Raw genomic sequence first — 121,896 nt, 5'->3', positions numbered from 1 at the left:
TTTTCCTAATAATCGGTCACCTTCTGGAATCTTTTTTATTTATTTTCTAAGACACATACAAACTGCTCTCCATCTTCCAATCATCCGCTTGTCTCCCAGAGTCTAAGGACTATACCACTCCAGGTTGCGCCCTGGAATTCTCAATTTCCCCCTGCGGGCTTCCAAAAAACCGCTCATGCTAACTACAGCTCCCAGCATGCTGTGCGCTCGCCTCGAGCGCGTCGCGCGTTGCTGACGTATGCTGTAGCGCGGGGAATTTCGAGTATAGGAGCTACGCGGCAGGCCGGTAGCTGGCGGGCATGTCAGGTGCGACCATGGAGGCCCTGGCGGAGCCGCGGTGGCCTCCCGGGCTGGCGATGATGAAGGTGAGTGTCCCAGGGAGGCCGGGGTGCGGACGGCAGTGGTGCCAGCGGGGCGGCCCCGGCCGCGCGCCTCGGTCTGGCCCTACCCTGGCCGGCCTCGCGACGCCGCGCCTCAGTTTCCAACTCCCGAGACGGTCCGGGAACACGCTGCGGCCGTACGCGATGAGCCCGGGATGGCCGCCCTAACGATCCCGATGCTCTGGGTTTCTGTCACAACCACCTCGTCGTCAGGATAAAGTCACTGTAACGCAGTGTCAACAATGGTGACAGCTCATCCTCCGAGGATTTCCTGTGTTATCAGTGACGTCACGCGAGATTTGGGTGGACCGTGCATCGGATGACATTTTTATAATCCAGCAGCAAAGCAGGGGATCTGCTTACCATGGCTTTCCATTTCTCGCCAAGGTTCAGAAGTGCTCCTCGTTCTTGGCACACTTGCAACCGGTTTCTCCCTGATGTGCCCTGCCTTTCTCAATACTGACACAATTCTCTTTTATTTGACTTTTATTTATTTTATTAATTCATGAGACAACGTCTTACTCTAGCCCTTGCCTGGTCAGTAGTCCAGGCTAGTCTCCAACTCAAAGAGCCACCTGCTCAAGCATCCTGAGCACCGGGTTTAAAGTCATGGGCCACTGGCCATCCCCTGGCACACATCTTTTTAAAACAGAGATCAGGACCTAGGTCTAGCACTCAGCCTTTGATTTTAAGGAATTATTACACACTGAATTATTTCATTTAAGTAACATTTACTTGGGTGGATATTTTTTGGTTTTGGTCTTTTGACTAAGAATCATTGGGTAGCTCTCCTGCCTCTGCCCCCTGAGTGTAGGTTTTTCCCTTGCTTTTCTTAAATACAATGCATTTCCCTGTGACGATTAATCTTTGCAAGCAGGTTTTTTGTTTGTTTTGTTTTAGATGACAGGGTTTCTCTGTGTATCCCTGGCTGTTCTGGAACTCCCTTGACCTCAGCCTCCGAGCCCTGGAATTAAAGATGTCTGCCACCACTGCTCAGGACAAGCAGGCTTTTAAGAGCTATGTAATATTTCACATATGGATTGTTAATGGCAATCTTTTGTTTGTTTGTGTTTGATTTTGAGTCAGGCTTGGAGCTTGCTACCTAGCCCAAGCTGGCATCTAGCTTTGGATCCTCCTGCTCCTGCCTCTGAAGTGCTAGGTTTAAAAATAGGTGCCACCATAATGGTATTTGCTTATGTTTACATTTCTTTAAACAGTTATTTTATTTTGTGCATTGAGTATTTTGCCTGCGTGCATGTCTGTGCTCTGTGTGCATCCTGGTGCTTGTAGAGGACAGAAGAGGAACTGGAATCCTAGATGGTCGTGAGCCATGGTATGGGTGCCAGGAATCCAACCCAGGTCTTCCGCAAGAGCAGCTGGTGCTCTTCACTGCTCAGCCATCTGTTCGGTCTTTACATTTTTTTTTTTTTTTAATCTTGACAGGGTTTCTCTGTGTAACAGCCTTGGCTGTCCTGGAACTCACTCTGTAGACCAGGCTAGCTGAGAACTCACAGAGATCTGCCTGCCTCTGCCTCCTGAGTGCTGGGACTGCAGCTACCACTGCCAGGCCGGACTCTACAATTTTTAAGTAATAGATTCATATGGTTTAGGAAATACATAAAATGAAACAGATCTCCTTCCTGCCATTTCCCTCATTGTCCAGTTCCCTGATCTTAGTAGCTATGATTTATCACTTTGTTGTATCTTTTCAGGATTTTTTTCATATATGGAATTATGGAATACATTCTGCTTTTGCTTCTTGTTTTTGTTCTTCTTGTTCTTGTTCTTATTTTTCTTGTTCTTGTTCTTGTTCTTCTTGTTCTTGTTCTTATTTTTCTTGTTCTTGTTCTTCTTCTGGAATACATTCTACTTTTGCTTCTTCTTCTTCTTCTTCTTCTTCTTCTTCTTCTTCTTCTTCTTCCTCTTCCTCTTCCTCTTCCTCTTCCTCTTCTTCTTCTTCTGTCTCACTGTATAGTTCTGGCCGTCCTGAAACTAACTATGTAGATCAGACTGGTCTTGAACTCAGAGATCCTCCTTTCTGCCTCCCAAGTGCTGGAAAATGTGTGTGTGTGTGTGTGTGTGTGTGTTTGTAGCTCAGGATGGCAACCAGGGCCACTTCCATGCCAGACAAAGACTCCGCCCTTCAGCTAACCCCTCAGCTTCCCACACCTTTATTTCTTGAGAATAAAGCAGCCTACCATAGTTACTATTGGTACCTTTCTTTTTTTTTTTTTTTTTTGGTTTTTCGAGACAGGGTTTCTCTGTGGCTTTGGAGGCTGTCCTGGAACTCACTTGGTAGTCCAGGCAGGTCTCGAACTCACAGAGCCTCTGCCTCCCGAGTGCTGGGATTAAAGGCGTGTGCCACAGCGCCCGGCTATTGGTACCTTTCTTAAACAGTTTAAAAGATTTTAAGTTGCAAAATAAATCCTGTTCTGTTTAGCTTGTTGTCTGAATTGACACTGATTGTAGCTAGCTATTTTGAAGGCTTCCTCATTCAACTGCGCTGTGGTGTATCATGCAGAAGGTATTGAACTACCATGAGGAGGATGGCAATTTCGGTCTCAGAATCCTACCTCAGCCTCCGAAGTCTAGGATTACAGGTGCATGTGACCATACCCTACTAGAGACGTTTTAATGGTTGGCTTTACTAGTCTCCAACTTGGTTCTTAAGCTGTGTGGAGACTGATTGTTGATACCTTCCACTAGTGGTGACCTTATGCCAGAGAATGGGTTCTGAAGAGAGAGAAACGGGAGAAGAATAGGAATGTGGGAGCCCTTCGTGAAGGGCTAACAGCAGTATGGCACAGGAACCTGCAGCACCAACTGTCCAGACCTGAAGTTTGAAGTTTTTGATTTCTATTTATTTAATTTTGGTTTTTCAAGACAAGGTTTCTCTATGTAAGAGTCTACTCTGTAGACTAGGCTGGCCTCAGATTTGAAGAGATCCACCTGTCTCTGCCTCCTGAGTTCTGGGATTAAAGATATGCGCCACAAACCCAGAAAATTTGAATATTTGTGGCATCATTTTTTTCTCTATTTGTCATGATACGTTGTTGTTTACCTGTAGTTAGAGTTTTGAATATATATAACTCACAAATAAGTGTTATGGAATTAATTTTAGGGGAAATAGAGGGAAAGTTGTGTGCCAGGTATTGATTCTGCTGTTGCTGACATGCTTTTATATTTCAGACAATAGATGATTTGCTTCGTTGTGGGATTTGCTTCGAGTATTTCAACATTGCAGTGATAATCCCCCAGTGCTCTCACAACTGTAAGTACATTTTAGTGTTAGTAAAAGCATAATGTATGAGTTTTCATTAACACTGAAGATTCATTCACATTTATTTTTTATCTTTCATTCCTCCATTTTGTACTTTTAAGAAAATGTATGCCATCACCTCATCTTGAGTATGGCAATTTCTTACCAGGTTCTTATATTTCTATCTTTTGGATATTTTTATATGCGTTTTGTATAAATTGCATCACTAAAGGTTTTGATAACAATATGTGGTTATTTGCTGAGTAGTTTAATATGTTAAGCTTTGGGATATCTTTAGCAGAATGACAAATGGTTCAACCACTTGGTGTGGAATTATAAATCTTAAACTTCAAAACAATAGGAATGGAGATGCTTTTCAATATGGGATTATATCCCAGTAAACCTGTCAAGGAGTTGAAAAAATTTTTCTGTTGTAGCACAGTACAGGTGGAATGAACTGACACTCCTGACCAACAGGCTGATGGAAAGTTGTGCCTACTGCCTCTGTCCAGCATTTAAAAGTATTGTACTATATATTGCTAGTGGAAGGTTGTGGGGAGCAGGACCAAGGAAATCAAAATGTAAAATATGGTTTCTATTGAGTGAATGCCATTTTTGTATTCTGGTACAGTTGGAAAATTGTCAAGCCATCATAATTCAAGGACCATCTGGATTCCCTCAGAATTCTCTCATTGAAGAGTATTGCAGATAGTTTTATCACTTAGCAGCTGTGTGATACTGAAAAGAGTAGTGCAGTAGAATTGCTTATCTTCTTTATGAGAAGTATGTTTTTAGTGCTTATTCATTTGTTTACTTATTTGTTAGGTGATGTGGATTTAACCACACTCTCATACATACTTAGGCAAGTGCATTGCCATTCTCCTAAGTATTTTAATAGCTTTTGTTGTGGAAAGTAATTAACCTATCATTTAGGCTAATGATAGATTATTGAATATTTAGATTTATGATCTTTTTTTTTCTTTGCTTTAAGTTGATATTTGTCTTGGAAAGTTAAAAGTCAGTTCAGTTTGGCTTAAAAATAAGATGGTTTTATTGGGAAAAAGCTTTAACAAAAAGTTCTGTGAAGTCATAAGATGTTGTCAAATGTCGGCTTTACAGATACACCTACGCTGACTGTTAAGTGCCACTTACTAAGTGGATGAGTTTATAATTATTGCCCAACATTTCTCTAAATGTAAGAGTCTGTTGAGTAATTTTTACTTCAGAAGATAGTTCTGAGAATTAATATGCAGAGCTTGAGGCTGTGGAATATGGTTTAATGGGTAAAGAGAGGATATGAGTTCTGCTCTCTACTACCCACAAAAAAGCCAAGGGTAGTGTACATCTATAGCCTTAGCACTATGGACAGAGTTAGGTGAATCTTGGGAGATCACTATAGTCAGCCTTCCTGGAAAAACAACAGTAACAGAGTGAATTTCAGGTTCAGTGAGAGACCTTGTCTCTAAAATAAGATGGAGGGTGATTGACTTCCATGTGTACATACCCAAAACAAAAAAACCCTCACTGCCTGGCCTATTTTGAGTGTATTATTACTTTTCTGTTGCTGTGATAAAACACCCTGACCAAGTAGTCTATGGAAGGCAGGGTTTATTTGATGCTCACTTCCCAGAGAGATAAGAGTCCATCTCCATCACAGCAGGGAATTGTGGCTGCAGTCAAGCAGGCACTGGAGCTGGAGGCTAGAGCCTGAGGGCTCACATCTCATACCATCAACAGGAAGTGGAGAGATGGAACATGAAATGGAGAGTGTCTTTAAACTAACTTCCTCCAACAAGGCCACATTTCGTCAACCTCCCTAAATAGTGCCACCAACTGGGAACCAGATATTCAAATGCCTGAGAAAATGGAGGGCATTTCATTGAAACCACCACAATGAGTCTTTACAAATATTCGCTTCTTTCCATGTAGAGTCATATTAATAGCCAAGATCAAATTTGGGGATCATTTCTAAATATATTTTAATATATTTATAAAACAATAGAAATCATACATTAAAACGAGCATGTTCAATGAGTTCTGACAGATAATGTCATATAACAAGTACAGTTAAGTTTCTTCATCACATAAAGTTCTTCCCATTTCAGTTAATGTGGTCTTTGGAATATACATAGATGTATCTATAGCTAGATTTATCATTTGATATTGTCTTGGATTGATAGCATTTAATCCTAGTTATTTATTGCTTGCTGCTCCTTAACCATTTCAGGTTTTATTGTTGTAAATCACTTTATTTGGTTTCACTCTACTTGTTTGTTTGTAAACAAGCAACAAACATTATGTTTGCATTTAGTTATTAAAGTTTGAATGAGTTAAGAAGCAGGTTAGTTAAACAGGACCCAAAGTCATTGTGTTGTTCCAGATGAGGGTCACAAAGTTATGCAGAGTTGCACTCCTTTACATTCTGGGGTGCTTGTCCTTAGTTGGATGAATGCTGTTTTGTTTTCTTATTGTATTTTTCATTCATTTTTATCTTTCTTTCGTTTTTCGAAAGTGTAACAGCCCTAGATGTCCTGGAACTTGCTTTGTAGACCAGGATGAACTCACAGAGATCTGCATGCCTCTGCCTCCCAAGTATGGGGATTAAAGGCTCATTCCACCACTGCTTTTCGGATGGTGTATCAGCTAAAAATTTTGTTGAATCAGTATGATTTAAAGTGATGTGATTATTATTTTTTTTTTATGATCCACATCCACTGAATTAGTATAAGTATGAGTAGAGTCTGGGAACTAAATTAAAAGCAGTAGCCATCCCTGTAGGGGCCTGAGCTCAGCAGTCATGTTTAGGAATTTGTAACTTAAATATTGCCTGGGAGACTTCTTACTGTGTGTCTTGATTACTTTTCTTTTGCTGTGATAAGACATCATGACCAAGACAACTCATAGAAAGAGTTTATTTGGGTTACTGTTTCAGGGTTAGAGTCCATGACCATCATGGTAGGAAGCATGGCAGTAGGCGGGCAGCATGGTTCTGGGGCAGTAGCTAAGAGGTCACATATTGACAGATAACCATGAGGCAGAGAGAGCAAGCCAGGAATGGTGTGAGTCTTTTGCCACTTTAAAGTCCACCCCTTAGTGACACTTCTTCAACAAGGTCACACTTTCTAATCCTTCCCTAACAGTTCCAATGAGTGGAGACCTCATATTCAAATTTATGAGCCTCTGGGGCCATTTTCATTCAAACCACCACATGCCACTAGCCTCTATAGATTTGTGGTCATATAATGCAAAATACATTTTGTCAAGTTTCAAAAGTCCCCATAGTTTTTCAGTCTCAACACAGTTTAAAAGTTCAAAGTCTCTTTTGAAACTCAAGGCAGTATTTTAATTGCAACCTCCTGTAAGCCCAAAAATCAAAAACCAAATTACATATATAGAGTATACCTTATCATTTCAAAATGGAGGAAAAAAGGGGCATATGGACCAACACAAGACTGAACAAACTCCAGATCCTCTAGCTCTGTCTGATTCAGAGGACTTAGATGGTTCTTCCCTTCCAGTTTTGCTGACTACACCACACTCCTTGCTCTTGGGTTAGTTTCACTTTCTATATACAGTTTCCCTTGCCAGATATCCCAAGGCTCTGGTATCTCTAACATCTTGGGTCTCCAACACAATCCAGGCTTCAGTGTCACAGCTTCATGGAGTAGCCTTTCAGGGCTTCCATGCTGGGACTCTCCTGCCATATGTCTGACCTCAGTGGCTCTATTTAGCCTTCGAGGGAGATTCCACAACCACTTTACTTGTGTATCTTCATGACTTGAAAGCAAGAATCATGTTGGTAACACTGCCAACTTTTACTGCCCAACTGGGATAGAGCCTAGCCTGCTCCTTGAATTACATTTGTAGAAGCTCCCCTCCCACCCTCAAGACAGGGTTTGTCTGTGAAACAGTCCTGGCTGTCCTGAAACTCATTCTGTAGACCAGACTGGCCTCAAACTCAGAGATCCATCTGCCTCTGCCTCCTTTGTGCTGGGATTAAAGGTGTGAGCTGCCACCACCACCCAGCCTAGTGCTTGCCTTTGTTTTTAGCAGGAGAAAAATTTTTATGCATTGCTGAATGGGGTTTTGCCCTGAGTGTACCCCTCCCTTTATTCTATTGTATAACAGGTCTTTCTTTAATCTTCTCATCTCTTTCAGCACAGGCCTTGGCTCTGACATTAAATTTTCTGCTATTCTTTTTCTTCACAAACTATATTTTGTATTTCTTTTTGCCCTACTTGTTCTTTTTCATTGTAGATCCATATAAGAATGATTACTAAGAACCACTCGAGAGTCAGTGTTCAGCTGTCTTAAAATTTCCTCTGCCAAGGAAATTAATCCATTGTTTTCAATTTAGGACAAGTGTGGAAAGCAGCCACATTCTTTGCCAAAATACCACAAGAATGTTTTCTATTTCAGTTGCTAATATTGTTCCCCTCTGAAACCTTTTGAGCTGGGCCTTCATAATCCACACTGCTCTTATCATTGCTGTCTTCCACACTCCTATTAGGATGACCCATTAAGCCCCACTTCAACTGCTCTCCTAGTCCAAAGTCTCAAAGTCTGCCACATTCCTCCAAAAACAGCATGGTCAGGCCCTTCAGAACAGTATCCCACTCATGGTACCAACTTTCTGTTCTTTCCAACAGCTGTCAGTCACACGTCAGATGTTCTCTTTGGTGTTGGCTCCAGTATAGGTTTCTTTTCTGACTCTTGAGGTGCTTTCTGTTTGTGGGTTCTTCTCTCTGTAAGGCTGCCTGTCTAGTTCTTTTGGGGAGAGATAGCAGTTTAGCCTGTGACCTTGTTTTTCTGAGGACTGAATGGCAACTTCCAGCTTCTTTGCAATACCCAGAAGAGCTCAACCTGTTTTTTGTGTATCCTTGGACATAATATGTCCCTTCCTTTTTCCCTTTGTAGTATTGTTGTGGAGGTGGGAATACTTTATTTATGAATTGCACCATCAAAATAATACTGGCTTTGCTTCCTCAGCTAAATGGATTTGTTTTGAATAAGGCTTCTTAATTCAGGTGAACTCAGGCTTCATGTAAAGGAGCCACCAGGGAGGTATTATACCAGGTAGTTTTCTTTGGGAGTGCATCTTATGCTGCCTCAGTTATGAAGAGTTAAAAAAAAATGTAGCTTAGCTCTGTGTGTTGTTTTGGTACCTGCCACTCAAGTACTTGTTAAGTAAAGGGTGGTAGGCATCACAGGGTTAGGGTGCAGGTATCTGGCACATGTATAAAATAAGCCTAGGGCTTCTGTGTGTTCCTGTGGTTTATAAATTGAGCAAAGAGGGAGTGGTGTGTGCTTAGAGTTGTAAGAGTTTAAAAGTTCATTGTACTAGATGCATTTCCTTTCCTTAACAGTAAATAACTCGTGGAGCAAGAAAAATACAATTATAATTATAATGGTACAATGATGGAAGAACTCTATTCTTAGGCCAAAATTTTGTTAAAGGTTAGGTTCCTGCATTACTGATTAGCATAACGTCCTATGTTGCATTTGTGTTTTTTTGCAGATTGCTCTCTTTGTATAAGAAAATTTTTGTCCTATAAAACTCAGTGCCCAACTTGCTGTGTGGTAAGTTTTTATTTTCTTTTAAAAAAGGTTGTTGATCGGGACAGATATTTTGCTTTCTCTATCCACAAAAATGCATGGAATCATATGTAGTTACTGAATTAACCACTTGGCTGTTTCCAGGAAGGACTTCTCAAGTATGCATAGAGACTTGGATTTTGTCCCACTTCTCAGCAGGACTTTTGATACCCTAAATGAATCTTGTGAAGTCAAAGGCTGAAGTACTCTTTGACTCAATTTATGTTTTTATAACTTTTTATAAAGTCTCACTTTGGATGAAAACTACTGGTGGGATTCTTTATGAAGTACTGGTGTTTGTATTTGTAGAGGAGGCAAGAGATCCATGGCAACTGGACTCACCCAAGCCTCCTCGGTCTCTTACCACTCTCCCAGACCAGCCCTTTAGAACAAACGTCAGCAAGTGTGCTGGCCATCCCTGAGACTTTCCTGAGGTGAGAACAGGTAGAGAGGGAGCTAGAATGGGAAATCAAACCTGCGTCCAGGTAAAGAAAAGAGAGACCTGGCTCTCTTGAACAGGACACTACAGGGAGTGGAGGGGTAACCACTCTGGCTGGTACACTGGGTCAGTGTCACTAAACTTGTCTAAACTGTTTCCTGTGCCATAAACAATACAGTTGCTTCCAGTCTCAGAGGTCTTTGCCCTTGCTGTGCTGCCTTTGTTCAGATGGACTTAGCGCCAAGGCATACCAGACAACATCCACACTGCAGTGCTAGCTAGTGCATCTGTAGTTTTGTGTTCTTGTTTTTAACCTGTTTGAACACTTAGTGCCTCTTGGAGTGTTATTACATAGAAGTATCTCTCCTCTGTTTCTGAGTAATTTGGGGAAAGCTAGAGGTTTGGTATTTTGAAGAAAAATCCTTGTTCATATTGTATTTTGTCTTAGTTGGTGCAGAGTGTAATAGCAGATAGTTTTAACATGCTTTTGAGAGCTGTTGTCAGGCTTCCAGTTAGCAGGTTCTGATCCACTGGCTGAAGTTCTGAGTTAGTATGAGATGAATTCACTTTATTTTGAGGCTTTCGTGGAAGATGAGTGGGACAGAGAGCCTCAGGACAGGTCAGACATCTCAAAAACTGATCTTTTCCATCTGTTGTTTTTCTTTTCTAGGCAGTAACAGAACCAGACCTGAGAAATAATCGCCTTTTAGACGAACTGGTAAAAAGCATGAATTTTGCACGGTATGATTCAGTTTTGTGACTAACTTCTGACTGCCTTCGCTTTTTATGTGTACCTCCTCCCAATCCCCATACATACTGGAGCAGAAGGGGAGTGATGATAGCCACTGCACATCTGAGAAAGTTCTAGTATGTAGTCATAGGATTTTCTCTGTTTGATAGAAAGTCTCCTCTTTGAAACAATTAAGGGTTAAAGCTTGGATTAATTGGCTCTTTATAGTTGATGTTGTATTGCTACTGGGGTGTTAGGCTTTGAGGCTTCTTAATGGACAGTGCTAGGGAATACATGTTTCTATGTAGTTGTGTATACTAACACTTTTATGTACACATATCTGTAATTGGTTCTGTTTGTATGTTTAACCTATTAATTCTTAATCAGATTTATTCAGCATGTGTAATATGGTATGCTGTGTGAGACATATAACTAACTGCTTCTCTGTAAAGTTCTCATACATAGCTTTGCTCCTTAACTGTCAAATGCATGAATGTGTGACTATGAGTTTGGTTACCCAAAGGGATATAAGAAGGCATGTCTTACCAAACATATCTTGCATTGTTTTAATTATTAGTTCATATATTCATGTAAGGGAGGACTTCTTGACTTGTTGGAACATTCCTGGAGATACCTTGCCTCTAAAAATGTCGTCAGAGTGCTATTAGAATTGCACATTTATTCATAGGTTTGTGTACTAAAGATGATCGCGTTTGGTACTTTGGACTCTCCTAATGTTCATTGCAGTAACTACTTCCTTAGTGAGGCCACATAAGGGTGGTGTATTTTTCTAGATTAAGAAACTACATGGTTCTGATTCTTCCATTGAAGTCATTGCTTTCTTACTGTAAAGTCTCTTGTCTATTAGGGTTTTTTTGGTGGGGAAAATATGTAGGTGTGATGTGTACTTGTTAATGTTGGTGGACATGTATGTGAGGGTATGGAAGCTAGAGATCAGTATTGGGTGTCTTTCTTTGGGGAGTGTTTCTCACTGACTTGAAGTTTGACAATTTGGATAGGCTGACTAGCTAGTAAGTTTTAAGGGTCTGCCTGTCTCTGCCTGGCCAGCCCCAGCTTTTTTTTTTTTATTAAATCATTTATTCTTTTAAATTTCATTTTACATTCCAATCATAGTTCTCTTTCCCCCCACCCCCTCCCTCCCAGTCCTCCCACAGTCCATTCCTCCTCATGGGTAAGTGCCTCCATGAGGAGTCAGCAAAGTCTGGCATGGATGCCAGCCCTCTCCAATGCATTAACAGCCTCAGGTTTTTATGGGGGTCCTGGGGCTTAAACTTAGGTAGTCTTGCTTCCACCAAAACAAGACTGAACCATCTCTTCAACTTGTTTTTGTTTTGTTTGACTTTGCTTTTTAAGATTTATTTTTATGTGTCTGTGCATTTCCAGATCCCCAGATGGATTTTGTCATTCTCTTTGTGCTTGCCTTCTTTGGCATTACCATTGTTAGCATCATCATTGAGGTGCTCATTTCTTGGATGTTCACCCTGTTCTATGGTATTTCGTCTGCAAAATTAGTAGGGATGAAATAGAAGTTAATCGATATTAGTACTTGTTTGAACTCTGGTCTAAGATTGATGAGGGAAGAAGTTTAATCTTATGACTAAAATGTAAGGTATTTATATTGCTTGTTGATTTTATTTCTTGTCTTTCTCATCTACCATTATGATTTTATATGCCATTTTGATTTTTAAAAATTTAATATTCTAAATTAAATAATAAGAAGATATGGGAAATAATTTAAGAGGTTTCAGATACAGGATGACGTGGATCTTTTACATTATCTTTTGGCCTTTGGTGTTCATTTTCAAAGAGCACACTTTTTCTTGGATCATTTTAATTTAAAGTAATGTTTCTGCCAGGTGTGGTGGCTTACTGTCATCCTAGCATTTGGGAAGCTGAGGATAATGAGTTTGAGGCTAGCTTGGGTTACAGAACAAGAACTGCATTTTAGGGAAGAAATTCTTAATCTACTGTTTTGAACAAAAGTTTAGTTAGATTTTTTTATTGTTGTGTTTTGTAAAGAGAGCATCATTCCTGCCTTAAGTGGTAAAGTATTATTTCTTTTTTTTTTTTTTTTTGAGACAGGGTTCCCTGTGTAGCTTTGGAGGCTGTCCTGGAACTAGCTTTTGTAGACCAGGCTGGCCTTGAACTCACAGAGATCCGCCTGCCTCTGCCTCCCGAGTGCTGGGATTAAAGGTGTGCGCCACCAACGCCCGGCTATTTCTTTGTTTTTTAATAGAGGCCAGTCTCCATCTATAGCATTGGTTTTATGAATTATTTGGGTTGGTCAAATTTGGAGTTCTCTTTCCATATTCCAAATGTAAGAATATATTCATCTTAGTCCCACCTCTCCCCAAGTTAGTTGGTGGCTCTTAAGGGATGAGGAGTCATCTTCCTTCCTTTTCCTCCTCTCCCTTTCCCTCCCCCTTTTCCGAGTCAGGGTTTCTCTGTGTGGAACTTGCTCTGCAGACCAGGCTGGCCTTGAACTCAGAGCTCTGCCTGCCTCTGCCTCCCGAATGTGCTGGGATTAAAGGCGTGTGCTGCCTCTGCCACCATTACATCTTTAGTGATGTAGCCATTGATAAGTGACTCTGCTCTAGTAAGTAAACCCAGCCCTATTCTCATGCAAGCAACCTTAAGTAAACTCAGTAAGAGAGAGAGAGAGAGAGAGAGAGAGAGAGAGGGAGGGAGGGAGGGAGGGAGGGAGGGAGGGAGGGAGGGAGGGAGGGAGAGAGAGATAGAGAGAGGGATGAAGTAGGATGACAGGACAGGACTAGGGCTTGCTGGGAGAAGAGTTCCGATGGAGTGGGAGGGAGTAATAGAGGACAAGGGAGGTGGGGGTGAATATGGTCAGAATACAGTTTTATGTTTGAAATTGCCAGAGAATTTACCAAAACGTTTTAGATAACAATAATAGCAGATAATGCTTTTAGTATCTCACAAACAGGATGTGAGTTCCCCTGTGGTTGTGGTTATGGTGTCATTTATAGCTAGCTTTGCGTTCAGGTGGCACTAGGCTCTAGTCCTTGTTCTCTGATTATGATTGCAATCAAGAGATTTACCCTTTTGATCCCTATGTCTTCATCTGAAAAGATAAATGGTGCTGTTGATGGGAGTTATGTAAAGGTCATTGTGATAGTACTTGGTACAGAGGAATCAGAAACCAGATTCTATTACTACTGTGCATTTCCGTCTCACACATCGATGCTCTAAGTTACTACTAAGAATGTGCTGTAGGGGCTGGAGAAAGCACTTGCTGTTCTCCAGAGGCCTGGGGTTTGATTTTTAACACCCACATGGTAGCTTACAAAGATCTCTAACTCCAGGTCCAGGGATACTCAATGCCTTCTTCTGGCCTCTGCAGGCACTACATACACACGTGGTACATGCAGGTAAAAACTTGTGCACATAAAATAAAAAGAAAAGAAAAGAAAAGAATGTGCTTTAGTGGTCTCTGTCTTCATCAGATGGTTCTTATATTTTTGGTTGTGAGCCTAGCCTTTAATGGCTGAGCCATCTCTCCAGCCCTCATCAGATGATTCTAAACTGCTCTTTGCATGTTTCAGATCAAAGCAAACATTTTCAGGGACTCCAGTAGTGTAGCTAAATTTATTATATGGCCTTAATGACTTATGCACCTAGAGACGTAGTGTGAGTTTTGATTCTTGGCCACATTCTAAAGAGATGAGGTTACTTGTGTAGTTAGCAAAATGCAAGCTTCTTCTATATTTTCTGTGTCACAATTACTTACTCAGAGCAATACGCCCTGTGGCAGACAGTTTTGGGGCTCTGTCAGCTGTTTGAGATCTAATCTGTATGCTTTCCAACAGGATGACTTGGACTTAGGACTTTATTTACCCATCTGTACAATAAAATACTGATTCCTCTCTGATAGCCTTTCCAGCTCTGCAAGTCTGTAATCTGTCCCTGAGATATCTGAGTGCCTGTGATGAGAGCTGTTAGGTTCTGCAGTGCCAGATCATATTGATAAGAACTCATAAGGGTGGTGGAAATTAAGGGAAAGTGACCAATTCCATTTAAATGTAAACGTCAATTTGGAAATTAACATCTTCATTCAACTTATTTTAGGGTATATTAATTATAAAATGTTTTAGTTTCACAGAGTCTCTGTTTCCATGTTTTCCAAGTCTTCAAACAGGCTTTTCTCCAAAACTTCGACTCCTGTCAACAGGTTATCTCATATTTACCCTTGAGCCTTCTAAGAGCAAGTGATGTTTAACATGTGCAAAAGGGACTGCTGATGCTCTTCTCTTTACCCTGTTAGGATAAAGCTGGAAGGGGACCTTGCATGGGGAACCTTGGTGGATTCCATGGCAGGCGAGGGTGACCAAGGCAGAGACAAACACACCAGGCAGACAGGGCTTAAGTGCGAAGTTTTTTTAGAAAGGGGAAGGAGGGGAAAGGAAAGAAAAAAGAGGTAAAGAGACAGACACTGAGAGGACAGAAGAGAAGAGGGAGACAGGAAAAGTCCTGTTTGCCCCAGGGGAACAGCAGGAAGAGAGAGCGGGAAGAGAGCTGGAAAAGAACAGAAAGAGAAAAGAGTGGAGAGAGAGAAGAGCCAGAAAGAGAGGAAAAAAAGCATATTGGGTGAGGGTCTGTCTTTTAAAGGGGTCCCTTGACCTGCATGCAGAGTAGTACTCATGGAACCCTGGACTGACCAAAGTACTACCTGAGTACATTCTGCCAGGTGACAGGGACAGGCCAGCATAATGCCTGAGTCCTTACAATACCTGCTTTGATGGTTGCTGTGACTGTGTGAACAGCAGCACTGGTGTGTGCGTGCGTGCGTGTGTGTGTGTGTGTGCCATGGTATATGTGTGGAGGTGTTGTGGATATTAGTTGGAGATGTGTTCCATTTGTTTATGCTGTGGAATGTATGGTGCAGACATGTGTTGCATTCTTTTATGTTGCATTTGTTTTACTCTGTGAAGCTGTGCTACTTTGCCTGTCTAAAACACCCAATTGGTCTAATAAAGAGTTGAATGTTCAATAGGTAGACAGGAGAGACAAATACGTGGGGCTGTCAGGCAGGCAGAGAGAATAAATAGAAGGAGAGAGAGAAAAGATAGAGAGGGAGAAAAGGAGAAGGAGAGGAGGACATCAGGGGCTAGCCACTCATCTACCAGCCAGACACAGAATAAGAAGGAAAGAAAAGATATACAGAAATAGAGAAAGGTAAAAGCCCAGAGGCAAAAAGCAGATGGGATAATTATGAAAAGCTGGCTAGTAATAAACCAAGCTAAGGCCCAGTATTCGTAAGAAAGAATAAGTCTCTTGTGTGATTATTTGGGAGCTGTGTAGTGGGTCCCCCAAATAGTAAAGAGTAAAAAAATAAAAAACCAGAAAACAAAACAAAACAAAAAAACCCAACCGCATGAAGATCACAGGACAGTCATCAAGTATCATACTTTGCTTTTCCACTTTGAGACGGAATCTCTGTTAAAGTATAAGCAGCCTAGCTGGCCCCTGAGCATCTGGAGTTTGTCTTGTTTCTGTCTCCCATCTCTCCACGGGAACACCCTGGGATTACAAATTCTTTTGCTGCTACATCTGGCTTTTACTTGACTTCTGGGGACCCAAATTCAGGTTGTGAAGCTTGTATGGTAACACTTTTACCTACTGTCTCCTCAGCCTTGCACTGGAACTATTCTTTTAACTACTCTAGCAAAAGACTGGTGTCTTCCTGAACTCTGTTTTATTACCACTTAATTTGTTGATCTGTTAAGTTCCACTGATTCTGTCTTCACAGTGCTTCCAAGGCTGAGTCTGTCATCTCTTTACTGTCTAGAATCTGGTCCAAGTCAGTGCTGTCCTACTAGACTTTGACAATTTGCTAACTGTATTCTTACGTTTACTTTGGTTTTCCTAAAATCCGTCCTGATGGTGATAACTAAAGCAATTCCTTTAAAGCAGAGTCGGGTTATGTGTAAAGCCCGTTAGTTAGTGGCAGTTCTTTGTGTTAGGCAGGCTTATGGTGCTATAGTAAAGTGCCCAGGCTGTGTACTTATAAAGAGAAAAGATGACTTTGTTCCTTCTAGAGCTTCCAGTCCAAGATTGGGCCTTACGGGCCTTCACCTTTGGTGACGATGGCACATTATAGTAAAAGGATGCTTGCATTCCAGGTAAGGGACAGAGGACAAGGAATGTGCCCACAGTCCTGTGTTAGGACATGCTCCAGTGGCCTAAGGACCTCCCATGGTGACCCATTTCTTAAATTAGATCCACAGCAACTCCCAAACTAATGCCATTTAGCACTCAGGCCTTCAGGGAGCATTTAACACCCAAGCAGTTGAGTTCTCCATCTCACTGGAGCAGGAGCCGAAGTCCTTTCTGAGTTAGTCCTCTGGTTGCCCTGCCGTCTTGTTCCCTCTCAGACTTCATGTCTTCCCTTTATTATTCAGTTGTCTGCCTTCTTGTTTCTCCTCTACATGCTTGTAAGTGAACTGGTGTTTTCCCAGGTGACCACCTTCCCACTTTCTCTGGACTCTGTTCTCACAGGTTACCTTCTATGAGGCTTTCTGATCAGCTATAAAGAATGCTTACCTCATCTTCTCATGCTTGGCCACGTTTTATTTTAATTTAGTTTTTATTGTGTGGTACTGGCACCCTGAGCCTTCCTCATGCTAGGGAATCTCTCTGTCATTGAGCTGTTTTCTTAGCCCTTTGGCTCCATTGTATTTGGCTTCATTATACATAGATTGTATAAGCCTTTTCTTTTCCCCCTTATGTAGAGGCTTTGCTTTTTATTGTGCTTCTCTGGCAAGAGTAGGTGGTACTGGAATAAGTTAGTGAATTTTAATTTTAGCTTTGAGAGTAGTTTATTGTGTGACCTTGCTGCTACTGTCTGCCATAGTCTTTATTGACATGCCTTGAAATAAGAGAGCCAATTGGAATTCAGTTCATCTGAATTGTGGAATAAAGGGAAAAATTACCACTAATGTGCTGAAAGGATTAGTGGTGTATCATCTGTGGTTGAATACCGACTGTCTCCTTGTCTCCTCTCCTTTGTCATGCAAGGAAAGCTTTTCTCAGAACCTTCTTTGTACTAAATCCGGAGACTGGAAGGAAAAGAGACTATTGAAGATGATGGTTCTGTATTTTTTTTTTTTTAATTTATGTTTCCTCCCTAAGACCAAGGTCCTTAGGTGTTTTTTTTTTTAACTTTACTGCATTTTTCTCTCTGATTTCTCCTTTTCCTTCTCTTCTCCCTTCTTCTTTTCCCCCATTTCCCTCTCTTCTTGATTTTTGAAATTGGGCTTGAATTAGAATCTTCTGCTTCAGAATCCTGAATGCTGAGATTATAGGCATGTACCACCACCCATAGCTTACTTTTTCTTTTTTTTTTTAATCTTTTTTTAAATTGTGGAAGAATCTAAATATATATGAAAGTAGGGAAGATAGTATAGTGAACCTCCCCCTTGCCTACCTTGTACCTAACTTTTCCTTTGGAAGTGAAAAATATTTTGCCTTTAAAAAAATTTATTGTTTTTGTTTTTACCTTTAGCTCAGGACGTTTTCTACAGTTTTAAGAGAGATGGTGGTGGTAGACATCTGTGTCTTGGTCAGTCTTGGGGGGATGTCTCATTTGTTATCACTAATGATTGATTCTAGTTGTGAGGTTTTTTTTTAAGTAACATTTTATCAGATTGATGAGTTCTTGGCCTGCCAGGGCTGCACAGTGAGACCCTGTCCAGAAAGAAAAGAAGAGAAAAGAAGGGAAGGAGGGAGGTAAAGAAAGAAGCAAAGCCTTGATAAACCCAGCCAGCCAGGAAAGGAAAACTACTCTAATAATCTTTCACAAGCAGTCACAAAAATCATTGATGAAACAGTAAAACCTAGGCATAAAAATTTAAGATACACTGGAAAATCAGCTGATGTAACTATATTAACAAAATAGAAAAATGTATATAATCATAATGAGGGCAGAAAATGCATTTGATATAATTCAGTACTAATTCATAATAAAAATAAGCTTCTCATCTGTTTCTTTTGAAAATGTTATGGTTTGATTAGTAGCTATTTTCTTTCTTTTCTATGAGCATTGTAGACCAAAACCTTTCTTTGTTCTGACAAGCAATTAAATTACCAGCTCTTTGCTTTTGACCCATTAAGTGTTGGTGCAGTGTATTATTAGATTCAGTTTTAGTTTTACACACATATACATACATACACATGAGTTATACACATATAGAAGTAAAAACACATATGCACAAATACACATTTGTGTGAACATACACACTGTGCACATAATGGTGTCCTTTCCTAAGGTAGGGCCTCTGTGACATCTCACCTTATCCCTGTGGTCTTCATGAGGGTATTTCCTATTTCCACTTTGGCTGGGCTAAGCTAAAGATCTTTCCAGCATTGGCCTCTGGCATCTATTTACCAATGTCTGTTTCCTACCAGACCCCTGTGTGTGTTTTGACCTTGTGTACCCTGGAGGTGATTGCAAATGGGTGAGAGGTTTCCTTTTCATGGCTCCCACATACCAAGCACCCTGTGTCCCTAGTCCTCATCACCTCTGCCCAGAATTGTGTTTTCTTCTTTCTAGACAGTGAGATTACTTTTCCTGCTTAGATGTCAGTTCCATATACAAATCCCAGAAAATGCTTCCAAGTGAAGGAAGATCTTGGGGCGATGTTGGGTTGCTTCATGCGTCTCTCTTATCACAAGGATCAAACTTTTGTGTCGATCGTGTAGTAGTGATACTAACTGTTGCTTCCTGTATTGCTCCAGATTTTACTAAGCCATTGTAGAGTAAGTCTCATATCAGCAGCTAGAACCTAATATACTTGAAGTCTTAGGAACTGCCTTTTAATTCTGATTTATTGCTTTGTTTCTTGTCTTAAAAGAAACTCTTTAGTTGTGACTGTGGCATAAATTCTGTGTTTCAGAGAAACAAGTATTAGTTGGGAGATCCTAGTTTATGTCTAATTTGACATCTTAATTTCCTGTCTTTTTCCCCCTTTTTTGTATGTGTTCCAAGGACTCGCCTGTTGCAGTCTGCTTTAGAGTCACCACCCATATCTCCTGTGTCTTCCACCTCAAAGAAAGTTGTTGTTAAAGTACATAATGCTGAAGCCAAGCCTAACCCTGTCAAACAGGGGAACAGGTTAATGGACAAGTTCCTGGTTAGAGAAACTGGTGGTTGTGTATCAGAGTTGTTGGGAAAAGAAAATGACATGAAATTCAGCCCTCAAAAGGAGATAAATACCTCTGCTGAGATTAAAGAGACAAGTCTCATAGGAAAGACGGTACTTGGTCTTTCAGATGCTAATGGTCCTGTGACACCCTCTACATCCACCCTGAAACTGGATACTAAAGGTAGGAAGTCATTTTTATATATGCCTTTTCATGCTTAAGGAAATCTTATCCATGTGGTATAAGATTAATAGATAGCACTTTTGAGGGGAGAGTAAGTAGGAATAGACATTGTCTTAGATATTGATGTTGTCATTGCTTAGAGGTAGGTTCCTTGTCTTTATCATAGAATTGGAATCAGGATGATTCTTGCAGAAGTGAAACGGTTAACTTTTCGAGGTAGTTTTCTGTTTTTAGATTGGAACCCTCTCAGCTCATCTGGTTCCAGTTAATGCTTAAAGAGGCCTATGTTTTATACCACTGGTTTGACACTTCCTTGATGTTCTGCTTGTGGCTTAATGCCCTTTGGCAGATGACATGTACTTCAGTGACCCTGCCTTATTTCCTAGCTCTCCTTCTCAAATGTCTCTGAAGCCAAGTTTGTTAACTCACTCTTCCTACAGTGTACCCATAGACAGACAGTAGCTGGAAACCAGAGCTGGCATGCACCTGTATGGCAAATACAGGTTTACTGGAACATGTACTTCTCCTTTGTTTACGTGTTGTCTCTGATGTTTTCATGCTGCAGTGGTGCAGAGTGGCCTAATGGTGACAGAGCCAGGATTATGGTGGGAAGGGTGATTTGGAAAGCCCACAACCAGTCTCTGTGATGTGTGTTTTTGATAACGTGTATCTCCTACCACATCTCAACCTGGATCGTTCCTTCTATGGTTTCTGCTGTTGTGTTTTTAGTTTCACAGGAAGATGTTTTCAACTCTTGTAGAATTTTTTTCCCCTCAAATGAAATCTTAGAATGAAGCATAACATATAGAATAGGTACAATTCTGTGTGTTCTATTAAAAATAGGAGCAAAGAGCCTGGAGATTGTGGTGCCACAAGTCTCCCTTGGCCATTACTTTTTACCCGTGGTGGATTCTGATACCTCCACATTTACTGCAACTCCACAAAGCTGCAGCTGTAATAAGGCACACCTGGTACCCTGGTGTAGAAAAGTTATAATCAAAGATTTTCTGATTAGCTAACTTCCAAACTTACTTGCAGTCTTTAGACCTAGGATTCTGATTATGCGACTTCCCACAAAATAGCCAGTTACTAGTAGCCAGTTTGCCTGATCTCCTTGTTTTTGTAGGTTTTTCTAAGAGCAGATTAGCTGGGGTTCTCTTTTTTCTCTTAATTACTGAAAGATGTCAGCTTGTCAAATTTTCCCCTTTTTATGGCTAATAAAGTCTCTCTCTCTCTCTCTCTCTCTCTCTCTCTCTCTCTCTCTCTCTCTCTCTCTCTCTTTTAATACAGTGTCTTGTCCTGTTTGTGGGGTCAGCATTCCAGAAAATCACATCAACAAGCATTTAGACAGTTGCTTGTCACGTGAAGAGAAGAAGGAGAGCCTTAGAAGGTAAGAAAGCTGGGCTTGGTTGCTGACCTGCTTTGGCTGGGTCCTTCTGTGCTTTATAGCCATGAATCAAAACCAGGACACCTTTTGTCCTGGTGACTAGTACTCCTGTTTTCTTTCCTGCCTGATTTTCTCTTCAACACTGGCTACCTTTCCATTCTCTCACTCCTGTTCTTTTTTCAGCTCACACTCTGCCATTTGTCAGTAGTGGATCAGTGCTTGCTCACTATTACAGTATGGCTTAGAAAAAATACTGACTTAGAATCACTTTTGTTGTTGTTGTTGTTTGTTTTGAGACAGGATTTTTCTGTGTATCCCAGGTTGTCCTGGAACTCTAGACCAGGCTGACCTTAAACTCACAGAGATCTGCCTGGGCATGCACCACTACCACTAGCTAATTCACTTATCTTTTAAACTTACTTTCTTTTTAGAATTCTCTAACTATCATGCAAAGATCTTGCCCCTTAGAAATCAAGGACAGCTTGAATTTGGAACATGTAAAATCTCTCATAATTCTTAGGATGTTTTAATATTTTAAATAAATCTTTATAAAGAATTTAAAAATTTAATATTTTAAATATTAATTTAAATCAAACTTACTGTGTATTTGTCTGTATTTCTATAGTGCTGAAAATCGAATTCAAAGCTTACTACCTAGTGAGCTTCTTCAAAAATTAGTTTTTGAATAGGCTGTTCTATTAACATATATAAAAATGATGGAGAAGAATATTTTTAGCTAGGTATAGTGGTATATACCTGCATTCAGGAGGCTGAGACAGGAGAATCAAGGGCAGCATAGACTACTGAAAAGTAGGTCAGCCTAGACTACACAGTTACATTCCAGCCTCACTTCTCTGTTTCTCCTTCCTTACCAGAGAGTATGTATGGAATATGAAGGCCTTCTCTCCAAAACACTGAGAGATGATGTTACTAATAAGTTGTGAGATCAGTATTTGTACCTAAACTACTGTGCTACTTTGCCCCTTTGTGTATCAAAGTCACCAAATCTAAAACTGGTCCACTTGTGTGTTCAAGGAGTAATGTTTTAATTGAAGTTAAATTTCAGCGCCTCAGGAATCTGATTGGTAGAGACAATAAGGAAGCAGAAGTATCCTGTTTGAGTCTGGTGATGGTAGAGAGATGTAGTTGGGAGAGACATGGTCAGCAAGGGAAGATTTTATTTTTAAAAGTAGGGTACAGGACTCAGTCTTCTTGCCATTGTCAGATAGTAAGTACAACAGTGGTGAGCACAGTGAATGAAGTTGGGGAAAGTTGGAGAGAATAGGTTGGACTAGAGAGAGCTGTGGAAGAGAGAAGGAGGCTGACAATATGTATTAGTGATGCCTGGAAAGTGGGAGGAAGAGAATGATTGGCTCATGTTTCATCTGTTATGAAGGGCATTCTCCCAAAGCATTCTCTCCAAAGACAGGACTATCTTACTGATTTGATTATTAAAACTAAAAAGGCGCTACTCAATTCTTTGAGTAAGTTTGGAGTAAATGCAGGTTTCAAGGGACAGGCTGTACCACCGTGGCTTACAAAGGCTGATGTCTTGCTAACTCTCACAGCACAATCTGTACTTGACTCCAAGCCTGGGCAGTCCTGTGCTCACAAGGACTGCCTTCTTGTACCCACAAGTTTGTTGATGGGAATAGAATTTAGACGTTTATGTTGCTTAGTTAGGGGGAATTTGGAATACAAATCAGTAGCTCCCTGGATAACTTCTAAGCCATTAGTATCACATGACTTGCTTTTTTTACTTCTGTTTCTCCCAAGAGAATGAGTTAGAAGTAGAAACTCTGAGTATTTTCTCCTGAAGAGTAAGAAATTGGCACTGATTATCTTGTTTAGATTGTTCTCTTTCCAGATGCATCTGTTGTATTCTTCTAATACTTGTAGCTCTATCTAATGGTCTTCCCAATTTGGCTGCACAGAGTCCTGCCAGCTGGCTCCCAGTGCAACTCAGAACTGTGTCTCTCTTAGTAGACTGAAGGTCCTGAGAAGTCCTATACTCGAGATAACTGCTGGAGTTTGTTTTGTTTCATAATTTCTAAATTTGCTTTACTCCAAGGTTTTTTTTTATTCTCACAAGTCATTTTTTTTTTTTTTTTTTTTACTAAATTGTTCAGGCACACTTAGGGAAACATGGAGCTGAATATTTTTAATTATATCGTGGCCTGGGGTTTGGTCACATAAGAGTCTCTCTGCTTTATAGTCTCTTTTTATAACACTAAAAGGTCAACTGCTGGATGTAACTGATAACCCTTACTCCACCCTATGTGGAATTGTCAGTTGATTCAGAGATTGATGTCCTGGTTCTGAGACCCCTGACATGTGATTTAGGTTCTCTGAGTCAGCACAGAAAAAAAAAATCAGTGTCATGTCATGCTTGGGAAAATGCTTCTCTGGCTTCATAATCTCAAATTCTTACTTATTTTATTTTTATTTTGTAATCATTGGTGTTTTGCCTGCATGTATGTCTGGTTAAGGGTGTCAGAAGCCCTGGAACTGGAGTTACAGACAGGTGTGAGCTGCCATGTGGGTGCTGGGAATTAAACTTGGATCCTCTGGAAGAATTAAACTCCAGGCCCATAGTTTCAAATTCTTGACAGAGATGTCTGGTGTTGCTTTCATTGTGGATGCCAGTGGACACAACAGACTTTTATTAGAATTTTATAGTTGTAAATGTAATTGTCTGTCCTTGATAAATGTTTTAGTTAGAGACTTAATAATTGTTCCTCTCTTTATGCTTGCTGTAAACACTGCAAAATGATTCAGTTGATACTACCTACTGTGATTTTATTTTACCATAAAGTCACCAGTTTTGTGGAACCCAATTGGATGCCATTATAAGAAGAACAATTTTGGAAACATATACTCTGTTAAGTTTTCCAGGTTCTTTTATAACTAAGTAGTTATTTCAGGCTTTACTAACTGAGCATAAAGAGATAGTTCAGCCAGAAAAACGGTCCTTGTGTGAGTAGAATTGTTTTATCTATACTTGGCCGTAATAGGGCTCTCAGTATAACCTTTGGACCACTGCATCAGATTTACCTTAGGAAACTGGAAAATAAATATTTTCAGTTTCTGCTTCAGGCCTGCACCGTGTGGATGGGTGCTGTAGAGAAAGGAACTGAGCATCTGCATTTAAAACAGGCTCTCCTGGTAGTTCTGTGGTCCCTGAAGTTTGGAAAGCACAGTCTTTTTGAACTCTCCTTGCTTATCTTTTAAAAATCTTTATTTAAAACCCTGTTACTTTTAAGATCTTACTAATTTACTGTTGTTATTTTGGAATGATTGCAATTGTAAAGATCACTTTGAAAATTGCTTAATTATGCACCTAATTGTCCACAGAGCTGAACCTCTACTCGGAGTGTATATGCTGACCCCCATCTATCTACCTTTGTGTGGGTGTAGGTATGCATGTTCATGTGTAAGGGGTGTATGTGTATGTGTGTGTGTGAAAGACAGGTCAACCCTGGATATCATACTCAGGAGTATATTTTACCTTGTTTTTTGAGACAGAGTCTCGAACTGCGACCTGGCTTTGCTGGTTAGTTAGTTAGTTAGCAAGCTCTAGGGATGCCCCAGTTTTCACCTCCCCAACTTTTTGAGTGGATGCCGGAGGTCAAACTCAGGCATGTGAGGCGAGCATTTCACTGATTAAACTATCTCCTTATCCTCTTCTTTTTTTATCTTAATGGCTCAATTAACTGTCCAATCATTCAGCTATTGGGAAGGTAAGTTGCTACTTTATTGAGAGTATTTGATAATTCACAATAATCCTCAGAACACCTGCTCTTTTTTTTTCCATTTTAGTTCTGCTCACAAAAGGAAGCCGTTGCCCAAAACTGTGTATAACTTGCTCTCTGATCGTGATTTAAAGAAAAAGATGAAACAACATGGCTTATCTATTCAAGGGAGCAAACAACAGCTTATTAAAAGGCACCAAGAATTTGTACACATGTACAATGCCCAGTGTGATGCTTTGAATCCTAAATCAGGTAAAGTAATACATCTGTGCTTATCTTTGGGTAAAGCAAGTGTGTATAGCACAGAGATTGTCAAACACGGGAAGGATTTTAGTAAGTACCTATTTGGCAGTAGGTAAGATATGTAAATGAATCCCTTCAAGAGTTACCTAGAGAACACTATGCTAAGGCCATCTTCCTCTCAGGCTATCTCTTAGCCCCAGTTCCTTTGCAGAGTAGTCACTGTTGCCAAGTTTTTGAATATCTTTCCAGAGATGGCATGGTGGTAGGTAAAGAGTGATCTTGAGTCCTACAGTCCTCCCACTTTATGTTGAGTGACAGTGAACAAGTCACATCCCTGTACTTTAGTTTTCTCATACATAAAATGAGGATTATAATCCTATATGCTGTATAATGTCTTTGAGGCGGTAGGATGCATCCAAACTATCCAGTATGGACCTCAGCAAGTACTTAGAACTTCATAGATGTTTCCATTATACATAAACAAACATCCTTACTTGGTACTGATTCATAAAAATGTCAGTATTCTCCACATATTTTTAATTGCCCATACATACATTTTGGAATTCTCTATAGGTAAGAACATTGAGAATTGCCTTATGTTTAAAAAAAATGAAGTGATATAAAAACAGAAAAGTTCATGGTGTGGTAAATTTTCATAAAGTGAAAATGCCTCCTGAGATTACTGTCAATATCCTAGAATCCCCCTCCTCCCATGTAAGGTTGTCTCCATACATTTGACCACTGTTTTTTCTACTCTGCCTCCTTGAGTTAATGAGTTGGGTAATAGCCACAAGTTCATCCCTGGTTTAACTGCCTTTATGATTAAAGCTTTTTTTTTTTTTTCTGCTACATTGCTTTTATGTCCATTACTTCATCCAGGCTCAAGCTCCTTTTCTTTTCAAATTGCACATTTTTTGTATTTTTCTGCTCTGTTTTCTGTGAATTAAGATAAGTGCATTGATCAGTAGCCATGTCATAGCCTGAATGTTATATTATTCTAAGATTTCCTCCACCAAACAAATTAGTTCAATATTTTTTCATTTATCCTCACTGAAATAGGACATGGGCAGAATGCAGTTATATACTTTGCCAGAGAGTGACACAAATGGCCTCTTCTCTTGCCCTAGTTCTTTGTAGAGCTCTTGTTGTCCACATTTCGGTTTCTGGTCTTCCTCTTTCCTATCACACTGGCTTATCAAGCTGCACTTAGAGTGTTCTAGGACTCTAGCCTGCAGCTTCACACTCTTCCATAGTTCTTCTGCATGTCACTTCTAAAGGCCTGGGAACCACATGGCAGGCTTGTCACAATGACTCCATTTTTTGTACTGATTTACTTGTTTTTGTTTTTCAAGACAGGGTTTCTCTGTGTAGCCCTGGCTATCCTGGAACTCTCTCTGTAGACCAGGCTGGTCTTAAAATAGAGATTCACCTGCCTCTGCCTCCCAAGAACTGGCATTAAAGGCGTGTACCACCAAGCCCAGCTTGTTCTGTATTAATTTTTTTGTATCAGTCACTTTTCTTATCGGTGTGACCAAATACCTAAGAAGAAGCAACTAGACAAAGGGAAGATTTCTTTTGACGCATTGATTAAGCTGAAACATGAGTGGGAAGGCATGGAGAGTCTATGATGCTGAGTGTGCAGCTGAGACTCCTGCTATCTCAGAGTGCCAGGCATTATAGAAACAGCCTGCAATTGATGTTCCTGTGTCTGAGCGTCTCTGTTGTGTTTTTGTTGTTGTTTTGTTTTTGCTTTTATGCTTTCTTGGTAGTCACTCTTGGCCTTTTGCCATCTATCAAAAAGTTTAGCTGTGATCTTACTCAGATGAAGGGTCATTGCAGACTAGCTCCTGGACATTGCTTTTTGTCGCCTGATGCTCATGATCTCTCCCAAACTTGCCACCTGTTTTTGGGGTTTTAGCATATGTAGTTGCTGTTTGACTTTAACTCTGATGAATTCAAGAAAGATTATAGTTGGATAGATTGTCTAGTTTTTCCTTGTCATTATAGTGGTGGTGATGCTATTGTTAGCTCTCTATATTCTTAAACAGAATCAGAAGTCTTTCTTTGAAAGTAGCTTAAAACCCTTAACTTGTACCCACACTAAAATAATTTTCTAACTACTGTGGAGTGTGCCAGATGTACTTGTGTTAATGCATTGGATAGAATGTAAATGCTTTTCCCTCCTATTATACCATGACTCAGTAAGTAAGCTCATAAGGAGAGAAACAGTTCTTGCTCCTAGATGATACTGTTTACATTGTTTCTACCAGCTTTACAATATTAAGGAGGCAGATACATCTCAGTGCTTGGAAAGGAAAATCTTTTGTTTAAATGAATCAGTTGCTTTGAGTTTAAAAACAAACTTTAGTAGGAATATTTGAAGTAGATACAAAGTAGAGATTGAGGTGGGTATAGAGGGAAATTGAATGAGGTGGTTGTAGAGGGATTTACCAAGAAGTACTCCCATTTACCCCATATATCTACCTTACAATGTAACCAATTATCAAGCCATCCTAGTTTTTCATCTACCATTAAAAGCCTCACCATAGAATATTTTGAAGTAAATTATAGGACTTAATATCTTTTTATATATAAACTAGTATAAATGATTGTCAGTTTTTATTCTGTACCTCACACACTTAAATAGATTGACTTTGATACTAAAGATAGCATTTTCAAAATCTGCACAGTTTATGTTTAAAGAAAGGCATTAATGTGTGACAGAACCTTCTCTTGATCTCCCTGCTGTTGATGGTTTGAAACTGTCTACAGATACTGGTTTTGGAGGCAAGGGCATTCCCCCTGGTATTTGCAGATCTTTCTCTCTCCTTGGCAAGTTTTACTACATTTATCAGAGTTTGAATATCTTCTAAGAATTTAACTCATAGTAGTACATTAGTTCTCAAATTTCATTGGAATTGCTGTTTATATATTCAAGAAAGAAGGCGAAAATGACATGGTATTTCTTACAGTTTTATTTTGATACATAGAAGAGTTGAATGTTTAAACTCCATATTTCTTCTTGCAATGTGTTACATTGAAATAGTGTTAGACTTACTGTTTAATTACTGTTCTATTGTTGTGATGAAACACCAAGACCAAGGCAACTTTAAGGAAGCACTTAGTTGGCTTCCTTATAGTTTCAGAGGGTGAGTCCATGACCATTATGGAAGGGAGTGCGTGTGGCAGGCCAGCAGGCATAGCACTGGAGTAGTAGCTGAGAGCTCACATCTGATATGCAAATTTCAGGCAGAGGGAGAGAGAAGGGGAGAGGGAGAGTGGGCTTTTGAAATCTTAAAGCCCAGCTCCAGTGACACATCTCCTCCAACAAGGCCACCCTCCTAATCCTTCCCAAACATTTCCACTAATTGGGACCTAGCATTCAAATTTATGAGTCAGTAGAGGATATTCTTCAAACTACCACACTTATTTTATATGAAAATTTGGAAAAAGGAGATAGGAATCCACAGGTATATACACCTGTCTTTCTCTACTCTTAAAACCTCACGTAGGCATAGAGTAATGATCAAGCACTGTAATTGAGTTTTTGTCCCTCTTATTTTAATAGCTGCTGAAATAGTCCAAGAAATTGAAAACATGGAGAAGACCAGGATGCGTCTTGAAGCAAGTAAACTGAATGAAAATGTATGTTGAATCTCTTTCAGTGTCTGTATAGTAGTACAGGATGGAAATGTTGAATTGAACTTTCAAAATTAAAAGCCGGTCTTTGTAAGTTCTTTTTAGTAGAAAATGTAATGGAACACATTGCTGTTTAGAGTATTAAGATTTCCTTACAGCTCATGTTTCTGGACAGTATTGGTTTTAACAAACTTAACAGCATAAAGTACAGCTCCAAGGAGAGTTTTGCTTATAAACTGGAGTCTCATAGTTGCTTTCTCAAGCTTTTATGACTCATGGGCCAATTTTTAATAATCTGATTTAAAGAAAATAGGTAGTTACATAGTTGCAACACAATTGCCTACTATCTGGAAAATTTTAATGTATTCTTTTTTTAAGATTATATTTTTATTTATATGTGTGTGTCTTTATGTATGTATATGTGTGTGTGTGCACATGTGTACCTGTGCTTGTGGAGTCCAGACAATGGTGTTGGATCCCTGGAACTGGAGTTAGGCTTTTGTGAGCTGCCTGATAAGTGTGCTGGGAACTAAACTTAGGTCTTCTGAAAGAGCAACAAATGCTTTTAACTTCTGAGCTGTCTCTTCAGCACCATTAATGTAATCATCATCTTTTTCATCTTCCTTCTTTTTCCTTCCTTCTACCTTTCTTGTTTCTACTTCTATTATATATGTACTTTTTGAGATAGGGTCTCACTGTAGTTCTGGCTGGCCCTGAACTCACTGTATAAATCAGGCTGTCCTCTGCTTCCCAAGTGTTGGGATTAAAGATGTGCATTAGCACTCCCAGTTAATGTAATACTCTTTATTTAAAAAATGTTTTCTCATAGAATGTATTTTAAGCATACTCTTTTTCCTCCCCCAACTCCTCCCTACTTCTTAACCCACTCAACATCTTATTTTCTTTCTCCAATAACAATAACAAAAAATCCAAGAAGCAATAAAAAATCAGAAAAATAAAAGAAATAGAATAAGACAAAAACAAACAAAGAAACAAACCAAAACAAAACAAAATACTGCACCAAAAAAAAAAAAGATGAGTCCATTTTATATTGGCCAACTACTAGACATGAGTAGTGTTGATATATCCAGTGACACTCTATTGGAAAAAAATGATATCCCCTTTGCCAGCAGGTATCAATTACAAGTAGCTTCTTGTTTAGGGTGGACCTTTGTGTTCACTTCCCTTCTCAATGCTGGGGATTTTGTCTGGTTTGAACTTGCATGTGCATGCTATGACAGTCTCCGAATTCAAATGTGTATCAGTCCTGTTGTGTCTGGAAGACCCTGTTTCCTTGGAGACATTCACCACCTTTGGCTCCTAAAATCTTTCCATTTCCTCTTCCATATAGAACCTTGAACTTTGAGGGGAGGGGTTTGATAAAGACATCCCCTCAAAGGGCTAAATCTTCCAAAGTCTCTCACTCTCTGGATATTGTCCGGTTGTGATCTCTTTGTTAATTACCATCTACTTTTATTGATTTTGGCCATTCTGACTAGGGTGAGATAAAATGTCAAAGCAGTTTTAATTTCCTTGTTGTCTAAGGATATTGAGCATTTTAAAAATGTTTTTCAGCCATTTGTGTTTTCATCTTTTGAAAACTGTTTAATTCTGTACTCCATTTTTAAAATTAGGTTATTTGTTTTCTTTATATTCAGATTTTTTAATTCTTTATATATTCTAGATACTAACCCTCTATCAGATTTCCTATTCTGTAGGCTGACACTTTGCTCGAATGATGGTATCTTTTGCTGTACACAAGCTTTTAGTTTTATGAGGTTCTATTTGTTAACCGTTAGTCTTACTGCCTGTGTTGTTGATGTCTTGTCCAGAAATTTCCTTCCTGTGTCAATTAATTCAAGCCTATTCTCTACTTTTTTTTCTATAAGATTCAGTATATCTTTGTACGTTGAGGTCCTTGGTCCATCTGGAGTTGAGTTTTGTGCAGGGTGATGGCTCTGGATCTATTTTTATTCTTCTATATGCAGTTATCCAGTTTGACCAGCACCATTTGTTAGAGATACTGTCTTTACTCCAATGCGAGTATTTCTTTGTCAAAAATTAGGTGTCCATACGTGTGTGGAATTATGTCTGGGTCTTCAGTTCTATTCCATTGACAAACATGTCTTCTTACATCAATATCATGTTTTTTAAATGATTGTAGCTCTATAATATAATTTGAAATCTGGGATGGTGATACCTTCAGCAGTTCTTTTATAGCTCAGGATGTTTTGGCTTTCATGGGTTTTGTGTGTCTAATGTAATATTCTTAATACAGAAACACACTTTAATTGACAAAATGTACTTCAAGAATTAGAAATGAGGCTAGCTGGTGGTGGTGGTGGTACACACCTTTAATTCCAGCACTCAGGAGGCAGGAACAGGTGGATCTCTGTGAGTTCTAGGCCAGCCTGGTCTATAGTTGAGTTCCAGGACAGCCAGGACTATACAAAGAGAAACTCTGTCTCAAAAAACAAAACAGAACAAAAATTAGGAAAGAGATTCATGCAAATTTCAAACCAGAAAGAGTAAATGACATGTATAACTAAAAAAATCAGACTGGCTTAGAAATTTGTCTTTGTTTTCTTAATATATTTTAATTTTTGATTGCTTTTAGTAACCACAAAACAGTGGATTTCTTTATGGTGTTTTCATCCATTCATACCATTGTACTTGCTCATATTTACCCCATCCCTTGTACTGGCTCTCTTCCTTTACCAAATATTTCCCCTTAACATTTTACTTGAAAAACTTATATATGCAGAAAGGTGGAAGAAATGGTACTACCTTTTACTGTCAGAGGTTTATTACCTGACAGAATTGTCCTCCCTTGTTTGTCTTCTAGATACAAGTTTATATGTGTTTTTATTTTTGGTATTTTTTTTCTCAACTACTTCGAGTTGGATACAGATACTTTACACATTTTATTTGGATATTTCTATTTATGGAAGGAACCAGAACTTTAAATCTCTTCACAAATGAATCTCACCTTTGCCAAAATCCATAACTACTACCAAACTGCTTACTGTAACATGCACATTTGTCAGATTATATAAACAACTAGGCCTGTAGATGGTTCAGCAGGTGAGATCAGTTGTTGTATAAGCATGAGAACTTGAGTTCAGATCTCTACAACTCATGTAAAAAGTCAGGCATGCCTGTGTATGTCTGTAACTCCATTGCTGTGGGAGTGGGGACAGGAGGATTGTTAGGGCTTGCTGCTCATCAGCCTTGCCCTAGGTTCAGTGAGAGGCCCTGTTTCAAAAAATATAAGGCAGATGGTTTTCATGTGTGCACAATCATGCATATCCATGCATACTTGCACATATACCACATACACACTTGGGCACATATACAAATTATGTAAACAACCTCAGATTTCACTGTGACATTGTTAAAGAAGAAAACAGTATTTTATCATGGCGAGATTTCCTTCTTGGATGCCACTTAGTTTGAGGGAAAAGTTGCTTTTCCTTTTTTGTTAATGAAAAATGAAAATCTGCTGATGAGAGACAAGTGATGAGTAAGACTATACTGTTTATGATACTTGGAGGAAACATGCAGATTGTCTTGCTCTGTTTTAAGCAACCACATTTGAAACTTGAAACTTGTGCATTGATTTCCATTTTTGTCATTTTGTATATAATTCTAAAGACTTTTTAATTATTATTTTAGGTCATGGTTTTTACAAAGGACCAAACAGAGAAGGAAATAGATGAAATTCACAGTAAATATCGTAAGTTGTGCAACATGTTCTTATTGTAAAGAATTTAAGTTGCTGTTTTATATCTTAAGTAATTAAAAATGTTTGATATTAATGTGCAAAATAATCGTGTTAATGTTGCTTTAGAGACTGGGCTTTAGTGGGTGTCTGCTCAGCCTTGTATGTGGTACCTGTTTTTTTTTTAAGATCTGTGACTAACATTCTTCTTTGAACTCATCATCACCAAGCACTTGGCCAATATGAATTCATTATAAGAAACTATTCTGTGAGAAGATGGGTTGAACATAGAACCATTCAAGATTGCATCAAATCTTAAGGCTTGTAATAATAGTTTTACTGTAAGGAGGTACAGCACTTCTTTGGCTTGAGATTTGTGTCAAAAATAGGTTTCCTTCTCTTGTTAGCATTCTCTCACACTTTATCATTTTCTGTGAGTGGTCTGATGTGGATGTCCTTCTGTATATATATTTCTCTTATTGGTTGATGATTATATTCCTGGCCAATGAGGCAGGAATATAGGCGGTACTAGGATGAGGAGAATACTGGGAAAGGTAGGCAGAGAGAGCCCGCCAAAGACATTTGCCATGTAGGTTGCCAAAAGAACTAACAGATCTGGGCATTCTCCGGTAAGCCAAGACCACGTGAAAAATACATAGATTTATAGAACTGGGTTAATAATTATCACAGAGGTAGCCAATAAGAGGCCCTAGTTATCGACCAACAGTTTAATAACTAATATAGCATCCATGTGTTTATTTGTGGCCAGTGGTTGCAGGACCAAGCTGGCAGGAAAGAACCACCAGCAACAGTGGTCTGCTTATGAACTTTTGCCAGATCCCACCTTACTGTTTTTGTTAACTAGGTAGTTGTTATTTCTTATTCACTTAGCTGATTGGTCTGTCTGTCTGTCCTGTCCTATCTATCTATCTATCTATCTATCTATCTATCTATCTATCTATCTACCTATCTATCTATCTATAGGGTCTCTCTGTATATCCCTGATTGTTCTGGAGCTTGCTGTGTAGTCTTGGATGGCTGGTTTTGAATGCACAGAGATCTGACTGCCTCTAATTTTTCATTTTGTTTTATTTTTGAAGCACTGAGGATTGAATTCAAGGCCTTGCATGCAGTAGACTACCATTCCTGGAGAATTAAGTCTCTAGTCTCAAATTTAATGAGGACTGAAATTCCTATTCTTCCTGGTTCTGGCTGATTATCCTTCTCATTCTCCCCACACTTCTCCTCTCTCCTTCTCCCTCTTCCTCTCTTTCTCTGTCTCTCTTTGTTTATTGAGTCTGGGTCTTTCCCAGTAGCCTAAACTGTCCTCAGCCTTCCAATTGTGTATGTAAGTGTGTGCCACTACACCAGTTAAGGGCCAGCAAGCAGCACAGAATGAGTGTTGGTTGGGTTAGTGTTCCAGTTATGGTATGATTTCATTGTGCTCAGATAAAGTTTTCTTTCTTCCTTCCATTCTTACTTTGGAAGGCAGGTTCAGCAGCAGGGAAGGAGACTGAAACACTCACATCGTCCCAGATTGATTTCTGTGTTGTGATTCACACCATGACCAAAAGCCCTCAGGGAGGAAAGTGTACTATCTGTCATGGAGGGAAGTCAGAGCAAGAACCTGGAGGCAGGAACTGATGCAGACTCCATGAAGGAACAGGCTTGTTCAGCCTGTTGGTTATGCAACCCAGGACCTGCCCATAGGTGGCACTGCCTACAGTGGACTGGGTCATCCCATATCAATTATTAATCAAGAAAATGTCCCACAGGCTTGCATACAGGTCAGAATGATGGGACATTGTCTCAACTGAGGTTTCCTCTTCCCAAAAGACCCTAGCTTGTGTCAGCTGACACAAAACTCCCTCCCCCCAGGAGATATAGTTGCTAAGTTGCTACAGTATGTGCTTGGTGGAGTACATGTGTGTGATGTATTTGATCAGATAAACTACCTATTTTCTTTTTGTCTGTGTGCGTGTAACTCACTGAATTGAATTAGGATTGTTCACAGCAGTGTGGGTGAATGGTTATTTACAGGAGCACTGGCACCTTACCATTGTTTATACCACTGATGAAACCCATAACTGCCTAAAGATTCTCAGGGGGGGGAGCTCATGAGCCCTCTGTCAGAATGTTGACAGGGCTGCTATTGTGCCATAATTGTAGCTGCTGTAAGTTCAAGAGTGAAGCCCTATGTAAGGTTCAGAAGACAGCCTTCCAGTGGTGTAGGTGTCTCTTTTACAGCTGCTCATTGAACAATCACTCTCAATACTTTGAGCTGATTCTGAGTTTCTACAATAACTACCACCCACTGCAGAGAGTAGCTTCTCTCACCAAACTGGCAGCAAGCATGAACTTAAATATTTAGAATGCATTTTGATGGTTGTAGCATGTTCATTTGGCAAAACAGCAGCAACAGCTTCCTTGCCATGGTCCATGTACTCTCCAGCCACTAGCTTACAGTGATGGGCACAGATACCCTCCTGTAGAGTGGGCCTCAAATCTTGGCAGATCAGTAGTATAGCAAACTTTTGTCTCTCTCCAATTATCTCCCTATTCAATTTTCTCCCTCTCCAAAATGTACAAAATAAGTGTACAGTTCTACTTTTAGGCAGATGGAGTAACGGACTTGACTGACTTTCCTCCATTCCTCCCTCCCCAAATTTATCTGATGAAATACATGTTAATGTTTGTCTTAGATGTTGGCAAACAGGTGGCACAGGACTGAGAGGGAAAACAAGATGGAAAGCACTGTAGTCTGGTAGCAGTTTTCAGGCAATACGATGTGAAACCTGTTGTTACCAGTGAGCTGAGACAGACATCATAGTTCTTGGCAGCCAAAGTAGCAGAATTTGTGACACAGTACCAGTGAGAAAGCAAATGTAGAGAGAAGACAGCCCCAAAGATCTGTGAAAGAAGCCAGTTAGTTACTCCTGGTTGTCTGAAAAGACAAGGCAGAACAACTTTTGGAGTCCACACAAGAAGAGTGCTTTCATCTTTATCAGATCAGGCAGGGAAGCCTCATAAAATATGGGGATCATATCAAGCAGAATCCCCAGATAATGCCTCAAAATCAAAGCCAAATCACCTGCCAGTGTTAGGGCTTCTATTGCTGTGCTAAATCCCATGACCAAAAGCAACCTGAGGAGGAGAGAGTCTATTTCATCTTTCTGTGTGTAGTCTATGGTCTAGGAAAATCGGGGCAGGGTCTTCCACCCTGAGTGAGCTGGGCCCTCCCACATTAGACATTGATCAAGAAAATGTCCCACAAGCTAATCTGGCGGTTCTCACTTGCGATTCCCTCTTCCCAAATGACTCTAGTTTTGTTTCTAACTAACATAAAAGTAGCCAACTCATCACCTCAGAGCCAGGGAATAAGCAATTTAGGCTCTGCGGGCTACATATGCTTTGCCACATCCTCTTTATGTTTTTGTCTTATTTTAATTGTTATTTTATGTACATGGCTGTTTTGCCTATATGCATGTTTGTACATCATGTGCAGCCCTGGTCCTGCAGAGGCCAGAAGAGGGTGGCTGGTGCCCTGGGACAGGGTTACAGACAGTTGTGAGCCGTCAGAAGAGTTAGGAATTAGGAAACTGTCACACTCACAGTGTCACATGTAACTTTCCTAACATTATAATATTTATGTTAAAGTCCTAATTTTCTCCTGTCAGAAAATACTTGTGTTCATCTTTTTTGACGGTCCTGTCCTGTCACCCATTTCTGAGAATATGTGCACTAGAATTCAAGATTGATTGTCTACACTTTTTGTGCTTTCACTTAAAAATGATATCCTAAGCCAGGCATGGTAGCAATCAGGAAGCTGAGGCAAGGGATTATGTGTTTGAAGCTAGCCTGGTATATGTTCCAGGACCTGCCTCCAAAAGGAAAGTCTTTGAAGGAAGAATTCCAGGAATCTTTAGCTGTACTTTACTCTGAAATACCCTGTTTTAGAATATAGGGAAGAGGAGCCCACCTACAAAGAAAACTGCCATCATTTATACTTGAGGGAAAAGGAGCACTGGAAATGTAGTTTTGGGATATGTAGACAGATGGAGTCATGAATTGTGCCCCACCTGTTGCTGGGAAACCATGTGAAAAGCGATAAGGTGGGGGTGGGGAGGGGGGTGGGTGTAGATTTTTGAGCTTTGCATCAGCAAACCTTGACAGTGTGCTTTCTTCTAGAATGGTTTTATGGAGAGGAGTCAGAAGCACTCACTTGGTTGAGACCAAATTGGAAGAAGTAAGACCGTTAAAAAAGCAGACAGTAATTAGGAACAGAAAAGACCCTAAAAGCTGGGCAGCAATGGTGCAGGCCTTTAATCCCAGCACTCAGGAGGCAGAGGCAGGTAGATCTCTGTGAGTTTGAGGCCAGCCTGGTCTACATAGCTACACAGAGAAACCCTGTCTTGAAAAAAAAGAAAGAAAAAGGTAGACAGCTTGGCCTGGAAAGATGGCTCAGCCATTAAAGGCTAGGGTTCCAACTAAAATGTAGACAGCTCTTTGGCAAATTATTACTATGTCAGGGAGAGTAGAAAAATGTGGCTGGAGGTGAGTTTGAAGTTGAGGAGAAGGGTTTTTTTTTTTTTTTTTTTTTGTAAAAGTTGAGAGGTGCTTATCTCAGTGACTTAGTGACTTTCAGGCTTTTAGAATGCAACCCATAGCCAGAGATGCTTCTTACATCACCACTAACTATGTACTAATGGTGGAAGCTTCTGTCCTGTCCTATCCTGCAGTCATTTAGTCCCAAATAAACACACAGAGGTGTATATTAATTATAAACTGTTTGGCCAATGGCTAAGGCTTCTTATTGGCTAGCTCTCTCTTAATTATTTCACCCGTTTCTATTAAACAATGTAAAGCCACGAGGTTGTGGCTTACTCATAATGCTCTAGCATGTTACTCCCTCAAGACACTCTCCCTGTTTTCCCTTCCCAGCATTCCTAGTCTGGTGGCCCTGCCTATACTTCCTGTCTGTCTACTGGCCAGTCAGCATTTATTCACCAACAAATAAGAGAAACATCACAGCATACAGAAGGACATCAACTTACATGTTATAGAAACAAATTTCACAAAACCATATTTCCTTTTACCATTTTTGGTGCATGCTGGTACCCTCCATTCTTCCTTCTGTTTCATAAAGAAATGAAAAGCCAGTCCCTGAGCTAGACTACATCCCCCCCCCACAGTCTGTGCAGATTGTGTAGTGGTTTGAAAGAAAATAGCTGAAGACAGAGACACTGTCAGAAAGTATAGCTTTGTTAGAGTAGGTATGGCCTTTTTGGAGGAAGTGTGTCATGTGGAAGAGGGATTTGAGGTTTCATATATGGGAAGATCACACCCAGTGTCTCAGACCACTTCCTGTTGCCTGTGTAAGATATAAAACACTCAGTTACCTCTCCGGATACGATGTCTGCCTGCATGCCACCATGATGATAATGTACTGAACCTCTGAACTGTAAGCCACCCAATCAAATGTTTTCCTTATAAAAGATCCCGTGGTCATGGTGTCTCTTCACAGCAATAGAAACGGTAATTAATACAGAAGTTGGTCCCAGGGTCTAGGGCATTGCTGTGATAGGCCTGACCATGCTTTTGTTTGAAGGAATGTGGACCTTGGGACTGTGGATTAGAAAAACAGTTGAATACTTTAAGTGCTGCTTAATGGGCTATACTAGTAGGAACATGGAAGACAGCAGTGCTAAGTGTGATTTGGACTGTGTGTTCCTGGATCAAGAGGCTTCAGAGGAGAAGAATGTTAGTGTATATGGCCTAGAGACCCGTCTTGTGATGTTTTGATGATTGCAGCTGCCTTTTGCCCTTGTTCCAAGAGTCTTCCTGAGGCTACAGTGAAGAGTTTTGGATTAATTCCATTGACAGAAAATCCCAAAACAGCCTAATATCAACTCTGTTGTATGGTTATTAGTGGTATCCCTCAAGAAGATTTATAATGAAAAGGAGAAAGATAAGCAAGGTAAATTACAAAATACAAAATTTGAGGAGAAAAGGAGTACTAGGAAGTAGAGTGGAACTGTGTCCTATTGGTTCAAGGAGATAAACAGATTAAGAAATGGAATAAAAGGAGTGGTGACCTCAGAGCAAGATCCTACCCAGCTAAGTATCCAATCTGTAAAAAGAAATAAAAGTGTGGTGGTGTACTTTTGAATTTGAACTAAATGCATTTTTGCTTTATGATATGGCTATAAGCCTTTGGGAGCCAGAGAGTGGAGTGTGGTGGTTTTAAAGAAAATGGCCCCCAAAAGGAGTGTGTTGTTTGAAATGTTTTTGCTCTTTTACTCTTTTGGCATTTTGAGGTGCCCACCACCCAGTTCCCAAATAAATCACACACAAAGGCTTATGCTTAGTTATGAATGTCTGCTTTGGCTTGGCTTCTTTCTAGTCAGCTTTTCTTAAGTTAGCCCATCTACTTTTTCCCTCTGGACTTTTATCTTTCTTACTTTGTTTATCTTACTTTCCTTCTTTCTTCATGAGTGGCTGGGTGGCTGGCCCCTGATGTCCTTCTCTCCTTGTTCTCTGGCTCCTTTCTCTTTCTTCCTTGCTTCTCCTTCTGTTTATACTCTCTGTCTGCCGGCCCTGCCTATCCTTGCTCCTGCCTCTCCATTGGCCGTTCAACCCATTCAACTCTTTATTAGACCATCAGGTGTTTTAGATAGGTAAAGAATTACAGCTTCACAGGGTTAAACAAATGCAAAATAAACAAAAGTCACACACCTTAAATAATATTCTGCCACTGGAGTGGCACTGTTAGGAAGTGTGACTTTGTTGGAGTAGGTATGGCCTTGTTGGAGGAAGTATGTCACTGTGGAGATCGACTTTGAAGTCTCATACATACTTAAGTCACACCCAGTGTCTCAGACCAATTCCTGTTGCCTGTGCAAGATGTTGAACTCTCAGGAACCTCTCCAGAACCATGTCTACCTGCATACCACTATGTCCCACCATGATGATAATGGACTGAACCTTTGAGCTGTAAGCTATCTAATTAAACGTTTTCCTTTGTAAGAGTTTCCATGGTCCTGGTGTCTCTGCACAGCAATAGAAACCTTCATTAAGACAGATTTTTTTAGTGTCTTTTTTTTAGTTTTAAATTTAAATTAGAAACAAGGTTGTTTCACATGTCAATCCCAAGTCCCTCTGCTTCTCCCTCCCCTCCTCTCACACCCCTCCCTCTCCCCCAATCCTCACTCCTTTTCCCAGGGAGGGTCAGGCCCTCCATGGGGGGTATCCATAGAATGTAATTTCATTCAGGGCAGGGCCTCGGCTCCCCCCCCCCAAGAGTCCAGGCTGAGAGAGCATCTCTCATTGTAGGATGGGTGCCTAAAGTCCATTTGTATGCCAGGGATAAATATTGATCTACCCCAAGTCCTATAGATTGCCTAGGCCTCCTCACTGACACCCACATTCAGGAAGTCTGGACCAGTCCCATGCTGGATTCCCAGCCAGCAGCCTGGGGTTCAAGAGCTCCCCCTTTGTTCAGTTCAACTGTTTCTGTGCGTTAATCAAACCCTATGCTCATCAGTCTTCCTTCTCTGTCACTGGGTTCCTTGAGTTCAGTTCAATGTTTAGCCATGGGTGTCTGCCTCTGCTTCCATCAGTCACTAGATGAAGGTTCTGTTTCCCAGACTCTCTGGCGGTGGGATTATAGGCTGGCACTCCTTATCCATCTCTAAAATCCATATATGAATGAGTACATACCATATTCATCTTTTTGTGACTAGGTTACCTTACTCAGGATGGTTTCTTCTAGTGCCATCCATTTGCCAGCAAATTTCAAGATACCATTGTTTTTTTTCCCCGCTGAATTGTACTCCATTGTGTAAATGTACCACATTTTCTCTATCTACTCTTCAGTTGAGGGGCATCTAGGTTGCATCCAGGTTCTGGCTATTACAAATAATGCGGCTATGAACATAGTGGATCAGACATCTTTGTTGTATGATTGTGCATCTTTTGGATATATGCCTAAGAGTGGAATTGCTGGGTCTTGTGGTAGGCTGATTCCCATTTTCCTGAGGAATCTCCATACTGATTTCCAAAGTGACTGTATGAGTTGCCATTCCCTTTCTCTACATCCTCTCCAGCATAAACTGTTGTTGGTGTTTTTGATTTTAGCCATTCTGACAGGAGTAAGAAGGTATCTCAGAGTTGTTTTGATTTGCATTTCCCTGATGGTTAGGGATATTGAGCACTTTCTTAAGTGCCTCTCAGCCATTTTAGACTCCTCTATTGAAAATTCTCTATTGAGTTCTGCAGCCCACTTTTTAATTGGATCGTTTGGTGTTTTGGAGACTTGCTTCTTGAGTTCTTTGTAAATTTTAGAGATCAGCCCTCTGTCAGGTAGGATTAGTGAATATCTTTTCCCATTCTGTGGGTTGCCTTTTTGTCTTGTTGACTATGTCCTTTGCTTTACAAAATCTTCTCAGTTTCAGGAGGTGCCATGTATTAAGTGTTGACCTCAGTGTCTGTGCTACTGGTGTTATGTTCAGGAAGCGGTCTCCTGTACCAATTCATTCAAGGGTACCTCCCACTTTCTCTTCTAAGAGGTTCATTGTGGCTCGATTTATGTTGAGGTCTTTGATCCATTTGGACTTAAGTTTTGTGCACATCGATAGACATAGATCTACCCACATTCTTCTACATGCCAGCATCCAGTTATGCCAGCACCATTTATTGAAGATGCTTTTTCCCCCCCATTGTATATTTTTAGTTTCTTTGTTGAAGATCAGATGTTCATACATGTATGTGTTAATATCGGAGTGTTCAATTCGATTCCATTGGTCTACCTTCTATTTTTGTGCCAATACCATGCTGTTTTCAGGACTATAGCTCTATAATAGAGCTTGAAATCAGGGATGATAATGCCTCCAGATGTTGCTTTGTTGAATAGGGTTGTTTTGGCTATCCTGGGTGTTTTGTTTTTCCATATAAAGTTGATTATTGTTCTTTCAAGGTCTGTGAAGAATTGTGCTGGGATTTTAATGGGGATTGCATTGAATCTGTAGATTGCTTTTGGCAGGATTGCCACTTTTACCTACCTATTCAAGAGCATGGGAGATCTTTCCATTTTCTGGTGTCTTCTTTAATTTCTTTCTTTAAAGACTCAAAGTTCTTGGTATACAGGTCTTTCCTTGTTTGGTTAGCGTTACCCCAAGGTATTTGATGTGTTTTATGGCAATTGTAAAGGGTAATGTTTCTCTGATTTCTTTCTCAGCCCTTTTATCATCTGTATATAGTAGGGCTACTGATTTTATTGAGTTGATCTTGTATCCTGCCACTTTGCTGAAGGTGTTTATCAGCTGTAGGAGTTCCCTGGTAGAGTTTTTTGGGTCACTCATGTAAACTGTCATATCATCTGCAAATAATGAAAGTTTGACCTCTTCCTTTCCAATTTGTATCCCCTTGATCTCCTTTTTGTTGCCTTCTTGCTCTAGCTAGAAATTCAAGTACAATATTGAAGAGGTATGGAGACAGCCTTGACTTGTTCCTTATTTTAGAGGAATCGTGTTGAGTTTCTGTCCATATAGTTTGATGTTGGCTGTTGGTTTGCTGTATATAGCTTTTATTTTGTTTAGGTACGTTCCTGTTATCCCTGCTCTCTCTAGACCTTTATCATGAAGGGCTGTTGGATTTTGTCAAAAGCTTTTTTAGTCTCTAGTGAGATGATCATGTGATTTTTGTTTCTCAGCTTGTTATGTGGTGGATTACATTGATGGAATTTTGTATGTTGAACCATCCCTGCCTCCCTGGGATGAAACTTGATCGTGGTGAATGATTGTTTTGATGTGGTCTTACATCCAATTTGCCAGTATTTTATTGAGTATTTTTGCATCAGTGTTCATGAGTGATATTGGTCTGAAGTTCTCTTTCTTAGTTGTGTCTTTGTGTGGTTTGGGTATCAAGGTTATAGAAGCCTTGTAAAAAGAGTTTGGCAAAGAAGACCCTTCTGCTTCTATTGCGTGGAATACTTTGAGAAGAGTTGGTATAAGCTGTTCTTTGAATTTCTGGTAGAATTCTGCACTGAGGCCAAAGACAGATGGTTTTAAAAAGATTCTGTATATGAGTTCTTTGTGACGAAGTCAAGAGCATGAGCTAGGTGTTAAGCTTTAATTAAACACATACAGTTGTTTCATGATAGTGGTTAGGATGATAGAGCATGTATACACAGACAAGGAGTAGTAGTGTGGAAGAAGGTAGTTTCTCTTGAGGTCTACTTAGGGATTCATAAAGAGACTGTGATGGAGTTTGAATGAAGAGCATAAAATGAGCCACAGTCATTTTGAGTTGATGGATATGACTTTATCAGTTTCCATAACTAGTCAAGCCACTTAATTTTTTTAAGGGTTGGTTATTTTATATGTATGTGTGCTTTGCCTGCATGTATGTCTGTGCATCACACATATGTCTGGTACCCAAAGAGGTCAGAAGAAGGGGTTGGACCTCCTGGAACTGTAGTTTTGGATGGTTGTGAGCCACTGTGTGAGTTCTGGTAACCAAACCTGGATCCTCTGTAAGAGCAGCCATTGCTGTTAACTGCTGAGCCTCTTCTGCAGTCCTCAGAACCACTTACAAATTTTAAGAGGAAAATTCAGGACATATAACTCGAACTCATATGTTAGATTCTAGTGTGCTCCTTGTCAAATAGCAGATCTCCTAAGATAAGTGAAATGATGAGTGGGAACAATTTTATTAGTCATAATCTGTTGGCATCATTTATTTTCTCTGCAACAATCTGAACTTCTTGAATCAGAGCCAGAATGGTGGCTGCTATTTAGTTTTTGTTTCTATCCTAGCTGTGGAGTAACTAGATTCAACCAAGAAAAGACACTGTAAATCAGAGCTTTTAGTACTTTAGGAATAAAGTCATTAAGCCTTTCAGGGGTTTTTGAGCAAACCTTAAGCAACAATACTGTTTGCTGGTGGCCTAGAAAAAACAAAAGGAAAATGGCTGTGGTGGTTGTCAATTTTAGAATCACTTTGGAGATGAGCCTCTGGGAGTGCCTGTGGGAATATCTTGAGTGTTGAGATGGGAAGACCTGCCCACTGTGAATGGCACCTGGTTGGAATATTAGATTTGATTTTTTAAAATGATTTATTTATTTTTATGTATACAAGTATTTTGCCTGCATCTATGTCTATGCACTATGTGTGTGCAGTACCTTCAGAGGCCAGAGGTGGGCATCAGATCTCCTAGAACTGGAGTCACAGACAATTGTTAACCACCATGTCAGTGATGGAAATTGAACACAGGTCCTCTAGAAGTGCAGCTTATTCCTTAACTCTGACCCATCTTTCCAGACCTATGGATTCTAGACTTTTTATTTTTAAATTATAAATGCTGGGCCAATAGCTCAGGCTTGTTACTAAGTAGCTCTTTCAACTTAACCCATTTCCATTAATCTATGTGCTGCCCTAAGGTTGGTGGCTTCTACCTCTGTCCCATTTTGTGTGTCCACCTTGTTCTCTGGCTGTTGGTTACATGTAACCTGCAGTTCAACCATAGTTCAAGGCATTGGGTGACTAGAATCCCAGAAAGGTAGCTCTGGACACACCCGTATAGACGCTCATTCCAAGAGCACTCCTTAATCCTCTGTTTTGTGCTAAATGTAGAAGAAACCAAGTGTTAAAAAGTATATTGTTGGCTATGTGTGGGTGTGGTGCTGCACCACGAGCAAGCCTCATGTATCAGGTGAAAACCTGGAGATTTAAATGAAAGACAAGACATCTGACTGTTTGTGCTAAGAGAATGTGTGTGTGTTTATTGCAAGGAGGGGGCAGTCTTATATACAGACTTACAGCACAGTGGAAAAACCCTAGGTGTAAGAGTTTGTGTTTTCATAATTAGAGGTTGATGCCAGTGGGGGCAAGGCCGGGCTGTAAGCCAGGACTAAAAAACAGGATACACATGTGGTTATTGGCTGACAAGCAACTCACAGAGACCCCATGGGGGCTGGGGTCTAACATGTAGGGAATTCTTAAAAATTTGTTTTCACCATTGTAGCATTAGTTTTCTAAAATTTGAGGGCATGTACAGACAGTATTATTTTGAACCATGGTTACAGATAAGTATGGTACAACTATAGCTGCTGGAACCATGGCTCAGACTCACAAGTAAGTGTCCTAACTTTTGTGCTCCAACACAGAGTTCTCCAGGAGTGTCAGTTGTCAATCTCCATAATGAGGACCTTGAAATCAGGGTTATGGAATTATGTTTTGAGGTGAAGTGGTAGTAAAGATGGTGTTGTGTATCTTAAAACAGGAGACATTGGTGATCTGAGAATGTAGAATGTTAAGAGGATTCTGCTGGGAAACAAATGTTAGGAAAGCTTTATTGTAAGCCTATTTTTCTAGAGGCTTCTGCTTTTATGTTGGTATTCTTGTGTATCTTGAACATTAGAAAGTCATCTTTTGGATGTAATTTGGAAGTGTCAATCATTGGGTATAGTGACAGATGCCTGAAACACCAGCATTTGGGAAGTTCAGGCAGGAGGATTATGAGTTTGAGTCCTGTCTAGGCTACAAAGTGAATCCTTGTCTCACTGAAACAAAATGAGAAAGTACAGTGGGCGGGAGGAAATGGTTATCAGTCTGTATTCCATGCTCTGTGGGTAGCCTCCACATAATAAGGGTTTGGGGAGGGGAGAAAAAACCCAGAGTAGCAAATTATGTCATGTTTCCATGCTTGCTTGGGGAAGGGAAAGACATGGGGAGATTTGTCAGCTGCCCCTCAGCCCTCTGTGGTCTTCTTTTGTGTGGCAGCTTTGCATTCAGTGCAGGTGATTGTGCTAATGTGATACTGAGCACTTTGCACCTGATACTCAGTTTGTCTGGTGTAGCTGGTTCACCCATTCTCAGTTCTTTTGAATTTCAGGTAAAAAGCATCAGAATGAATTCCAGCTTCTGGTGGATCAGGCCAAAAAAGGATACAAGAAAACTGGCAGACTGTCTAAAGCTACAGTAATAAGAAAAGATGGACCTGCAGAGAAGCTGTCATCTGCAACCACGGGTAAGACTAACTAAAACAAAAGCATAGTGAATTTCATTACTTTAAAAAATATTTATTTATTCATTTTATGTATGCATGTACATTTGTGCCTATGTGAAAAAGTCATAGGACAACTTGTGGGAGTTGGTTCTGTCCTTCCATCTGGGTTTCAATGATCAAATTCAGGTTGGCAGGCTTGGTAGCAAGTGCTTTTCCCATTGAGCCATCTAGTTGATGGGCATTCTTTATTAATGTAAAAAGAATATAAAACCATTGAAATTTCCTGAAGTTATTCAGTATTTGAAAAGGGGAAAAGTATTTTTCAGAAAGCTTATTGTACCAGTTATGCTACAAGCTGCAAGATCACACAGTAATCATACAGCCTTTGCATCATGAATAACTTAGAAGAATTAAGGAGTCTTCTAGTGGATGAAACCCATACAAAGATGTACCTGGTGTTATAATGTTGTGAATGAATTGACTGTGTCTTGCTGTAGATTCTTCCTGTAGCTTATTCCTTTCTGTAACAAACTTGGGATTTACGTCCCAAAGTTTAGCACCATTTGATCATTTATTGGGAACAAATTTTTTCTGTGTATTTGGAGTTTGACTGATTACACTCCCTAGCTATGTGTAAATACATGTTCTCCATTAATTTGTCCTAGTTTACTGATTATATTCCTCAGCTATGTGTGAGACCTGTTTCCCACTCCATTGTAATTGCACAGATAGTTGTTCACTATAAAAAGTAGCTTATTGCCGGGCGTTGGTGGCGCACGCCTTTAATCCCAGCACTCGGGAGGCAGAGGCAGGTGGATCTCTGTGAGTTCGAGGCCAGCCTGGTCTACAAGAGCTAGTTCCAGGACAGCCTCCAAAGCCACAGAGAAACCCTGTCTCGAAAAACCAAAAAAAAAAAAAAAAAGTAGCTTATTGCTTGCTTTGGAAACAGTGGAAGAATGTCTTGAAGTGATGACCTCTGAAGTCTGCCTGCCTTGTAGTTAAGTATTCTAAGCTATGTGATTGCCTATGTGTGAGGATATTTTCTAGATGTGAGATTTATTACTGAAAATCCTAGGGCAAAGAGAATTATTTTTGTTTCAGAACTCTGATGGCAGTGCATTTCAGTTCTCATTTCTCCACATCCTGTCAGCACTTGATAGTTTTCTTTGATGTGGAAACCATCTTCTAGGTGTGTGTTTCCTTGTTGTAGAGATCATCTCTATTAGTCAGATTCTTTAGAGGAACAGAACTGATAGAACACACACACACACACACACACACACACACACACACACACACACACACACACACACACACACTATTTGTTAGAGTGGCTTACAGGCTGTGGTTTGGCTAGACCCAACAATGGCTGTCTCCTGATGGAAAGGATAAGAATTTAGTAGTTGTTTAGTCCAATTAGTTCAACTAGTCTTCAGCCTGTGGTGGAATCCTCAAGAAGTAGGTCCTAATGCTTGTTGAGAAGTGTCTCAGCAACAGGGTTGATGAATTTGCAAGAGAGAGTGACGGCAAGCAGGCAAAAAGCAAAAAATTTGCATTTCATCATTTTTATAATGTAGCCTGCCACCAGAAGGTGTAGTCCAGATTTAGGTTATATCTTTGTCCTCAAATGATCCAGTAAGAAAATACCTCACAGGTATGCCCAGATACTTGGGTTTTAGTTGATTCCAGATGTGGTCAAGATGACAACCAATGTATCCATCATACCATCTTACTAGTTGTGAAGTGATATATCATCATGATTTCATTTTCCTAGGAAGTTGAGTGTCTTTTCATATACTTATTGGCCATCTGTTTTTCTGTTTTAGAATGTATTCAAGTCCTTTGTCTACTTATTAATTGGACTGTTTGGGTTTTGATTGAGTTTTAGGGATTTCTTACTATGGACATCAGTCCTTCATTGTATATATATGATGTGCAAATATTTATAGACACCCTTTGTTGAGTCTTTTGCTTTCTTTATAGTACATTTTCATGTACAAAACTACTTAATCTTTTATTATGTCCAGTTTTTTCATTTATTGCTTCTACTTTTGGTGTTATATACATGAAGTCACTGTCAAATTCACTGTAGTACAAATTCGTTCATTTCCACAATTTCTTCCTAGTATTTTGTAGTTTCACCCCTTGTTTTTTTTTTATTTTTTTAATTTTGGGTTTTTCGAGACAGAGTTTCTCTGTGGCTTTGGAGGCTGTCCTGGAACTAACTCTTGTAGACTAGGTTGGTCTCGAACTCACAGAGATCCATCTGCCTCTGCCTCCAAGTGCTGGGATTAAAGGTATGCGCCACCACCACCTGGCTTCACTCCTTGGTTTTAAGACTTGGTCAACTTTACTCTTCTTTTTATCCAGAGTATAAGATAGTGTAGATGCCCAGTTCCTCACTTTTATTTGTTGAAGTCTTTTGCCATAAAATGCTGCTGATACTCCTATGAAAAAACCAGCTCATTTGGTTGGGTGCATGACATACATTTGTAGGAATAAGAGAAAGGAGGATTATGTGTTCTAGGGCATCCTTGCCTACAGAGAAAGAATCTATTTCAAAAATAAAAAGAAACAAAAAAAAATCAGCTAACCATATAAAGGTTTATTTTTCCTGTCCTTACTCTGTCTGTTCCATTGGTCTGAGAGTTTGTCCTTATGCCTGGTTTCATTTTGAAGTTAAGTGTGAATCAATTCAATTTTAATCTTCTTTCTCAATACTATTTGGCTATTTAGGACTTCTTGAGATTGAATGTGATTTTAAGATGAATTTTTCTTTTTGTAAAAACCACTATTGAGATTTTTATATTGGATTACATTGACTCTATAGGTAGCTTTGGGTAGTATTGGTATCTTAGCAATATTACATGTTCTAATTCCTGAACATGTGGTATCTTTCCATTTTAAACTTCTCATAGCAATTTCACAGCTTTCAGTAAACCAAGTTTTTTTTTTCTTATTAAAGCTTTTTTCTAGAATATTCCTAAACATTTTGTTCTTTTGGGTGTTTTTGAACTCCTTATTGCTGTCCTCAGATCTCTTGGGGGTGTTTCAGATGTTGGATTCTGCCTTACCATATACCTTATGATTTTTTTGAGCAATTTGAATTTGTTCATGCAATTGTTAAAGGATGTTCTTAGACACTGGTTTAGTTCTTAAGAACTGGGCTCAATACTTCCCACTATGTGAACACTTTTTGTGTTTTCAGTCTCTCATATAATCGGTTGCTTGTGTTTAGAGATTACGTCTTAGGTGTGTGTATACTTACGTACTATAGTCTCTGGGCTTCAGAAGTAATTGATATTGTCTGGCTGTTGTGGGTAAAAAGGATGCCTAAGAGGTAAGACATGTGAAAAGGGAAAGCAGATTGAAAAGATGGATTTTGTGTAGTGTCAATGGTGAGTGTAACTGATGTCCTTTAAACATTGAACTGCCCTGTAAATGAACAAGATGCATGCGTTTTCAAGGAGGAATCTAACTTGCTTTTGTTGCTTGTCTTAGGGGAAGTCTGTTGTTTGAGCCTCACATTCAGGCTATTTGGAGCCCTGCATTTCAAGGTTTAAGGGGAAGGCAGGAAGGATAGCTGACTTTTAGTGCCCACAAATTGTAGGATGATGTTTATCTTTGATGGTGTTTTATCTTCTCTAAGCTAATGTAAGAGAAAAAGAAAAGCAGAGTGTAGTCACAGTGCAAAAATCCATTCCCCTACTCATTGCATGCTACAAGCAGCAAGATCACACAGTAATTAAACAGCCTTATTTCACAGGTCAACCCACCGGAGTGAAGGATTTTGTGTGAAGGATTTAAATCAAAACATAAGGCATGTTGGAGTTATAGCCTTGTGAATAAAGTGGCTATTTCTTACTGTAAGAATTCTTGTTGTAGCTTATGCTCATCTGTTACAAACTTGGGATTTATTTCCCACAGTTCAGCACTATTTGATCATTTATTGCACAGTTTCCCCTATGCAGTTGGAGTATATTGATAACATTCCTTAGCTATGTGTGAAACCTGTTTCCCACCACCAGGCCTCTGTTCCTTTCTCCAGTGTAATTTCAGGATCTGCCTTCCTGAAATTATCTTTTTTACTGGCAGGCATTTGGTCTTTAAGACATTCCCAGATATTCAAGGACATAGAATTACTACATACCTAAAACTGGTGATTCGTAGCCATTTAGATGCATAGAAAAAAACATGCCCTGGTTTACCTCACTGGCATCTGTGGTAACTTAAAGAAAAGCAGTAACCTCAACTAACTCTGCACTAAAAGATTCTCAAACTTCTTCCATTTACCTTTATCCCACTTTATTAACCCAAGATCTTAGTTCAGAGATTTACTGCTCATGTTTTCCCTGAGAAGATGACAATAAAGGTAATCAGCCGATTTGCTCATCTCAGAAAAAGTGACCTTTCTGAAGATTTGTGCCACAGTCATGGCCAGAGCACTGGAAGGTACCAGGTTCCATTTATTGTGCAAATTAAACTTAAATTCTCTCCTCTCTTTGTTCCACAGCCTTAAAGCAATAGGTGCTATCTTTCGATATAAAAAGCTTCTCTTAGCAGCAAACCACAGTGAAGGTGCTACAGCATGCTGCATCTATTTCCTCTGCTGTTTATGCAGGCTGCCTAATTACCGCCCTTTGCTTACCTCATCCATTGGAAAAATGGTGCTTGAAAAGTTTGGAAGGGCACATGGACAAAAGACAATTTTACCTTTCTCATAAGACCTGCTGATCAATAAAATTTTAGCTTAAATACCACACTAAAAGAATATAGATAACCACATGATTGATTTCTCCCTTTAGACTCCCTTCTTGGTTTAATCCTTAGTTGACCCCACTGAGGAGGCTTTACTAGCCATGTCACTTCTAAATGAGAACTGACAGTTATTGCTTTGTGTGTAAATCTTATCTGTCTTGCTGTCCCTGAGAAATTCAAACCTTACATCGTATTGCCAAAAAGAAGTACTGTTGCAAATGTATATATAACCTCCAAAAACTTGTGTAGAATATTAAGAGAGACATGGATAGAAAGATCATGTTGTGAGTAGGTTCTTTTTTCCTCAGAGTTTTGTAGTTCCTTCACTTATTGTAGCTTCTGTTTTTGAACCCTGAGTGAAAAAGCTTTAGAAGCAGGCCTTCTGAAGTTTTCAGTGGTTCTGTTTATAAGAGGAAGTTCTGAACCTTCTAGAAAGTCACTTGTTAATGCCCTTCATCTCTCCCTGATGAACGCCAGAGGGTGTGACTCTGTCTTGGTCATAGTAGTTTATTGGTACTCAGGTAACATTAGGAGCTTACACTGGTGATGAATGCTGTCCTTCTGCATAACCAGCATCGAGGGTCATTTCAGAAAACATTTGAGTATATGAACTTGGGAAGGTAGTTTTGTTTTTAAAGAATTTGTCCTATTCAATAAATTTTCTCTGCTAACAAAACTTTAACAGTTGCTTTTATTTATTCATTCATTTTCTGAATTGTCAGGATAGCACAGATGAAAATCCCCACAGTGTTGGCACATACTGTAAAAGGGAAAGTCCTAGGTAGCAGACATTCTGGCACTTGCACTTTTATTATCAGATATTTGGCTATGCCTGTATGCCATATTCTTTCAAACCACCCTGAGGTGTTCCTGTATCTCCATATCTTTATAAAAAGAAACTTTGAAAACAGAATATGAGAAAGGATGTTCAGAAATGTGACATGTGTCAGATCAAATTGCAAGATTCCTATGTCTGATTGGTTTTTCTTTTCCTTCTAGTGAGTACTTTATTTAACGGGTTTAGCAGTGTCCATAGATGTTTCATACTATGTCGTGTGACAAATAGTATGATTTCCTTATTAGTTGAGTCTGTTTTGTTAATTTGTCACTGTTCTTTGATTTTGGAATATGCAGCTATTCCTTAGTAATCTGCTAATAGAAGCTTCTTAAGAATGGTGAGGCATTCCCATCTCTGGTTTTAAAGAAAACTTTACTTTTAAGTGAATTAATCCTGGAAAACATAAATACGATAATTAGTATCAATTAATTGTCATTTCTTATTTTGCAGGTTCAGTGTTCTTTTACTTTTATTTTTAAAGTAGAAATAACAATATTAAGTGTTAAAGAAATATAGGGGTGTGCATTTTAAGGTCCTCTTTAATTTTTTAAAAAGTTTTATATTTCCTTGTTAGGACAAGAATGTAATGTGAACTTCTCCGATACAGTCTCAGTAACAAACCACTTTCTTCAGTCCAAACTGGAGTCCCCTGGACAGTTGGAGCCTGAGAGACCAGATGATTCTTCTAGTTGTACTGATATTCTTCTCTCCTCAGAATCAGATTCGTGCAATAGGTAAGAAATGTGTAGAGAGTGGTTCTTTTACATTTCTACTACTGTCATAATCACTTTCCTGCTGCTGTGACAAGCTTCCTTGACAAAATCACCTTTAAGGAGAAAGGGTTTATTTTGGCTCACAGTTCTGAGGTACAGGCCCCCCTGGGAAGAAGATCATGGTGGCAGGAATTTGGTGCAGCTGGTCACATGAACAGTTAGGAAAGTGCTGGTGCCCAGTCACTTTCTCCTTTTCATAGAGTCCACAGCCCGCGTATAAGAAATGGTCCTGCCCACTCCTGGGATGAGTCTTCCAATCTTGATGAACCTAAGAGATGAACTCTCTTAGGTGTGCCTGGAGGCTTGTCTTCTAGATAAGTCCAGATTCTGTCAAGTTGACGCTCAGCACCTCTAGACCAATGGTCCTCTGCCTTCCTAATGCTGTGAACCTCGTGCTTTGGTGACCCCTCAGCCATAACATTATTTTGTTGTGACTTCATAACTATAATTTTGCTACTCTTATGAATTTTAATGTAAATATCTGATATTCAGGATGTCTGCTATATGGCTTCCAAAGGGGTTGAGAACTGCTAATCTAGAGGAGTGTGGCATGGTCCATATCAGTTCTCTTTCCTTTCTGTTTATTATTTGGGTCATCTTCATTAGTGATAGCAAGCTGGGATGTGGGAGGGTAGTTTAGTGATCATACAGTGACTTTGTTTTATTTTTTCTCCTTAGAATTGGTAGAGCAACCATGAAAGGCAGTGAGGTTTTTCTTTTCTTTGTTTTGTTTTGTTTTGTCAAGAAAACACATAAGGGGTTGATCAGAAAAATAGTGCACACAGGAAAGAGAAATTTTTAAGTTACCTCAATGCATTGGATAGATTGGGAGGATTAAAGCAATTTAGTGATGGGAAATTTTGAAAATGTTAAATATATAATTTTTATTTCATTATGAGATATTATTTTATTACTGGGTATTAAACCTACGTAGGGCCTTTCACCTAGGGTAGCCAGGAGAGGACATTGAATTATGTAACTAGAGTTACAGGTGGTTATGAGCCACCATATGGGTACTGGGAACCAAACCTGGATCTTCTGCAAGAACATTTGTGATCTAACTGCTGACCCAACTCTCCAGTCTTCAAAAAGTTTTTAAAAAATAAATTTAGACCTAGATTTATGCACATCATAATTGGTTATATGTGTGTGAGTATGTGTTTATACATACATACAGACACCCATGGCCCAGTAAGATTCTCTTACTGTGCAGCAGTGTGTAATGTGGTATTAATGAGGTATATTCATAAATGGTAGTTCTTTATTTTCATTAAAAATAAGTTTTTTTTTGCAGAATCTAGTTAAGAAAAATGCAACTATAGAGAGACTCATTACATTTTTGTTAGTGAATCATGTATCATGGATTGCCTGTTAAATATTTAAAGCAGTGAAAATAGTCACATCATGTACCTTAAAATAAATGGAAGAAATTTCTTTGAGACAGGGTCTTTCTAGGTATAATCAGGCTGGTCTTGAACTGGATAGATCCGCCTGGGTCTGCCTTCTGAGTGCTGGGATTAATTTCATAGTAAAATTGAAGACTATATCAAAGTATGGGATTTTATTTATTTTGTCATGTGTGTGTGTATGTGTGTGTGTGTGTGTGTGTGAGAGAGAGAGAGAGAGAGAGAGAGAGAGAGAGAGAGAGAGAGAGAGAGAGAGAGAGAGAGAGAGAGAGAGAGAGATGTTCAGGTACCAAAGGGAACAAAGGCAAGGGAGATGGGAATACAAAGGCAAGAATACTGGAGTATTCTGTAGTGACTGCATTGAGATCTTCTGCAACCCTAAAATTGTGTTATCCTTTTACTTTTGACAGTATGGTTGGTTGGCAAGTGAGTAGAATGTTCATCTACTACTTAGCCATTGAAGGTTACAAAAAATCTAGAATTTTATTTATTTCTTTTGTAGTGAAATGTTTGTATCTTTATGTTTTGCATTTTTATCAAAAATTTTAACCCTTTTTATGACCATTTTGTTGTATTATATGCTTTTATTTTGAAGAATCTCTAGGTTATTATTTTGAAAAAGTGGTTTTTATTTTTATTTGTTTTTCTTCAAGACAAGGTTTTTCTGTTTAGCTTTAGCCATTCTGGAACTCACTCTGTAGACCAGGCTGGCCTTGAATTTAGAGATCTGCCTGCCTCTGCCTGCTGAGTGCTAGGATTAAAGATGTGCAGTACCACTGCCTTTCTGAAAAAGTATTTTTTTAATTGAAAGAGACGCTATCTTTTGGCATGATTGGTGAAATAGGAATAAGGTCTTCAGATTATGCTACTATAGCATTATTCAACTTCTTGATTTTGATAGTTATGTGGCTCTGGTTACTGTATGGATTGCTTCTTAAGAAAGGCACACTGACATATTAAAGAACATTTCCTGCAATGCCCTAAATTAAAAAAAATTGCTTTAAAAATATTATGTATGTGTACTGTGAAAAACAGAAAAGTTGAATTAAAGGAATAAAGTTTCATAATTTTGTTAGCTTGAAATAACACTATTTGTAAATATGCCTTCCACAGATAGATAAATGGGTTCTTTATTATTATTGTTTTTTAGCAGTAGGACCATGGTATTTTTAATACTTTTCTTTGTCAGGGAAATGTCTTGATGTTGTGGGTCTACTGTGAGTGGAAACCTGTGAATTATCTTTCTTTACAGCCTTGCTATTTTACACAGTACAGAGCTGAACATACTGAAGAGGTTAGTTTTCTTTGCGTTAGAGTAGTATTCAAGCTTATATAACATGGAAGATTGACACCAAAGAACAATCTTAAGATTTGGTGTGTGTAACCCATCCAGATAGTTAGTTATTATATTAAAGTGGTATTATTGTTAGTGTAACTTGTAAGTACTGCTTTTAGCAACACTTTATTAATACTATATTGATCTTCTTTTGGCAGCTTGAAAACATATGATAAGCAGATTAATAAGAATTTCAGATTGTTGTTCAGTTCTTGCTAGATGATTTCCCAGAGTTCAAGAGACTTGTCCAACTTTCTTTAAATTAACTTATTGTTCTCATTAATCAAGAAAAGAGTGCTTTTGTGTGCTGATTCTTGGCAAACCACGGACACTGCATTTTTATTGAAGGCTAAATTAGAAGCAAAGATGCTGTTGATTATGACCCTAGACAAGAGAGACACTATCTTCATGAAGAAATGATTTGTGAATTGTGTCATGCTTTTTCTTGGAAGAATCTTTAAATCATTATTTTGGAAAAGTATTTTTTAATTTGAAAGAGACTGTCTTTTGGCATGAGTGGAGAAATAAAAATAGGCTCTCTGGATTCTATTACTGTACCAGTATTAAATTTTTTGATTTATTGTATAGATTTGTTCTTAAGAAAGTCACTGACGGATTAAAGAAAAATGGCAGCAACTTGCTTTCTATGGTTGAATATTTTGTATATGTGTAACAACACAGATAGATGTGATAGACAGTTAACATTTGAAAGATCTGGGGCTTGTAGGTTTAAAAATCATTAAAATTTAAAATCTTCTGAAAAATTTCATTCATTGTGTAATAATTTTGGTTGTTACACTGTGAGTGAAATGGCTGATTTTTCTACATCTAAGACATGTTCTAAAAAGGAAGATACATGCTTTGACAATTAATTTTAAAAGTAGTGTCCATGACTTTACATAGGGTGATGAATATGGTTTCCATTTAATTTGGTCACCCTGGTCAGAGCCTGCTGTGCATGGTTATCTGAGCCAGTGTATTAAAGTGTATGGGCAGTTGTGACTTTTAATGCTTATAAAGATGAGCTGATGTCATGATTCTGTGGTCAAGTTTGTAGTCTGCCCTAACTTAGGTGAGCCTTCCCTCGCATGCTGAGGCTAGGAAATAAAAGGAATCTGAGTCATTAATATGTGAAGGAATAACACTGTAACTTCCAAATCTGGTAAAAAGGAGATGGGGGGGCTTCTTTTGTATTAAGTTAGGAACAGCATCTTTATGAAAGAAATTCCTCACAAGTATAGGCATAGGATGCTGGACCCTTGCCAAATTGCATTTATCTATTGGCTTATATTTTCTAGTTGCACAGAACTTTTCTTCACTTTCATTCATTTCTGAACGAGCTATCTAGAAAACTTGAGATCCAGAGCAGGGGGGAAAAGCAAAATTAAAAAAATTTACCACCTTTTAAAGAAAATGTTAGTTATTAAATTCTAACCTCTTCTGAGGGAAATAGAAAATAATGGAGATAGCTTAAGGAAAAAAATGGCATTGGGTCATTTGTCTAAGGATGATACTGTTTCCATTGGATCTGGGTAAGGGCAGACGAGTACATCGTACATCACTTAGTGAGGGGAATGGGAAACACTTTCTAAGTAGCCAGTGTGCTCTCTTATAGCCAGAAGGGTACAAATGGGCTGTGGCTTAACAATATAAAGCGTGGCTTTACTCAGGCCAAGGCAAGGACTGGTTGGGTACCCCTAATAGTTGGGGTTGCTTAATACATGAGAGCATGATTTTGAGATGAAATTATCAGAGTTCTGGAGTTTTATGATTCAAGAATAACCCCCAGCTTTTATGTTCCTGGTGAGAGCCTCCTGAACATTTCTGTCATGGCAAAGACTCGAGAATAGCGAATCCTTGTTCAGGAAGTAGTGACTATGTGTGCTTGAGCTGATGTGTAACTCGAGTACTGGTAGTGCATTAAGATGTGTAATCTTAGCTCCTTGGAGATGCAGAAATGAAATGGCCACGAGTCAGGGTAGTCAGGAAGTAAGTGGCAAGTCTGATTTAACTCAACTGTTTGACTGTATAGCCCTCAAGGAACCCAGCGTTTTCCCTCTAACGAGAAGTATGTACTTAGCCCTGAGGGAGCAGACCTAACAGGAGGACTTTGATGGGAGTAAAGCACTTGACTTTCCTCTGTATAGAGAGTGGGAAGTGAGGCAGGAAAGGGCAGACATCACTTAGGTTGCATGCCATCAAACTAGAGCCATTATCTGACTGAGGTCTGTCTTATCCTGGGGAAATTGAGTGCATTACAACAGTGATGGGGACAGGGTACAAGGAGATCTGTCAAGTCTAGGTAGTAACATTAATTAAAGGTAGGAATAGGGTTTTGGCTTTTGATACATTTTATGACTATAGATGGGGCTCTTAAAGCCTTAGTCTCTTGCCTACAAAAAAGGAATAATAAATGTGGGATTCCAGAGCTCCTTGTGCTCTGTAGCTATCTCCATGCACAGTTGCCTTTGCTGCTCAGAAGAGGGACATAGAGATGCCTGTGGGCTGTTGAAAAAAATTATAGATGGAGTGTTGAGCGACAAACAGACAGATCATCCAGAAAGTTCTCTGCCAAATAGGCCCACAGGTGGAAAACAGAAAATGTGTTGATGAGAAAGTGTGCTTTTCATCTCATGTTATAATAAACCAAATACATAATAATCCATTATGAAAACTAGAGTTTACCAGTGTGTAAATAGAACTCTCTCCACTTAAGGTAGATGAGCATCAATGTGGGACTAGGAGTTCTTTGATTGACTGGGAGTGGGGGTGTCTTTCCTGATTATCTTGCTTGCTTCCTTGAAGTAGTCTTGTTTTGCTTAATGTGTATTGATGTGTGGAGCATACATATTTCTAGTTTTTAACCCAACTTGTCATTTTGGAACGCTTTATTTTAATTCTACAATGCTAGTGTTTAAGTTGGAGCCAGATTTCCCTTTTGGAATGGAGGATTACAAACAAATATGGCTAAAGTATCCATGCAATACTGGACTGGAATTGGAGGCATAAAAGTGAAAAACTTGAGTTTGGCTTCCCAGAGATGGAAATGAATGGGAAAAATACTTAATAATTTGGTTAAGTAAGTGAGCTAGCATATACACATATATTTGCTTGTCGTGTCAGATGTGAGGCTCCTCAGAAGCATACCACAGTGGTAATCAGCACACCCAGTTGTACATGTGTTGGTTTCTATGATAATACGATTATCCAGCAAAAAGGCATCAATGATCCTTGTAGAAATTTTGGTTCCTTGGGCTAGTACTGGAATATGCAAGATAAGCCTAGAGTGTTTTATTGTATAAGAAAGCAAGGAAGTCCAAAAAGAAGAAGGAATAGCAGGGCAACAGTGAGAGGAAATATGAACAGGATATCACAAACTTAGTAACTGATAACATGTGTAGGGGATATAGGAACTGACAACAAGAATTCTCCAGTGGCCAAAAATAGGACAGTTTAGGCAATAATATATTTACAGTAGTATTGGATTAACCCAAATCAGAAAATGTCTATGTATGAATTTTATAGTGTTTAAAAATATAGAATAGAATATTGTAGAGAGACTGCAAGTGATTGACATGAATGCTTCCCATCAACAAGGTGCAAATGTAACATCCCCTGTGCCTTCAGAGAGGGTTACTCCTAGGGAACTTCTTCTAAAGAAGGGAGTTGTGTCCACGGTGGAGAAACCTGGTAAGTACCACCTGAGTCAAGTGATGATGTCAACATTAATAGTAGTGCAACATTGATAGCTTACACCCTTAAGTTAAAAGAGTACTATTTTAAACATTGAAAACTGAGCCCCGGGCCTTTGGCGTGTTAGGCAACTGCTCTACACAGAGACACACTTCCAGCATTATTTTACTTGTTTTTAAATGGTCTATGAAATATAAGGACCACTCTATCTCTTGTGTTTCCTCCTCAAAACCCAACATCCCAAGTCACATGGGAGAGAGGGGGTGTCACTGAACCCCAGTTGAGGATCATTTTGTAAAATGTTTGACCATCAAAACCAAAGAATGTCTGAGAAACTCAAATTGCAAATAAGTATAATGTAGCCTGCCTGGGATTCTGGGGCAGAAAAATGATATTAGGTTAAGATTGAAAATGCACTTCAGTTAGTAACAAGAATGGATTACTATTTATTTTGTTTGATGGAGCTAATATCACCCTAATGTAGCATTTTAACACTGGAAGAAATTAGAAGGTATATGGGAGCTTTCTGTACTTTGCAACTTTCGCTTGTAAAACCACCTTAAGTTAAAAGTGTACTATTTTAAAAGTTGAAAACTGAGTCCCAGGCTTTTGGCGTGCTAGGCAACTGCTCTACACAGAGGCACACTTCCAGCATTATTTTGCTTGTTTTTAAATTGTTAGGAAGTAAATTAAATTTTGTGTATGTATATGGGCATACAAATGCCACAACACATGTGTGGAGTTCAGAGGACAATTTGCTGCAGTTAGTTCTTTTGTCCACCATGTGATTTCAGGTTGCCAGTCATGATGGCAGTCACCTCTGTCCACTGGAGAACATGAACCCTTCTGTACTTCACAGTTCCTGAGAGTACCTGGCAAAGCACTGTTACAAGTACACATGCTAATCTCACCAACTCCAGGCTTTTGTTGTTGTTTTAAAGTACCTTGTAGCACCTGCATGGCTGGTATCAGCGTGAAAATATCCAGAGTGTGTTGAGTATTGGAAAACTGAAAATCATCAAAGCCAATTTCTCCTGTGAGAAATTGGACACTGCTTCAGGACTTCATTGAATTTAGTTGTTGAAATGTTCTATTTTCCTTCCATTTGATTGTTTTTGTTTTGAGACATGACCAAAAATGAGTCCTGGAACTCATTGCCTTAGCCTCTTAAGTTCTAGTATTATAAGTGTGTCTTATCATGCCTAGTGCATTCCTTTTATTTAATAATATATATATATACACGCACATATATACACACTCATACACACACATATATATAGTTATATAAATGAGTAAAATCTTGTTTGATTGAACACTCTATAAAAATGCATTTTTAAATTTAGAACATACAATGAGAAAATAATTACACATTTAAAAATTACTTTTACTGTCTTTTACTAGTACTCTGAATTGTCACTCAGTGATTGTAAGCATTGCAGCTTGGATGGGAAGGTATCCTGGCAGTCAGGAGCCAAGGAATACCACATAGTCACACTGCACAACAAACCTCGCACAAGAGACTTACTGGGAGGGGAAAAAACCAGGAGGGTGGCTACCTCTGCTCCTTGGAGAAAATAAAAAATTCTGTAGGGTGGGGGCAGGGTCCACAGTGTTCTGTGGGTGGAACCTAGAAGTTGGAGGTCCTCGGGGGAGGGGCTTACAGTGTTTTATTCCATAAGAGAGGTGGCCTGGCCTTTATGTTTCAACCTAATGGAAAACATGCAGGCTTCGCAGTGTGTTTCACCCTTTTCAGTTACCATCTTCTTTATTAGCATGTGTACTTGTAACAGTGCTTTGACAGGTACTCTCAGGAACTGTGAAGTACAGAAGGTTTCATGTTCTCCAGTGCTCTTTGCTCAAGGATATGTCCAGGAAATAAAAGAGGTTTCTCCTCTCAGGCAGTTCACACTGGTAACTTTTAGAGTTAAAAAAATTACTATTGTTTTCTTTGAATAATCTGTGTTAGATAGTTTTATGCCAGCTTGACACAAGGTAAAGTCATTTGAAAGGCGGAACCCTGTTAAGAAAATGCCTCCATAAGATTGGGTTGTAGGCAAGCCTGTAGGGCATTTTCTTAATTAATAATTGATAGGGAGGGCCAAGGCTGTGGTTGGTGGTGCTGTCCCTGGGCTGGTGGTTCTTAGTTCTATAAAAAAGCAGGCTGGTTCAGCAAGCCAGTAAGCAGCTCTCCTCCATGGTCTCTGCATCAGCTCCTGCCTCCAGGTTCCTTTCTTGCTTGAATTCCTACCCTCACAAAATCAGAGATAGAGTGCTCCCCATGGGGAGCAAGCCAGTAGGCAACTGAGTAGGAGGAATAGGGAGGGTCTCAAAAGCAGACAAAAGAGTCAAAGATAGCACCGGCTCCCACAAGAAGACCAATCTACACAACTGTAACATATGCAGAGGGCCTAGGTCAGTCCCATGCAGGCTCCATGGTTGTTGGTTCAGTCTCTGTGAACCCCTTTTGAGCCCAGGGTTAGTTGATTCCTGTCATGTTATTGACGCTCCTGGTTCCTGTAATCCTTCCTCCTCCTCTTCCTCAGGATTCTCCAAGCCCTGCTTAATGTTTGGCTGTGGGTATCTGCATCTGTTTCCATTAATTGCTGCATGAAGCCTCTCTGATGACATTGGGCTAGGCACCAATCTATGAGTATGATAGAATATCATTAGGCATTATTACATTGGCCTTTTTTTTTCACCAGTTGTGTTTGTTTCTATCCTAGGTCTCTGGGCTATCCAAGAGGCTGAACTTTTAAAGTGTTAGAATTTGTAAGACTGTAGGGTTTTTTAAGTTTATAAAATATTGTGATATATTAATGTGTGGTCTTAGGGATAAACAAAAAGTTCATGGCTTTACAGTGATGTGTTTGTATATCAAATTGGCAGATTTAATTGTCTTGGATAGTTTTATGTCAACTTGACACAAGCTAAAGTCATCTTAGAGAAGGGCCTCCATAGATTAGGCTGTAGGCAAGCCTGTAGGGCATTTTTTAAATTAGGGTTCCATAAGAAAGTAGGCTGAGCATGTGCTGGGGTGCAAGCCTCCATGGCCTGTGCGTCAGCCTCCATGTTCCTTGCTTGCTTGGGTTGCTGCTCACTGCTCTTGACGACGAACTGTTTCATGGAAGTGTGAGTGCTTTTTGTTGTGTTCATCACAGAAATGATAACTCTAAACGAAGACATTAATGAACTTGTTATAGTTTTGTTGATTGTTATAATTTATAAATTATAGACTTACTTGCTTTCTCATTTCTCCCAGGTAGCAGAATTTAATGCTGTTCAAATCTTTGAATTGCCATGTCATAATATTCCTCTGTGAAGTTGTTGTGAGCCCATTCGTTTTGCTGATCAGGAGACTTAAAAAATTACATATTTTATTGTTAGTTGTATATATAAAATTCTTATAAACATTGTCATTCATTCTTGTTTCATACTGTCATGGCACACCTGATCATTTTCCAAAGTTTTAGTTGACATGGTAATGATTGCATAAAGTTGATCTGTTTTGAATTTTTTTTTAATGTGTGGTATGTATGTGTGTGGTTGTGTGCAAATGAGCACATTGGTCCAAGTGCACTCATATGTTTGTTCTTTGGAGGCCAGAGATTGATATCCAGTGTCATCCTTTATGACTCTTAACCTTACATTTTAAGACAGGATCTCCCACTGAACTTGGAACTTATTGATTTGGCTAAGCATGCTGGTCCAGCGAGCTCTAGCCTGTCTCTCCTTTCCCAGTTCTGGGATTACAGGTTATGCTGCCATACCTGACTTTTACTTGGGTGCTTGGGATCTCAATTCAGGTCTGCATGCTTGAACAACAAATGCTTCAGTCACTGAGCCATCTTCTAGTCCCCTGCTTTTTTTTTTTCAACCTTCTTTTTCTTTGAAACAAGGTCTTAATGTATAGTCCAGGCTAGCCTTGAATTCATGGTCATCCTTCCGCTTCAGTTTCTTGAGTGCTGGGATTACAGATGTGTACCATCACTCCCCCAGTCAACTTTTTTGAACTCTTGTTGTAGTCAGCTAAGTGAGAGTCTAGGTTATTATTACTATCACTAATGTCCTGTTCACATAGCTAGAGTTTGACTTTTAGAGTAAGATAAGATCTGGCAGAAGAGTTAATTCATTCAGAGACTCAGTTATGGGCCTAACCCACCATTTGTACATACAAGGTGTGGGTCAAGGTTTACAAGAACAGACATTCTCCCAGACTAAGAAAAAGATAATTGAATAACTATAATAAAATGTGATGGGTGTTTTCATAGGAGAAATACAGGATGTTGGGAGAAGGGTAGCTGATCTATCTGTAGGGATCTGACTGGAATACCGAAGGATGAGAATGTTTTACCAAGCAAAGCAGTGCTTTGGAGGCAAGAATGGAGGCAACTGGAATTTCCCGTGAGCAGTGTGGGAATCAGGGAGGGACTGAAGCCACAATTAGTGGTGTGTGTGATGATGCAGCGAGCAGTGCAAGGTACCAGTCAGATTCCTGCCCACCAGCTGGGCAGCATTGCTCTTTATCAGATACTTACTTGGGAAATTCTTGTTCTAAGATAATGTCTTCATAAGCTTAGCTTGATTCATCAAAATGAGATCAATTTTCAGCTGTTGCAGAATTTAATTATTCATTGAGAAAAATGAAGAACAGAAAAGAGTAGCTAAGAGTGTGCTTTTCAGAACACTTTGAGAAAAGTTGTAGAGACTGAAGGAACTCCTAGTTCTTTCTGTTAGATATGCAATAACTGTTTGAGTCAATATTTGTAGGCCCCTAAGGGGATGGCCAGTTAACAGTTAACTCTAGTTTGCTTTTAAAAAAATTAAAGTCGTAATCTCTTTGTCCTTGTACTGTTGTATAAAATTGGATGTCGTAAAAATGATGTGTCATTTACCTTGTACTGTTGGAATTTTGTGTTTTTAACTGGCTGCTTGGGATTTTGTTGTTACAGTCACTGTCATACTAGTTTTCTTTTAAATCAGAGGAGCAGATATGCATTAACCCTGAGAACCCCAGGAAAGGGTGAGTTAGGGTAGAATGCAAGTGCATATGAAGTAGAAAGTATGTTGAGAAATCATAAATACAGTAACTGCTTTCATTGATGAAGGATGAAGGGCTAGGTGCTCATGCTGCTTCTCTGTAGGGATACCTAAGCCACTCATTCACTCCTGCCCTGGCATTTCCCTATTTCAGTGTGAGCATTTTCATCTGGCTATATTTTAGACCACTACTGCTTCCTGGGTTTGTAAGAACTGAATGTTAAAAGTTAGGTGGAGAGCAACCAGGTGAGTTCTGCTTCCCGGCAATAGGCTGGTTTTCAGTTCTTAACCTTAGCCTAATGATGGCTAGATAACACACTTATCTCTTCCTAGAATAGGTTGTCTGGGTGCCTCATCAGCAGGCAGGACAATTAGTTTGAACGGTTGTCTCTGTTTTTTTCCCCTCTCACTTAAGATACATTCTGGAACATGGGTACATAATAAACTGCTGACTTTGCTCTCTTCTATTGATTTTACCAAGTAAGCAAAAACATACTGCTCTTTTATCTGTAGAATTCAAGCGTTACAAATGATGGGTTTTGTTTGCAGAGTATTTTTTTTTTAGTTGATTCCACAGAAGCCAATTTTAGAAGCCTTAAAAGTGTCATTATATGCTTTTCTTGTTGAACTAAGCATATTTTAAAGAGTCATTTATAACTTATTACTGGGTATGGGTCATATTGCCCATAAAATATTAAAACATATCAGATTAGTAAATATAGTTTGGGAGGGATGGTTCTTTCGCACATTTACTGTCTTAGTAATTTCTTAAAGGAACAGAGCCCCAGGGAAAGTCAGTCATGTCAGTGAGGCTTAAAATTCTTGCCTTCCTTGGATCATAGACTGAGTCATTCTGCCCATGGTGATACAGCTGGATAGTTGATATTGGCATCTTCCACTTGTACTTTTGTATTTGTAGTCTCAGAAAGAAAATAGTATGAATTTATTGCACCTAGCCTAGCTGTATAGAACATATACTGATCTCAGTACCATCTTTGTACTGAACCTCGTTACCCCAATTATCAGAGGAACGTGTCATCTAGTTATCTTTGGAATGTTGCTTGTTCTGTGATCTTTAGTTGGCGGGGGGGCTGTCACCTACAACTGGTTTTGTCATTTTATGTTGTTATTTGCATGAGATGTTCATTCCCCTGATCGATCAAAAAAGAAAAAGAGGGGGAGGGGAAGGTGACACCTCATGCTTTTGATCCTGTGCCCATTTAACTAGAGAGGTTTGATATCTGGACAGTTTAAAATGATTACCCTTACATTAGGTAGTTGATATCTCAGAGATACTGCTTTTGTTTAAGTTTCAAGCTAAACAAGCACAAATACTTAATTCTGTTTCAGACTTGAATTCTTCCGGAAAGCCAAAAGAACCCCAGTTCTTAGCAACAATGTCTTCTGATTTCCTTACAAAGTACTTTTGTAAGAGTCACTTCTCACCTTAATTAAATATTTCAAACGCATTCTTTCAGCAGACTTAGAAAATGGTAGTATTTTGGTAGCATGCCAGGATAAAATGATAAAATGATGCTGGAGCCTGGAGGTGCCTGCTATAGTCTTCAGCTATCCAAACCTCGTTGGGTGCTGAGTGTTAGTGCCCGATGTCCCACCAGTCTGTGGGCTAGGGAAAGCACAGTGCTTAGGAGCTACCCTGACATGTTGTTGAGTAGTGAAGGGAGAATGTCTGTTAGACTCTTACTGCCTTGGGGAGGAGTCTTGGCAGCAGCATTTGAAGTTTCCCCATTTTTTGACAGGTAAGGGTCCATTCAAAGAGGCAGGAAGTTACTTAATCTCACAAACCCCATTGAAATAGTAAAACTCTTAGTTTTTCAGTTCTCCAAGTTCTCAGAAAGCACCAAGGCTAGATTAATAAAGTTTTGACAGTGTTGAAGTCAGATTGAACGAACAGCTGAAATGTTAAAACTGGCAAGTTCATGAGTTTCCCCAGTCCATTACTTTGTGTAATAGAACTTCAGAGGAAGCACAGAGTGAAAGATGTAGTGTTTTAAAGAACAACCAGTCCATGTATTAAACATTTGGTTTTCTTCAAACAGTGAGGATGTCAACTCTTCCCTATTTAGAAACCCTGCATGTGCCATGTGGCTGAGAGATCACATCGCTTGCACATGGAAAGGGGCAGGGTCACACATTAGGGATCAGAAGAGGGGGACAGATTTCACGGTTGCAGGAGGCAACTTTATTAAATTACTATTTCAGTTAGGGTAGCTGGATCCAGAAATAGTTCTTACTCTAGAAATTGTAGTAAAATTTGGTAGGAGTGATTTAGACATAAAAGAAGAGATGATAATATTTTTCTTATTTTTAGAGATATAATATTTTTGAAAACATTTAAGCGTAGACATGCTTTCTGAGTATTTGGAAACTGGGAAGGAAGCGATCTGGAAAACAGAAGGGTGGACAGAAGCCAAAAGAGAAGGACTGACTGAAGGTTAGCAAGTATCTTAATGTTTGAGGGCTCAACTGTAGAGACAGTTACACTTTTGCACACTGTTACTGTACAGCTATAGGGACATTACTGTTAGAATGCTGTACAGAACAACCAATGGGGAAGGGACTCCGAGGAGATCAACTGAAAATACAGCTGTTTTAGCTTTACTAGTTATATGGATGAGTGTCCTACCAATACACCTTATCCGCATACAACAGGGCCTACCCAGGCTTAGCCACTACCCATTATATCATTGCTTCACCTGTCTCCACCCCAAATCCAAAAATCAGGGTCTCCTGTAGTCTAGGTTGGCTTTAAATCATATACTAAAGATGTTCTTGAGCTCCTGGTCTACCTTTTTCTACTTCCCACGAGTTAGGATTACAGGTCTGCTCAAGTCTGCCTGGCTCCATTGCATTATTAAGAATAGAACACTGGCTAGTCCTGTTGACATGCACCTTTAATCTCAGCACTGCAGAGGCAGGCAAGTCAGGCCTCTGACCTCTGTGGGCACTTGCACTGATAGGCAAACCACCCCTTATACACACCACACTTACATATAATTACATCTAAAAGAACAGAACACTGGGAATTGCTCAAGAACACTGGGGTGCTCTCAGGTTTTCGTCCTTGGAGTTTAGTTGATTAAGTATGCATCCACCTACTGAATTACCATGTGGTTGTTAATGGAATATCTCTTAAGTGTTAAGAGATTGCTAGAATACATTAATTATCTAAAAGACTAACATTTGGAACAACAAATGTAGCCTCCTGCTTTTATTTCAAATGGAGGAAGATAGTGAGTGCTTTTATTTGGTTTTGAACAGAACAAACTAAAAAATAAATGTACTGTTGAGGAATAAGTAAATTTAAAAATAAGGAAAGCTAATAAGAGTTGTTACATGTTGGAGATATTGGGGCCAGGATAGATGGGAACAAGGATTCAAGAGTCTGTGTGGGGGGGGGGAGGGTGGGAAGGAGGGAGGGAGAGAGGGAGAGGAGAGAAAGAGAGAAAAGAGAGAATGCCCAGTTAGATGGGAACAAGGGTTCCCCCCCTCTCTCTATCTCTCTATCTCTCTCTGTCATTTCACTCTTAAATAAAATTTTGACGTCATTGTATCTTAGGTGTTATATGTTGACTAATAAAAGCTGGTGGTGTTGGCACTGAGGTAAGACAGATGTATTGATGAGGTTTTATAATTTGTGTATTTTGTAAATTAATATTGGCATTGAATTTTTTAAAATGCTTTTTATACTTTGAAAGTTTGGCATTACATTCAGCCTTTAGCTGTTACTAATGTGACATTTTATGAATTTAATACTGTCACATACTTTATTGTTTGATGTTTTGCTGTATCAGTTTTGAGGTTGCAATAAATGGTTCATTTATTCACCTAGTGAATTTGGTTGTTTGAACCTTTCTAGAAAATAAAAAATAGGAATGTGGAATAATTCTCTAGTACCATTTGAACTTTCAAAAGTGCTTACACTGGGTGGTAACTGAGCTAGACTGTCTTTTGAAGGAAATCTTTGTACAAGATGCAGTCACATCGAGTCTGTGAATTTCCTTTGCTTCCATGAAGTCAGTTGTCTTTGTTCCATTGTAGCAGTTAGCTCAGTCACTGGCTCTGTGCATGTACAAAGATGTGGCATGTAGAAGGTGGTGGTGTTTCTCTTACTTTTTGATTAAATGAAATTTGATTTTGCTTTGCTAGCCTTCCTAGGTTACTTGGTTATGTATTGGGACTATTTTGTAAAGTAAATGTGAACTTCATTGCTGCTGTTTTGTAAGATTGGATAAATACATTCTTTTTATTACTTGTCATCTAAGACCTTGTCATTTTAGTTTTCTAGATCTCCTGGAGCTTAACCAAGCTCTTCATAACCATGCCTTATCTATGAATCTTGCAATTGATTGTTTGCTAAAACCTTGCTGATAGGAATGTAGGGGAGGTATTAGAGTATTCGAGTTTCTGCTTCCACTGGCTGAAGCAGTGTGGGTGACAGAAAGAAGATCATCTCCGAATTCCTGATTTTTTTAATTTGTTTTTTCCCTGCTTTAATATTTCTGTCTATCTTGCAAATGGTAAGGTCTGAATTAAAGTTGGTATGTGTAAGGTAATTATCATAGTGTTTGGTGTTACTCAGAAAAATGGTAGGTAACCTTTGTCATCATCGAGTGATTTTTGTAAAAAGTCTATGAATGTTGACTATTTTATGTCACTGTTAGCTCACTACTAGAGTATTTAGCATATAAGCTATTGGCTCATCCTACAGAACAGATTACTGGAAATCATGCTGTGAGGAAGGATGCATGCTAGTGGACAGCGTTTACCAATGATCATTGTGTGGCAGGTTGTATACCCTTTTAATGAACTCTCTGGTGGTTTGTGCTAATAGAGGTTGTTTTCTTTTTAATGTTGCATATCCTCAACCACATTCAAATTATTGCCACAAGGGAGACACTTGGAAACAGGCAGCTATTAGATAATAGAAAATTCCACTTGTTAGTAATCTTTAATCCACAGGATTTTTATAGCAAACATTTGGGTTTTTTTCCTACTGTGCTGTACCCTGCGTACCTGCCAAAACCAGATAAATAACAGGCTCTGATGATTTTGCACCTGGTGTCATAGAAACAGTGGGAATCAAAGATTAAAGCGGCACATATGGTGATCAGGTTTCCCGGGGCAAATTGAAGCAGTGCTGTGATAGTTATTTGGAAAATCTAGGCTCAAACCTGTTTTATGAAAGTGGAGGTAACATTGATTGAGCACTTACCATGTGCCAACCTCTGTACTAAACATTTAGTGTGCTGTATTGATTCATCTTAAAAATATCCCTGGGAAATATGTGTCCTTACTAGAGATAGGGGCTCTGAGGTTTAGAAAGGTTCCAGAACTTGCCTAAGGTTGAACATTTGGTGACAGGAACAGGAGACTTTCTTAGTAATGCTGACAGTGAAGTCTGTGCATGCCTCCTCCCCCAACCCAACTTTACATCATAGCTTTGCAGGATATTTGACATCTCGTCAGTGTTGGTAGTAAAATCTTTAATATTAGACGAAATTGTGTGCTAGAAAGGGAATATGCAAATAGCTTTTTCTTTAGAAGTAATGTTCAGAGAGCAAGAAAGAACCCAGGTTGGGAATTCAGAATTTAAGATTCATATAATTGTCAGTGAGACTTTCTCACATGTAATTTATGTAATAATGTCCACAATAGCTGGACAGATGGCCACATTGGAGAACACAATCTCAATACTCTTCCATAGTTATGTTGTATTTTTCATGTGCCAGACCTCCTGCTTATCCAACCTCTTAAATTACAATCTTCCAAATGTTACAAACCTAGCTAGTAGAGATGCCGAGGTTTATATAGAAGTTCCTTGCTCTAGATGTAAAAGTTATGTTTGCTTAGGATTGCACATGTTCTGACCCGGGTATATCAGACTGAGCAATTAAATTAATCCTAAGATATTTTTTAGATGTCTTAATGGTATTTAGAATTTTTTAATCTTTAAAGCATATTAAAATGAACAAAATTTCAAAAATATTAATTGCTTCTGTCAACAGGAAAGAACTCTTCGGGTGATAATTTAGTAACATTAATTTATGTGTGGTAGTCCCTTTATAAAGTCCTAATTATGAGATTGTATGCTTAATTTCTGATATCTCACTTTGGAGAAGGACACGGTGGATACATTACTTTTGACAGGTTTGAACAGTTTTGTCTGGTATTGCCATGTGTTCTGTCAACTCTTAGTATTCAGTAGTGACAGAAATTGAAGTGTAGTTGATGTGCCGTAGACTCTGAGACTTCATAGCTAGTGAACGTGACGCTTTTTAGACTTTGTGTCAGTCGTTTTGTGATCATTCTCATGAGGGTCTAAGATGTATATGATGCAGTGGAAAGAAGTGACAATTGAGAACTCCGGGAGCTGCGAGCATGGATGGGCATCAGCATGGAAGCTAGGAGAAAGCAACTTGGTGTGCTCTGTGAATCTGCAGTTTGTTTCCACCAAGGTGTTACTCTCCAGTGTATGCCATGTGTACCACACATATTCCCTCCAACAAACTGATGGCTGTGCTGGTTGGTTTGAAAGCACCTAGGAAAACCAAACACAGACTACAGTTTCTGGACAGGACTGAAACTGGAACTTGCTTTGTAGACCAGGCTAGCCTCCGACTTAGAGATCTCAGAGATTCCTTTGTGTCTGCCTTGACAGTGCTGGGATTAAAGTTGTGTGCTATTATGCCTGGCCCTAAACATATATATATGTTGTTTAAAGGGTTTTGGTGGTAGGTGAGGGTATTGGACAAAAAGCAGACTTTACTCTTTCTTCTGACCACATGACACTGGCCAGAAACACAGTTAAGTATCTCTCCAACTCCCAGAAGTACTGCCAGACACATTGTCAGGGGACATGAAAGAGTAAATAGCTTCAGGCTTCTTCTGCAATTAGAACAGTTACTGCATAATAAGCAGGTGCCAGAGTTGAGATTTTGTGACCAAAAAGGTTTAAAACTGCTTCTGTGGGAATGGCAGTGGCAGTGGACATGAGCCCTCCCCAGTGGGGTGCTGTGTACTCTCTGCCTCCCAGAGAGTAAAGTTAGTGAACTCAGCCTACTGACCTGCAGGGCTTTCTGCCATGCTTTCTCTTCTATTAAAAACTCCATTTCAGTAGTTGTTTGAATAGGAAAGGTTTGTTATAAACCAGTGTTGAATGAAATTGGCTAATGAAGAAGTGTTCATTGTTCCATGAGACATCTAGCTTTTGAGAGGGGCCATTTCTCAGTGGGAAATAGTAGTGCATACTTGGGTACTGTGGCAGGTTGGGTCAGGGGTCCCCAGTACAGGGACCTAAAGGAATAATTGCAGTGCATATATAGGTAAGTCAGAGTTGACTGTGGACAAGATAGTGTTCTGTTTTAAAAAATCATATGTGTGTATCTGTTCCTTATCATTATGAGATATTTTTCAAACCAAAGATAACAAATTATTATTACCTGTGAGCTCCTTGTTCTCAGATGCTCAGAGAATGTATTAAAAGTATGGGGATTACATATGCAGTGTGGCTGGTCCTAGACCTCTCCACCTAGACCTTGCATGAGGCTCCTTGAGAGTCTAGAAGACTTGGGGAAATACATTGAGTGAAAAGCTGTGTTCTCTTGTCTATGGTCTCTTGTCTTGGCATCATAGGCAAATCATGCTTCAGCATGATTTGTCAGAAATGGTTGAAAGTGCTTCATTGACACTTCAAATCTTCATAATTTAAAGCTTTTGTTACTTATTAGTATACCATTAGCGACACTATTCACATTTAATATTTTCAACCTGGTTTCTCACCTTAGCTTTCCTCTTTCTGCTAGGTGACATTTGATTTTGAGTGTCCCACATGATTCCTTCGACATTTCATGTAGATTGTCTAGAGAACTGTGTTTGATACTGGCCGACACATGGCCTTTCTCTCTCTCTCTCTCTCTCTCTCTCTCTCTCTCTCTCTCTCTCTCTCTCTCTCTCTCTCTCTCTCTCTCTCTCTCTCTCTCTCTCTCTCTCCCTCTCCCTCTCTCCCTCCCCCTTCCTCTCCCCTCCCCTCCCCCTCCCCCTCCCTCTCTCTGCCTGGCAGCAACGTTCATTGAGGGTGGGAGGGTTCAGTCCTTCTTGGCCGCTGCCTTCCGCATGGCCATCAGCATGTTGCTCAGCTCCTTCTGCCTCCTCTTGGAGTGGATTTGAGTGCCCACACTCTTCCTGATGAGTGCGCACTTGTCCTTGGACACCTTGAGCAGCTCCATGGCGCAAAGCCGCACACCTTCCGGATCATGTCTCACTGAACTTGGTGTGCTTGGTGAGGCGCCTGCGGCACCAGCTGTGCCTCCCGCTTGCTGAGGTTCTTCGTCATCTTGTGGCCCTTGTTGAGGCCCACAGCCATGGGATAGTGCAGGGCCATGGCTGCTGCTCTCCTATGGCACCCTCGACAGGAAGTGACACATGGCCTTTCTAAAGTAGTTTTTATTGATTATATGAGAACAAGATGCTAAAACTTTCAATTTTTTCTTTTAAAGGAATAGTTCATGTTCCCTGTGACCTCGTTTTCCATGCACCACTAGAGAGTGTGGCATTTTAAACTAGATCACATTTTTATAAGACAGTTCCATTATTAGTACTGCTCACAGGCATTGTGCTACTTATATTGGTTACCAAGAGACTAAAAGCCACTTAGGCAGTTACCTCTTGTGGATCTCATCACTAGAATTTAGTTTTTAAAATGCAATCTCTTTCTCTTTTCCTTTTTGATAGTGCTGGGAACTGACTAAATTGTAATTTGATCTTTGATTGACATAATAGATTAAAAAGCCTCATGCCATTGTTCTGTCTAGACTCCGGTTTTATGTTGAGGGATTTATTTAAGCTTTCCTCATTGTTTTTATCATTACTAACTCACTAAAGATTTTATGGCTTCTTGGAATGGTTGGCATATAATAAATTATAAATATTTAATGACCAACTTTGATAAGGTTCTACATAGATACTTGCTACAAAACCATCTTCACAGTGTGGATGGTGAATATGCCTACCCTTATGTATCTGTCTGGGTCACTTGGTCCTCCCCCACTGACTGTAGCTCCCCAGCCTCATGTTTAGGTCAGAACAGACCTCACAGTGTGGCATTGCTGACACATGTCCTTTTAGTTCCAGTTCAGACATCATAAGAGACCTTCTGGAAGAAGAGGAAGCCTGGGAAGCGTCTCACAGGTGAGTTCTCACAGTCAGCAAGTGCGTGAGCTTGAGTCTGAGCGATGAGAATACTGTGCAGCTGATTCTATACAAGACATGTGTGCTTTCTGATGGTTAGAAGAGACTCAACCAGGTGGAAAGCAAAGATTGTGCTGTGTTTCTTGTCTGTGTAGTTTCACTGTGGAACTGGAGTCCTGGTACAGTAACTAGTTACTTGTAGATCTTGTTTCTGTGGCCACAATAATTTTTGGACAGTATGGTAACTTGCTAAGCACAGGCTCAGAGTAAATAAAGAAATACTCTCCTCGTGTCTGAGGTGAATTTCTCCTTCTGCCTCCTTCCTACCCCCTTGTCTGGGGTCACCTCCCTTTATCCTTCTTTCTCTCACACAGGCAGCCTCTCCCTTCTTAGCTGGGTCTTTCTCAATTTGTTCTCGGTGTGCAGTGGCAGCCTCTGCAGCCACAGATGAGCCTCCTTCTCGCTTCCTTAGTAGTGATGTCATCTTGCAGTTTCTGTTTCTTAATCTTCCATTTCCAGCCTCCATACAGCTAAATCCAGAGGTCATTTTCAGAATTCACTTCCCCTACCCCATCAATAGTGCTTTATACTAAGCAGGAAGATCAGAAGTTCAAGGTCATCCTCAGCTTTGTATCAAGTTTGATGCCAGCCTGTGATACATGAGACGTTGTGTTCAAAATAAAAAATAATGATGGTGATGATGACGTTTTAAGATAAGTAGACAAATTCTGAGTGGATTAAAATGCTACAGTAGAAGATATCTGGATAACACCAAAGAAGACAGAGATGGTGGAATAGAGAAACGACAACAAAAAAGTGGCACACAAATTCTGCTTAATGAATGATTGTAGGATTGGGTTATATCAGAATATAGACCCTGCAGAATGGATTGGAAAAAAAAGATGTACTGTGTCCTGTGCTTTGTATACAAAGGACAAAGTTTTGATTTCAAGACACCAATACTCTGAAAGCAAAAGAACAATGCTAACACTGTAGTGTGCTTCTCAGACTGCCTGCTTCAGACTGTGCAGCCTCAGACTGCCATGAGCTTCTGTCTCTTCCTGCCTTGTATTCCTCTCTCCGCCTAGCCATACCTCTTGCTGTCTCCACCTCCTTAGTGCTGGGATTAAACCCATGTCACGCCAAGTGCTGAGATTACCTTTGTCTGAGTTCTGTTTCTCTTTTAGACTGGATCAATTTCTTGTAGGCCAGGCTGGCCTTGAACCAACAGAGATCCCTCTGCCTTTGTCTCCTGAGTGCTGGGATTAGAGATGTGTGCCACCACTGCCTGGCCTCTATGACTAACTGGTGTGACTGCTGGGATTAAAGGTCTGTGCCATCACTGCCATACTAATCTGCTAGCTTTACACTCTGCTCTCAGGCAAGCTTTATTTGTTAGATCATAAATAAAGTATCACCACATAACATAATGATAGTGTTGACAAGATAGACTTGAAGGTAAAACATGTAACAGAGTCAAAGACATTTATAAGGCTTGGAAAGGTCCATCTATCAAGAAGACAAAATGATTGAGAACATATATAAATGTAACAAAAGTCCCAGAGTACATGAAGCAAAAGATGGAATGGAAAGCTACCATCAGGCAACAAGGAGTAAAATTTCACACACCCCCAAAAAAAGAAAACCATTGCCACAGACACTGACTCATTTTCCTCACAGCCCTTTGTGGATAGAGGGCCACACAGGTTACAGGGGGTTGCATGCCGATGGTGCACCACTCACCAATGGCCTCTCCTTCCTCAGAGAATAATTTCCTAAAGCAAAGAATGTGGGAATCCTCTGGCATGTGCGTCTTTCATGTTCTCCAGGCACTAGCCCATCTGGGCTCTTTTAAAGTGCTATGTCAGGAAGTGTTCAGACCTACTAAAACGCCGACCTTCTGGGGTCTCATTCTCATCTTTTCTGTATTTATTTGTCTTTTTGTTTTTCTTGGTGCTATTTCTCAAAGTACAGCTTTTAATTTTGATGAAATGTATTATGCCTATTTTAATTACTTTTGTCCTACCAGGAAACTTCTCCTAATCCAAAATAACCAAGATTTTTCTTTTATAGCTTAAAAGTATTAGGTTTTACATTAAAGGTTTGTAAGGTACATTTTTATATGTGACAAGGTTTGGCGATGACTGGTTCCGTGGTTGTTTGTTTGTTTTCTTTTGCAGAAGGCTTTTCCAGTAGCATTAGGTATTGAAGAGATGACCCATATCTATTTCATATGTGTGCATAGATTTGTTTCTGGAATCACTCTTGTATTTATTGATGATTTAGATGTCGTTTTAACACTTTGTAATTGGTGTTTGATAATGCTTTATATCTGGTAATGTAAGACTTCTTTTTTAATAAATGTAATGGTTTATATTAGGGTTCATTTGTTGTGTGGTATTACTTTTGATAAATGTGTAAGGTGACAGAGGAAGGGATAAAATGTTTCTTGGTAGTGTAGCTACTATGGCCTGGTGTAAAGCTGAGATGATCCTTGGGCCAAACTGACTGTACTCTTTTGTATGTCATTTCCATTTGACATGTAGGTTCTGCTGAGCTCTTCTGGTCTTTGAATCTATGATAACCTACTGCCTACTGCAAAATGGGACTATCCTGGTAGAGAGTGGACTGTTGCATCATGTACTAGGTGGCTTAAATAATAGAAATGCATTTTCCCATAGCTCTAGAGGCTGGAAGTCCAGGATTAAGGTGTTGACAGAATTAATCATTGAATACTACTGTCTTCAGAAGGATATCTTTTCTTTGTTGGATATTTTCTGGTTAATGATTTTAAAAATGGTGTTGGGGTTATGCTGTTTCAAAAACTCAGAATTCTAGGACCAGCAGGATGACTCAGTGGATAAAAATGCTTGAAGCTAAGCCTGATAACCTGAGTTGGATACCCCAGGCTCCTGTGAATCATCCTTGTACACAATTCCCTCCCTCCCTCCCCTCCCACCCATCCCTCCCTCCCCTCTCATCCCTCCCTTCCCATCCCTCCCCTCCCTCTCCAAACAGCATCCCTGGATTGACTGTTTTGGTATACCTTACTCTGGGTGAGAGTTTGGCTAAGTTTTATTGGGTTGCTGTAGCCCTAGGTTGGCAAATGCTGGGCCATAAACCAAATCTGTCCACTGTCTGATTTTGTTATAAAGTTTTATTAGAAATAGCCATACATTCCTTTGCCTGTTAGTTCACATTGCTTCTTTGTTTCATGTTACAGCAGAGTCAGGTAGTTGTAGCAGAGTTGGTAAAGTCCAAGACCATTATAGAAAATTTGCTAGCCCTTCTAAATCAGAAGAATCTAAACCATTTGGTTGGGCACATTATTGGTTGAGAAGCCCTACCTTGACACACCCTGGAAAAGTGTGGAGCATAAAGAGTCTCTAAGTTTTATAAAAGTGTCCTTATCCCTCTTGCATCTGATCCTTCTGAGTAAAAAGGCTGAATGAATGTGGGATATCATTTAAACAGGTGACATTCTAACTAGCTTTTGTAGAGGGAAGGAGTACTATAACATTGACATCTGAACAGAGGAATTTCTAGGCTTTGGAAGTTGTAGACAGACACTGGTGAACTCTGAGGTTCAGAGCAATCTGTGGAAGACTCTTCACACTGGAAAAATGTCATTGTGAGATTCTCCCAATGGCTGCAAGTGCCTTAAGTTTTCCTGTCTGCTGTCCTCTATCAGATGACTTGGAACATAATTTGACCTTCAGCATAGCCTTCTTGTGAACTGTTCAACAGACCTTGCCCTTTCTCACACAGAACGAGGTTGTTACCTACAGATGTCTTTGGTTTCTCTGTTCTCATATTGTTGCTCCGTTGTCCCACCCTGCTGGTGGCATGTGCAGATGAGATGGGTTATATTGGCAGTCTCTTCAAAAGCCAGGGGTGAATTCAGTTATCTGAGCTGAGTAAGAAATATCAAGATAGATGTTTACTAACTGACCAGACAGTCTCTTAGGAAGTATAGTCAAGTACCTCACTTGATGCTGATGCCATTTCTGGGAAACCAACAGTTATGAGTACTACTTTCTTTCCAGGAGCACTATTGTGGGGAGCACCCCTGACTATGCTGCTTGTATGGAAGCCAGGTATTAATTTTTCCTTCCTCTCAGAAACGTGACTAACACACAAGTGATGATCATTATCAATTTTTAAGAATTCAAAGAAACACCACTGGTGGGTTATGAAGCCCTCAAACACCTGTGGAGAGCCCTCCAGCTAGAAGCTGCCTTTTGTTTACCTGGGGAAGGCTGTGAGTTGTGGTATGTACATACCCTGCTAGTCCTACAGTAAGAACCATCCAATTGTCTGTCCTTGACTTTACCTGAGGTGACTGATTGCCTCTGGAAGGTATTTACAAGTGCCTTGAGTCACTGCCAAGATTCTATGTGGCTTTCTAAGGTAGCCACTGAAGGTTTATAGAATTGTTCTGCTTGCTGGGTCTGGAGTCCTGGCCTCATACTTGGGTTTACTATTGCAAATTCACCTCATTCTCCTGCTAGTACTTTTAATTAAACACTCTATGTAACAAATAGAATGAATTAATGCCAATTCCTGTTAGTTGGTCACAATGGCTGATGAAGTGGTATATACTTCAGTTTGCTAGAAGTCACTCTAGTGTAGAAACAGGATCGGTATTGATGGGAGACATGTGTCTAAGAGTTTTGCTTTTCTGTTTGTTCTGAAAACCCAGGCAGTGACTGCTCTTGGTAAACATGCTTTATCTATGTATTTGGGTGTTTGTATAGTAAGTAACATTGTAAGACTCCCTGTCCAGAAACAGACAAAGTACTGACCATTAAAAAGAGTTTTCCGACATGAGCTGCTTTGCCCCTATTGAGTTATCTGGCCTCTCTGTGTCACCCTGTGGGAACTGGGTCTTGAGAAGTTCAGATGCCTGTCTTCTGGCTCTGCCCATGTTGTGAAAAGCAAAAAGACCCTAATGTCTTTTCCTTCCCTTTCCTCCTATCTGACCCCAGCTTTGATCAATAGGCAATGACATGTGATTTCAGTTTATGTCAAATATTGGCTTATTGTTTTACCTTTGTTGTTGTTGTTTGTTTGTTTGTTTGAGACAGGGTTTCTCTGTATTGCTCTGGAGCCTATCCTGGAACTTGCTCTGTAGACCAGGCTGGCTTCAAATCAGAGAGATTCGCCTGCCTTGCCTCCTGAGTGCTGGGATTAAAGGCATGTTCCACCAATACCTAGCTTTTTACGTTTGTTTTTAAATAGTGCTTGTCCTGGGTTTTGTGACATGCATATTTATCACAGTGAGCCTTTACATATGTTCCTTGATGTATGAGAACCTATTCATTTTTCCTGTTCGTGGTCCTGCTGTCATATATTTACTTCTGTGCATGTTAAATGGGTCCAGATTTATAGCTGGTGATCGTGCTTGTTTGATGTAAAAAGCTTCCTTTCATATTTCTTATGTATTTCTTAAATGTATTAGCTATCAGTTCTCTTAGCTTTTGTCTGAGATGTCTTTCCTTAGCTTTCATGTTTAAAGGATGTTTTACTGGGGGTGGATTCTGGGCTGACAGTTTTTCCTCTAGCTCTTTCAAGTTACTTCTGAATCACCGTGAGGCCTGTCTGATTCCTTCTGAGAAGCCTGCTGTAAATCTTTTTCCTCTATGGAATGTTCCTTTTTCTTTGCTTGACTCCAGAGGTTTTTCAATACTTTGAATATATAACTAGGTGCTTTCTGTTTGTTGTTTGTTAATGGGGGTGGGTTGACCACCTTTAGTCCTTGATGTCTTTAATTATGCTTAGGAAACTCACAGCTATGTAATTCATTTCCCACGGTTATTTCTTCTACAGGGAGTCTAGTCATGCATGCATGCACACACATACACACACACTTTTTTCTGTGTTTCTATTTGGATTTCTAAAAAAGATTTTATTTATATGTACTTGTGTATGTATGAGAGAGAGAGAGAGAGAGACTGTGTGTGTGTGTTGTGCCTGTGTAGAGAGAGACTGTGTGTGTGTGTGTGTTGTGCCTGTGTAGAGAGAGACTGTGTGTGTGTGTGTGTGTGTGTGTGTGTGTGTGTGTGTGTGTGTTGTGCCTGTGTAGGAGCAAATGAAAAGGGCATTGAATCCCCTGGACCTGGAGTTAAAGATGGTTAAGAGCTACCTTGCTCTGGAGCAAGCACTCTTAACCACACCAAGCAGCCGTCTCTCCAGCCCTCGGTTAGGATTTTTTTTGTTGGCACATCTGAGTCGTTTATCAGTTCTCTATACCTTACACTTGATAGTCCTTTGAAGAAATATTTCCTCTCTGTTGCCTTAGAACTGCCCCAGGATTTCCATCTGATTTGTTCATGTCATCTCCATGTCTGCTGAAATTCTCTGGATGTTTCCTACCCTTTTTATTAGAGCCCTTGATGTATCGGTCATGATTATTTTGAAGTTCCATGGTCTGGTGGGTTCAGTATGAGGGCTGCCTCTGCATCAGCTGCTTTGTGTGTGGTAGTGAGGGTCTCTTTTCTTGTTTCTTTTGTATCTTCATTTTAGCTCAAGACTGAACATATTGTGTAGGATACCAGAGGCTGAGCTAAACAGTGTTTGCACCTAGAGAAGAGTTTACTGTGTGGTCATTTATAATGATATTCGATGCTATATATGGAAAACAATATATTTATTTACCAGAGAGAGAGAGAGAGAGAGAGGGTCACACAGACCAGGAGTTAGAAGCGTGGCTGGCTTCCAGGAGAAAAGGGAGGTTCCTTTTTCTTTCACTTCCTTTTATATCTACCTGTGTCAGCTTACATGTCTCCGCCCTCATGGGCGGATTGCTTTGTGGGGTTCACCCCTACAGTCATTAATTTGGGGAGTTGAGTCAGGAGATTCCAGAGTTGGCCTTGTTGGATTCTAGTGGTTGTTCTGGCTGCCGTGGCCTGGAATGAGGCTTGCAAGTGCATGTAGACTCATGTGTTCGTCTCATGCTGCTACCTTGTGCTTGAGAATTCATGCTGGCCTGGCCTAAGTTGGTTGCTTCAGGTCAGTTAGAGCTGCACAGTAAGACTCTATCTCAACAAAACAAACAACACCACAACAAGAATTCATGGTGAAAATGTTTGAGACCTCGGGTTTGATTACCAACATCAAAATAGACAAAACAAAGAAAGAAAAAGAAAAAGATTCTTGAGAAATTTCATTGATTACACAGCAGCTTTCTCTCTCTTTCATTATCTGATGCTCTGCCCAAGGTGAGGGAATTTGTGTGAGGGACTTGTTTTTTCTTTGGGTTTCTTTGGGTTTTGTGTGTGTGAGAGGGAGGGATACAGAGGGAGGGAGATAGACAGAGAGAGACAGGACTCCTCAGTGGCCGGGAGCTCACTAGGTAAGTTAGGTCAGCTGTCAGTGAACTTCAGCCAAGGGATCTAGCCATCTATCTGCCTTCCCAGTACTGGGGTTACAAGCACAGGCCATTGTGCTTGAATTTTTAATGTGGCTCTTAGTTAGGGTTTCTACTGCTGTGAAGAGACACCATGACCATGGCTATTCTTATAAAAGAACTCATTTAATTGGGGCTTGCTTACAGTTTCAGAAGTTTAATCTGCTATGGCTAGAAGCATGGCAGCACTCAAGTAGATTTGGTGCTGGAGAAGTAGCTGAGAGTTCTCCATCCAGATCTGGTAGAAACAGAAAGAGAGCAACACTGGGCCTGCCTTAGGCTTTTGAAACCTCTAAGCCCCCTCCCAAGTGGCACATGTCCTCTAGCAAGGCCATACCTACTCAAAGAAGTCAACACCCTCAATCCTTCTCAAGTAGTGCCACTACCTGAGACTTGGCATTCAAATATATGAGACTGTGGAGACCATTCTTATTCAAACCATCACAAGACAAGATTTTAGTGGCTGAGCGGTCTCCCCAGCTCTGTTTGTTGAGACCAGTCGTGCCTACTTCCAGGATGGCCTGAAACTCAGAATGTAGACCAGGCTATCCTCAAAACCAGTTCTTTCTTCCATTGCCTCCTGAGTGTTGGGATTGCAGGTTTACCACTGTAGGTAGCTGTTCAAAAGCTACTGGATTTTGATTCAAGGGAAAGAGTCTTTCTTTGGTCTTTGAAAATTCATTGTTCTCATACTTATAAAATGGGAATGATAATTATAGTGATAATGCTAACTGGAAGAGGGGACAGTTGAAGGTTTTGGTGAAATCATGCATGTGAGAATACTTAGTACACAGGAAAACCCATGAAACAATGACTATTGTTTTCTAATATGTCATTTCTTTTTTTCTTGTTTTCAGAAATGATCAGAATAGAGAAATAAACCCTCAACAGAATCACCGCACTAGAGCCACTGAAAGTGCTGAGGTTGAACCAAGAAACAAGCGGAATAGGAACTAGTATGGGCTTTCCTCAGCTTTTCCATACGGTGACCAGAATATGGTTTTTTTTTATTGCCATGTGTGATTTCATATTTAGAAATAGCCAGGGGAGATGTTTAACATTAAATGTAGTAATTTATTTTCATTCTTCTTTGCCTTTCTAGAAAAAAAAGTTATGAAATGACCCTTGACCCTTCTTGTTCAGTTGCTTCCTTCCTCTGAGATGTTTCTCCCCTAAAAACACATTGACCAGCTTTGCCCAACACACTCATTCCTTAGCAGGGGTGTTTGCCTCGGCTTAACTTCTCTATTTCAGGATATTTTAAAGTCATTTTTCACTTTTTTTCATTGGGGAACCAACCCCAGCAACAACTTCTTTATGTCCTCTTGATAGTAACAAGCTGGTAAGAATATACACGCTTTTGTCATAGTTTACTCTCTTCGTATAAGTGCCTGATGCCAGGCCACCAGCAGTTACTGGTTAGTACCTAAGTTAAATGTTTTTGGTTGTTAGATATTCCTATGTTTTACAAATAGAGTAGGTTTATGGTATAAAGTCACAAAGTTGGTTTTATAATTTTTGAAAAGTCAGGAAAGTAAGTATTGTAACAGTCACAATAACCCTGAAGCATATGTATGTGCTTCTGAAATGTCATTTAAAAATTATTCCTGTTAGTATTTTTCCACTGGGGTCAGGCAGATCTCTAACACTTTGAATCCCAGGTGTTAAACAAATAAAAAATGAAATAAATGAATTTTGTCAATGATTACACAGTTTGTAATTTCCTTGAAATAGTGTCTTGATAGTATTTGAATAAAGGCTATGAATATTTATTTTGCATTTGTCATAAAATTTGTTATTGTGTGCAAAACGCCTTCTATTCCCAGTTTTCCCCTGCCTTTGTTTGTCATTTCAGGTCTAGCCTGTCCCCTGTCGACCCCTCAGCCGCTGCCCAGCCCAGACACACAAGCTTTCATACAGAGCAGCACATATGGCTGGGTTACAGCAATGAGTCTGTTGCTTGGGAAACCATTTGTGGCTTCCCCTTTGCATAGAACATCTCTGTGGACACTGACTTTTTGCTGTGCTTTGAGGCTTCTGACAATGTATATGTGTGTTTGCGGGCGGGGTCCTCATTATAGCAAGAGTTGAATGTTTTCACACTGGCACTGCCATTGATGTACCTTCTGAGTTCCCTGCGTGTGGGAAATTAAGGCCAGAACCACTCACTGAATCTATTGGTAGGTTTGCTGTGAGATAAATGAGCAGAGGTTAACACTGACATTACATTTATATTGCTGGGTTACCAGGATTAGGCTATGTAAAGAGAAGCTTTCTCTTTGAGAGAAGCCTTCCCGCCAGCCTGGTTCTAGAGCCGCATCAGTCCCAAATAAACACACAAGACGCTGTATTAATTATGAAGCTGTTGGCCTTGCTTGTTTCTTACTGGCTAGCTCTGACTTAAGTAATTACCCCATAATTGTTAATCTAAGTATGTCTCTTACCGGAGAAGTTCCGGGCTTCCTACCCCATGGTGTTACATCTCGACTCTCCCGTGTTTCTCCTTCCCAGAGTTCTCCTGAACTCCTAGTCCCACCTATCTAGATTCCTATTGGCCAGCAGTGCTTTATTGACAAATAACAGGACTTCCCCAACAAGGCTATAGTGAAAGCCATGTTTCATTTAAAATGACATAATCAGGCTGGGTGGTGGTGGCACACGCCTTTAATACCAGCACTTGGGAGGCAGAGGCAGGCGGATCTCAGGGAGTTCAAGACCAGCCTGGTATACAAGAGCGAGTTCCAGGACAGCCTCTAAAGCCACAGAGAAACCCTGTCTGGAGAAATCCTGTCTCGAAAAACCCAAAATTAAGAAAAAAAAAAAAAAAAAAGAAGAAGACATAATCTGCCATACATTAAATTGGAAGCAATTGCTGTTAATATTTGCAGCAAAAGCAGTTTGCAAAGGAGAGGTGAAACACAAGCTGGGAAACCAGGCACATGGATTCAGATAGTAACCTATCAGTCACTGTACTGAATACTTGGAACGTAATGATGGCCAGCAGTTGGTACATTCTAAAACTGGTTCCAGTGGGACATACAGGAGAGTTTGTTCCTAAGGACAGTTGAACAGAGTGTGGAGGCAGTTTTACTTATTAGGACTTGAGGGGGTTAGAGGAGAATTAACATATGGGTAGGGGCCCAGGCCTCTGTCAAACCTTGTCCTGCCTCTCCACTGTGAGCATTGATTTTCCTCACAGTTAGTTCCAGGGCCTGGAAGGCTAGATCAATAGGGTGTCTTCTGAGGCCTCCTTTTCTCGAAGATGCTGCCTTCCCAGAGTGTCCTTACATGGTCTTCCCTCTGTATACACATGTCTGTCTGATCTTTCCCTATGAGGACACCTGTCATGCTGGATCAGACCCTTTTACGTGACCTCATTTTACTAACCCTCTTTAATGAGTCTCTATAAATACAGTCTTTCTGTTAAGACTGCCTACATTTATGTCTGGGAGGGGCACGGTTTAGCCTGTAACATTCTACAGTAATTGTATTGACCAATAGTCTTAACCTTCTTAATGCTGTGTCCCTTTAACACAGTTCCTCATGTTGTGGTGACCCCCAACTATAAAATTATTTTTGTTGCTACTTCATAACTGTAAATTTTGCTACTGTTATGATTGTAATGTAAATATCTATTTTCTGATGGCCTTAGGTAACCCTGTGAAAGGGTTGTTCAACTCCCAAATGGATTGGGACCCACATGTTAAGAACCACTGATCTAGGTTAAAATCTCAGTGGTACCAAGATTAAGAATAACATAAGGGAGCTCTGTGCTGACCTGAAAAGCAAAACTTAATGGGCATTGCATTTATGATCTCTGTATGTATACTGAAGAAGTGTACCTACTTGACCAAGACTGAGGAGCAACATGTTTGATCTAGAATTGGATGTGATAAGTTCCTAATTATAAAATGTACCTTAGTAAAATTCCAGTCTTTACCTTACTTCCTGCCATTCACTAGCCATTGATACTTTTTTCTTCCTGTCTTCAAGGGCATGATGACTGCCATCTGTTATACTGGCTTAGAATAGCAGTGACACAAAGTTTGGGTGAATGGGTGAATGGGTGAATGGATGAATGGGTGGACTACTTAAGGGAATTTGTTCTTCATTATGTGGGACCCAGGATCAAATTCAGGTCATCAGGTTTGCCAGTGAGTGCCTTTATCCTGTGAGCTATCTGACTGGCCTCCACTCATATATTATAGGGGCATGTCCTTTCCCTAATATTTTCAGGTATCATCAGGCCACAGTCCAGTGAGAATTCAGACACTGGTGTGATATGGGATGTCCTTGTGTATGGTGTGAATATATGTTTTTTTATTGGTTGATGAATAAATGCTGATTGACCAGTAGGCAGGCAGGATTTATAGGCAGGGCTATCAGACAAGGAAAATTCTGGGAAGAGAAAAGGCAGGGAAGCAGTCACCAGCAAGAGACACCATGTAGCCACTGGGAAATTAGGATGTCCAGGCATTCTCTGGTAAGCCAAGACTATGTGAAAATACATAGATTAATAGAAATGGGCTAATAATTAAGAGAGAGCCAGCCAAATAGAAGTCAGTCATCGGCCAAACTGTTTATAATTAACATAAGCCTCTGTGTATGTATTTGGGACTGAATGGCTACAGGGACCAGGAGGGACAGAAACTGTCTACACTGGTACATGCCTAGGTATGTTGCTGCTCTCCTGACAGATCTTCAAGGCAGCTGCCCCACTTCCAACCTGTCCTCTGTCATAACTGCAATAGGTACAGAGAGAGCCTGTCTTGCTTAGAATGCTGTCCCTGCTGCATCTACTGCTGGCCTTCCTGGTCTTTCCATGCTCTAAGTGGGAATGATGAGGATAGGCCCTTTTTAGTTTGATAGTTCAGCTTTGACCTGGACCCTTGGTGTCCCTCATCAACATTTGCATCTTGTATCTCCTTCCTTCAACTATTAGGATGGAGTGTTAAGTGGTGTACAAAACTAAGAGACTGACGTAGACCAGAAGGAGAGAGATGCATTTATGAGGTAATTATATGCAAATTAAGAGCTATAAGTGCAGCAAAGGAAAGGATGTGGCATTGTGAAAGAAACTGACTTCTCCATGGGACTGACCGAGACCTCATGAATGTGGTGTCAGTGAGGAGGCCTGGGTAATTTATGGGGCCTTGGGTAGTGTTTTTCCCTGGCGTGCGAATAGGCTTTGAGTGCCCATCCCACAGTGAGGGAGGCTCTCTCATCCTGGACTCTTGTGGGAGAGCCCTGCCCTGGATGAAATGACAGACTCTGGAGATCCACCATGGAGGGCCTCACCCTCCCTGGGGATCAGAATGGAGATTGGGTGGGGGACTGGGGGTCCTGGAGGGGAGGGCAGGAGAGGAGGGGAGGGAAAGGGAGCTGGAAAGGGAGCATGTGAAACAAACTTGTTTCTAAGTTAAATAAAAAGAAAAAAAGGAAGAGAAAAAAACAACAAAAAAAAAGAAACTGGCTTCTCCAGGACAACCTTCCCCAAATATACATACATACTCAAGCACAGATAAGCACATACACACGTGTGTATGTGCACAGTGCTTTCATCTTAAATTCCACAATGCATTGTCAGTAGTCTTTATTGTGCTCTGGAATATGTGCTGTATTTTGCACAAACATTCTTTTTTTCAGATATTTCGGTTACTTCTGGGTCTTCTGGTCATAAGCAGTTCTGGACAGGGTACTGCTTTGTCACTTGTGATTACTTTCCTCGTGTCCCAGCCATGCGCTTTAAAATAATGAATATTAAGGAACAGATTGTAGTACCCAGATGGGGATTTCAGCAAGTACATGAGGTTTTCTTTGTGCTTCTCTCAACTGTCAAAGTGTAGGACCTAAAACTGAAGGAAAGAATTCGGTGGAGTTACAAGCAAAGACCCAAAAGACTTAGTGTTCTACTATGCTAGCTTTTATGTTTAGGTCTCTGACAGGGACAGCTGGGAAACTCTTGTTATGCACCCAGGCTTTGGGTAGCTGCTGGGTGCACAGCACCTGAATACATTGACGTTCTAGAGCTGTTGTCCTTTTAACGCTAACCAAAGAAACCCAGCTGGCTTGGATGCTGGGTGAACAGGCAGCAAACAAGGCTGGCATGCTGCTATGAATGCCTCTGCTTGAATGGGAGCCCATATGGAGAGCAGGGAATTTTTTTGTGTGTGCCTGTATTCTAACTTTGGAACTCAAAAGTGTCCACTTGAACTCGTAGGGGTCCGCATAGCATTGTTCATTTCTGTTTGGATCACGTAAGCAACACATCACAAATCTTTCATGTAGCTCCTGCTTTTGAACAGCCTTAAAATTATATGGCTGTTAACGGTTTTCTCTGTTAAATGTATTTTTAGGTCACCTTGAATTGTTAAGTAGAGACATTTTCAAATGGAATAATTAATTAGTTTTCAGTTCTGAGAAGGCAGTTTGGAGGCTCATACATGCTAGGCAAGCCCTGGCTCACTAAGCTGCAGCCTCAGCCCCTGGGACGTTACTTCAGTTTTAACTATTTAAATCCTAAGACTATGCAATTTTTAAAACTTAAGCAGTTTTATAAAGTTTCCAAAAGTGTGATATCTATAAAGAGCTATTTAATTTTTACTTTTATTACTTGACACTGATTTACTTTCGTTGAAAACTTGAGGGGATTTAATCCCAGCACTCAGGAGGCAGAGGCAGATGAATATTAATAAGTTCAAGGCCAACCTGATCTACAGATTGAGTTCTGGTGATAGGTAGAACAACATAGGGAGACTGTGTCTCAAACAAACAAACCCAAAAAGGCAACCAATCAAACAAAAACAACAAAATGAGGGGCTATAGGACAATAGCATGGTGGAATGCCAACATTTGATCTGTCAATATTATCCACTTAGTCACAGAGTTCTAGAAGCAGAGGCTTTAAAGGGGCATATCTATCTAGATATGTCTGAAGACCCAGAAATTTTGATCATTGCTGCTCAAAAGTTAAAAATAGAAGAATACATTTCCCTCCAAATCATCTCTAGTCCAGAGCTGTTTCTGGTTTTGTTTTTCTTGTGAGTTGTGAGTTTGTTCTATCTGAATCTGCTTACTCTCCATGCCAGGCACTGTATTGAGAGAAGCAGGCCTTTTCAAGGTACAGCAGAAGTTCTAGTGAGGCTGAAATGGAATGAAGTCCCAAAGAGAAGTAGGGTGCTAAAGGAACTTGTAAGCCAAGAAGTCAGTCAGGGAGTTGGCTAAACAAACGAAGGTAGGTAGAATAGAATGCCTAAGACAAGGTAGAAATCACATGCTAGAACATGATGTGAACTTGGGCAAAGGGGATTGGACTATGAAGGCATCCTGGTGTCCTTGACATTATTTGAATGGCATTGATTTATTTCACAGCCTAAGACAAGGACCCATATAGTCATATAATCTTAAGAATTACCACTAGTGAATACAGACAGGCTCTGAGTGTTCCAAGCCTGAAAACAGAAATAAGGGGAAAAGGGAGGAAGCATCGTTTATAAATAACAAAGCAGTGTCAGTCTGATATATCAGTAATGTGTATGTAGGCCGGGCGGTGGTAGCGCACGCCTGTAATCCCAGTACTCGGGAGGCAGAGGCAGGTGGATCTCTGTGAGTTTCGAGGCCGGGCTGGACCAACAGCCTCCAAAACAATACGGAGAAACCCTGTCTCGTAAAACAAAACAAAACAAAACAAAAATATTGTGTATATAGATTACTGCCCTCAAGCTTTTTGTTTGGTGTTGCTTTTAGGCAGGGTCTTGTTTTGTAACCCAGGCTGTTATCAAACTCATCATCCCTCTGCCTCATCCTTCTGACTGCTAGGATGATGGGGTGAACCAGATTCAGTGTAGCAGTATTCAGTACCACTCTACTCTGGATTCTTTCCACTTCGCTCTGCTGGGTTTTGTTTGCTTTTTGTTGTCTGTGATACTGAGGATCAAGCTCGAGCCCCCCCCATGCCACCAGGTTCCCTGTCCTTACTTCACTTTGAGTTCGTGAGAACTTGGTGAGAGGAGGAACTTGGACTAGCATTTACAGAGGGATGCATTTTGTGTTAGGAAGGAGCAGAGGGCACTAGACGCATGGCGTGATCCAGACAGTTCTGCCCTGGGGCAGGCCGGCAGCTGATGGTTGTCCCTGGAGAGGCAAGTGCCAGCGTTGTTAGAATTTGCCTTGGTGTTATTTCACTTCCCTTATTGTTTCCTCTCCAGTGACACTTCACCAAACCCTGCCATTCAACTGCCAGAGCCCTTCCTTTAATGTGATTTTGCCTCACCTCCTGTTGGGGAAAAAAAAAAGGTTATGAGAGACACTTGATGAACATTGTGTAAGAACATGGTGACTTGTTTCTAATTTAAATTTTAAAAAGTAAAAAAAAAAAAGAAAAGATAATTTGAATAAATATCAACTGATATTTTGAGAATTAAAAAAATAAAGAGCATGGTGACAACAAATTGCAGAAAGAAGCATTTTACTACCCAAGCAGCCCGGGCTGGCACGTTATCCGTCAACTTGACATGGAGTCATCTGAAAGAGGGGAAGCCTCAATTGGGTAAATGCCTCAATTGGGAAAATGCCTCCATAAGATCCCCCTGTAAAGTATTTTCTTAATTAGTGGTTGATGGGGAGGAGGGGCTGGGCCCATTGTAGTGAAAGACCCCGAATTTATAGAAATAAAATATAAGCTTAAACAGGGAGGGCAGCCCACTAGAGAACTTGGGAAGTGAACAAAGGACCCCATCCCAGGAACTGGCCAAACCACAGAATGGAATGTATGTTTTAGCAACCTTAATTGCAGAAGGGCTGTAAACCCACAAAAGGCCAAATTCCAGGCTGCTGACCACCTGTGAAGAACTGACCAGGGCATCAGAGATGGGCAAACAAGATTTGTGGGAAACAAGGAGAGATAACCACCATTTACTTAGGGAGAGATGATTAACTCATACCAAGGTTTGAGGAATTTACAACGTGTAGGTCAGGAAGACATCTACTTCCCCTGGTCAGTAGTCACGTACCCCGGCCCCTGTCACAAGATAGGGACCCCTCCCAAAGGCTTGTGGTTTTTGTCTTTAAAAGCTGATTGTAACTGAACCTCGAGGCCAATCGGTCTAAAAGCTGACCGAGAGGCCCATCTGCAGATGCCTAATTAAAGCCTCTTGCGTGTTGCGTCAATTGGCGCGTGGACTCTTGATTCTTGGGGTGACGAATCCAGCTTGGGGACCCCTCCTCAATTCGGGGTACCCCAACAGTAGGTACTGCCATCCCTGGTGGTTTTGGGTTCTATAAGAAAGCAGGTTGAACAAGCCAGTAAGCAGTACCCCTCCGTAGCCTCTGCATCGGCTCCTGTCTCCAGGTTCCTTCCCTGTTTGAGTTCCTGTCCTGACTTCCTTCAGTGATGAACAGTGATATATGGAGGTGTAAGTCAAATAAACCCTTCCCCCGCCAAGTTGCTTTGATTATGGTATTTCATTACAGCAATAGTAACCCAAACTAAGACACATCCTACTGGGTGATCAGTCCAGCCTAGGAATGGATCTCTTTCTCTCACCTGGGCCTCTGCTGCTGCTTCAGTGGAACAGGGAGTTTAACTGGAATCTAGGATGTCTTAGCTGGAAGTGGTTTGCTATCATCCAGCTCAGCCCCTTCCTGAAGCTAGTTTCCGTGAGGGTTTGTGTTTATGGCTGTATCATTCCAAATGTTTTTCAGACAGAGCCACTGACTGAGATGGTCTTGGAATTTTATAGAAAGGAGTGGCCCTATTGGGATATTCTTCCTGTGATTAAGAACCTCATTTTAAAGTGGGCAGTGGTGGCACATACTTTAATCCCAGCACTTGGGAGGCAGAGACAGAGGGGGAGGAGGCAGGAGGCAGGAGGCAGGAGGCAGGAGGCAGGAGGCAGAGGCAGACGCAGGTTGATCTATGAGTTCCAGGCCAAACTGGTCTACAGGGTGAGTTCTAGGACAGCCAGGACTACACAAAGAAACCCTATCTTGAAAAGCAAAAAGAAGAAACAAAACTCTTGAGGGCAGCATTGAAAGCAGTGTTGAACACTCAGCCCCCTCCACAGAGGGAACCGTTAGAAAATGCTTTCTATATCTTAACTTTCAGTATCACTGAGAAACCAAGGAGATATGAGTGGTCTGGCAGACCCTGGCTGGTGGTTCTGTAGGCTCCTGAATTGAGGGTCAGAGGTTCTATCAGCAGCTTCACTAAAGGTATAGCTGCTGCTGCTTGTGTTTCCAAGGAGACCATTTGGTCTTAAGTTATGAAAGTTGTTTATGGTGAGGACAACTGACCAACTTTAGATTTCCCAGTCCCCTTAAGTAAGCAAGGATAATCCTGATGGGGATTGAGGAGGTAAATTTGTGTTTCCATACCTCTATCCTGTCCACTCTTAAGCCATTCTTTACCATACAGTGTCAGACCATTTGGTCACTGACCACATCTGGTATATTGCCCCACCAGCTTTTGCAGCCTGCTCTTGACATCCCTAAACTATTCACCAATCCTCTGGCCTCTCCCAAGACCTTCATTTCTTTAACTTACCATACTTAGGCTGTCTGTCATCCAAAATCTAATGTGTCCTTACTCCCTATCAAACAGTTTAGATTCCGTGGCCCACCATAGCCATTCCCTGGCCTCTCCCCTCCACCAAACTTGCTTGATCCTCTATCTTTGACCTTCTCATCAATCTGTTTTCCTGTCATTCTTTGCTGGAGCCTTATTTTCTACCTGAGTTATGATTTCTGTGTTTGTCTGATTCCCACCACCAAAGCAAATACCTGAGATAGTAAACTTAAATAAAGGCTGATCTGGGCTTCTACTTCCCTGCTTTGGGGCTTGTGGCAAGACGGCATATTATGGAGCATGTGGCAATACAGAGGGACTGGTGTCCCACAATCCCTTTCAAGGGCATAAATGATCAAATGACTCGAAGACATTCTAGGCTCCACCTCCTACATTCTTGCAACTGCCTAGTAACACCATGATTGAAATGAAGCCATTAGTACATAGCCTTTGGGCGACATTCAAAATCCAAACAATAGAAACTTCGAACCTTGAGTCTTAAAATTCTCCAGAGCCTAGCCTGCAGCTCCATGCTTAAATTTTTGAATTTTTATTTGTTTCTCTGTATATATGTACCATGTATGCACACATGCCCCTAGAGAATAGAGTGGGCATTTGATCCCCAGGACCTGGCGTTACAGGCAGTTGTGAGCCTCCAGATGCTGGTGCTGGGAACCAAACCTGGGTCTTCTGCAAGAACAGCAGTGTTCTCTGAACTGTTGAGCCAGCCCTGCAGTCAGATAGTGATCTTACTGGGTGTGAGGTATGATTCTTCGCTGTATCATTTGCATTTCTTTAATGACTGATGCCAAGCATCTTCCAATACGCTTCTTGGCCAGTTATATATGGAGAGGTAATATCCTAAGCATCTTGCTTATTTTTAAATCAGACTATCTGTTGTTTTGATTGGAACTCCTGTTTGTTCTTTTACCTTTAATCATCACACCCTATGGGTCAATTGGTTTAGAATTAACAAATCAACTTTCCACTGCTACCACATTAAGGCACCACTGTCTCTCAGGGAGGCCATCATTCTAACCTACTGACTAGTGTTTTTCTATCAAATTTAGCCCACTCAGTCCTTTCTCTTTATTGTTTTCATTCTCCCCCAAGGCTTATTGGACCACAACTGCACAAATCTTTGAGTATTTGCTATGGACCATAAAGGCTTTGATTTCACTGTTTCTTCCTTGTGGAATTCTCTACCCTGGCTGCTCACATGGCTGGCTATTTCTCTTGAGTGTCATTGTCTTGAGGAAGCTGCCTTGCACCTGTCTAAGCTACTCCATCCTTCAAGTAGTCATCTGCTCTCCACTGTCTTCCCTGCTTCATACTTACACTGTCCAAAGCACTGCTTTGCCTAATTGTTTGTGTGCCCTTACGCCAATGGACTCTACAGCACAAGGGGGTCTGTCATGCTTCCTACTGTGTCTTCAAGGCCTGTGGTCATGTCTAGTACCCAGTAGGCATTCAAAACCTATTTGTTGAAAGACAAAGGAAACAAGCCCTGTGTAGATTGTGTCTCTTCTTCCTAACTGGCATGTGAGGTCTAAGGCCAGGAACCTGACCTGTATGGCACTCACCTGTATGTTTCCAGTGCTTTGCTTAGCATCTGAGCCTAGTAGGTGAGTCAAAGCAGAGTTGAATGAGTCCTTGCAGAGGAAGGGAAGAGATCTTAGGTTAGGGCTCTTTGGAGACTTTCCTTGGTTTCTGTCTTTCTATACATGACTGATTGGTTCAACTGAATGAAAATAATTCAATTATATCATGTACGTAAATCACTCCACATATTCATATATCAGTAACTGCTTTAAGTACATGGGTGTGTGGTGATCTTTATTGTAAGCTTATAGACACTAAATACTTTTCTGTTTCTAACATTTGATATCTTTCTAGAATTTATACCTCTGTATCAACTAAAACTGGTTACAAGGACCCTTAGTGAAGACCTACTCTATAGAAAGTACTTTCCACTTTTATAGAAGACTTTTTGTGTCTTGGATTTAAATACTGTAAGACTAATACTGTAGTCTTATTTCTTTGGGCCTAGACTTCATTTTACTTTGAACCCTTGTGTTGACCTATACATCAGATATGCAAATATTCCTCTTTTAAGATGACTAAGAAACTCCTGGTGCTAAAAGTGATTACTCTGTCTTCCTGGGTGCCTTCAAGGATTTTGTTAATAGCTTCCCTTTTTGTTAAACAGATTATCAGACTGCCTCTGTCACATTGCGATGCTCTGCACTGATATCCCTTTCTCTGGGGGTTTTGTGATGAGAAGCGCAGAGATTTTTGTTATGTATAGAAAGCTCTGCTGCTCTGAATATATTGATGGATTCTCATCAGGGGACAGACAAAGGGTTGTCTGAAGGATTAGGGTGGCTGTGATTGTGGAGCTGGAAAAGGAGATTTGGCTTTCTTGATCATTCGTTTAAGTTGTCATAAAACATTGGAGGTTGAAATCAGCCATAAAGCCTCCCTTGTCCAGGGCTGTTATTTTACAGGTATGGCCATTCAGTTCAGAGGTAAGATGACTCTTGTAAGGCTATGCAGTTGAGAAACTAAATCAGAATGATCTGCTACGTCCAAATTCCCATATTGTTTATAAATATTTGTTTTCATTTGAATGGGGTTGCTTATAATTGGTTAATGATCACAACCAATTTCTTTTTAATGGAAAAAGGGAAATTATGGTATGGAATGAATACTTGGTATGGGTATAGTTTTTCATTTATTGATACAAATTCAAGGTCAATTTTGTGACATGTATATTTCTCCTCTTGTTTAAGTATTATGTTTATACTGATCTTTTAAAACATAATGCATAATTAAATACAGATTATAGATAGTTACCTATAATAGTCAGAACTTATAGTTAGGTTAGTTAGGTTTTCTAGACATACAGAGATATATTTGAGATAGATAAACAGTCTTCAAACCTTTCAAAGACCTTCAGAAAATGGCATTTAAAATGGTTTAGGGTTTTTCTTGACAATGAGAAATGTCTGCTCCTGGCAGCACCAATTACATCTGAGAGGAAGATGGGCATCGAAGATACTCGGTATGGCAAGATGAGTCATTTGGGCAAGAAACTGATCTTGCCTGGACTGCTTGACTGTTGCTGTATAAACTGGACATGACCAACAGGAAAGTGACTGCTAAGCTCAAACAGTCCTTCAGGGTTCCTGCTTCATGGAAGAGTCTACGAGACTTTCTACAGGACACAGAAAAATGAATAATAGACTGCCAATGCAGATGGACAGAGAAATCTGGTCTCAAAACAAGAGAGAGAGAGAGAGAGAGAGAGAGAGAGAGAGAGAGAGAGAGAGAGAGAGAGAGAGAGAGAGAGAGGCTGCATGAAAGTACATTGTAACAGTTAGCTTTATTTGCCTTGGGTTTCCCATGTAATCATCTAAGCTAATGCATAGCTGTAATCTTAAATTATACATTCTTCCATACCCCTGGCCAAGAGTAATACATACTTGCTGTTATAATCACTTGCTGGAAACATCCAATAGAGGCTGAAAATGGTCTTATAAAATGAATATCTAATGTAAATGTTGTACACAGCATATGGTTATTGTTTGATAAGCAATGATGTTTGTAATACTGTGTTATCTGGGTCAATTGGGGTCAGTAACCTAACCGATGGTAAAACTATTTAAGTACCCTTCATTTCTTCCCCTGTGTGATGCTTTCTGTGCTGTTCTGTAAAGACAAAACAAGGCTATTTGTTAGGGACACACACACACACACACACAAAGACACAACACACAACACACAAACACAAGGACAGACACAGAAACAGAGTCACAAGATGGCCTTTGACAGGCATAGATTCAAACTCAGACAACAGACAAACAGGACAGAAGACATGAAAAATAAAGTAGAGAATTCAAATCTAGTCTCTCTCCTGGTTAAATGACACCAAGGAGGGCTGGTTTGATTTCTTTCTTTAATGTGATTCCAATATATTATTGGTGACTCTGAGTTATTCACTAATGCATTAAGTCTACACACAGAATATTATTAATTACTCATAAAACATGAAGTCTCTCTCCCTGCTGCCACTGTTTTCTAGCCATTGGGTTCCCACCTTTGGGGATAGCCAGTGCCTCTCCGTTCTTAGTGGGTATTTTTAAAGCTATTTTGTGTTTAAGTGTGTGTTTCAGTGGGTGTGACTTTATTTGGAAGTTTCCAGGCAGCTAAGGCTGTCACTGGACAGCATCTTTTTTAGGGTGTCCACTTCCCAAGCAGAGACTTGGCAAACCACAGAGAACTCCCCACAAACCCAATCTGAACTGTAAAACCGTTGATTGTCTTAATAAGTACCAGAATATAGAAAGTTAATACTAAAAGTAAATGTTGGATAAATGTGTATATGAACTACTCTCATCGTAGAATCTGGGGTTATCGATAAATCCCTCAAGAGCCTCTTGCCCAACCATGTGAGTAACTGTGGCTGCTCCAGCCCTTACATCTAGCACTGGAACTGTTGAATATTGTCTCTAAAACGTATTTCTGTGGAATTATGTGTTTGATCATGAGTGCCACATCTTAAAGGGGGCACAGGGAGGAAGGACTGCTAGCATAATCACTACCTGAACTTTTAGGAGAAGAAAAGAAATGTCAGATATACACGGTACAAACTAAACATTCTAAGAATGCGTAACTAGAGCCAGTGAATAGAAATTATGAATGTCAATTAAGTTTAGTATGGAGACCTTTCTAACAACCAGCTACAGAAGCCATCCACTCAGTGAGTCAGCATACCACTGGTGCCAATGTTTAAACAGTGGGTGACCAGTGAGAGGTGACATTGAAAGGAAGGTTGTGGGAGAGGCTGTGTCTACTAGATTGAGGTGGGATGAGCTCCCTTTGATCACTACCCACTCAGATTCAATTCCAGTGGAGCTTTGCCTTTAGTATGGCTTTTCCTTGTTAAACTTCATTAAATCTATTGACTATGTTCTTAGACTCACCTCCTTTGTTCCTATTAGAAATGTTTAGGTACCTTATGTTTATTGCCTACATTCTCTGTTGCTTCTATGGCAAATTGTCACCAACTAACTTAGTGTTATAAAACTACACAGTTATACTGTCTTCAGTCTGAGTTACATTGGATTAAACTCAGGATTTCAGCAGGGATGTGATATCTTCCAGAATAGTCTCCCTATTTTAAGGTCAATTCTATTCATATGCAACCTCAATCCTCCTTTGCCCTGGTCCTAAAGTACTCTCAACTTCTGTGACATTAGGATGTAATATCATTGGGTGGCCATTATTCTTCCTACTTGGTTATGTGACAGATGTGCTATTTTCTTCTCCAGAGGTGTACAGGACCATCATCTGCATTTGATTCTCCCTCTTAGTGGCCTTCCATTGGCCGTGATCATTTGTCAGGGCTGCCCTATTCCATAGATTCTCTGGGGTACTATGTTGACTTTTTTTTTAATCTCAGACTTATATTGTTTCTGAACTAAATCTCTCTCTCTCTCTCTCTCTCTCTCTCTCTCTCTCTCTCTGTGTGTGTGTGTGTGTGTGTGTGTGTGTACACTTCTTAGCACCTACTTCCTTAACATCTGGGTCAATACAGACCTTACTTGGCCCTGGCCAGGACAGCCCTTGGAGCAGCTTATGCCACCAGAAAGAGGGTGGCACAAATGGGCTTTGCCCTATGGTCTTTTGTTGATCAACCTGGACCAAAGAAATGGACTTCTCCATCACTGTCTCATGTCCACTGCAAAAAGTATAAATTTTTCTGTGTGGAAATTAAACCCAGACTAAAACACAAATCATAAAAACAAAGCTGCCATGTAAATTATTGATGGTTGCTGCTGAACTCTATTTCACACCCTGTTCTGTCCAGGAGTGGAGGTAGGTGCAGAGCTACAACCCAACCCTGACCTTGGTAGAGAATGAGCACTAAAATATGGCAATGGAAAAGTAAGGGCAGAATTGATAGAGGGACAGGAGCAGCTGTTGCCAGAGCCATTGGCACTCCAGACTCATGTTTCATTTTCCTCTAGGAAATTCGAGATCGTGTTGGAATGTGGTGCTCTCACTGACCACTTCCCAGCTGCCTGCTTTTAACTTCACCATCCCTTATGCCGAATCATGTTTTAGTCAGAGCAATAGCACTTGATGGTCATGATGAGAGGCACTGTCTTTAATCTGAGTTTCTCCCACATGTCACCTATCAGAGAAGGGCAAAGATAGGCAGGTGTCCCTGGACAGGACATGGGTGTGTGCAGGTCACTGCCTTAGCCTTTCAGGTCACTCCTTCAAATACCATCACTGGCCTTGTCCAGCACCTGGGTTGTCTTCCCTGGCTCTGCTGTCGTCCACTCAGGTGTGAGGCTAAGGTTTCATTGCTGAGGCCTCTTTATGCACAAAGCACTTTATGCACAGCAGCCATCTTGATTCAGTCTCAACATTCGCTTCTCTGAGAGGTGCCTGACTTTCATCTGGACATGGTCAGCAGCTTTTAGTGCTGATTAAACACCGCAATGGCAATGGCAACTTGAGTATCTTCTGTCATCCCAGCAGCCCTGGAAGTGTGCCTGCTGTTCAGTGTGTGAGTAACCAGGCGGCACTTACACTTAGTCCTTTCTCTAGTTGGCCAGTCAGAACCACTTTTATTCTTTGATAACACAGTTTGCTTTAAAACTCAATCGAGATCTTACATTTTCTAATCACATCAAACTGACATGGAAGCCAAGCAGCCTTTTCTTGGCTTCTTTTGACAGACAGGGATGGAACACTCAGGTCCGTCAGTACAGACTCTTTGCTCCCTGCTCACTTATCAATAACCCCAGCCATTCTCTTTCATCCCCAGTCACCCTCTGTCAGTCTGGAGAGCATAACATAGACAGAATAGGACAGCCCAGAGATTAATGAGGGAATGTCTGTGAGGGACAAAGTGGGGACATGGTGGCATATGCCTATAATACTAGCCCTTCGAAGGTAGTGGATCAAGGCCAGCCTGCACTGTCTGGTGCTCTGTCCCAAAGAACCAAAATAGAGGGGTCACAAAGAGCCGTTAGGAGTCTTCTGGACACCTGTGAGAGCACAGGAAAGGGGAGGCGTGGACAGGAAGAATCCTGACCTGGTGTGCCAAGACAATTATAGGTAGCTCAACAGGAAGTGAAGAATAAAGGATGATGACCTTTAGAAGAAGCCTAGTGGCCTGAGATCAGAAGATCAGAGTGACCTGTGTAGGTCTTTATCAGTGGCTTCTCCAGGGTCTACAACAAATCCCTACCGAAGGGGAGGCCCGACACTGTGACCATAACACGTGTGTGTGTGTGTGTGTGTGTGTGTGTGTGTGTGTGTGTGTGTGTGTGTGTGTGTGTGTGGCCATGATAGCTGTTCATTTAAGTCATTTCAACCAGAATAAAATGTCCTGGTCATGGATACTGTGAAAGCATCTTTAGACTCTGACATTTAGTTCTGTAAGTTGTCTAGGCTTTTACAGAATGTGCCTTTCTTAACACCAGTAATATAGAGGTCCTTAAGGCATAGCATGGACCATGAGGACTCAGTCTTTATAGGGAGACCTGCAAGTAGGTGGTTTTACCAGATGTGGTAGTGCATGCCATTAGTCCGAGTGCTCGGAAGGCAGAGGCAGGTGAATCTTTTTGAGTTCAAGGCCAGTTTGATAGACATAGTGAGTTCTAGGTCTACACAGTGAGGCTTTGCTTCAGAAACAAACAAGAAAGCAGAAACGAAAAAGAAACCACTTTGTAGTGAATAGCAGGAGAGAAATATGGTTAGGACATTGATGAGCATGGGAGTCCAGATTTTTACCAAGGATGTTTGGTGGGTAATTAGTTACTTTTCTTATCGCTGACAAATGCAACTTAAGGGATGAAGCATTCATTTGGACTCATAGTCTCAGGATTCTCCCAACGTGGTGGAACATGTATCCTGTTGTGTCATCCATAAGTGGGACTGGGAACATGTAGCCATGGCTAGCTGGGAACATGTAGCCATGGCTATTTCACATGGCCCAGATCATGAGGCAGTGACTGAGGTCTGGATCAGAGGCAAATATAACCTTCATGACCTGTTCCTAGTGCCCCACCTCTGCCAGCTAAATCCTGTATCCCAAAGGTAACACAACCCTCTCAAAGAGTGCCACCAGCTGGGAACACATAAGGCTTTAGGGACATTTTACATTCAAACCACAACAGCATTTTTGTGTACACTCACTATGGCACCAACATACCCTTAGCTCTTATTTCCCATTAAGTGAAAACAGGCTCTCAAATTAAGCAAAACGTACTCAGCACTTGACACCAAAGGCAAAGGAGAGGCTAATTAAGGAACTTCCTTTGCTCATCCTTCAAGATTTCCTTTGTTCACCCTTCTAACCTAAGGGTACCTAGTGGGAGCCTCCACTGGCCAATGTAGGCATCTTGAGGCACCAACAGAAACTGACTGATTCCTAATGTGTTGTTGTTGCCTTCCTGACCTTGAGGTCTCTGCTTGTTCTGTAGGGTACCATAAATGGAGGTTTCTCTTCCTGCCTTCCAGGTCCCAAATAACCACTTTAAGGCTTATTATTAATTATAATGGTTTGAACAATGACTCAGGCATACTAGTGACTAGCTCTCACAATTAAATCAACCCATTTCTATTATTCTATATTTTACCATGAGGCTAATGACTTGATAGCTCACATCTTGCTTCTCTGGAAACCTCCATTTATGGGGTGATTAGAAAGGAAATGACATTTTTGTCATAGAGAACCCTAGACATTGGACTGTGAAGGCCTCTGAGGGAGATAGGGGGCAGCTCCTCTGAGTACCTTATATTCACATTAGTGGCATAGATGTCCCAAGCCCAGAAACCCAGAAATTAGATTGCCTCTTTATACCACAAGGTGTTGGCTAACCCTTAGGATGCACAAGAAGTTGCCCTTTGGAAAGTTCCTGTATGTTATGGAAGCCAGTTATGTAGGAAGACCTTAAGTGACAGGAACTCAAGACCTCAGCTTCCTCAATGGTCAAAGAGGGATCGAACTGGATGCTCTCTGGATTTCTTCTACCTTGACATCTGATGTCCCCCTTGGTCTGATACTTCGGGGTACACAGCCAGACATGACCTTGCTCTCATTGGAGACCAGAGATTGGAGATTCAGTCAGGGTGATGTTCAGGGCTCACACAGGCATCCTGAACTGGATGCTACCATAAGCTTCTTGAGGCAGGAATGCCATTTCCTAGTGCATCTCCTGAATGGTCTGAAAGCTGATGGACAGCCCATCTGCCAAGAGTATAACCTAACACTCAGCCCAGAGAAAGGGGTTTCCTTCCACTCAGCTCTCAGTAGAAAGAAGGATTATCTCCAGATGTTGTCTGAGGCGGGGTACCTCCAAGGTAAATGAGGCTCAGGACCTCCTAAGGGCTTAAGCAGCAGCTGTGGGCGGCTCAGTGTCAATGAATTGATTTTCACATCACATGTGGCATCTTCTTGATTCCTAGCTTGCTTGGTAATTTCTTCTTACATGCCAGGTCTTGGGAACTTCACCTTGTCAGATGCCAAATACCTTTTATTCCTATAATCTTGATCTTTGTTCTAAGACACAGTGCATCCTTTGCGTCTTGCTCTTAGTGTGTGTGTGTGTGGTGTCTGGAACAGAACTCAGTTTGGGGTTTATTACTCACCACCACTAAGTAAAACTTATCTTTCTACTTGACTGAATGACTGGTGAATTTTGGGGTGTTTTTCAGTCTTCCTAGGGAACAGGCTCTGTTCAGCTGTGGAAACATCCAGTTTCCAGCTCCATAAATGCAGGCTCTGTTATCTCTGATCATTGAAAAATGATTCTTTTCCCAGCATCCTGATTAACATTCCCCTAAAGACACATGAGACCTTGTACCAGTCTCTGGGATTTACTATGCTTCTCTTGGCAAATTTCAGCTGCCTTGATCTCTCTGGACTCTAGCCCTGTCTTCTCAAGTCAGGGGCTGTAGTTGGAATTTTCTTAGGGCTGCCAACCAGCTCTCAAACAAAGACACAGAGACTTATTATTAATTATGAATGCTCAGCCTTAGTTTAGACTTGTCCCTTTAACTATTTTAACTCAATTTAACCTGTTTCTATCCATCTATGTTTTGTCTTGGAGCTTTTTACCTTTCTTTGATTCTATATATCCTAATTTCCTGCTACCTCCAGGTCTGTCTGTTTGTCTGGCTCCTGTTATATCCCTGTAGTCTCTTTTTCTTTCTTCTCTGAGCTCTCAGCCTGGAAATTCCACCTGTATCTCCTCCCTTGCTATTGGCCTGTCAGCTTATTTCTTTCTTTCTTTCTTTCTTTCTTTCTTTCTTTCTTTCTTTCTTTCTTTCTTGTTTTTCTTGTCTTTCTTTTTTAACTTGGAGGCTTTATTGGGGGAAGGGAAGAGAGTGGTAAAGGGAAGGAAGAGGAGAGAGAGAGTAATTGATAATACTTCATTGTTACGACACAAAGTTAACAATACTTAGATATTGTGTTGCATAGTATTTAACATGTTGTATAAGAGGAAAGAAGACAAATATATTTGTTTAATATAACAAACAAGAAACATAAATAGACTATAAATGTGTTCATAACAAAACAAGGAAATGTTTGTGACAAAGCCTTTGCTTTTGTAGCTGCCCACATACTCATAAATGTTATTTGCAACTACCTTCTACCTTTTTACCTCCTGGAAATTCTATAGTAGGCTGCCATGGTTCCTAACCTGATGGTTTTACTCAAACCTTCATTCCTGGGCCAGAAGTATTTCTCACTGATCTTTAAAAAAATCCTTTCTAATATTTAATTAACTATTTTACTTTCCATCTACAGTTTACCCTCCCTCCTGTCCTTCCATTTTCTCCCCTTTCATTCCCTCTGTGCCATCTGCTGAATCCATTCCCCACTCTGTTTCTGTTCAGAAAGGGGTAGGTCTTCCATTGGTATCAACAAAGCATATCAAGTTGCAGTAAGACTAAGCACCTCCACTTGTATTTAGGTTGGGCAATGCAATCCAAAGCATTAGGGACAGTCCCTGCTCCCAGTGTTAGGAGTCCCACAAATTATAAGCTGCACAACTGTCACATATATGGAGAGGGCTTAGGTTAGTCTCATGAAGACTCTGGTTGTTGGTTCAGTCTCTGTGAGCTCCTATGAACCTGGTTAGTTGTTTCTGTAGCTTTTCTTGAGATGTCCTTGACCCCTCTGGCTCCTACAATCCTTCCTCCCTCTCTTCAGCAAGTTTACCTAAGCTTGGTCTAATGCTTGATTGTAGATCTCTGTATCTGTTTCAATTAGTTATTGGATGAAGGCTCTCTGATGACAATTGAGGTAGTCACCAATCTGATCACAGGAGATGGCCACTTCAGGCTACATATCCACTATTGCTAGGAGTTTTAGCTGGGGTCACCCTTGTAGATTCCTGGGAGTTTCTCTAGCATCGGAGTCCCCACTTTTCCAGTCTTCTCTTTCAGTAGATCCACGCATCCCCCTTTGGCCCTCCTTGTTACCTAGCCTCTTTGGGTCTGTTCCCACTGATCTTAATCACAGGACATGGTAATGCTAAGAGATGCCCTGAGGGCTCTCTAGTGTTCTAGTTGTTCTCAACCCTCTTTGTAGAGGAGTCATCCAACTGCCCCCAGCCCAGCCACCACAGTACCTTCTTTCTTTGCCTGTTGACTCAGGGACATAAAAAGTGGCCATGTTTTGACTCCCAATTCAATGGAATCATTGTGCATGTTAGGAAAACATTCTTCCCTATGGAATGAAGAACTCTAGGCCAGGAGAGAGGTCACGTCAAAGGTAAGGAACCCCAACAAAACAAAAAACCTCTATCTTTTTTTGGTTTAATATTAGAAATTAATACACATAGCAATGAGCTTTGTTGTGAAATGTCTTATGCATGTGTAAATGTACTATGACACATACTCACCTGTTTGTGCTCTCTTGACCCCTCCCACTCCTGCAGCTTCCCTGTCTTTCCAGCTGGGTGCCCTTCTCCCGTCTTGTCTTTTTTTGAATTGTTGAAATGAGTTCAATGGCTTTCACTAGAGTTTGATGGGGAAGTCCTGTGTATATGTCAATAAAGCACTGTTGGCCAATAGGGAAGCAAGATAGGTGGGACTAGGAGTACAGGAGGACTCTGGGTAGGAGAAACACAGGGAATCACAATGTAGCCTGCCAGAGGAGTAAGATGTCCAGAACTTTTCTCCGGTAAGAGAAATACTTAGATTAACAATTATGGGATAAATAATTAAGTCAGAGCTAGCCAGTAAAAACCAAGCAAGGCCAACAGCTTCGTAACTAATACAGCATCTTGTGTGTTATTTGGGGACTACAACGCGGCAGAGCCCAGGCGACTGGTGGGGAAAAACCAAAGCGGCTGGCAAGGAAAAGGCTTCTCTCTACAAGAGTTGCTTACAGAAACATGGGTGAACTGTTATTTATAGGAGTGTGGATACCTTGCCAGTAGCCTACACCTCTCCACCCACAGCAACCAGTAATTGTCTATGTATTTTCAAGGAAGGATAGGGCCTCAGGGACTCCTGCCCTAATCAATTGCCTGTAAATCATCAGGGATGGGTATGACCTTGTAAGCCCCCTCTCCCTTCATAACAAGATATTGATAGGCCCAATCTTGTGCAGGTAATCACAGCTTAATGGGAGTCAATGACCATGCCATGTCTAGAAGACAGTGTTCTACAATATCCTATCTTTCCTTTAGCTCTTACAATCTTTCCAGTCCCACTTCTAGAATGTTCCCAGAGCTTGCCATAGGATGATACAGATGCTCAATTTATAGCTGAGCATTCAAAGTCATTACTCTTAGACTTAAAACAGTTTTAAGTCTGTAGTACCACTGTCACAGCAAAAGAACCTTTTCTGACCAAAACAGGTAGCAGCACTAACCCACAGGCATAAACATACTTATTTAGAAGGCAGACACATCATGCCCATTTAGCAAAAACAATACAAAACAAAACAAAATAAAATACAGCAGTTTCCTTATTAAAGGTTATAACCTCCTCTGCCATGAGCTTTTAAACAAAGACTTATTATTTTATGTGTGTGAGTATTTTGCCTACATGTATATCCAAGTATCACGTGCATGTACACAGAGCCCCTGAAACTGCAGTTGCAGATGGCTGTGAGCTTCTATGTGGGTGCTGGGAATTCATTTCAGGTCCCCCAGAAGTGCAGACTCTTAACCACTGAGTCATCTCTCTAGCCCCTAGCCGTGGACTTTTGATCACTTTTACAGTACCAGGAGGAGGTACCTGAGAGACTGACAACAGATCTCTTGAAGGGAGAAGGGAGATGGCACTAGCCAGTGAGCTGCCAGAGAGATTGGGGGCTCAGATCTATACCTGTTGCCATCCAGATGTGAACCCCCCCATCTCGTTGCTTAGCTGTCTAGAAGGAACCCTCCTCAAATCCAATCAGAAAGTATCTGATTACTCCCATAACAGCTATGTCATTATTATACCAATGGACACATTTTGCCTGGCAGATCAGTAGTATGGCACAGTGTCCACAGCTGGCCCAGTACCCTGAGTAGCACCTTCTAGCACTAGGGGCTACCCAGCAAGGGGGAAGGAAACAAACATCTTGCTCATAGGTTGCTAAGAACACCAGTGTGTGGTGATGTTTCTACTCCTACTTTCATTTACTGGACTCATGAATTCTGGCTGTTGGAGAAGCAGCACCGTACACTGGATGCTAATTGGGAGGATGTGGGACTCTTGCCTTAGTCTTACAAATGTTGCCCTTTAGGTGGTGCTGTAATCAGCCTGGAAAGGCTATCCTCCTGTTTTGTCAAGCTAGCTGCTACAGAATAATGGGGTTCATGGGAAGACCAGTGACTTCCATGAGCACATGCCTATTGCTGCATGTCCAAGTCTGGAAATTGTCTTTAGGAGTGAGTCTAGATGTCTGTTTACTTGAGCTAGAAGCTTTCTGCCTACACTGATCAAGTAAGAATTTGGTAGACCTTTTATCAACTCAGTTTAGGCATGTGATCTGATGCTGGCATAACACACACACACACACACACACACACACACACACACACCATAAGAAATGGAATAAGGAGAAAAATGGAAGGCTGACTGATTACATTCTCAAGACAAAGGGCATTTGAGCTATTATAAGTCAACTTGACCATGTAATTTTTTTAAAATTTTATTTTCCAGTTTAAATTTAGATAAGAAACAAGGTTGCTTCTCAAGTCAGTTCCAGGTCCCTCTCCCATTCCCTCCCTTCCTCCCGAGCCCTCCCCCCCCCCGTTATCCCCTCATTTCCCCAGGGAGGGTGAGGCCCTCCATGGGGGTGTCCATAGTCTGTCATTTCATATAGGGCAGGGCCTAGACCCTTCCCCAAGAGTTCGGGGTGAGAGTGCACCTCACATTGTTCTATGGGAGTCCAAAGTCCGTGTGTATACTTGGGATGGGTACTGATCTGCTGCCCAAGGCTCAATAGATTCCCTAGGCCTCCTCACTGACACCCAGATTCAGGGGGTCTTGATCAGTCCCATGCTGGTTTCCCAGGCTGATGCCTGGGATTCAAGAGTTAACCTTTGTCTGGTCAGCTGTTTCTGGGGGTTAAACCAGTCCAGTCTTAATCCCTTTGATTATCAGTCCTCCCTCTCTGTTACTGGCTTTCTTGAGTTCAGCTCAGTACTTAACCAAGGGAGTCTGCCTCTTCTTCGATCAGCCACTAAATAAAGTTTCTGTTTCCCAGACTCTCTGGCCATAGGATTGTAGGCTGGCACTCCCCAGATCTATGTCTAAAATCCATATATGAGAGAGTACATGCCATGTTTCTCTTTTTGTGACTGGGTTACCTCACTCAGGATGGTTTCTTCTAGTGTCATCCATTTGCCTGCGAATCTCATGATTCCATTATTTTTTTCTGCTGAATAGTACTCCATTGTGTAGATGTACCACATTTTCTCTATCCACTCTTCAGGTGAGGGACATCTAGGTTGCTTCCAAGTTCTGGCAATTACAAATAAAGCTGCTATGAACATAGTGGAACAGACATCTTTGTTGTATGAATGGGCATCTTTTGGATATATGCCTAAGAGTGGAGTTGCTGGGTCTTGTGGTAGGTTTATTCCCATTTTTCTGAGGAATCTCCATACTGATTTCCAAAGTGGCTGAACCAGTTGGCACTCCCACCAGCAATGGAGGAGTGTCCCCCTTTCACCACATCCTCTCCAGCATAAATTGTCATTGGTGTTTTTGATTTTAACCATTCTGACAGGAGTGAGATGGTATCTGAGAGTTGTTTTGATTTGCATTTCCCGAATGGCTAAGGATGTTGAGCACTTTCTCAAGTGCCTCTCAGCCATTTTAGACTCCTCTATTGAAAACTCTCTATTTAGTTCTGCAGCCCACTTTTTAATAGGGCCCTTTGGTGTTTTGGAGACTTGCTTCTTGAGTTCTTTGTAAATTTTGGAGATCAACCCTCTGTCAGATGTGGGATTAGTGAATATTTTTTCCCATTCTGTGGGCTGCCTTTTTGTCTTGCTGACTGTGTCCTTTGCTTTACAGAAGCTTCTCAGTTTCAGTAGGTCCCATTTATTAATTGTTGATCTCACTGTCTGTGCTACTGGTGTTATGTTCAGGAAGCTGTCTCCTGTACAATTCGTTCAAGAGTACCACCCACTTTCTCTTCTAAGAGGTTCAGTGTGGCTGGATTTATGTTGAGGTCTTTGATCCATTTGGACTTAAGTTTTGTGCATGGCGATAAACATGGATTGATCTGCATTCTTCTACATGCCAGTCTCCAATTATGCCAGCACCATTTGTTGAAGATGCTTTCTTTATTCCATTGTATATTTTTAGCTTCTTTGTCAAAGATCAGATGTTCGTACGTGTGTGGGTTAATACCCGGATTTTCAATTCGATTCCATTGGTCTACCAGTCTATTTTTGTGCCAATACCAAGCTGTTTTCAGGACTATAGCTCTATAATAGAGCTTGAGGTCAGGGATGGTGATGCCTCCGGACGTTGCCTTGTTGAACAGGGTTGTTTTGGCTATCCTGGGTCTTTTGTTTTTCCATACAAAATTGATTATTGTTCTTTCAAGGTCTGTGAAGAATTGTGCTGGGATTTTAATGGGGATTGCATTGAATCTGTAGATTGCTTTTGGCAGGATTGCCATTTTTACTACATTGATCCTACCTATCCAAGAGCATGGGAGATCTTTCCATTTTCTGAGGGCTTCTTTAATTTCTTTCTTTAAAGATTCAAAGTTCATACGATACAGGTCTTTCACTTGTTTGGTTAGCATTACCCCAAGGTATTTTATGTTGTTCGTGGCAATTGTAAAGGGTGATGTTTCTCTGATTTCTCTTTCAGCCCTTTTATCATCTGTATATAGTAGGGCTACTGATTTTCTTGAGTTGATCTTGTAGCCTGCCACTTTGCTGAAGGTGTTAATCAGGTGTAAGAGTTCCCTGGTAGAGTTCTTTGGGTCATTGATGTAAACTATCATATCGTCTGCAAACAGTGAAAGTTTGACCTCTTCCTTCCCAATTTGTATCCCCTTGATCCCCCTTTGTTGTCGTATGACAATAGCTAGAACTTCAAGTACAATATTGAAAAGGTATGGAGAGAGTGGACAGCCTTGTTTTGTTCCTGATTTTAGAGGAATTGCGTTGAGTTTCTGTCCATTTAGTTTGATGTTGGCTGTTGGTTTACTGTATATAGCTTTTATTATGTTTAAGTATGTCCCTGTTATCCCAGATCTCTCCAAGACCTTTATCATGAAGGGGTGTTGGATTTTGTCAAAGGCTTTTTCAGCATCTAGTGAGATGATCATGTGATTTTTGTTTTTCAGCTTGTTTATATGGTGGATTACGTTGATGGATTTTCGTATGTTGAACCATCCCTGCATTCCTGGGATGAAACCTACTTGATCGTGGTGAATGATTGTTTTGATGTGTTCTTGGATCCGATTTGCCAGTATTTTATTGAGTATTTTTGCATCAATGTTCATGAGGGATATTGGTCTGAAGTTCTCTTTCTTAGTTGTATCTTTGTGTGGCTTGGGGATCAAGGTTATTGAAGCCTCATAGAAAGAGTTTGGCAAAGACCCTTCTGCTTCTATTGTGTGGAACACTTTGAGAAGAATTGGTATAAGCTGTTCTTTGAATTTCTGGTGGAATTCTGCACTGAGGCCATCTGGACCTGGGCTTTTTTTGGTTGGGAGACTTTTGATGACAGCTTCTATTTCCATAGGGGTTATAGGTCTATTTAAATTGCTTATCTGTTCTTGATTTAGTTTTGGCAATTGATAGCTGTCCAGGAAGTCATCCATTTCCTTTAAATTTTCGAATTTTGTGGAGTACAGGTTTTCAAAGTATGACCTAATGATTCTCTGGATTTCCTCAGAGTCTGTTGTTATGTCCCCCTTTTCATTTCTAATTTTGTTAATTTGCGTGTTCACTCTCTGCTGTTTGGTAAGTTTGGACAAAGGTTTGTCTATCTTGTTGATTTTCTCAAAGAATCAACTCTTCGTTGCATTGATTCTTTGTATTGTTTTCCTGGTTTCTACTTTATTGATTTCAGCCCTCAATTTGATTATTTCCTGGCGTCTACTCCTCCTGGGGGAGTGTGCTTCTTTGTGTTCTAGAGCTTTCAGCTGTGATGTTAATTCTCTGGTATAACTGTTCTCCTGTTTCTTCATGTGAGCACTTAGCGCTATGAACTTCCCCGTAGCACTGCTTTCAAAGTGTCCCATAGGTTTGGGTATGTTGTGTCTTCATTCTCATTGAATTCTAGGAAGTCTTTAATTTCTTTTTTATTTCCTCTTTGACCCAGGGATGGTGCAGTTGAGCATTATTCAATTTCCATGAGTTTGTAGGTTTTCTGCAATTTGTGTTGTTGTTGAATTCTAATTTTAAAGCATGGTGGTCTGATAAGATGCATGGAGTTATTCCAATTTTTTTGTAGCTGCTGAGGTTTGATATGTTGCCAAGTATGTGGTCGATTTTTGAGAAGGTTCCATGTGGTGGTGAGAAGAAGGTATATTCTTTTTTATGTGGATGAAATGTTCTATAGATATCTGTTAATCCCAGTTGGGTCATTACTTCTATTAGACCTTTTGCTTCTTTGTTGAGTTTCTGTTTGGTATTCCTGTCTAGTGGTGAGAGTGGTGTGTTGAAATCTCCCACTATAACTGTGTGGGGCTTTAGATGAGATTTAAGTTCTAATAATGTTTCTTTAACGAATGTGGATGCCTTTGTATTGGGGGCATAGATGTTCAGGATAGACACTTCATCTTGGTGGGTTTCACCTGTGATGAGTATGTAATGACCTCCTTCATCTCTTTTGATTGATTTTATTTTAAAGTCTAGTTTGTTAGATATTAGGATTGCTACCCCTGCTTGTTTCTTGGGTCCATTTGATTGAAAAATTTTTTCCCAACCTTTAACTCTCAGGTAATGTCTGTCTTTAAGGGTGAGGTGTGTTTCTTGTATGCAGCAGAAGGAAGGGTTCTGTCTTCGAATCCAATCTGCCAGTCTGTGTCTTTTTATGGGTGAGTTAAGGCCATTAACATTGAGGGATATTAATGACCAATGATTGCTCATCCTTCTTCGATTTGCGATGGTTGTTGTTGGTGGAGTTATGTGTGAAATTTCACCCCTTTGTTCTTTTGGCTGTGGTAGAGAGGGGATTCTCTAATGCTTATGTTTTTCTGGTTGTAGTTAGCTTCCTTGGGTTGGAGTTTTCCTTCCAAAATTTTCTGTAGGGCTGGGTTAGTGGCCACATATTGCTTGAATCTAGTTTTGTCATGGAATATCTTGTTTTCTCCGTCTATAGTGATTGAGAGCTTTGCCGGTATAGTAGTCTGGGCTGGCATCCATGGTCTCTTAGTGTAGGTAGAATATCTATCCAGGACCTTCTGGCTTTCAGCGTTTCCATGGAGAAATCAGGTGTAATTCTGATAGGTTTGCCTTTATATGTTACTTGACCTTTTTCCTTAGCTGCTCTTAATATTCTTTCTTTATTCTGTATGTTTGGGGTCTTGATTATTATGTGGCGAGGGGATTTTTTTTTTGTGGTCCACTCTATTTGGTGTTCTGTAGGCTTCTTGTACCTTCATTGGCATGTCTTTCTTAAGGTTGGGGAAGTTTTCTTGTTTCTTGTTGAATATGCCTTCTGCCCCTTTGAGGTGGATTTCTTCTCCTTCTTCTATACCTATTATTCTTAGGTTTGGTCTTTTCATGGTGTCCCATATTTCCTGGATGTTTTGTGTTAAGGATTTGTTGGATTTAAGGTTTTCTTTGGTTGATAAATCCATTTCTCCTAGCGTATCTTCAACACTTGAGAGTCTCTCTTCCATCTCTTCTATTCTGTTGGTAATGCTTGTGTTGGTAGTGCCTGACTGTTTGTCCAGCTTTTCTATTTTCTGCCTTTCTTCAGATTGTGTTTTTTTTTAATGACTCTATTTCAGTTTTCAACCCTTGCAGTGTTTGTATTGCTTCTTGCAATTTTCTGTTTATCTGTTCATCCGTTTGTTGCCTTTTATGAATTTTTTGGTTTGTTCTTTCTTCCATTTCTTGGTTTGCTTTTTGTTCCATTTCTCGCATTTTGTGCTTTGTTTCTTCTTCCATTTCCTGCCTTTTTTGGTTTGTTTCTTCTTCCATTTTTTTCATTTTTTGCTTTGTTTTTTCCACCATTTCTTGCATTTTTTGCTTTGTTTCTTCTTCCATTTCCTGCCTTTTTTGGTATGATTCTTCTTCCAATTCTTGCATTTTTTGCTTTGTTTTTTCTTCCATTTCTTGCATTTTTTGCTTCATTTCTTCTTCCATTTCCTGCCTTTTTTGGTTTGTTTTTTCTTCCAATTCTTGCATTTTTTGGTTTGTTTTTTCTTCCATTTCTTGCATTTTTTGGTTTGTTTTTTCTTCCATTTCTTTGAGGGATTTTCCAATATCCTCTTTTAGGGCCTCTATCATTTTCATGAAAGTGCTTTTAGGGTCGTTCTCATCTGCTTCGTCCGCATTGGAATGTTGGGGTCTTGCTGGTGTGGAGTCTCTACAATCTGGCGGTGTCATATTTGTTTTTCGGTTGCTGACTGTGTTTTTGTATTGTCTCTTTCCCATCTCTTCTTCTAGTGGGTGCAGAAAGAGCCCCTTACTGGTCTGGGGACCAGAGTTCCCTTTTGGTGGGTGCTAGCAAGTCCAATAATCTGGTGATTCTTCTATTCCTTGTCCGAATGCTGGTCCCGTGGGTGAAGAAGAAGAACAGGAATCTGGGGCGCTTATCCTCTTACCTGGTCCCCTGGACCCTATGCTGGGTCCTGTTGTACTTGATCCAGAACAGCTACTCCCCTGTTGGGTCTCCCTGGGTCCTCTGGTTTCCTGGTCTCGTTGGTGGGAGAGAAGACTTGGGGTCTGGGTGCTTGGCTCCCGCCAGGATTGGGAGCTCTGTGCAGTTCCCAGGCGATCTGCAGGCACTGGAGCACAGGCTGGGAAGCCGGCCTGTTTACCTGATGCTGCTGGAGGAACAGCTGCTTCCCTGGACTCCCAGTCTCCTCTCCTTTCCTGGTGTCGATGGTGGGAGAGAAGATCTGGAGTCTGGGGTGCTTGGCTCCTGCCGGGATTGGGAGCTCTGTGCAGGTCCCAGGCGATCTGCAGGCACTGGAGCACAGGCCGGGAAGCCGGCCTGTTTACCTGATGCTGCCCGAGGAACAGCTGCTTCCCTGGACTCCCAGCCTCCTCTCCCAGACCATGTAATTTTTGGGCCAAGTACTTTCTGTGTTTGGACTTCTTGTTTTCTCAGTGGCCAATTGGTCTCTAGAAGTCCCTCTTGCAGGAGCCAGTATACAGTGGTAAGGGACATCTTCTTGAGCTGCTTCCTTCTGGACAGCTAAGCAACGAGATGGGGGGTTCACATCTGGATGGCAACAGGTATAGATCTGAGCCCCCAATCTCCCTGGCAGCTCACTGGCTAGTGCCATCTCCCTTCTCCCTTCCAGAGATCTGCTGTCAGTCTCTCAGGTACCTCCTGCTGTATGCCAAAGCACTGCCTGCCCCTCAGGCTCCACCTTCCCAGCCTCCACATCCACAGAACCTCTGGGGTTAGTGATCTCTGCATTTGAGGATAACATCAGGGATTGACAAAGTTAGGACAGGCAGCTGGCAGGGGAGGCCCCATCAAATAGTGATGGACAGTTCACAGCATGGTCAGCGTTTAGAATCAGGGCTGGTGAGGGTCAGAGACCCTGACACGACTAGAGAGATTTAATGACATCGCCTCCCTTTGCAGAGAGGTTTATTTGCTTGAGCTATAGAAGCTAATATTTGCAGAGTTCTGCATGTGGGCTGGGCACTGTGCTGAATTTACTTCATGTCTTTTTTTCCTTTCCTGTTTTGCAGATGTTGGAACTGACATGTACACATGCTGTGAGGTACCCACCAGAGAAGACTGCTCAGACACCAGTCAGCTGATATAAGGCATGAGCTGGTCGGTGACTACACCGGGCATTCAGGATCCAAGCACAGTCCCAAGTCTTTCTCAGGGTGAGCTTTTAAGCACAAAATGGGCATCCTGGGTTGACACACCTCAGTTAGTGATATCAGTTAGCCAGAACTGAAATTACAGAAGCCAAAAAGCAATGTTAGTACAGTTAGGAACTTTCCTAGTACTATGGACTTTGATGGGTTAGGTGTTTGTTTTCATTTTGGCAGGTATTGCTGCCTATGTGCTGGGTTCCCAGGCCTGAATGGTACGTCCATCATGGTGTCAGTTGTGCTAAGGTCTTGGGGCCAGTTATAAACAAAAAAAGAAAAAAACCACTGTTGTTCTTTCATGGTTTTGATCCCTAAAGACAGGATCCACCAGTGGATGTTAAAATGAATGGGAAAGACAAGTCACAAGATGGGAATTTGTTTCAGTTCCTACAGTGCTCACTGCCACTCATGAAAAATTGTATTTTTCCCCTAAGACACATAACCTTTTATTGAAGTGTGACCAATACATGGGAGCCTCAGCCACCAGATAACATCACAGCTCTATGTAAGTAGCGTCTTTCTGTTTCCACTGTCTACCCACTTTGACAGTTGCCCAGCTCACCATCAAAGGTTGTAAATAAACCAAGCATTTGATGGGGCTGACACAGCGGAGTTCTGTGCAAAGATCAAACAAAAGCCCGGGATCACAGAGTGACATCTTCAGATCATTTAGAAAGCTCTGCAGTGGGAGATGGAGGAGGAAGGTGTGAAGAGTGGCATCTAGGATCTGAGGGCTGCATACCAAGCTGTGAGTGCTGGAACATTGTGGCAGGCAAAGATTCTTGGCGCTGTCAGAGATGATGGTGTAAAGTGGCAGCAGGTAGAGAGAGAACAGGTTTGGGGCTGAAATCTTAAGGAGATACCCCCCCCAAAGCGTATCAAAGAAACCTTCTATCTAAATCCCAACCCTTACCAGGTTGAGTGGTTTGAACTAAACCAACTTAGCCAGTCAAGAATTATATTTCCCACAATTCCCTTCCATGAGTTGTTTCAAGTTAGGGTTAGTTTGTAAAAGACATCTACCTAAGATTTGGAAGATCTGAAGATGGCGCCCACAGAGCACTCAGGACCCTTGTCAGCTTGCTGCCCACCTTGTCAGCCTAGGGCAGCATCTGAGACCAGTGCTCTCGTGGCCCCTGCACCCCTCCCCTCTGCCCTGTGCAGTTCCGGGTGTGCAGGAGCACAGTGTTCCTGCTGTGCTCGCACCATCAAGCCCACCCTGAGGTGGTGTATTCAAAGGCAGGTGAGGCCTTCTCTCTGAGGGCTCGCGGATTGTTCATCCTCCTGGATTTTTGGTTCGTCCATGTGGGCTCTCCCTTGCCCTTGCTCTCCCTGATTCATACTCAGCTTTCCCCCTGGCTACCAGCCTGGCTGAACTATGTTGTCTTCACACCTGACACCAGAAACAGACCACAGCTTGTCCAGGCTTTGTAGCCAGTTCTCACAATGGCTGCCATAGTTTGGATCTGGGGTGTTTCCCGAAGGTTCGTGATTAAATGCTTCGTTCCCAGTATGGTGCTATTGAGGGGTAGTGGGTCTGGTGGGAGGAAGTTAGGTCACAGAGGGTGTGCCTGTGAAGGAGACATAGGGACCCTGGATCCTTCTCTATTTTTTGACCACTGTGAAGTCAGTAGTTTTGTTCTGTCGCATACTCCCTGCCCTGAAGTATGACTTCACTGATCACAGACTGGTAACTCTGAAACCGAGACAGAATGACCCTTTTCTCTTGAGATGATCAACCCAGGTTGTCACCGCAGTAGAAGGCTGGCAGAGCTGCTTAAGGCTCAAGTATGATTTCTGTACCATTCATGCTTCTGCTTTCTGATTGAACCCCTTCCAAACTCACAAGTTCATCTTCCTCTAGAGCAGCGGTTCCCAGCCTGTGGGTCTAGATCCCTTTGGGGGTCACATATCAGATGTCCTGCATATCAGATACTTTATATTACAATTCGTGACAGTAGCAAGATTACATTTATGAAGTAGCAACAAAATTTTATGCTTGGGGGTCACCACAGCATGAAGAACTGCTGTATTAAGTGTTGAGGACCACTGCTCTAAAGACTGCCAAGTCCTGGTTATTCTATTCTAGAGTCTAACAGATTCAACAACAGTGTCCCATCATTGCCCCAAGGCAAGTCTAGACCCATATGGGTGCTACTCAAAGCCTTCTGCCCATCTCAACAAAGCCTTCCTTTGTGCTGCCCTGCCATATAAATTGCTTCCCAAGAGCCCCTGGTCTGAATCCAGCCCTCATCTTACTAGCTCATTAGTTTTCACTGAACATCACCTCCCCTGTCTATGAATGGGTTCCTTCATGACAGACAGCCTGTCCCCAAGCATCATACTAGTTGTTCTCTGCCTGTGTCCACTCTGATTGGCATGTGCTAATACATGACTGGTTCCTAAATATTTGAACTGTAACGCTGTATTAGTTTTCTACTCCTGTGTGTCAAATTAATTCAAATACAGTGACTCTGTACTCTGATAATTTCAGAGTCTCCTTAGGTCACAAGTCAGGGCACACACAGCTGGGTTTCCTGCCAGAAGTGTCCAGAAGAGCTGCATACTGATCTGAATCTCAGGGTCCTGGTCCAAGCTCATTCAGATGGCAGTCAGAATCCAGTCGTGACTATAGGACTGAGGTCCTTATTTTCTGTTATTGTTAGATGTCAGACGGAGGTTTCTGTACGCTCTTAGAATCCACTCTCAGCTCTTCTCCATGTGACCTTCTCCTAAGCCAGCAAGAGAATTCTTTGTCAATCACTGTCTGCCATGACCTAACCAAGGAAGTGATACCCCATAGTAAACATGAGGTCTTCCCACATCTAAACAAAGGAGGCTTTTACCAAAGGACAGCCAGCCTATAACCCCAGAGAACCTAGGTAACAAAGACGACGATCCCAAGAGAGACATACATGAGTAAATTGAGAGCATGGTGGGGGCTGAGCAGGGAGAAGGATGGAAGGGAAGAGGGGAGGAGGGAAGGGGAGTGAGGGAAAATATAAAAAAAGAAAAAAGAGAACAGATAATTTAAAAAAGGAAGTTTTACAAAGTTTATACCACAGAGTGGGGATATTGGGACTAATTTGGAACTCTGTCTGCACAAAGCTCTCCTTACTCACAAGGAGAGAAGTAAACATGGATGTAGCTAGCACAGGGCCTGGAACTCACCTTTGTTGGATTTGCATATACAAAGGTCCCACCTCGGTGTTCTCTCTCCTCTCCAGCATTGGGCACATGACAACCTATGGTGTCCCTCTTTGAATAGAAGTCAGTCTACAAGTCGAGCTGCACACGGGTGATGTGCTCTGGGAGGAACAGGAAACAAGGTAAACATAGAGGGAAGAGTCTGGTATAAGTAAGAAGAGTATCTGGGGTCACTTTTGTTAAGCTCTGGGTGAAATCAAGCCAAGAAGCTATGAAAGAAAAGACCTTGTGTATGCATACTGAAAACCTTCACACACACACACACACACACACACACACATGCACACATGCACACACACACACACAGACCGAGAGAGAGAGAGAGAGACCGGCAGACAGACAGACAGACCGACACACACACACACACACACACACACACACACACACACACAGAGAGAGAGAGAGAGACCGACTGACAGACAGACAGACAGACAGACAGACACACACACACAGAGGGGGGAACAGACAGACAGACAGACAGACAGACACATATACACACACTTATTTTTACAAGGGCATTTGCCCAGCAGCTCTGTCTAGACTCAGAGCAGTACCATCCTTGTTACTAACACTGTGGCCCAAGGGCAGTTGTTTTAAGATATCTTACATAATCCTCCCTGTTTCACCTTTAAAACTGCCCCCTTGCCTCACCTGTGCACATCCAGTTCACTATGGCACACGCATCCCCATGGCAGGGCTGTGCTATTATAAATGTCTGTTGTTATTTGGAGGAGCTCTGATTGTTATCCCAGTTGACACCACCAAGGACAGTCTTTGTCCCGTCGCCTCCTTAAGGTCCAGTGGGCGCTGCTCCCTGTCCTTAGTTTCTGTGGTCACTAAGCTGTTTGTGCCACCCCCTCACAGCACAGACCTCTGGAGGAGATCCTGGGAGAGCAGCTCCACAGCGAGAGAGGTGCTGGGCACCTGCCCACTTAGCTAGATGACCTCTCCTGTACAGAGGCTGTGAACTTTCATTCCACTCTTTCCCCAGCCTGGCCCAGATTGTGCAGTCCAGAAACCCTTGCAGAGCTTGAGCAAGATGGAGACTTGGACCAAAGCAATGGAAAGAAACAATATATCCAGTGTGAAAATCGGGATGCCTAGGGGACCAGGTATGAGGGAGATCACAGCTTTTGTCTGTGCTGGTCTCTTCTCCTAGGTCCACCTATGCTGATGAGGTTTCCTTGGCATCTTACATGAACCTATAAACAGCCAGCTTGTCTTGTTAGTGGGGAGTCAGACTGCAGGATTCAGGACTCTGCTTTGGCAGCTTATATGTTTGTTATTTACTTCATAGGGAACCAGAAGTTTTTACCCTTTAAATTTGGGGTTACAGCCCAGGATCTCTGAGACCCTGTCAGTGTAAACAATTGGAGATTTCAGCTTCCTGTCCTGCTTTTGGCTCTTCACTGGACTTTAGCTGAGGCGCTCTGTGGGCCCAGTGCTTCTACTTGGGTAGACCAGCTTGGGCTTGTACCATAAATACTTGCCAAACATGCATCTTACTGGCACCATGGGCTCTACTTTTAGGACTACATCTAATTCTTAGCCAGACTAATATCCAGAGTTGGCTCAAGGAAGGACCTAGAGGGGGACCAGCACCCCCCCCACACACAACCCGTTAGCATTAAGGGAAGAAAAGATTGACTCATAGAGCCAGTCTTGTTTCCTCAGAGACTAGGCTGACAACTCAGTCAATTGGTGACATCTTCTGTGCTATGCTGCTAAGATCCAATCAGCAATATTACCACTGGAGCTCTGAGCCAATCAGTAATAGTACCGTTGGAGCTCTGCTGCCAACGTAGGGGGAGAAAATCTTCCGCAGCTGCTCATATAGCCATGTTTTGCCCTTAAAAACCAACCAGTTCCTAAGCACTCCTACTTCTGAACTCCACAGACTCTCTTGGACTCTGCTTCTAATTTGAGTAATCACATGGCAGCTTCTTCCTGTTGAATGGCTCTGGTAGGACAGTCACAGGGAGAAACACTTGCTCACTAGAGTGATGCCACCTTGAAGGTAGGTACCTAGCACCTGGTTTCCGGTTCATCTTCTTCTGTGAGCAGAGGCCCTGGCTCATCAGAAGTGCCCAGAAAATAAGCCTTGAATGTTCTTTGGGACCTCTGATCCATGCTGGGCTGAGGTAGGGGACAAGAACACAGAGTACTATGATGTCAGGTGAGGAGCAGTCAGCAGAAGTAAGCAGTAACTTGACCTTACTCCTGGGAGGACATCATGCACAGTGCCAGGGCAAGAAGAAAAACCTCAGCCTTTCTGAATATTTGGTGTTACTTCTGGTGTCCCCAGACCCTGTTCAGCTGAAATCCTCCCCCACCATCATGCCATCTTCTCCTGTCACAATCCTTTAAGGTCTTAACCTGTCTGCAATATAGAGAATTGAGTGAGGACACAAGAAACACATCAAGTGTGTGGGCTGGAAGAGACCTTGACATTGATAGAGTCAAGGTCTTCTGATAGCTTAAAATCAAGGCCAAATATGAAAAAAAATTAACAGCAAATCAATCTACCTTTCTGGGACTATTTCTTCTGCAAGGTGAGCAGAGTGGTCCAGACCATTAGCTCCCCACTCTGTCTTTTTAGAAAACATAGAGGCCCATTCTCTGGCGCTAGAGAGTCTCATTTAATTGGTCTGTGCTTGGTCTGGAAGATAGTATGTTTTAAAAGCTCCCCTGATGATTCTCTATGGTTGAGAACCTCTGAGCTAAGTTGGCATTTGGAAGCCATTCTGCCTTTGACATTCTGTGGATCTACATTCTTCATCTGTGTTGTGGGATTGGACAGAAGACCAATGTGTAAGCCTAACTTGAGGAATTCAGAGTCTACTTGCGCTGTGGCACCCATTTACTGAGCTCAGAGGCTATGTTCAGTTCTTTATGGGCAATCCGTTTTAGTTCAGTCTTCACAAACCTGTAAGGTATCAAGGCCATGTCAGGTGGTGGTAGCACATGTCTTTAATCCCAGCACTTGGGAGGCAGTCTGGTCTACAGAGCGAGTTCCAGGACAGCCAGGGCTAAACAGAAAAGCCCTGTCTACAAAGACCAATTTTTTTTCAAAGTGTTGTTGACATTTAAAGGATGAAGAAACTGAAACTTAGTAAGATGTTTTGATCTGGTCAGTGTCACATAGTTATTGGTGGCAGAGCTGAGATCTGAACCCACATCTGTTTGACTTCAAAAAAGCCTATCCATGTTCTTTCCAAACTGGAAACCAACAGGAGCAATCATTTGGGTAGTTTTTGGGCAATGTACATTTTGGGGCCCTGAAGCATCTAACCATGTCAAGTACCCCCTTTTTCAAACTGCTTTGGCCATTTAGTGTGTCAGGCTCTACTGTGTTACAACAAAAACTCTGCACTTGACCAGTTTATGTCAGGCTATTCCAGGTCCTCTTCTCATCTAGGTCCTTTGGCTTTCTCTTTCCATAAAGTAGTTTCCTCTAGAATCCCATGAAGTCAGTTTAGTGAGAAACCCTGCCCCTTGGGGTCTGCCCATTCCTTATGTTTCATTGTGGTGGTTTGAAAGAAAATGCCCCCCCAAAGGGTATCACTATTAGGAGGTGTGGCCTTGTTGGAGGAAGTGTGTGTCTGTCGGGCCAGGCTTTGAGGTCTCTTTTGCTCAAGCTTCCCTCAGTGTGACAGTCAATTGACTTCCTGTTGACTTTTGGTCAAGATGTAGACTATCAGCTCCAGCATCATGCATGTCTGCCTGCATGCTGCCATGCTTCCAATCATAAGGATAAGGGGCTGAACCTCTTAAAATGTAAGCTAGTCACCCCAAATAAATGTTTTCCTTCTAAGGTCATGGTGTCTTTTCACAGCAATAGAAACCCTAAGACACTCACATGGCCTGCTTTCAGCAATAAGCATGTGACGTCAGGTTAGTTGGGTCTACTGTTCCCACCTCTGCTTCCTCCCAGTAACTTTCCAACTGCTGACTCCTCACATTTACTTCTTTGCTGAAAATTTAAGCTACACTTTGTGGTTTCTTTCAAGGGCTCTCAGATCTCTTGTCACCGACTGTAATAGTTCTCAAACAGTATCTGCTGTTATTGTACTGACAAATGTCAGTCTCTGGTTTTCAGTGACATTCATATGCTATTTGGGGGACATTACTAGCCAGAGGGTTTGGGGGTGATTTAGGTCTGCCAAGAGACTGAGAGGATGTCATTATCATGTGAAGAAACATGGAGGATGTGTTGATCAGTTTACATCATTTGTCACAAGTAACAATTATTTTAGAAGAAGGAACCTCAGTTCAGAAAATGTGTCTACCAGATTAGCCTGTGGGCAAGTCTGTGGTGCATTTTCTTGATTGATGATTGATGTGGGAAGGCCTAGCTCACTGTGGGTGATGTCACCCGTGGGCTGCTGGTCCTCAGTGTAATAAGAAAGCAGGCAGAGCAAGTTACAAAAAGCAAGCCAGTAAGCAGCACTCTTCCATGGTTCCTGCCTCTAGGTTCCTGCCCTGACTTTCCTGGACAATGGACTACCACCTGTAAGACTAAACAGTCCTTTAGTAATAATGTTTCATTACAACAATAGAAATCCCAATGAAGATGGAACTGCAAAGAGATGTGGATATGGGAAATTGTCACAGGCATTCAGGCTGTTGTTGCATGCATGAAGGGAGTAAAATTCTGAGTCTAAAGTTTGGTGGCATCCCGAGGTCAGCTCTCCTCAAGGTATGACATGAAGTCAGTTGTGACTGACCCATTTCCTGCATTGTCTTGTACTTCTGAGACCATTGCTATGGGATGACTTGGTCCCTATGGGCTGGGAAAGAAGTTGTGGAGATGTTCATAGTGGCCTAACTCTGCTGCTCAGTAACTTTCCAAGAATGCAGGCTTTCACTATGAGTGTTTGACACTTGAAGCCAAATAGAGTACACAGCCTCCCACCCAGCTTGTCACACGCTTCATGCTCCCTTCAATGGTTTGTAACTAAGAACACAGACATTTGGCTTGAGTAGCAGAACTTGATGCATTAGACAGATCATCAGAGCAGTGCCATTTAGTTGGCTTGTAACTGAGCAACAGAGCATGTACCGGGAAGAGAGCTGATGCTGTGATAGGATCATAAGCTGCACATCATACTTGTTCTCTGGTTGGGGAAGATGGATCACATGATCAACTAAAGAAGAAGGTGGACCAAGGCAAGGGTGACAGTGATGTAAGATACAGAAGAGGAAGGAGTCTAGGTCAAAGGAGATGTTCACAGTAAAATCCATGGAAGTAGTCATGCTTTCTAAGTAATACATCTCTGAGAAATGAATTTTCAATACTTGGGTGGATTGGAAATCAAGACAATTAAAAGATGCTGTCATTCAGGTGAGGCAGATACTTGGACACCTAAGTATAGAAGAGGTGAGAAATGTGGCGTTTTGTAGAATAAGGTGATGTCAAGAGTATGGGGTTCTTAGACATGTTGACACCCTAATTAATACTCTACTGCATTCCTCCTACCACTGTAATAGAGTTCTGCCTCCCGTTTGCTGAATCCACTCCTCTTAAAGCCATGCCATTCACTTCAAAAATATCCAGCTTGTCTCCTATGGCAACAATTAGCTTAGACATAGGTGTCTGGTGCACTTATTGTCAGAACTGTAAAAGGAAATATTCTGAACATTTCTGGAAAAATCTCCCCTATTATCAAAAGGAGACATACATAAACATTGAACATTTTCCCCCTCATCTGGACATTGTTATGTCTGAGCATTGTCCACAGTGGGGACTGTCTTCCTGCCATGAGTATGAGAGCAAAGTTTCAGACTAAAGATGGCTGGTAGGAAGGATGCCCACTTCCTCCTAGACATCACTAAGCACCTGAACTTGTATCTGTACTTGGCACTTAGGAAGATAGCAGGAAATCATAGCCACTTCTTCCTCTGCCCTTGGGAAACATTAAAACCTCTTGGTGTATAACCCATAGCCTATTGTTAGGGCTTCCTGGGCACTCGGAATGCTGAGATCTGAGACTGTTGATTTCTGCCCTTAGCACTCAAGAGGCAGAGCCAGTCAGATCTCTGTGAGTTTGAGGCTAGCTTGGTCTACATAGTGAGTTCCAAGGCAACCAGGCCTACATAGTGACACCCTGCCTCATAAACAAACCAAAAACAAAACCCCACAGTAACAACAACAAATCTATCTTAGTTAGAGTTACTATTGCTGTGTTGAAACACCATGACCAAAAATCACGGTGGGGAAGAAAGGGTTTATTTGGCTTCTGCTTCCACATTATAGTTGATCATCGACAGAAGTCAGAACAGGAACCCAAACAGGACAGGAACCTGGAGACAGGAGCTGATGTAGAGGTCATGGATGAATGTTACTTACTGGTTTGCTCATCATGATTGCTCAGCCTGCTTTCTTACAGAACCCAGGACCACCAGCCCAGGGTTGGCACCACGGACTGTGGGCTGGTCCCTGCACCATCAATCACTAATTAAGAAAATGCCCTATAGCTGGATCTTCTGGAGGCATTTTCTCAATTGAGGTTCCCTCCTTTTAGATACCTCGCTTGTGTCAAGTAGATATGAAACTAGCCAGCACAGGTGTCAATGTCATTTAGACATGAGGTTGTCTGTATATGATGTGCTGATGGCAATGTGCCTG

General features: G+C 41.0%; 1 protein-coding gene and 1 pseudogene across 6 annotated transcripts; one reads left to right on the top strand and one right to left on the bottom strand.

Annotated features, from left to right (window-relative positions):
• The first annotated feature begins 243 nt into the window (after positions 1 to 243).
• On the top strand, positions 244 to 81,745 carry Rad18 (RAD18 E3 ubiquitin protein ligase). 6 transcript variants are annotated; one of them, XM_040738328.1, is made up of 14 exons: positions 244 to 365; positions 3,570 to 3,651; positions 9,158 to 9,219; positions 10,344 to 10,414; positions 19,429 to 19,766; positions 21,057 to 21,156; positions 24,973 to 25,157; positions 28,717 to 28,793; positions 32,463 to 32,523; positions 45,401 to 45,535; positions 51,685 to 51,844; positions 72,503 to 72,565; positions 76,612 to 76,662; positions 80,831 to 81,745. In XM_040738328.1, the coding sequence occupies exons 1-14, from the start codon at positions 300 to 302 to the stop codon at positions 80,928 to 80,930; spliced, it is 1,551 nt and encodes a 516-aa protein (XP_040594262.1). In that variant the 5' UTR covers positions 244 to 299; the 3' UTR covers positions 80,931 to 81,745. The 6 variants fall into 6 exon arrangements, with proteins under 6 accessions (XP_040594262.1, XP_040594263.1, XP_040594266.1 ...); XM_040738333.1 differs by lacking the exon at positions 244 to 365 and adding an exon at positions 750 to 767; XM_040738329.1 differs by lacking the exon at positions 76,612 to 76,662.
• Positions 71,418 to 71,838, bottom strand: LOC101833563 (annotated as a pseudogene).
• Positions 81,746 to 121,896: the final 40,151 nt, after the last annotated feature.

This window comes from Mesocricetus auratus, unplaced genomic scaffold (assembly GCF_017639785.1).
Source record: "Mesocricetus auratus isolate SY011 unplaced genomic scaffold, BCM_Maur_2.0 Super-Scaffold_100676, whole genome shotgun sequence".
Lineage (NCBI taxonomy): Eukaryota > Metazoa > Chordata > Mammalia > Rodentia > Cricetidae > Mesocricetus > Mesocricetus auratus.
Note: the sequence above shows the minus strand (reverse complement) of the source record. Positions and strands in the feature narration are given on the sequence as shown.

Bases quoted from the DNA above. Each gene is read 5' to 3' on its own strand.
- Rad18 (XM_040738328.1), top strand. From the start codon at position 300: ATGTCAGGTGCGACCATGGAGGCCCTGGCGGAGCCGCGGTGGCCTCCC. The intron at 366-3,569 runs GTGAGTGTCCCA...TTTATATTTCAG, and splicing joins CCGGGCTGGCGATGATGAAG to ACAATAGATGATTTGCTTCG. The intron at 28,794-32,462 runs GTATGTTGAATC...TTATTATTTTAG, and splicing joins CAAGTAAACTGAATGAAAAT to GTCATGGTTTTTACAAAGGA.